This window comes from Carcharodon carcharias, chromosome 36 (assembly GCF_017639515.1).
Source record: "Carcharodon carcharias isolate sCarCar2 chromosome 36, sCarCar2.pri, whole genome shotgun sequence".
In the NCBI taxonomy this organism is placed as follows: domain Eukaryota; kingdom Metazoa; phylum Chordata; class Chondrichthyes; order Lamniformes; family Lamnidae; genus Carcharodon; species Carcharodon carcharias.
Genome location: NC_054502.1, coordinates 7,023,618 through 7,167,416, shown reverse-complemented (window position 1 = coordinate 7,167,416; position 143,799 = coordinate 7,023,618). Strand labels below are relative to the sequence as shown.

At 48.1% G+C, this 143,799-nt stretch overlaps 2 protein-coding genes and 1 non-coding gene across 7 annotated transcripts; 1 reads left to right on the top strand and 2 right to left on the bottom strand.

The window, feature by feature from the left end:
• The first annotated feature begins 52,636 nt into the window (after window positions 1-52,636).
• LOC121272876 (neuronal acetylcholine receptor subunit beta-2-like) lies at window positions 52,637-59,213 on the top strand. Its single transcript, XM_041179712.1, has 5 exons — window positions 52,637-52,792; window positions 53,140-53,184; window positions 54,158-54,267; window positions 55,924-56,908; window positions 59,049-59,213. Exons 1-5 carry the CDS (start codon window positions 52,763-52,765, stop codon window positions 59,211-59,213), a joined length of 1,335 nt encoding a protein of 444 aa, XP_041035646.1. The 5' UTR covers window positions 52,637-52,762.
• A 3,319-nt stretch (window positions 59,214-62,532) lies between these two features.
• On the bottom strand, window positions 62,533-129,170 carry adar (adenosine deaminase RNA specific). Of its 5 annotated transcripts, XM_041179732.1 has the most exons (16): window positions 129,051-129,122; window positions 126,129-126,303; window positions 95,348-96,952; window positions 93,108-93,288; window positions 89,600-89,766; window positions 86,513-86,648; window positions 85,420-85,634; window positions 82,444-82,597; window positions 80,410-80,581; window positions 75,844-75,937; window positions 72,507-72,626; window positions 71,577-71,710; window positions 70,518-70,700; window positions 69,228-69,340; window positions 68,032-68,159; window positions 62,533-66,850 (listed from the first exon to the last, which is right to left on the bottom strand). In XM_041179732.1, exons 3-16 carry the CDS (start codon window positions 96,847-96,849, stop codon window positions 66,610-66,612), a joined length of 3,540 nt encoding a protein of 1,179 aa, XP_041035666.1. In that variant the 5' UTR covers window positions 96,850-96,952; window positions 126,129-126,303; window positions 129,051-129,122; the 3' UTR covers window positions 62,533-66,609. The 5 variants fall into 5 exon arrangements, with proteins under 5 accessions (XP_041035666.1, XP_041035668.1, XP_041035667.1 ...); XM_041179734.1 differs by lacking the exon at window positions 126,129-126,303 and having other exon boundaries at window positions 129,051-129,170; XM_041179733.1 differs by lacking the exons at window positions 126,129-126,303; window positions 129,051-129,122 and adding an exon at window positions 128,393-128,452.
• LOC121272937 lies at window positions 109,731-109,834 on the bottom strand. The gene has a single exon (XR_005941924.1). It is a non-coding gene; the product is annotated as a U6 spliceosomal RNA (small nuclear RNA).
• Window positions 129,171-143,799: the final 14,629 nt, after the last annotated feature.

The window sequence follows — 143,799 nt, the reverse complement described above, 5'->3', positions numbered from 1 at the left end:
GATCCATACCCCAGTGAGAGTCCTTGTGTGTGGGAACCATACCTCATTGAGAGTCAGTGTGAATGGGACCTGTACTCCAGTGAGAGTCAGTGTGTGTGGGAACCGTACCCTAGTGAGAGTCATTGTATGTGGGTTTGTACCCCAGTGAGAGTCAGTGTGTGTGGGACACATTCCCCAGTGAGAGTCAGTGTGTTTGGGAGCTGTACCCCAGTGAGAGTCAGTGTGTGTGGGTCCCGTACCCCAGTGAGAGTCAGTTTGTGTGGGTTTGTACCCCTGTGAGAGTCAGTGTGTGTGTTACCCATACCCCAGTGAGAGTCAGTGTGTGCGGGATCCGTACCCCAGTGAGAGTCAGTGTGTGTGGGACCCATACCCCAGTGAGAGTCAGTGTGAGTGGGTCCCGTTCACCAGTGAGAGTCAGCGTGTGTGATACCCGTACCCCAGTGAGAGTCAGTGTGTGTGGGTTAGTACCCCAGTGAGAATCAGTGTGTGTGGGACCCATTCCCCAGTGAGAGTCAGTGTGTGTGGGACCCGTACCCGAATGAGCGTCAGTGTGTGTTTGACCCGTACCCCAGTGAGAGTCATTGTGTGTGGGAATCGTACCTCAGTGAGAGTCAGTGTGTGTGGGACTCATACCTCAGTGAGAGCCAGTGTGTGTGGGACCTGTGCCCCAGTGAGATTCAGTGTGTGTGGGACCTGTACCCCAGAGAGAGTCAGTGTGTGTTTGTCAGGTACCCCAGTGAGAGTCAGCGTGTGTGGGACCCATATCCCAGTGAGAGTCCTTGTGTGTGGGAACCATACCTGATTGAGAGTCAGTGAGAATGGGACCCGTACCCCAGTGAGAGTCAGCGTGTGTGGGAACCGTACCCTGTGAGAGTCAGTGTGTGTGCGACCCGTACCCCAGTGTGGGGAAGTGTGGGTGGGACCCGTACCCCAGTGAGAGTCAGTGTGTGTGGGACCCGTACCCCAGTGAGAGACAGTGTGTGTGGTTCCCGTACCCCAGTGAGAGTCAGTGTGTGTGGGACCAGTACCCCATTGAGAGTCAGTGTGTGTGGGACCCATTCCCCAGTGAGAGTCAGTGTGTGTGGGACCCGTACCCCAGTGAGAGTCAGTGTGTGTGGGAACCATACCCCAGTGAGAGTTAGAGTGTGTGTGACCCATACCCCAGTGAGAGTCATTGCTTTTGGGACCCGTACCCCAGTGAGGGTCAGTGTGCGTGGGACCTGTTCCCCAGTGAGAGTTAGTGTGTGTGGGTCCCTTTCGCCAGTGAGTCAGTGTGTGTGGGACCTGTACCACAGTGAGAGTCAGTGTGTGTGGGACCCATACCCCAGTGAGATTCTGTGTGTGGGACCCATAACCCTGTGAGAGTCAGTGTGAATGGGACCCGTACCCCGGTTATAGTCAGTGTGTGTGGGACCTGTACCCCAGTGAGAGTCAGTGTGTGTGGGACCTGTACCCCAGTGAGAGTTATTGTGTGTGGGTCCCGTTCGCCAGTGTGTCAGTGTGTGTGGGACCTGTTCCACAGTGAGAGTCAGTGTGTGTGGGACCCATACCCCAGTAAGAGTCAGTGTGTGTGCGACCCGTACCCCAGTGTGGGGAAGTGTGGGTGGGACCCGTACCCCAGTGAGAGTCAATGTGTGTGGGACCCGTACCACAGTGAGAGTCATTGTGTGTGGGACCCATACCCCAGTGAGATTCATTGTGTGTGGGAACCATACCTCATTGAGAGTCAGTGTGAATGGGACCCGTACCCCAGTGAGAGTCAGTGTGTGTGGGACCCGTATCCCAGTGAGAGTCAGTGTGTGTGGTTCCCGTACCCCAGTGAGAGTCAGTGTGTGTGGGACCCATTCCCCAGTGAGAGTCAGTGTGTGTGTGACCCGTACCCCAGTGAGGGTCAGTGTGTGTGGGACCTGTTCCCCAGTGAGAGTTAGTTTGTGTGTGACCCGTACCCCAGTGAGAGTCATTGTGTGTGGGACCCGTACCCCAGTGAGAATCAGTGTATGTGGCACCCGTACCCCAGTGAGAGTCATTGTGTGTGGGACCCATACCCCAGTGAGAGTCATTGTGTTTGGGAACCATACCTCATTGAGAGTCAGTGTGAATGGGACCCGTACCCCAGTGATAGTCAGTGTGTGTGGGAGCCGTGCCCCAGTGAGAGTCAGTGTGTGTGGGACCTGTACCCCAGTGAGAGTCAGTGTGTGTGGTTCCCGTTCACCAGTGAGAGTCAGCGTGTGTGATACCCGCTCCCCAGTGAGAGTCAGTGTGTGTGGGTTTGTACCCCAGTGAGAATCAGTGTGTCTGGGACCCATTCCCCAGTGAGAGTCAGTGTGTGTGGGACCCGTACCCCTGTGAGAGTCATTGTGTTTGGGTGCTGTACCCCAGTAAGAGTCAGTGCGTGTTGGACCCGTACCCCAGTGAGAGTCAGTGCGTTTGGGACCCGTACCACAGTGAGAATCAGTGTGTGTGGGACCCGTACCGCCGTGAGAGTCAGTGCGTGTGTTAACCGTACCCCAGTGAGAGTCATTGTGTCTGGGACCAGTACCCCAGTGTGAGTCAGTGTGTGTGCGACCTGTACCCCAGTAAGAGTCAGTGTGTGTGGGATCCGTACCCCAGTGAGAGTCAGTGTGTGTGCTACCCAAACCCCATTGAGAGTCAGTGTGTGTGGGATTCGTACCCCAGTGAGAGTTCTTGTGTGTGGGTTTGTACACCAGTTTGAGTCAGTGTGTGTGGGACCCGTACCCCAGTGAGAGTCATTGTGTGTACGACCCGTGAGATTTAGTGTGTTTGTGTGACCCGTACGCCAGAGAGAGTCAGTGTGTGTGGGACACGTACCCCAGTGAGAGTCATTGCGTGTGGTAGCTGTACCCCAGTGAGAGTCAGTTTGTGTGGGACCCGTACCCTAGTGAGAGTCAGTGTGTGTGGGATCCGTACCCCAGTGAGAATCAGTGTGTGTGGGACCCGTACCCCCGTGAGAGTCAGTGTGTGTGTTACCCATGCCCCATTGAGAGTCATTGTGTGTGGGACCCGTACCGCAGTGAGAGTCAGTGTGTGTGGGACCCATATACCAGTGAGAGTTAGTGCGTGTGTGACCCATACCCCAGTGAGCGTCAGTGTGTGTGGGACCCGTACCCCAGTGAGAGTCATTGTGTGTGGGACCCGTACCCCAGTGAGAGTTAGTGTGTTTGTGTGACCCGTCCGCCAGTGACAGTCAGTTTGTGTGGGACACGTACCCCAATGAGAGTCAGTGTGTGTGGGAAGCATACACCAGTGAGAGTCAGTGTGTGTGTGTCCTGTACCCCAGTGTGAATCAGTGTGTGTGGGACCCATTCCCCAGTGAGAGTCTGTATGTGTGGGACCCTTACCCCATTGAGAGTCAGTGTGTGTGGGCCCCGTACCCCAGTTGAGAGTCAGTGTGTTTGTGTGACCCGCACGCCAGTGACAGTCAGTGTGTGTGGGTCACGTACCCCAGTGAGAGTCAGTGTGTGTGGGAAGCATACACCAGTGAGAGTCAGTGTGTGTGGGTCCTGTACCCCAGTAAGAATCAGTGTGTGTGGGATCCATTCCCCAGTGAGAGTCAGTATGTGTGGGACCCGTACCCCAGTAAAGGTCAGTGTGTGTGGGACCTGTACCCCAGTGAGAGTTAGTGTGTGTGGTCCCGTTCACCAGTGAGTCAGTGTGTGTGGGACTTGTACCACAGTGAGTGTCAGTGTGTGTGGGACCCATACTCCAGTGAGAGTCATTTCTGTGTCGGAACCATACCTCATTGAGAGTCAGTGTGATTGGGACCCGTACCCCATGGATAGTCAGTGTGTGTGGGACCTGTACCACAGTGAGAGTTAGTGTGAGTGGGTCCCATTCACCAGTGAGAGTCAGCGTGTCTGATACCCGTACCCCAGTTAGAGTCAGTGTGTGTGGGTTTGTACCCCAGTGAGAATCGGTGTGTGTGGGACCCATTCCCCAGTGAGTGTCAGTGTGTGTGGGACCTGTACCCCTGTGAGAGTCATTGTGTTTGGGTGCTGTACCCCAGTGAGAGTCAGTGTGTGTTGGACCCGTACACCAATGAGTGTCAGTGTGTGTGGGACCCGTACCCCAGTGATAATCAGTGAGTGTGGGACCTGTACCCCCGTGATAGTCAGTGTGTGTGTTACCCGTACCCCAGTGAGAGTCATTGTGTGTGGGACCTGTACCCCAGTAAGAGTCAGTGTGTGTGGGATCCGTACCACAGTGAGAGTCAGTGTGTGTGGGACCCATATACCAGTGAGATTTAGTGCGTCTGTGACCCATACCCCAGTCAGCGTCAGTGTGTGTGGGATCCTTACCCCAATGAGAGTCAGTGTGTGTGTGACCCGTACCCCAGTGAGAGTCATTGTGTGTGGGACCCGTACCCCAGTGAGTCAGTGTGTGTGGGACCCGTACCCCAGTGAGAGTCATTGTGTGTGGGACCCGTACCCCAGTGAGAGTTAGTGTGTTTGTGTGACCCGTACGCCAGTGAGAGTCCTTGTGTGTGGAACCCGTACCCCAGTGAGAGTCAGTGTGTGTGGGAGCTGTACCCCAGTGAGAGTCAGTGTGTGTGGGACCCGTACCCCAGTGAGATTCAATGTGTGTGGGACCTGTACCCCAGTGAGAGCCAGTGTTTGTGGTACCCGTACCCCAGTGAGATTCAGTGTGTGTGGGACCCGTACCCTTGTGAGAGTCAGTGTGTGTGGGACCTGTACCCCAGTGAGAGTTAGTGTGTGTGGTCCCGTTCACCAGTGAGTCAGTGTGTGTGGGACTTGTACCACAGTGAGTGTCAGTGTGTGTGGGACCCATACTCCAGTGAGAGTCATTTCTGTGTCGGAACCATACCTCATTGAGAGTCAGTGTGATTGGGACCCGTACCCCATGGATAGTCAGTGTGTGTGGGACCTGTACCACAGTGAGAGTTAGTGTGAGTGGGTCCCATTCACCAGTGAGAGTCAGCGTGTCTGATACCCGTACCCCAGTTAGAGTCAGTGTGTGTGGGTTTGTACCCCAGTGAGAATCGGTGTGTGTGGGACCCATTCCCCAGTGAGTGTCAGTGTGTGTGGGACCTGTACCCCTGTGAGAGTCATTGTGTTTGGGTGCTGTACCCCAGTGAGAGTCAGTGTGTGTTGGACCCGTACACCAATGAGTGTCAGTGTGTGTGGGACCCGTACCCCAGTGATAATCAGTGAGTGTGGGACCTGTACCCCCGTGATAGTCAGTGTGTGTGTTACCCGTACCCCAGTGAGAGTCATTGTGTGTGGGACCCGTACCCCAGTAAGAGTCAGTGTGTGTGGGATCCGTACCACAGTGAGAGTCAGTGTGTGTGGGACCCATATACCAGTGAGATTTAGTGCGTCTGTGACCCATACCCCAGTCAGCGTCAGTGTGTGTGGGATCCTTACCCCAATGAGAGTCAGTGTGTGTGTGACCCGTACCCCAGTGAGAGTCATTGTGTGTGGGACCCGTACCCCAGTGAGTCAGTGTGTGTGGGACCCGTACCCCAGTGAGAGTCATTGTGTGTGGGACCCGTACCCCAGTGAGAGTTAGTGTGTTTGTGTGACCCGTACGCCAGTGAGAGTCCTTGTGTGTGGAACCCGTACCCCAGTGAGAGTCAGTGTGTGTGGGAGCTGTACCCCAGTGAGAGTCAGTGTGTGTGGGACCCGTACTCCAGTGAGATTCAATGTGTGTGGGACCTGTACCCCAGTGAGAGCCAGTGTTTGTGGTACCCGTACCCCAGTGAGATTCAGTGTGTGTGGGACCCGTACCCTTGTGAGAGTCAGTGTGTGTGGGACCCGTACCCCAGTGAGTGTCAGTGTGTGTGGGACCTGTACCGCAGTGAGATTCAGTGTGTGTGCGACTCGTACCTTAGTGAGAGTCAGTGTGAATGGGACACGTACCCCATTGACAGTCAGTGTGTTTGGGACTCATACCTCAGTGAGAGTCACTGTGTGTGGGACCCGTACCCCTGTGAGATTCAGTGTGTGTGGGACCTGTACCCCAGTGAGAGTTAGTGTTTGTGGGTCCCGTTCGCCAGTGATTCAATGTGTGTGGGACCTGTACCACAGTGAGAGTTAGTGTGTGTGGGACCCATACCCCAGTGAGAGTCAGTGTGTGTGGGTTTGTACCCCCGTGAGAGTCAGTGTATGTGTTGCCCATACCCCAGTGGGAGTCATTGTGTGTGGGACCCGTACCTCAGTGAGAGTCAGTGTGTGTGGGATCCGTACCCCAGTGAGAATCAGTGTGTGTGGGACCCATTCCCCAGTGAGAGTTAGTGTGTGTGTGATCCATACCCCATTGAAAGTTAGTGTGTGTGGGATCCGTACCCGAGTGAGAGTCATTGTGTGTGAGACGCGTACTCCAGTGAGAGTTAGTGTGTGTGGGACTCATACCTCAGTGAGAGTCAGTGTGTGTGCGACTCGTACCCCAGTGTGAGTCAGTGTGTGTGGGACCCTTACCCCAGAGAGAGTCAGTGTGTGTGTGTCCCGTACCCCAGAGAGAGTCATTTTGTGTGGGATCCATACCCCAGTGAGAGTCCTTGTGTGTGGGAACCATACCTCATTGAGAGTCAGTGTGAATGGGATCCGTACTCCAGTGAGAGTCAGTGTGTGTGGGAACCGTACCCTAGTGAGAGTCATTGTATGTGGGTTTCTACCCCAGTGAGAGTCAGTGTGTGTGAGACCCGTACCCCAGTGAGAGTCATTGTGTTTGGGAGCTGTACCCCAGTGAGAGTCAGTGTGTGTGGGTCCCGTACCCCAGTGAGAGTCAGTTTGTGTGGGTTTGTACCCCCGTGAGAGTCAGTGTATGTGTTGCCCATACCCCAGTGAGAGTCATTGTGTGCGGGACCCGTACGTCAGTGAGAGTCAGTGTGTGTGGGATCCGTACCCCAGTGAGAGTCAGTGTGTGTGGGACCCATACCCCAGTGAGAGTTAGTGTGTGTGTGACCCATACCCCAGTGAGAGTCTGTGTGTGTGGGACCCGTACCCCAGTGAGAGTCAGTGTGTGTGTGACCCGTACCCCAGTGAGAGACATTGTGTGTGCGAACCTTACCCCAGTGAGAGTCAGTGCGTTTGTGTGTCCCGTACACCAGTGAGAATCAGTGTGTGTGGAAATCATACCCCAGTGAGAGTCAGTATGTGTGGGACCTGTACCCCTTTGAGAATCAGTGTGTGTGGCACCCATTCCCCAGTGAGAGTCAGTAGGTGTGGAGCCCGTACCCCAGTGAGAGTCATTTTGTGTGGGTGCTGTACCCCAGTGACAGTCAGTGTGTCTGGGACCCGTACCCCAGTGAGAGTCAGTGTGTGTGGGAACCATACCCCAGTGAGAGTCAGTGTGTGTGGTTCCAGTACCCCAGTGAGAGTCAGCGTGTGTGGGAACCGTACCCTAGTGAGAGTCATTGTATGTGGGAACCATACCTCAGTGAGAGTCATTGTGTGTGGGATCCATACCCCAGTGAGAGTCAGTGTGTGTGGGACTCATACCTCAGTGAGAGTCAGTGTGTGTGGGACATGTACCCCAGTGAGATTCAGTGTGTGTGGGACCTGTACCCCAGTGAGAGTTAGTGTGTGTGGGTCCCGTTCGCCAGTGATTCAATGTGTGTGGGACCTGTACCACAGTGAGAGTCAGTTTGTGTTTGTCCCTTACCCCAGTGAGAGTCAGTGTGTGTGGGACCCGTACCCTAGTGAAATTCAGTGTGTGTGGGACCTGTACCCCAGTGAGAGTCAGTGTGTGTTTGTCCCGTACCCCAGTGAGAGTCAGCGTGTGTGGGACCCATACTCTAGTGAGAGTCCTTGTATGTGGGAACCATACCTGATTGAGAGTCAGTGAGAATGGGACCCGTACCCCAGAGAGAGTCAGCGTGTGTGGGAACCGTACCCTAGTGAGAGTCATTGTATGTGGGAACCATACCTCAGTGAGAGTCATTGTGTGTGGGATCCATAACCCAGTGAGAGTCAGTGTCTGTGGGACCCGTACCCCAGTGAGAGTCCGTGTGTGTGGGACCCGTACCCCAGTGAGATTCAGTGTGTGTGGGACCTGTACCCCAGTGAGAATCAGTGTGTGTGGAACCCGTACCCTTGTGAGAGTCAATGTGTGTGGGACCCGTACCTCAGTGAGAGTCATTGTGTGTGCCACCCGTACCCCAGTGAGAGTCATTGTGTGTGGGAACCATCCCTCAGTGAGAGTCATTGTGTGTGCAATCCGTACACCAGTGACAGTCATTGTGTGTGGGATCCGTACCCCAGTGAGAGTCATTGTGTGTGAGACGCGTACTCCAGTGAGAGTTAGTGTGTGTGGGACTCATACCTCAGTGAGAGTCACTGTGTGTGGGACCCGTACCCCTATGAGATTCAGTGTGTGTGGGACCTGTACCCCAGTGAGAGTTAGTGTGTGTGCGTCCCGTTCGCCAGTGATTCAATGTATGTGGGACCTGTACCACAGTGAGAGTCAATGTGTGTGGGACCCATACCCCATTGAAAGTTAGTGTGTGTGGGATCCGTACCCCAGTGAGAGTCATTGTGTGTGAGACGCGTACTCCAGTGAGAGTTAGTGTGTGTAGGACTCATACCTCAGTGAGAGTCAGTGTGTGTGCGACTCGTACCCCAGTGTGAGTCAGTGTGTGTGGGACCCTTACCCCAGAGAGAGTCAGTGTGTGTGTGTCCCGTACCCCAGAGAGAGTCATTTTGTGTGGGATCCATACCCCAGTGAGAGTCCTTGTGTGTGGGAACCATACCTCATTGAGAGTCAGTGTGAATGGGACCCGTACTCCAGTGAGAGTCAGTGTGTGTGGGAACCGTACCCTAGTGAGAGTCATTGTATGTGGGTTTCTACCCCAGTGAGAGTCAGTGTGTGTGGGGCACATTCCCCAGTGAGAGTCAGTATGTGTGGGACGCGTACCCCAGTGAGAGTCATTGTGTTTGGGAGCTGTACCCCAGTGAGAGTCAGTGTGTGTGGGTCCCGTACCCCAGTGAGAGTCAGTTTGTGTGGGTTTGTACCCCCGTGAGAGTCAGTGTGTGTGTTACCCATACCCCAGTGAGAGTCAGTGTGTGTGGGATCCGTACCCCAGTGAGAGTCAGTGTGTGTGGGACCCATACCCCAGTGAGAGTCAGTGTGTGTGGGTTTGTACCCCCGTGAGAGTCAGTGTATGTGTTGCCCATACCCCAGTGAGAGTCATTGTGTGCGGGACCCGTACGTCAGTGAGAGTCAGTGTGTGTGGGATCCGTACCCCAGTGAGAGTCAGTGTGTGTGGGACCCATACCCCAGTGAGAGTTAGTGTGTGTGTGACCCATACCCCAGTGAGAGTCTGTGTGTGTGGGACCCGTACCCCAGTGAGAGTCAGTGTGTGTGGGACCCGTACCCCAGTGAGAGTCAGTGTGTGTGGGAACCATACCCCAGTGAGAGTCAGTAGGTGTGGAGCCCGTACCCCAGTGAGAGTCATTTTGTGTGGGTGCTGTACCCCAGTGACAGTCAGTGTGTCTGGGACCCGTACCCCAGTGAGAGTCAGTGTGTGTGGAACCCGTACCCCAGTGAGAGTCAGTGTGTGTGGGACCCGTACCCCAGTGAGAGTCAGTGTGTGTGGGAACCATACCCCAGTGAGAGTCAGTGTGTGTGGTTCCAGTACCCCAGTGAGAGTCAGTGTGTGTGGGAACCGTACCCTAGTGAGAGTCAGTGTGTGTGGTTCCAGTACCCCAGTGAGAGTCAGTGTGTGTGGGAACCGTACCCTAGTGAGAGTCAGTGTGTGTGGGAACCATACCTCAGTGAGAGTCATTGTGTGTGGGATCCGTACCCCAGTGAGAGTCAGTGTCTGTGGGACCCGTACCCCAGTGAGAGTCAGTGTGTGTGGGACCCGTACCGCAGTGAGAATCAGTGTGTGTGGAACCCGTACCCTTGTGAGAGTCAATGTGTGTGGGACCCGTACCTCAGTGAGAGTCATTGTGTGTGCCACCCATTCCCCAGTGAGAGTCAGTAGGTGTGGAGCCCGTACCCCAGTGAGAGTCATTTTGTGTGGGTGCTGTACCCCAGTGAGAGTCAGTGTGTGTGGGTCCAGTACCCCAGTGAGAGTCATTTTTTGTGGGACCCATCCCCAGTGAGAGTCCTTGTGTGTGGGAACCATACCTCATTGAGAGTCAGTGTGAATGGGACCCGTACTCCAGTGAGAGTCAGTGTGTGTGGGAACCGTACCCTAGTGAGAGTCATTGTATGTGGGTTTGTACCCCAGTGAGAGTCAGTGTGTGTGGGGCACATTCCCCAGTGAGAGTCAGTGTGTGTGAGACCCGTACCCCAGTGAGAGTCATTGTGTTTGGGAGCTGTACCCCAGTGAGAGTCAGTGTGTGTGGGTCCCGTACCCCAGTGAGAGTCAGTTTGTGTGGGTTTGTACCCCCGTGAGTCAGTGTGTGTGTTACCCATACCCCAGTGAGAGTCAGTGTGTGTGGGATCCGTACCCCAGTGAGAGTCAGTGTGTGTGGGACCCATACCCCAGTGAGAGTTAGTGTGTGTGGGACCCATACCCCAGTGAGAGTCAGTGTGTGTGGTTTTGTACCCCCGTGAGAGTCAGTGTATGTGTTGCCCATACCCCAGTGAGAGTCATTGTGTGTGGGACCCGTACCTCAGTGAGAGTCAGTGTGTGTGGGATCCGTACCTCAGTGAGAGTCAGTGTGTGTGGGACCCATTCCCCAGTGAAAGTTAGTGTGTGTGTGACCCATACCCCAGTGAGAGTCCGTGTGTGTGGGACCCGTACCCCAGTGAGAGTCAGTGTGTGTGTGACCCGTACCCCAGTGAGAGACATTGTGTTTGGGACGTTTAGCCCAGTGAGAGTTAGTGTGTTTTTGTGACCCATACGCCAGTGAGAGTCAGTGTGGGTGGGACCCGTACCCCAGTGAGAGTCAGTATGTGTGGGTCCTGTACCCCATTGAGAATCAGTGTGTGTGGGACCCATTCCCCAGTGAGAGTCAGCGTGTGTGGGAACCGTACCCCATTGAGAGTCATTGTGTGTGGGTTTGTACCCCAGTGAGAGTCATTGTGTGTGGGACACATTCCCCAGTGAGAGTCAGTGTGTGTGAGACCCTTACCCCAGTGAGAGTCATTGTGTTTGGGAACTGTACCCCAGTGAGAGTCAGTGTGTGTGGGTCCCATACCCCTGTGAGAGTCAGTGTGTGTGGGACCCATACCCCTGTGAGAGTCAGTGTGTGTGGGACCCATACCCCAGTGAGAGTCAGTGTGTGTGGGTTTGTACCCCCGTGAGAGTCAGTGTGTGTGTTACCCGTACCCCAGTGAGAGTCATTGTGTTTGGGAACCGTACCTCAGTGAGAGTCAGTGTGTGTGGGATCCGTACCCCAGTGAGAGTCAGTGTGTGTGGGACCTGTGCCCCAGTGAGAGTCAGTGTGTGTGGAACCCATACCCCAGTGAGAGTTAGTGTGTGTGTGACCCATACCCCAGTGAGAGTCAGTGTGTGTGGGACCCGTACGCCAGTGAGAGTCAGTGTGTGTGGGTCCTGTACCCCAATGAGAATCAGTGTTTGTGGGACCCATTCCCCAGTGAGAGTCAGTACGTGTGGAATCCGTACCCCAGTGAGAGTCATTGTGTGTGGGAGCTGTACCCCAGTGAGAGTCAGTGTGTGTGGGACCCGTACCCCAGTGAGATTCAGTGTGTGTGGGAACCATACCCCAGTCAGAGTCAGTGTGTGTGGGTCCAGTACCCCAGTGAGAATCAGTGTGTGTGGGGCCCATTCCTCAGTGAGAGTCAGTATGTGTGGAACCCGTACCCCAGTGAGAGTCAGTGTGTGTGGGACCCGTACCCCAGTGAGAGTCATTGTGTGTGGGACCCGTACCCTAGTGAGATTTAGTGTGTTTGTGTGACCCGTACCCCAGTGAGAGTCAGTGTGAGTGGGACCCATACCCCAGTTAGAGTCAATATGTGTGGTACCCGTACCCCAGTGAGAGTCATTGTCTGTGGGAGCTGTACCCCAGTGAGAGTCAGTGTGTGTGGGACCCGTACCCCAGTGAGATTCAATGTGTTTGGGACCTGTACCCCAGTGAGATTCAGTGTTTGTGGTACCCGTACCCCAGTGAGATTCAGTGTGTGTGGGACCCGTACCCTTGTGAGAGTCAGTGTGTGTGGGACCCATACCTCAGTGAGAGTCATTGTGTGTTTGACCCGTACCCCAGTGAGAGTCTGTTTGTGTGGGAACCGTACCCGAGTGAGAGTCAGTGTGTGTGGGAACCGTACCCCAGTGAGAGTCAGTGTGTGTGGGAACCATACCCCAGTGAGAGTCAGTGTGTATGGGATCTGTACCCCAGTGAGAGTCAGTGTGTGTGCGACTCATACCTCAGTGAGAGTCAGTGTGTGTGGGACATTTACCCCAGTGAGATTCAGTGTGTGTGGGACCTGTACCCCAGTGAGAGTTAGTGTGTGTGGGTCCCGTTCGCCAGTGATTCAATGTGTGTGGGACCTGTACCACAGTGAGAGTCAGTTTGTGTTTGTCCCGTACCCCAGTGAGAGTCAGTGTGTGTGGGACCCGTACCCTAGTGAAATTCAGTGTGTGTGGGACCTGTACCCCAGTGAGAGTCAGTGTGTGTTTGTCCCGTACCCCAGTGAGAGTCAGCGTGTGTGGGACCCATACCCTAGTGAGAGTCCTTGTGTGTGGGAACCATACCTGATTGAGAGTCAGTGAGAATGGGACCCGTACCCCAGAGAGAGTCAGCGTGTGTGGGAACCGTACCCTAGTGAGAGTCATTGTATGTGGGAACCATACCTCAGTGAGAGTCATTGTGTGTGGGATCCATACCCCAGTGAGAGTCAGTGTCTGTGGGACCCGTACCCCAGTGAGAGTCAGTGTGTGTGGGACCCGTACCCCAGTGAGATTCAGTGTGTGTGGGACCTGTACCCCAGTGAGAATCAGTGTGTGTGGAACCCGTACCCTTGTGAGAGTCAATGTGTGTGGGACCCGTACCTCAGTGAGAGTCATTGTGTGTGGGAACCATCCCTCAGTGAGAGTCATTGTGTGTGCAATCCGTACCCCAGTGACAGTCATTGTGTGTGGGATCCGTACCCCAGTGAGAGTCATTGTGTGTGAGACGCGTCCTCCAGTGAGAGTTAGTGTGTGTGGGACTCATACCTCAGTGAGAGTCACTGTGTGTGGGACCCGTACCCCTATGAGATTCAGTGTGTGTGGGACCTGTACCCCAGTGAGAGTTAGTGTGTGTGCGTCCCGTTCGCCAGTGATTCAATGTATGTGGGACCTGTACCACAGTGAGAGTCAATGTGTGTGGGACCCATACCCCATTGAAAGTTAGTGTGTGTGGGATCCGTACCCCAGTGAGAGTCATTGTGTGTGAGTCCCTTACCCCAGAGAGAGTCAGTGTGTGTGTGTCCCGTACCCCAGTGAGAGTCATTTTGTGTGGGATCCATACCCCAGTGAGAGTCCTTGTGTTTGGGAACCATACCTCATTGAGAGTCAGTGTGAATGGGACCCGTACTCCAGTGAGAGTCAGTGTGTGTGGGAACCGTACCCTAGTGAGAGTCATTGTATGTGGGTTTCTACCCCAGTGAGAGTCAGTGTGTGTGGGGCACATTCCCCAGTGAGAGTCAGTGTGTGTGGGGCACATTCCCCAGTGAGAGTCAGTGTGTGTGAGACCCGTACCCCAGTGAGAGTCATTGTGTTTGGGAGCAGTACCCCAGTGAGAGTCAGTGTGTGTGGGTCCCGTACCCCAGTGAGAGTCAGTTTGTGTGGGTTTGTACCCCCGTGAGAGTCAGTGTGTGTGTTACCCATACCCCAGTGACAGTCAGTGTGTGTGGGATCCGTACCCCAGTTAGAGTCAGTGTGTGTGGGACCCATACCCCAGTGAGAGTTAGTGTGTGTGGGACGCATACCCCAGTGAGAGTCAGTGTGTGTGGGTTTGTACCCCCGTGAGAGTCAGTGTATGTGTTGCCCATACCCCAGTGAGAGTCATTGTGTGCGGGACCCGTACGTCAGTGAGAGTCAGTGTGTGTGGGACCCATACCCCAGTGAGAGTTAGTGTGTGTGTGACCCATACCCCAGTGAGAGTCTGTGTGTGTGGGACCCGTACCCCAGCGAGAGTCAGTATGTGTGGGTTCTGTACCCCTTTGAGAATCAGTGTGTGTGGCACCCATTCTCCAGTGAGAGTCAGTAGGTGTGGAGCCCGTACCCCAGTGAGAGTCATTTTGTGTGGGTGCTGTACCCCAGTGAGTGTCAGTGTGTCTGGGACCCGTACCCCAGTGTGAGTCAGTGTGGGTGGGACCCTTACCCCAGAGAGAGTCAGTTTGTGTGTGTCCCGTACCCCAGTGAGAGTCATTTTGTGTGGGACCCATCCCCAGTGAGAGTCCTTGTGTGTGGGAACCATACCTCATTGAGAGTCAGTGTGAATGGGACCCGTACCCCAGTGAGAGTCAGTGTGTGTGGGAACCATACCCCAGTGAGAGTCAGTGTGTGTGGGTCCAGTACCCCAGTGAGAGTCATTTTGTGTGGGACCCATCCCCAGTGAGAGTCCTTGTGTGTGGGAACCGTACCCCAGTGAGAGTCAGTGAGTGTGGGACCCTTACCCCAGTGAGAGTTAGTGTGTTTGTGTGACCCGTACCCCAGTGAGAGTCAGTGTGTCTGGGACCCGTACCCCAGTGAGAGTCAGTGTGTGTGGGAACCATACCCCAGTGAGAGTCAGTGTGTGTGGGTCCAGTACCCCAGTGAGAGTCAGCGTGTGTGGGAACCGTGCCCTAGTGAGAGTCATTGTATGTGGGAACCATACCTCAGTGAGAGTCATTGTGTGTGGGATCCAATCCCCAGTGAGAGTCAGTGTCTGTGGGACCCGTACCCCAGTGAGAGTCAGTGTGTGTGGGACCCGTACCCCAGTGAGAGTCAGTGTGTGTGGGACCCGTACCGCAGTGAGAATCAGTGTGTGTGGAACCCGTACCCTTGTGAGAGTCAGTGTGTGTGGGACCCATACCTCAGTGAGAGTCATTGTGTGTGCCACCCGTACCCCAGTGAGAGTCATTGTGTGTGGGAACCACACCTCAGTGAGAGTCATTGTGTGTGCAATCCGTACCCCAGTGAGAGTCATTGTGTGTGGGATCCATACCCCAGTGAGAGTCATTGTGTGTGAGAAGCGTACTCCAGTGAGAGTCAGTGTGTGTGGGACTCATACCTCAGTGAGAGTCACTGTGTGTGGGACCCGTACCCCAGTGAGATTCACTGTGTGTGGGACCTGTACCCCAGTGAGAGTTAGTGTGTGTGGGTCCCGTTCGCCAGTGATTCAATGTGTGTGGGACCTGTACCACAGTGAGAGTCAATGTGTGTGGGACCCGTACCCCATTGAAAGTCAGTGTGTGTGGGACCCATAACTCTGTGAGAGTCAGTGTGTGTGCGACCCGTACCCCAGTGCGAGTCAGTGTGGGTGGGACACTTACCCCAGTGAGAGTCAGTGTGTTTGGGTCCAGTACCCCAGTGAGAATCAGTGTGCGTGGGACCCATACCCCAGTGAGAGTCATTGTGTGTGGAACCCGTACCCCAGTGAGAGTCATTGTGTGTGGGACCCGTACCCCAGTGAGAGTCATTGTGTGTGGGACCCGTACCCTAGTGAGATTTAGTGTGTTTGTGTGACCCGTACCCCAGTGAGAGTCAGTGTGAGTGGGACCCATACCCCAGTTAGAGTCAATATGTGTGGTACCCGTACCCCAGTGAGAGTCATTGTCTGTGGGAGCTGTACCCCAGTGAGAGTCAGTGTGTGTGGGACCCGTACCCCAGTGAGATTCAATGTGTTTGGGACCTGTACCCCAGTGAGATTCAGTGTTTGTGGTACCCGTACCCCAGTGAGATTCAGTGTGTGTGGGACCCGTACCCTTGTGAGAGTCAGTGTGTGTGGGACCCATACCTCAGTGAGAGTCATTGTGTGTTTGACCCGTACCCCAGTGAGAGTCTGTTTGTGTGGGAACCGTACCCGAGTGAGAGTCAGTGTGTGTGGGAACCGTACCCCAGTGAGAGTCAGTGTGTGTGGGAACCATACCCCAGTGAGAGTCAGTGTGTGTGGGATCCGTACCCCAGTGAGAGTCAGTGTGTGTGCGACTCATGCCTCAGTGAGAGTCAGTGTGTGTGGGACATTTACCCCAGTGAGATTCAGTGTGTGTGGGACCTGTACCCCAGTGAGAGTTAGTGTGTGTGGGTCCCGTTCGCCAGTGATTCGATGTGTGTGGGACCTGTACCACAGTGAGAGTCAGTTTGTGTTTGTCCCGTACCCCAGTGAGAGTCAGTGTGTGTGGGACCCGTACGCCAGTGAGAGTCAGTGTGTGTGGGTCCTGTACCCCAATGAGAATCAGTGTTTGTGGGACCCATTCCCCAGTGAGAGTCAGTACGTGTGGAATCCGTACCCCAGTGAGAGTCATTGTGTGTGGGAGCTGTACCCCAGTGAGAGTCAGTGTGTGTGGGACCCGTACCCCAGTGAGATTCAGTGTGTGTGGGAAGCATACCCCAGTGAGAGTCAGTGTGTTTGGGTCCAGTACCCCAGTGAGAATCAGTGTGCGTGGGACCCATACCCCAGTGAGAGTCATTGTGTGTGGAACCCGTACCCCAGTGAGAGTCATTGTGTGTGGGACCCGTACCCCAGTGAGAGTCATTGTGTGTGGGACCCGTACCCTAGTGAGATTTAGTGTGTTTGTGTGACCCGTACCCCAGTGAGAGTCAGTGTGAGTGGGACCCATACCCCAGTTAGAGTCAATATGTGTGGTACCCGTACCCCAGTGAGAGTCATTGTCTGTGGGAGCTGTACCCCAGTGAGAGTCAGTGTGTGTGGGACCCGTACCCCAGTGAGATTCAATGTGTTTGGGACCTGTACCCCAGTGAGATTCAGTGTTTGTGGTACCCGTACCCCAGTGAGATTCAGTGTGTGTGGGACCCGTACCCTTGTGAGAGTCAGTGTGTGTGGGACCCATACCTCAGTGAGAGTCATTGTGTGTTTGACCCGTACCCCAGTGAGAGTCTGTTTGTGTGGGAACCGTACCCGAGTGAGAGTCAGTGTGTGTGGGAACCGTACCCCAGTGAGAGTCAGTTTGTGTGGGAACCATACCCCAGTGAGAGTCAGTGTGTATGGGATCCGTACCCCAGTGAGAGTCAGTGTGTGTGCGACTCATACCTCAGTGAGAGTCAGTGTGTGTGGGACATTTACCCCAGTGAGATTCAGTGTGTGTGGGACCTGTACCCCAGTGAGAGTTAGTGTGTGTGGGTCCCGTTCGCCAGTGATTCAATGTGTGTGGGACCTGTACCACAGTGAGAGTCAGTTTGTGTTTGTCCCGTACCCCAGTGAGAGTCAGTGTGTGTGGGACCCGTACCCTAGTGAAATTCAGTGTGTGTGGGACCTGTACCCCAGTGAGAGTCAGTGTGTGTTTGTCCCGTACCCCAGTGAGAGTCAGCGTGTGTGGGACCCATACCCTAGTGAGAGTCCTTGTGTGTGGGAACCATACCTGATTGAGAGTCAGTGAGAATGGGACCCGTACCCCAGAGAGAGTCAGCGTGTGTGGGAACCGTACCCTAGTGAGAGTCATTGTATGTGGGAACCATACCTCAGTGAGAGTCATTGTGTGTGGGATCCATACCCCAGTGAGAGTCAGTGTCTGTGGGACCCGTACCCCAGTGAGAGTCAGTGTGTGTGGGACCCGTACCCCAGTGAGATTCAGTGTGTGTGGGACCTGTACCCCAGTGAGAATCAGTGTGTGTGGAACCCGTACCCTTGTGAGAGTCAATGTGTGTGGGACCCGTACCTCAGTGAGAGTCATTGTGTGTGGGAACCATCCCTCAGTGAGAGTCATTGTGTGTGCAATCCGTACCCCAGTGACAGTCATTGTGTGTGGGATCCGTACCCCAGTGAGAGTCATTGTGTGTGAGACGCGTCCTCCAGTGAGAGTTAGTGTGTGTGGGACTCATACCTCAGTGAGAGTCACTGTGTGTGGGACCCGTACCCCTATGAGATTCAGTGTGTGTGGGACCTGTACCCCAGTGAGAGTTAGTGTGTGTGCGTCCCGTTCGCCAGTGATTCAATGTATGTGGGACCTGTACCACAGTGAGAGTCAATGTGTGTGGGACCCATACCCCATTGAAAGTTAGTGTGTGTGGGATCCATACCCCAGTGAGAGTCATTGTGTGTGAGTCCCTTACCCCAGAGAGAGTCAGTGTGTGTGTGTCCCGTACCCCAGTGAGAGTCATTTTGTGTGGGATCCATACCCCAGTGAGAGTCCTTGTGTTTGGGAACCATACCTCATTGAGAGTCAGTGTGAATGGGACCCGTACTCCAGTGAGAGTCAGTGTGTGTGGGAACCGTACCCTAGTGAGAGTCATTGTATGTGGGTTTCTACCCCAGTGAGAGTCAGTGTGTGTGGGGCACATTCCCCAGTGAGAGTCAGTGTGTGTGGGGCACATTCCCCAGTGAGAGTCAGTGTGTGTGAGACCCGTACCCCAGTGAGAGTCATTGTGTTTGGGAGCAGTACCCCAGTGAGAGTCAGTGTGTGTGGGTCCCGTACCCCAGTGAGAGTCAGTTTGTGTGGGTTTGTACCCCCGTGAGAGTCAGTGTGTGTGTTACCCATACCCCAGTGACAGTCAGTGTGTGTGGGATCCATACCCCAGTTAGAGTCAGTGTGTGTGGGACCCATACCCCAGTGAGAGTTAGTGTGTGTGGGACGCATACCCCAGTGAGAGTCAGTGTGTGTGGGTTTGTACCCCCGTGAGAGTCAGTGTATGTGTTGCCCATACCCCAGTGAGAGTCATTGTGTGCGGGACCCGTACGTCAGTGAGAGTCAGTGTGTGTGGGACCCATACCCCAGTGAGAGTTAGTGTGTGTGTGACCCATACCCCAGTGAGAGTCTGTGTGTGTGGGACCCGTACCCCAGCGAGAGTCAGTATGTGTGGGTTCTGTACCCCTTTGAGAATCAGTGTGTGTGGCACCCATTCCCCAGTGAGAGTCAGTAGGTGTGGAGCCCGTACCCCAGTGAGAGTCATTTTGTGTGGGTGCTGTACCCCAGTGAGTGTCAGTGTGTCTGGGACCCGTACCCCAGTGTGAGTCAGTGTGGGTGGGACCCTTACCCCAGAGAGAGTCAGTTTGTGTGTGTCCCGTACCCCAGTGAGAGTCATTTTGTGTGGGACCCATCCCCAGTGAGAGTCCTTGTGTGTGGGAACCATACCTCATTGAGAGTCAGTGTGAATGGGACCCGTACCCCAGTGAGAGTCAGTGTGTGTGGGAACCATACCCCAGTGAGAGTCAGTGTGTGTGGGTCCAGTACCCCAGTGAGAGTCATTTTGTGTGGGACCCATCCCCAGTGAGAGTCCTTGTGTGTGGGAACCGTACCCCAGTGAGAGTCAGTGAGTGTGGGACCCTTACCCCAGTGAGAGTTAGTGTGTTTGTGTGACCCATACCCCAGTGAGAGTCAGTGTGTCTGGGACCCGTACCCCAGTGAGAGTCAGTGTGTGTGGGAACCATACCCCAGTGAGAGTCAGTGTGTGTGGGTCCAGTACCCCAGTGAGAGTCAGCGTGTGTGGGAACTGTGCCCTAGTGAGAGTCATTGTATGTGGGAACCATACCTCAGTGAGAGTCATTGTGTGTGGGATCCATACCCCAGTGAGAGTCAGTGTCTGTGGGACCCGTACCCCAGTGAGAGTCAGTGTGTGTGGGACCCGTACCCCAGTGAGAGTCAGTGTGTGTGGGACCCGTACCGCAGTGAGAATCAGTGTGTGTGGAACCCGTACCCTTGTGAGAGTCAGTGTGTGTGGGACCCATACCTCAGTGAGAGTCTGTGTGTGTGGGACCCGTACCCCAGCGAGAGTCATTGTGTGTGGGAACCACACCTCAGTGAGAGTCATTGTGTGTGCAATCCGTACCCCAGTGAGAGTCATTGTGTGTGGGATCCATACCCCAGTGAGAGTCATTGTGTGTGAGAAGCGTACTCCAGTGAGAGTCAGTGTGTGTGGGACTCATACCTCAGTGAGAGTCACTGTGTGTGGGACCCGTACCCCAGTGAGATTCACTGTGTGTGGGACCTGTACCCCAGTGAGAGTTAGTGTGTGTGGGTCCCGTTCGCCAGTGATTCAATGTGTGTGGGACCTGTACCACAGTGAGAGTCAATGTGTGTGGGACCCGTACCCCATTGAAAGTCAGTGTGTGTGGGACCCATAACTCTGTGAGAGTCAGTGTGTGTGCGACCCGTACCCCAGTGCGAGTCAGTGTGGGTGGGACACTTACCCCAGTGAGAGTCAGTGTGTTTGGGTCCAGTACCCCAGTGAGAATCAGTGTGCGTGGGACCCATACCCCAGTGAGAGTCATTGTGTGTGGAACCCGTACCCCAGTGAGAGTCATTGTGTGTGGGACCCGTACCCCAGTGAGAGTCATTGTGTGTGGGACCCGTACCCTAGTGAGATTTAGTGTGTTTGTGTGACCCGTACCCCAGTGAGAGTCAGTGTGAGTGGGACCCATACCCCAGTTAGAGTCAATATGTGTGGTACCCGTACCCCAGTGAGAGTCATTGTCTGTGGGAGCTGTACCCCAGTGAGAGTCAGTGTGTGTGGGACCCGTACCCCAGTGAGATTCAATGTGTTTGGGACCTGTACCCCAGTGAGATTCAGTGTTTGTGGTACCCGTACCCCAGTGAGATTCAGTGTGTGTGGGACCCGTACCCTTGTGAGAGTCAGTGTGTGTGGGACCCATACCTCAGTGAGAGTCATTGTGTGTTTGACCCGTACCCCAGTGAGAGTCTGTTTGTGTGGGAACCGTACCCGAGTGAGAGTCAGTGTGTGTGGGAACCGTACCCCAGTGAGAGTCAGTGTGTGTGGGAACCATACCCCAGTGAGAGTCAGTGTGTGTGGGATCCGTACCCCAGTGAGAGTCAGTGTGTGTGCGACTCATGCCTCAGTGAGAGTCAGTGTGTGTGGGACATTTACCCCAGTGAGATTCAGTGTGTGTGGGACCTGTACCCCAGTGAGAGTCAGTGTGTGTGGGACCCGTACCCCAGTGAGAGTCAGTGTGTGTGGGACCTGTACCCCAGTGAGAGTCAGTGTGTGTGGGACCTGTACCCCAGTGAGAGTCAGTGTGTGTGGGACCCGTACCCCAGTGAGATTCAGTGTGTGTGGGACCTGTACCCCAGTGAGAGTCAGTGTTTGTGGTACCCGTACCCCAGTGAGATTCAGTGAGTGTGGGACCCGTACCCTTGTGAGAGTCAGTGTGTGTGGGACCCATACCTCAGTGAGAGTCATTGTGTGTGGGAACCGTACCTCAGTGAGAGTCAGTGTGTGTGGGATCCGTACCCCAGTGAGAGTCAGTGTGTGTGGGACTCATACCTCAGTGAGAGTCAGTGTGTGTGGGACCTGTACCCCAGTGAGATTCAGTGTGTGTGGGACCTGTACCCCAGTGAGAGTTAGTGTGTGTGGGTCCCGTTCGCCAGTGATTCAATGTGTGTGGGACCTGTACCACAGTGAGAGTCAGTGTTTGTGGTACCCGTACCCCAGTGAGATTCAGTGTGTGTGGGACCCGTACCCTTGTGAGAGTCAGTGTGTGTGGGACCCATACCTCAGTGAGAGTCATTGTGTGTGGGAACCGTACCTCAGTGAGAGTCAGTGTGTGTGGGATCCGTACCCCAGTGAGAGTCAGTGTGTGTGGGACTCATGCCTCAGTGAGAGTCAGTGTGTGTGGGACCTGTACCCCAGTGAGATTCAGTGTGTGTGGGACCTGTACCCCAGTGAGAGTCAGTGTGTGTTTGTCCCATACCCCAGTGAGAGTCAGCGTGTGTGGGACCCATACCCCAGTGAGAGTCCTTGTGTGTGGGAACCATACCTGATTGAGAGTCATTGAGAATGGGACCCGTACCCCAGTGAGAGTCAGTGTGTGTGGGAACCGTATCCTAGTGAGAGTCATTGTATGTGGGAACCATACCTCAGTGAGAGTCATTGTGTGTGGGATCCATACCCCAGTGAGAGTCAGTGTCTGTGGGACCCGTACCCCAGTGAGATTCAGTGTGTGTGGGACCCGTACCTCAGTGAGAGTCAGTGTGTGTGGGACCCGTACCCCAGTGAGAATCAGTGTGTGTGGAACCCGTACCCTTGTGCGAGTCAGTGTGTGTGGGACCCGTACCTCAGTGAGAGTCATTGTGTGTGCCACCCGTACCCCAGTGAGAGTCGTTGTGTGTGGGAACCATACCTCAGTGAGAGTCATTGTGTGTGCAATCCGTTCCCCAGTGAGAGTCATTGTGTGTGGGATCCGTACCCCAGTGAGAGTCATTGTGTTTGAGACGCGTACCCCAGTGAGAGTCAGTGTGTGTGGGACTCATACCTCAGTGAGAGTCATTGTGTGTGGGACCCGTACCCCTGTGAGATTCACTGTGTGTGGGACCTGTACCCCAGTGAGAGTTAGTGTGTGTGGGTCCCGTTCGCCAGTGACTCAATGTGTGTGGGACCTGTACCACAGTGAGAGTCAATGTGTGTGGGACCCATACCCCATTGAAAGTCAGTGTGTGTGGTACCCATAACCCTGTGAGAGTCAGTGTGTGTGCGACCCGTACCCCAGTGTGAGTCAGTGTGGGTGGGACCCTTACCCCAGAGAGAGTCAGTGTGTGTGTGTCCCGTACCCCAGTGAGAGTCCTTGTGTGTAGGAACCATACCTCATTGAGAGTCAGTGTGAATAGGACCCGTACTCCAGTGAGAGTCAGTGTGTGTGGGATCCGTACCCTAGTGAGAGTCATTGTATGTGGGTTTGTACCCCAGTGAGAGTCAGTGTGTGTGGGGCACATTCCCCAGTGAGAATCAGTGTGTGTGGGTCCCATACCCCAGTGAGAGTCAGTTTGTGTGAGTTTGTACCCCCGTGAGAGTCCGTGTGTGTGTTACCCATACCCCAGTGAGAGTTAGTGTGTGTGGGACCCATACCCCAGTGAGAGCCAGTGGGTGTGGGTTTGTACCCCCGTGAGAGTCAGTGTATTTGTTGCCCATACCCCAGTGAGAGTCATTGTGTGTGGGACCCGTACCTCAGTGAGAGTCAGTGTGTGTGGGTCCGTACCCCAGTGAGAGTCAGTGTGTGTGGGACCCATACCCCAGTGAGAGTTAGTGTGTGTGTGACCCATACCCCAGTGAGAGTCAGTGTGTGTGGGACCCGTACCCCAGTGAGAGACATTGTGTGTGGGACCCGTACCCCAGTGAGAGTTAGTGTGTTTGTGTGACCCGTACACCAGTGAGAATCAGTGTGTCTGGGACCCGTACCCCAGTGAGAGTCAGTGTGTGTGGGTCCAGTAGCCCAGTGAGAGTCCTTGTGTGTGGGAACCATACCTCAGTGAGAGTCAGTGTGAATGGGACCCGTACTCCAGTGAGAGTCAGTGTGTGTGGGAACCGTACCCTAGTGAGAGTCATTGTATGTGGGTTTGTACCCCAGTGAGAGTCAGTGTGTGTGGGGCACATTCCCCAGTGAGAGTCAGTATGTGTGGGACCCGTGCCCCAGTGAGAGTCAGTGTGTGTGAGACCCGTACCCCAGTGAGAGTCATTGTGTTTGGGAGCTGTAGCCCAGTGAGAGTCAGTGTGTGTGGGTCCCGTACCCCTGTGAGACTCAGTGTGTGTGGGACCCATACCCCAGTGAGAGTCAGTGTGTGTGGGTTCGTACCCCCGTGAGAGTCAGTGTGTGTGTTACCCGTACCCCAGTGAGAGTCAGTGTGTGTGGGATCCATACCCCAGTGAGAGTTAGTGTGTGTGGGACCCATACCCCAGTGAGAGTCAGTGTGTGTGGGTCCAGTACCCCAGTGAGAGTCATTTTGTGTGGGACCCATACCCCAGTGAGAGTCCTTGTGTGTGGGAACCATACCTCATTGAGAGTCAGTGTGAATGGGACCCGTACCCCAGCGAGAGTCAGTGTGTGTGGGAACCGTACTCCTGTGAGAGTCAGTGTGTGGGGGTTTTTACCCCAGTGAGAGTCAGTATGTGTGGGACACATTCCCCAGTGAGAGTCAGTGTGTGTGGGGCACATTCCCCAGTGAGAGTCTTTGTGTGTGAGACCCGTACCCCAGTGAGAGTCATTGTGTTTGGGACCCATACCCCAGTGAGAGTCAGTGTGTGTGGGAACCATACCCCAGTGAGAATCAGTGTGTGTGGGACCCGTACCCCAGTGAGAGTCAGTTTGTGTGGGAACCATACCTCAGTGAGAGTCATTGTGTGTGCAATCTGTTCCCCAGTGAGAGTCATTGTGTGTGGGATCCATACCCCAGTGAGAGTCATTGTGTTTGAGACGCGTACCCCAGTGAGAGTCAGTGTGTGTGGGACTCATACCTCAGTGAGAGTCATTGTGTGTGGGACCCGTACCCCTGTGAGATTCACTGTGTGTGGGACCTGTACCCCAGTGAGAGTTAGTGTGTGTGGGTCCCGTTCGCCAGTGACTCAATGTGTGTGGGACCTGTACCACAGTGAGAGTCAATGTGTGTGGGACCCATACCCCATTGAAAGTCAGTGTGTGTGGTACCCATAACCCTGTGAGAGTCAGTGTGTGTGCGACCCGTACCCCACTGTGAGTCAGTGAGGGTGGGACCCGTACCCCAGAGAGAGTCAGTGTGTGTTTGTCCCGTACCCCAGTGAGAGTCAGTGTGTGTGGGACCCGTACCCCAGTGATAGTTAGTGTGTTACTGTGACCCGTACGCCAGTGAGGTTCAGTGTGTGTGGGACCCGTACCCCAGTGAGAGTCAGTGTGTGTGGGTCCTGTACCCCAATGAGAATCAGTGTGTGTGGGACCCATTCCCCAGTGAGAGTCAGCGTGTATGGGAACCGTACCCCATTGAGAGTCATTGTTTGTGGGTTTGTACCCCAGTGAGAGTCAGTGTGTGTGAGTCCCGTACCCCTGTGAGAGTCAGTGTGTGTGGGACCCATACCCCAGTGAGAGTCAGTGTGTGTGGGTTTGTACCCCCGTGAGAGTCAGTGTGTGTGTTACCCGTACCCCAGTGAGAGTCATTGTGTGTGGGACCCGTACCTCAGTGAGAGTCAGTGTGTGTGGGATCCGTAACCCAGGGAAAGTCAGTGTGTGTGGGACACATACCCCAGTGAGAGTTAGTGTGTGTGTGACCCATACCACAGTGAGAGTCAGTGTGTGTGGGACCCGTACCCCAGTGAGAGTCAGTGTGTGTGGGTCCTTTACCCCAATGATAATCAGTGTGTGTGGGACCCATTCCCCAGTGAGAGTCAGTATGTGTGGAATCCGTACCCCAGTGAGAGTCATTGTGTGTGGGAGCTGTACCCCAGTGAGAGTCAGTGTGTGTGGGATCCGTACCCCAGGGAAAGTCAGTGTGTGTGGGACCCATACCCCAGTGAGAGTTACTTTTAGTGTGACCCGTACGCCAGTGAGGGTCAGTGTGTGTGGGACCCGTACCCCAGTGAGAGTCAGTGTGTGTGGGTCCTGTACCCCAATGAGAATCAGTGTGTGTGGGACCCGTACCCCAGTGAGATTCAGTGTGTGTGGGACCCGTACCCCAGTGAGAGTCAGTGTGTGTGGGACCCGTACCCCAGTGAGAGTCAGTGTGTGTGGGACCCGTACCCCAGTGAGAGTTAGTGTGTTTGTGTGACCCGTACGCCAGTGAGAGTCCTTGTGTGTGGAACCCGTACCCCAGTGAGAGTCAGTGTGTGTCGGTCCTGTACCCCAATGAGAATCAGTGTGTGTGGGACCCATTCCCCAGTTAGAGTCAATATGTGTGGTACCCGTACCCCAGTGAGAGTCATTGTCTGTGGGAGCTGTACCCCAGTGAGAGTCAGTGTGTGTGGGACTCGTACCCCAGTGAGATTCAGTGTGTGTGGGACCTGTACCCCAGTGAGAGTCAGTGTTTGTGGTACCCGTACCCCAGTGAGAGTCAGTGTGTGTGGGACCCATACCTCAGTGAGAGTCATTGTGTGTGGGAACCGTACCTCAGTGAGAGTCATTGTGTGTGGGACCCATACCCCAGTGAGAGTCAGTGTGTGTCGGTCCTGTACCCCAATGAGAATCAGTGTGTGTGGGACCCATTCCCCAGTTAGAGTCAATATGTGTGGTACCCGTACCCCAGTGAGAGTCATTGTCTGTGGGAGCTGTACCCCAGTGAGAGTCAGTGTGTGTGGGACTCGTACCCCAGTGAGATTCAGTGTGTGTGGGACCTGTACCCCAGTGAGAGTCAGTGTTTGTGGTACCCGTACCCCAGTGAGAGTCAGTGTGTGTGGGACCCATACCTCAGTGAGAGTCATTGTGTGTGGGAACCGTACCTCAGTGAGAGTCATTGTGTGTGGGACCCATACCCCAGTGAGATTCAGTGTGTGTGGGACCTGTACCCCAGTGAGAGTTAGTGTGTGTGGGTCCCGTTCGCCAGTGATTCAATGTGTGTGGGACCTGTACCACAGTGAGAGTCAGTGTGTGTGGGACCCGTACCCTAGTGAGATTCAGTGTGTGTGGGACCTGTACCCCAGTGAGAGTCAGTGTGTGTTTGTCCCGTACCCCAGTGAGAGTCAGTGTGTGTGGGACCCATACCCCAGTGAGAGTCCTTGTGTGTGGGAACCATACCTGATTGAGAGTCAGTGAGAATGGGACCCGTACCCCAGTGAGAGTCAGTGTGTGTGGAACCCATACCCCAGTGAGAGTCAGCGTGTGTGGGAACCGTACCCTAGTGAGAGTCATTGTATGTGGGAACCATACCCAGTGAGAGTCAGTGTCTGTGGGACCCGTACCCCAATGAGAGTCAGTGTGTGTGGGACCCGTACCCCAGTGAGAGTCAGTGTGTGTGGGACCCATACCCCAGTGAGAGTCAGTGTGTGTGGGACCCGTACCCCAGTGAGAATCAGTGTGTGTGGAACCCGTACCCTTGTGAGAGTCAGTGTGTGTGGGACCCGTACCTCAGTGAGAGTCATTGTGTGTGCCACCCGTACCCCAGTGAGAGTCATTGTGTGTGGGAACCATACCTCAGTGAGAGTCATTGTGTGTGCAATCCGTACCCCAGTGAGAGTCATTGTGTGTGGGATCCGTACCCCATTGAGAGTCATTGTGTGTGAGACGCGTACCCCAGTGAGAGTCAGTGTGTGTGGGACTCATGCCTCAGTGAGAGTCATTGTGTGTGGGACCCGTACCCCTGTGAGATTCAGTGTGTGTGGGACCTGTACCCCAGTGAGAGTTAGTGTGTGTGGGTCCCGTTCGCCAGTGACTCAATGTGTGTGGGACCTGTACCACAGTGAGAGTCAATGTGTGTGGGACCCATACCCCATTGAAAGTCAGTGTGTGTGCGACCCATAACCCTGTGAGAGTCAGTGTGTGTGCGACCCGTACCCCAGTGTGAGTCAGTGTGGGTGGGACCCTTACCCCAGAGAGAGTCAGTGTGTGTGTGTCCCGTACCCCAGTGAGAGTCATTTTGTGTGGGACCCATACCCCAGTGAGAGTCCTTGTGTGTGGGAACCGTACCCTAGTGAGAGTCATTGTATGTGGGTTTGTACCCCAGTGAGAGTCAGTGTGTGTGGGGCACATTCCCCAGTGAGAGTCAGTGTGTGTGGGTCCCGTACCCCAGTGAGAGTCAGTTTGTGTGAGTTTGTACCCCCGTGAGAGTCAGTGTGTGTGTTACCCATACCCCAGTGAGAGTCAGTGTGTGTGGGATCCGTACCCCAGTGAGAGTCAGTGTGTGTGGGACCCATACCCCAGTGAGAGTTAGTGTGTGTGGGACCCATACCCCAGTGAGAGCCAGTGTGTGTGGGTTTGTACCAACGTGAGAGTCAGTGTATTCGTTGCCCATACCCCAGTGAGAGTCATTGTGTGTGGGACCCGTACCTCAGTGAGAGTCAGTGTGTGTGGGATCCGTACCCCAGTGAGAGTCAGTGTGTGTGGGACCCATACCCCAGTGAGAGTTAGTGTGTGTGTGACCCATACCCCAGTGAGAGTCAGTGTGTGTGTGACCCGTACCCCAGTGAGTGACATTGTGTGTGGGACCCTTACCCCAGTGAGAGTTAGTGTGTTTGTGTGACCCGTACACCAGTGAGAGTCAGTGTGTGTGGGACCCGTACCCCAGTGAGAGTCAGTAGGTGTGGAGCCCGTACCCCAGTGAGAGTCATTTTGTGTGGGTGCTGTACCCCAGTGAGAGTCAGTGTGTGTGGGAACCATACCCCAGTGAGAGTCAGTGTGTGTGGGTCCAGTAGCCCAGTCAGAGTCATTTTGTTTGGGACCCATACCCCAGTGAGAGTCCTTGTGTGTGGGAACCATACCTCAGTGAGAGTCAGTGTGAATGGGACCCGTACTCCAGCGAGAGTCAGTGTGTGTGGGAACCGTACCCTAGTGAGAGTCATTGTATGTGGGTTTGTACCCCAGTGAGAGTCAGTGTGTGTGGGCCACATTCCCCAGTGAGAGTCTTTGTGTGTGAGACCCGTACCCCAGTGAGAGTCAGTCTGTGTGGGAACCGTACCCCAGTGAGAGTCATTGTGTGTGGGAGCTGTACCCCAGTGAGAGTCAGTGTGTGTGGGTCCCGTACCCCTGTGAGACTCAGTGTGTGTGGGACCCATACCCCAGTGAGAGTCAGTCTGTGTGGGTTCGTACCCCCGTGAGAGTCAGTGTGTGTGTTACCCATACCCCACTGAGAGTCAGTGTGTGTGGGATCCGTACCCCAGTGAGAGTCAGTGTGTGTGGGACCCATACCCCAGTGAGAATTAGTGTGTGTGGGACCCATACCCCAGTGAGAGTCATTGTGTGTGGGAACCATACCTCATTGAGAGTCAGTGTGTGTGGGTTTGTACCCCCGTAATCGTCAGTGTGTGTGGGACCCGTACCCCAGTTAGAGTCAGTGTGTGTGTTACCCATAACCCAGTGAGAGTCATTGTGTGTGCGACCCGTACCTCAGTGAGAGTCAGTGTGTGTGGGTATCCGTATCCCAGTGAGAGTCAGTGTGTGTGGGACCCATACCCCAGTAAGAGTTAGTGTGTGTGGGACCCATACCCCAGTGAGAGTCAGTGGGTGTGGGTTTGTACCCCCGTGAGAGTCAGTGTATTTGTTGCCCATACCCCAGTGAGAGTCATTGTGTGTGGGACCCGTACCTCAGTGAGAGTCAGTGTGTGTGGGTCCGTACCCCAGTGAGAGTCAGTGTGTGTGGGACCCATACCCCAGTGAGAGTTAGTGTGTGTGTGACCCATACCCCAGTGAGAGTCAGTGTGTGTGGGACCCGTACCCCAGTGAGAGACATTGTGTGTGGGACCCGTACCCCAGTGAGAGTTAGTGTGTTTGTGTGACCCGTACACCAGTGAGAATCAGTGTGTCTGGGACCCGTACCCCAGTGAGAGTCAGTGTGTGTGGGTCCAGTAGCCCAGTGAGAGTCCTTGTGTGTGGGAACCATACCTCAGTGAGAGTCAGTGTGAATGGGACCCGTACTCCAGTGAGAGTCAGTGTGTGTGGGAACTGTACCCTAGTGAGAGTCATTGTATGTGGGTTTGTACCCCAGTGAGAGTCAGTGTGTGTGGGGCACATTCCCCAGTGAGAGTCAGTATGTGTGGGACCCGTACCCCAGTGAGAGTCATTGTGTTTGGGAGCTGTACCCCAGTGAGAGTCAGTGTGTGTGGGACCCGTACCCCTGTGAGACTCAGTGTGTGTGGGACCCATACCCCAGTGAGAGTCAGTGTGTGTGGGTTCGTACCCCAGTGAGAGTCAGTGTGTGTGTTACCCGTACCCCAGTGAGAGTCAGTGTGTGTGGGATCCATACCCCAGTGAGAGTCAGTGTGTGTGGGTCCAGTACCCCAGTGAGAGTCATTTTGTGTGGGACCCATACCCCAGTGAGAGTCCTTGTGTGTGGGAACCATACCTCATTGAGAGTCAGTGTGAATGGGACCCGTACCCCAGCGAGAGTCAGTGTGTGTGGGAACCGTACTCCTGTGAGAGTCAGTGTGTGGGGGTTTTTACCCCAGTGAGAGTCAGTATGTGTGGGACACATTCCCCAGTGAGAGTCAGTGTGTGTGGGTTTGTACACCAGTGAGAGTCAGTGTGTGTGGGGCACATTCCCCAGTGAGAGTCTTTGTGTGTGAGACCCGTACCACAGTGAGAGTCATTGTGTTTGGGAGCTGTACCCCAGTGAGAGTCAGTGTGTCTGGGACCCGTATCCCAGTGAGAGTCACTGTGTGTGGGACCCATACCCCAGTGAGAGTCAGTGTGTGTGGGAATCGTACCCCAGTGAGAGTCAGTGTATGTCGGACACATAACCCTGTGAGAGTCAGTGTGTGTGCGACCCGTACCCCAGTGTGAGTCAGTGTGGGTGGGACCCGTACCCCATTGAGAGTCAGTGTGTGTGTGTCCCGTACCCCAGTGAGAGTCAGTGTGTGTGGGACCCGTACCCCAGTTAGAGTCAGTGTGTGTGGGACCCATACCCCAGTGAGAGTCATTGTGTGTGGGAACCATACCTCATTGAGAGTCAGTGTGTGTGGGTTTGTACCCCCGTAATCGTCAGTGTGTGTGGGACCCGTACCCCAGTTAGAGTCAGTGTGTGTGTTACCCATAACCCAGTGAGAGTCATTGTGTGTGCGACCCGTACCTCAGTGAGAGTCAGTGTGTGTGGGTATCCGTATCCCAGTGAGAGTCAGTGTGTGTGGGACCCATACCCCAGTAAGAGTTAGTGTGTGTGTGACCCATACCCCAGTGAGAGTCAGTGTGTGTGGGACCCGTACCCCAGTGAGAGTCACTGTGTGTGGGACCCGTACCCCAGTGAGAGTCAGTGTGTGTGGGATCCGTACCCCAGTGAGAGTCAGTGTGTGTGGGAACCGTACCCCAGTGAGAGTTAGTGTGTTTGTGTGACCCGTACGCCAGTGAGAGTCAGTGTGTGTGGAACCCGTACCCCAGTGAGAGTCAGTGTGTGTTGGTCCTGTACCCCAATGAGAATCAGTGTGTTTGGGACCCATTCCCCAGTGAGAGTCATTGTGTGTGGGAGCTGTACCCCAGTGAGAGGCAGTGTGTGTGGGACCCGTACCGCAGTGAGAGTCAGTGAGTGTGGGATCCATGCACCAGTGAGAGTCAGTGTGTGTGGGTCCAGTACCCCAGTGAGAATCAGTGTGTGTGGGAGCTGTATCCCAGTGAGAGTCAGTGTGTGTGGGAGCTGTACCCCAGTGAGATTCAGTGTGTGTGGGATCCGTACCCCAGTGAGAGTCACTGTGTGTGGGACCCGTACCCCAGTGAGAGTCAGTGTGTGTGGGATCCGTACCCCAGTGAGAGTCAGTGTGTGTGGGAACCGTACCCCAGTGAAAGTTAGTGTGTTTGTGTGACCCGTACGCCAGTGAGAGTCAGTGTGTGTGGAACCCGTACCCCAGTGAGAGTCAGTGTGTGTTGGTCCTGTACCCCAATGAGAATCAGTGTGTTTGGGAACCATTCCACAGTGAGAGTCATTGTGTGTGGGAGCTGTACCCCAGTGAGAGGCAGTGTGTGTGGGACCCGTACCGCAGTGAGAATCAGTGTGTGTGGGAGCTGTACCCCAGTGAGAGTCAGTGTGTGTGGGAGCTGTACCCCAGTGAGAGTCAGTGTGTGTGGGACTCGTACCCCAGTGAGATTCAGTGTGTGTGGGATCCGTACCCCAGTGAGAGTCAGTGTGTGTGTGACCCGTACCCCAGTGAGAGTCAGTGTGTGTGGGACCCGTACCCCAGTGAGATTCAGTGTGTGTGGGACCCGTACCCTTGTGAGAGTCAGTGTGTGTGGGACCCGTACCCCAGTGAGAGTCAGTGTGTGTGGGAGCTGTACCCCAGTGAGATTCAGTGTGTGTGGGACCCGTACCCCAGTGAGAATCAGTTTGTGTGGAACCCGTACCCTTGTGCGAGTCAGTGTGTGTGGGACCCGTACCTCAGTGAGAGTCATTGTGTGTGCCACCCGTACCCCAGTGAGAGTCATTGTGTGTGGGAACCATACCTCCAGTGAGAGTCAGTGTGTGTGGGTCCTGTACCCCAATGAGAATCAGTGTGTGTGGGACCCATTCCCCAGTGAGAGTCAGCGTGTGTGGGAACCGTACCCTATTGAGAGTCATTGTTTGTGGGTTTGTACCCCAGTGAGAGTCAGTGTGTGTGGGGCACATTCCCCAGTGAGAGTCTTTGTGTGTGAGACCCGTACCACAGTGAGAGTCATTGTGTTTGGGAGCTGTACCCCAGTGAGAGTCAGTGTGTCTGGGACCCGTATCCCAGTGAGAGTCACTGTGTGTGGGACCCATACCCCAGTGAGAGTCAGTGTGTGTGGGAATCGTACCCCAGTGAGAGTCAGTGTATGTCGGACACATAACCCTGTGAGAGTCAGTGTGTGTGCGACCCGTACCCCAGTGTGAGTCAGTGTGGGTGGGACCCGTACCCCATTGAGAGTCAGTGTGTGTGTGTCCCGTACCCCAGTGAGAGTCAGTGTGTGTGGGACCCGTACCCCAGTTAGAGTCAGTGTGTGTGGGACCCATACCCCAGTGAGAGTCATTGTGTGTGGGAACCATACCTCATTGAGAGTCAGTGTGTGTGGGTTTGTACCCCCGTAATCGTCAGTGTGTGTGGGACCCGTACCCCAGTTAGAGTCAGTGTGTGTGTTACCCATAACCCAGTGAGAGTCATTGTGTGTGCGACCCGTACCTCAGTGAGAGTCAGTGTGTGTGGGTATCCGTATCCCAGTGAGAGTCAGTGTGTGTGGGACCCATACCCCAGTAAGAGTTAGTGTGTGTGTGACCCGTACCCCCGTGAGAGTCAGTGTGTGTGTTACCCGTACCCCAGTGAGATTCATTATGTGTGGGACCCGTACCCCAGTGAGAGTCACTGTGTGTGGGACCCATTCCCCAGTGAGAGTCAGTGTGTGTGGGACCCGTACCCCAGTGAGATTCAGTGTGCGTGCCACCCATTCCCCAGTGAGAGTCAGTGTGTGTGCGTCCTGTACCCCAGTGAGAGTCATTGTGTGTGGGACCCATTCCCCAGTGAGAGTCAGCATGTGTGGAACCCGTACCCCAGTGAGAGTCATTGTGTGTGGGAGCTGTACCCCAGTGAGAGTCAGTGTGTGTGGGACCCGTACCCCAGTGAGAGTCAGTGTGTGTGGGACCCGTACCCCAGTGAGAGTCAGTGTGTGTGGGTCCAGTTCCCCAGTGTGAGTCAGTATGTGTGGGACCTGTACCCCAGTGAGAGTCATTGTGTGTGGGACCCATACCCCAGTGAGAGTCAGTGTGTGTGGGACCCGTACCCCAGTGAGAATCAGTGTGTGTGGGACCCGTATCCTTGTGAGATTCAGTTTGTGTGGGACCCGTACCTCAGTGAGAATCATTGTGTGTGCGACCCATACCCCAGTGAGAGTCATTGTGTGTGGGAACCATACCTCAGTGAGAGTCACTGTGTGTGGGACCTGTACCCCAGTGAGATTCAGTGTGTGTGTGGAACCTGTACCCCTGTGAGAGTTAGTGTGTGTGGGTCCCGTTCGCCAGTTATTCAATGTGTGTGGGACCTGTACCACAGTGAGAGTCAGTGTGTGTGTGACCCATACCCCAGCGAGAGTCATTGTGTGTGGGAACCATACCTCATTTAGAGTCAGTGTGAATGGGACCCGTACGCCAGTGAGAATCAGTGTTTGTGGGACCCATACCCCAGTGAGAGTCAGCGTGTGTGGGAACCGTACCCCAGTGAGAGTCATTGCATGTGGGTTTGTACCCCAGTGAGAGTCAGTATGTGTGGGACACATTCCCCAGTGAGAGTCAGTGTGTGTGGGTCCCGTACCCCTGTGAGAGTCAGTGTGTTGGGACCCATACCCCAGTGAGAGTCAGTGTGTGTGGGTTTGTACCCCAGTGAGAGTCAGTGTGTGTGGGACCCATACCTCAGTGAGAGTCATTGTGTGTGGGACCCGTACCCCAGTGAGAGTCAGTGTGTGTGGGACTCATACCTCAGTGAGAATCACTGTGTGTGGGACCCGTACCCCAGTTAGATTCAGTGTGTGTGGGACCTGAACCCCAGTGAGGGTTAGTGTGTGTGTGTCCCGTTCGCCAGTGAGTCAATGTATGTGGGACCTGTACCACTGAGAGTCAGTGTGTTTGGGATCCATACCCCAGTGAGAGTCAGTGTGTGTGGGACCCATAACCCTGTGAGGGTCAGTACGTGTGGAACCCGTACCCCAGTGAGAGTCATTGTGTGTGGTATCTGTACCCCAGTGAGAGTCAGTGTGTGTGGGACCCGTGCCCCATTGAGAGTCAGTGTGTGTGGGAACCATACCCCAGTGAGAGTCAGTGTGTGTGGTTGCAGTACCCCAGTGAGAATCAGTGTGTGTGGGACCCATTCCCCAGTGTGAGTCAGTATGTGTGGGACCCATACCCCAGTGAGAGTCATTGTGCGTGGGACCCGTACCCCAGTGAGAGTCAGTTTGTGTGGGACCCGTACCCCAGTGAGAATCACTGTGTGTGGGACCCGTACCCTTGTGAGAGTCACTGTTTGTGGGACCGTACCTCAGTGAGAGTCATTGTTTTTGCGACCCGTACCCCAGTGAGAGTCATTGTGTGTGGGAACCATACCTCAGTGAGAGTCACTGTGTGTGGGACCCGTACCCCAGTGAGATTCAGTGTGTGTGTAACCTGTACCCCAGTGAGTGTTAGTGTGTGTGGGTCCCGTTCGCCAGTTATTCAATGTGTGTGGGACCTGTACCCCAGTGAGAGTCAGTGTGTGTGGGACCCATAACCCTGTGAGAGTCAGTGTGTGTGCGACCCGTACCCCAGTGTGAGTCATTGTGGGTGGGACCCGTACCCCAGTGAGAGTCAGTGTGAATGGGACCCGTACCCCAGTGAGAGTCAGTGTGTGTGGGACCCATACCCCAGTGAGAGTCAGCGTGTGTGGGAACCGTACCCCAGTGAGAGTCATTGTATGTGGGTTTGTACCCCAGTGAGAATCAGTGTGTGTGGGACACATTCCCCAGTGAGAGTCAGTGTGTGTGGGACCCGTACGACAGTGAGAGTCATTGTATTTGGGAGCTGTACCCCAGTGAGAGTCATTGTGTTTGGGACCCGTACCCCAGTGAGAGTCAGTGTGTTTGGGACCCGTACCCCAGTGAGAGTCAGTGTGTGTGGGTTTGTACCCCCGTGAGTGTCAGTGTCTGTGTTACCCATACCCCAGTGAGAGTCAGTGTGTGTGGGTTCCGTATCCCAGTGAGAGTCATTGTGTGTGGGACCCGTACCCCAGTGAGAGTCATTGTGTGTGGGATCCGTACCCCAGTGAGAGTCAGTGTGTGTGTGACCCTTACCCCAATGAGAGTTAGTGTGTGTGGGTCCCATACCCCAGTGAGAGTCAGTGTGTGTGGAACCCGTACCCCAGTTAGAGTCAGTGTGTGTGGGACCCATACCCCGGTGAGAGTTAGTGTATGTGGGATCCGTACCCCAGTGATTGTCAGTGTGCGTGGGACCTGTACCCCAGTGAGAGTCAGTGTGTGTGGGATCTGTACCCCTATGAGAGTCAGTGTGTGTCGGATCTGTGCCCCAGTGAGAGTTAGTGTGTGTGGAACCTGTACCCCAGTGAGAGGTAGTCTGTGTGGGACGCTTACCCCAGTGAGAGTCAGTGTGTGTGGGACCTGTACCCCAGTGAGAGTCAGTGTGTGTGGGACCCTTACCCCAGTGAGAGTCAGTGTGTGTGGGACCTGTACCCCACTGAGAGTCAGTGTGCACATAAGCAAGCAAAATTTAAAGAACAGGTGTTGAGCCACCAGCAGATGGCAGCATGCACACAGAGCTTACTGTAGTGAAAGGAGGAGGAAGCTGAAGATGTTATTGGTTGATGGCACATCTCTCACTTCGGCTGAAAGTTTCATGTTTAACGAGTTTGAGTTAGGTCATTAAAAATATTTTTAGCTACAGATTTAGGTGTACTCTCCCAGGACTCTCCCTCTACACTGTCCCCATTAAACAATCCCAGGACAAGGACAGCGCAGGGTTAGGTACAGAGTAAAGCTCTCTCGACACTGTCCTCATCAAACACTCCCAGGACAGGTACAGCACAGAGTTAGATACAGAGTAAATCTCCCTCTACACTGTCCTCATCAAACACTCCCAGGACAGGTACAGCACGGAGTTAGATACAGAGTAAAGCTCCCTCTACACTGTCCCCATCAAACACTCCCAGGACAGGTACAGCACGGGGTTAGATACAGAGTACAGCTCCCTCTACACTGTCCCCATCAAACACTCCCAGGACAGGTACAGCACGGGGTTAGATACAGAGTAAAGCTCCCTCTACACTGTCCCCATCAAACACTCCCAGGACAGGTACAGCACGGGGTTTGATACAAAGTAAAGCTCCCTCTACACTGTCAGTTCATGTCCACTTGAGTGAGCATTGAAGGGTAACAGCAGTATGAGCCTGTATATAGAGTTTGAAAATGTCCTGCAGGCTCTTCTGCAGAAACCTATGTAATTTAATCTGTGGTTGAGCCCATCAGTATTTTAGCAGCGATTTGAAGGAGAGAGTAATTTGAGACCAATTTTTCCAGTGTTTTCCTGACTGTGTCCCATGGTGTCATTATTTTGAAAAGTATTTCTCCTCAGGCATCAGTGCCAAGAGCAGCACTCGTTCTTCATGTAATGTAACCGGGTGGGCTTGCTAACAACATCAGGGGACATTTAAGAGTCACACATACCCCAGACGGGGCAAGAACACCTGGTTTCCCTCCCTAAAGGGCACTTGTGACCGGTTGAGTTTATTTGGAAAATTCAGTCTCGTTCCCTGGCGCTGGTTGATTATTGCCAGGTTTTGTAAGCAAAATGCAAACTCACTAAACAAACTGCGGTGGGATTTGAGCCTGAAAGAGGCAACTAGGGCTGGCTAACAAATGCTGGCGATGCTGAATGTTAAAACAAACATGTCAGTGAGATCAGGGGAAATGAAACAGATTATGAAAAGGTGTCAGCTTTGCCAGTAACTAAGTGGAGATAAGGAAATGCCTATAGTTAATAGAATGGACACAAGGAGTATGAGAAATACTGTTTGTTTACTCAGCTAATATCCACTCAAGCGAGCATTGAAAGGGAACAGCAGTATGAGCCTGTATATAGGTTGAAATCGTCCTGCAGGCTCCTCTGCCGAAATCTATATATAGGGCTGTGCGGTGAAGGACTCTTTCATGCAGGACACAGTGTGTGTGTGTGTGTGTGTGTGTGTCCCCAACAAACCTCTGCACTGCCAACTGATGTCGGTGCTGCACCTCCACGCACTTGGCCATTCAATTGCTGAGCAAGCGGCCAACGTGACGCCTCAGGCTTTACACTGGCCGTGAGGGAATCACTGTAGCCAAGCCCAAATGCACATAGCAAACAGCTGCTTGTGCTTCGGTAGCGCCTGTGATGGTAGTGACTGTCTGAGGAATGTTATCAAGCGAGATTTATCATCGAGCTACCCCAGGAGATATCAGGACAGACAGTCAAAGATGTCGGTTTTAAGGAGCATCTCGAAGCAGGAGATGAAGAGACGGAGGGAGGGGGTGGGGGAGATGGTGGTGTAGCGGTCACGTCCCTGAGCTAGTGACATCCAGCAGTCCAGGCAAATGCGCTGGGGAAATGGGTTCGGATCCCACCACAGCAGCTGGTGGAATTTAAATTCAATTGATGAATCAGGGATTAAAAAAACTAGTCTTGGTAATAATGACCATGAAACCATTGTTAATTATCATGAAAACCCATTAGGTTCACTCACGTCCCTTTAGGGAAGGGTATCAGGCCTATATGTGACTCCAGACCCACAGCAATGTGGTTGACTTTTAAATGCCCTCTGAAATGGGCATTTGGTTGTGTCAAACTGACACAAAGTCTGCAAAAAGGAATGAAACTGGACGGACAACCCGGCGTTGACCTAGGCGCTGGAAATGACAATGGCAAACCCAGCACTGTCGACCCTGCAAAGCCCTCCTTACTAACATCTGGGGGCTTGTGCCAAAATTGGGAGAGCTGTCCCACAGATTAGTCAAGCAACAGCCTGACATAGTCATCCTCACGGATTCATACCTTACAGATAATGTTCCAGACGCCACCATCACCATCCCTGGGTATGTCCTGCCCCACCAGCAGGACAGACCCAGCAGAGGTGGTGACACAGTGGTATACAGTCAGGAGGGAGTTGCCCTGGGAGTTCTGAACATCGACTCGATGACATGAAGTCTCATGGCATCAGGTCAAACATGGGCAAGGAAATCTCCTGCCGATTATCATGTACCACCCTCCCTCAGCTGATGAATCAGTGCTCCTCCATGTTGAACACCACTTGAAAGAAGCACTGAGGGTGCCAAGGGCACAGAATGTACTCTGGGTGGGGGATTTCAATGTCCATCACCAAGAGTGGCTCCGTAGCACCACTACTGACCAAGCTGGCCAAGTCCTAAAGGACATAGCTGTTAGACTGGGTCTGTGGCAAGTGGTGAGGGAACCAACAAAAGGGAAAAACATACTTGACCTCATCCTCACCAATCTGCCTACCGAGGATGCATCTGTCCATGATAGTATTGGTAGGAGTGACCACTGGACAGTTAATGTGGAGAAAAGTCCTGCCTTCACATTGAGGATACCCTCCATCGTGTTGTGTGGCATGACCACCGTGCTAAATGGGATAGATTTCAAACAGATCTAGCAACAGGGTATCCACGAGGCGCTGTGGGCCATCAGCAGCAGCAGAATTGTACTCAACCACAATCTATAACCTCATGGCCCAGCATATCTCCCACTCTACCATTACCATCAAGCCAGGGGATCAACCTTGGTTCAATGAAGAGTGCAGGAGGGCATGCCAGGAGCAGCACCAGGCAGACCTAAAGAAAACGAGGTGTCAATCTGAATAAGCTACAACACAGAATGGCTTGTGTGCCAAAACAGTGAAAGCAGCAAGTGATAGACAGGGCTAAGTGATCTCACAACCAATGGATCAGATCTAAGCTCTGCAGTCCTGCCACATCCAGTCATGAATGGTGATGGATAATTAAACAACTCACTGGAGGAAGAGGCTCCAATAAATATCCCCATCCTCAATGATGGGGAAGCCCAGCACATCAGTGCAAAAGATAAGGCTGAAGTATTTGCAACAATCTTCAGCCAGAAGTGCCGATTCATCTCAGCCTCCTCCTGAGGTCCCCAGCATCACAGATGCCAGTCTTCAGCCAATTCAGTTCATTCCATGTGATACGAAGAAATGGCTGAAGGCACTGACTACAGGCCCTGACAACATTACGGCAATAGTACTGAAGACTTGTGCCCCAGAACTAGCTGCACCCTTGGCTAAACTGTTTCAGTGCAGTTACAGCACTGGCATCTACCCAGCAATGTGGAAAAATGCCCAAGTATATCCTGCAAACAAAAAGCAGGACAAATCCAACCATGCCAATTACTGCTCCATTAGTCTATTCTTTATCATCAGCAAAGTGATGGAAGGGGTCATCAACAGTGCTATCAAGCAGCACTTACTCAGCATTAACCTTTTCACTGATGCTCAGTTTGGGTTCTGCCAGGGTCACTCAGCTCCTGTCCTCACTACAACATTAGTTCAAACATGGACAAAAGAGCTGAACCCCTGAGGTGAGGTGAGAGTAACTGCCCTTGACATCAAGGCTGCATTTGACCGAGTGCAGCATCAAGGAGCCCTAGCAAAACTGGAGTCAATGGGAATCAGGGGAAAACTGTCCACTGGTTGGAGTCATTCCTTTCACAAAGAAAGATGGTTGTGGTTTTTGGAGATCAATCATCTCAGTCCCAGGACATCACTGCAGGATAGTGTCCTCGGCCCAGCCATCTTCAGCTGCTTCATCAATGACTTTCCTTCCATCATAAAGTCAGAAGTGGGGATGTTCGCTGATGTTTGCACAATGTGCAACACCATTCATGACTCCTCAGATACTGAAGCAGTCCATGTCCAAACGCAGCAAGACCTGGACAATATCCAGGCTTGGGCTGACAAGTGGCAAGTAACATTCGCACCACACAAGTGCCAGGCAATGACAATCTCCAACAAGAGAAAACCTAACCATAGCCCCTTGGCAATACCATTGCTGAATTCCCCACTATCAACATCCTGTGGGTTACCATTGACTAGAACTTGAACTGGACCAGCCATATAAATACTATAGCTACAAGAGCAGGTCAGAGGCTGAGAATACTGGGGAGAGTAACTCACCTCCTGACAACCCCCCCCCCCCCCCCCCCCCCCCCCCCCCCCCAAAGCCTGTCTAATATGTACAAGGCACAAGTCAGGAGTGTGATGGAATACTCTCCACTTGCCTGGATGAGTGCAGCTCCAACAACATTCAAGAAGCTTGACACCATCCAGGACAAAGCAGCCCCGCTTGATCGGCACCCCATCCACCACCTTAAACATCCATTGCCTCCAACACCAATGCACAGTAGCAGCAGTGTGTGTACCATCTACAAGATGCACTGCAGCAACTCACCAAGGCTTCTTCAACAGCACCTTCCAAACCTGCGACCACTACCACCTAGAAGGTCAAGGGAAACGGACATATGGAACACCACCAGCTGCAAGTTCCCCTCCAGGCCACTCACCATCCTAACTTGGAAATATATTGGCTGTTCCATCACTGTTGCTGGGTAAAAACCCATCTGGTTCACTAATGTCCTTTAGGAAAAGAAATCTGCTGTCCTTACCCATTCTGGCCTACAGTGGGACTCCAGACCCACAGAAATGTGGTTGACTCTTAAATGCCCCTGAACAAGGGCAATTAGGGATGGGCAATGAATGCTGGTCTCTAGCCAGCGACACCCACCTCCCACGAACGAAAAAAAAACCTACTTATTGAAATAAAAGGTAGTGGAAATCTGGAACTCTCTCCCCAAGAAATAATGTAAGAACAGAGGTCCAAATCTTTTTCTTGTTGGGTCAGGGTGATGGAACCAGGGCAGATCGATCGAGTTAAGAAACGGGATCATCGACGATCAAACGAACTTGTGGAGCAGGCTCACAGGGCTGAATGGCCTCCTTCCCTTCCGAAGGTGATCACCCTGAAACATGAACTGTTTCCCACTGCACAGAGGCTGCCTGACCTGCTGAACGTTTGCTGTCATGTTCTCTTTATTCAGTCCCAATTTCCAGCCTGGACTGATCACTGCTCGTTGGACAGATCTTTATTTTAAAAAAAAAAGAACAAAAAAAAAAACCCCGCACACATCTCGAGGGTACACTTTTTACAGAAAAGGATCCCATCCACACTGCAGCTCGTTATCTTCATCCGCCAGAGTGAATTGATGTTTAAGAAGGGAGGTAGTTGTGTCCAGGACTGGCCCCCAAATGATAGTAATGTAGGTGTGCTTATTTTCCATATCTACTCCCCACCCCCTCACCACACTGTACCTCCACTCCCACCCCCCCACCCCCCCCCCCCCCCCCACCACCACCACCACCACCACTTCTGTAGACCTTCATCAAGCTGCATTGCACTGGTTGGCTGGAACCCAGCGTCTGAGAGGCACATTCAGCACCGAGGACAGCGACAGACCCAGTCAGCGAGATCCAGGACACACACACACACAGCCACACAGACACACAGACAGATAAGCCTTTCCTCCTCCGGCTGCGGCTTCTCTTCCCCTCTCCATCCATGCGGGATCTGGTCCTGGGCCAGCCGTTTCCGACCCGGGTCGGCCCCTTCCCTGACCGGACGGGGCAGGGCTCCGAGGGGATGTGCTACCGTACAGCTCGCTGGGCAGAAATGGTTTTCCTGACGTGCGCCTGGTTCCTGGCTGGTCTGGCAGGTGAGTCTCTGCAAACCATCATTTTCGGGGCATCTCTTCAATATCCCCCACCCACCACCCCCACCAAGCCGCTCACCTCAGCATTTTGCTCCTTGGTGCGTCGGAACTGATGCGGAAAGGAAAGGAGAATATTTGTGCATGAAAGGGAAATGGTTTCCAAAGCAGAACAGCTGGGCTGCTGGACATACTCGGCAGGTGAGGGAGGCGGACACAGGGGATGTCAGCACAAGTTCAGGGAGAGTCAAGTGGATTCAAAGGCAGACGGGCCCTCGGTATAACTTAACCGAGAAACTGACCCTCCGACTGTGCGGCGCTCACTCAAGGTTGACTCTCCAACAGTGGGGCTCTCCCTCAGTGCGGCCATCCCTCAGCACTGAGCCTCCGACAGTGCGGCACTCCCTCAGTACTGACCCTCTGACAGTGCAGCACTCCCTCAGTACAGACCCTCTGACAGTGTAGTACTCCCTCAGTACTGACCCTCTGACAGTGCAGCACTCACTCAGTACTGACCCTGAATCAGTGCGGGCTCCCTCAGTACTGACCCTCTGACAGTGCGGCGCTCCCTCAGTACTGACCCTGAATCAGTGCGAGCTCCCTCAGTACTGACCCTCCGACAGTGCGATGCTCCCTCAGTACTAACCCTCCTACAGTGTGGTGCTCCCTCACATTGAACCTCCGACAATGCGGCACTGCATCAGTACTGACCCTGTGACAGTGCGGTGCTCCTCAGAACTGATCCTCTGACAGTCCGGCACTGCCTCAGTACTGACCCTCCTACAGTGCGGTGCTCCCTCAGTACTAACCCTCCTACAGTGCGGTGCTCCATCACATTGACCCTCCGACAGTGTGGCACTGCATCAGTACTGACCCTCCATCAGTGCGGCACTCCCTCAGTACTGACCCTCTGACAGTCGGGCACTGCCTCAGTACTGATCCTCTGTCAGTGCAGCTCTCTCTCGCTTCTGACCCTTCGACAGTGCAGCACCCCCTCAGTATTGACTCTTGGATAGTGCAGCAGTCCCTCAGTACTGACCCTCTGACAGTGCAGCAGTCCCTCAGTACTGACCCTCTGACAGTGCATCGCTCCCTCAGTACTGATCCTTTGACGGTATGGCGGTCCCTCAGTACTGACCCTTTGACAGTGCAGCGCTCCCTCAGTACTGACCCTCCAGCTGTGGGGCACTCCCTCAGAACTGCCCCTATGACAGTGCAGTGCTCCCTTAGAACTGACCCTCTGACAGTCCAGCACTGCCTCAGTACTGAACATCTGACAGCGCGGCAGTCCCTCAGTACTGAGACTCCGACAGTGCGGCACTCCCTCAGTAGCGATTCTTTTGACAGTGCAGCCCTCCCTCAGCACTGACCGTCCGACAGTGCTGTGCTCCCTTAGCATTGACTCTTGGTCAGTGCAGCACTCCCTCAGTACTGACCCTTCGACATTACAGCACTCTCTCACTACTGAACCTCCGACAGTGCGGCACTCAGTACTGAATCTCTTGACAGTGCAGTGGTCCGTCAGAAGTGACCCTCTGCCCATGTGGTGCTCCCTCAGCACTGACCCTCCGACAGTGCAGCACTCCCTCAGCACTGACCCTCCAACAGTGCAGCACTCGCTCAGTACTGACCCGCCCACAGTGCAGCACTGCCTCAGCACTGACCCTCTGACTGTGCAGCACTCCCTCAACACTGACCATCCGACAGTGCAGCAGTCCCTCAGCACTGACCCTCCGACAGTGCGGCACTCCCTCAGTACTGCTCCTTTGTCAGTGCAGCTCTCCCTCGGTACTGACCCTTCGACAGTGTAGCAACCCCTCAGTATTGATTCTTGGATAGTGCAGCAGTCCCTCAGTACTGACCCTTTGACAGTGCGTCGCACCCTCAGTACTGATCCTTTGACGATATGGCGGTCCCTCAGTACTGACCCTCCGACAGTGCGGCGCTCCCTCAGTACTAACCCTCCGACAGTGCGGCGCTCCCTCAGTACTGACCCTTTGACAGTGCAGCGCTCCCTCAGTACTGACCCTCCAACTGTGGGGCACCCCCTCAGTACTGACCCTATGACAGTGCAGCCCACCCTCAGCACTGACCATCCAACAATGTGGTGCTCCCTCATTATTGACTCTTGGACAGTGCAGCACTCCCTCAGTACTGATCCTCTGACAGTGCAGCACTCCCTAAGTACTGACCCTCTGACAGTGCGGTGCTCCCTCAGTACTGATCCTTTGACAGTGCAGCACTCCCTCAGAACTGACCCTCTGACAGTGCAGCACTCCCTAAGTACTGACCCTCCGACAGTGCGGCAGTCCCTCATTACTGACCCTCCGACAGTGCAGCACTCCCTCAGAACTGACTCTCTGACAGTCCGGCACCGCCTCAGTACTGAACATCTGACAACGCGGCGGTCCCTCAGTAGTGATTCTCCTGACAACGCAGCCCTCCCTCAGCACTGACCGTCCAACAATGCGGTGCTCCCTCTGTATCGACTCTAGGACAGTGCAGAACTCCCTCAGTACAGATCCTCTGACAGTGCAGCACTCCCTCAGTACTGATCCTCTGACAGTGCGGCGCTCCCTCAGTACTGACCCTCCGACAGAGCGGCACTCCCTCAGTACTGATCCTCTGACAGTGCAGCACTCCCTCAGTACTGACCCTCCGATAGTGCAGCGCTCCATCAGTACTGACCCTCTGACAGTGCGGCACTCCCTCAGTAATGACCCTCCGACAGTGCGGCACTTCCTCAGTACTGCTCCTCTGTCAGTGCAGCTCTCCCTCGGTACTGACCCTTCGACAGTGTAGCACCCCCTCAGTATTGACTCTTGGATAGTGCAGCAGTCCCTCAGTACTGACCCTCTGACAGTGCGTCGCACCCTCAGTACTAATCCTTTGACGGTATGGCGGTCCCTCAGTACTGACCCTATGACAGTGCAGCCCACCCTCAGCACTGACCATCCAACAATGTGGTGCTCCCTCATTATTGACTCTTGGACAGTGCAGCACTCCCTCAGTACTGATCCTCTGACCGTGCAGCACTCCCTAAGTACTGACCCTCTGACAGTGCAGCCCTCCCTCAGTACTGACCCTCCGACAGTGCGGCACTCCCTCAGTACTGACCATCTGACAGTGCAGCGCTCCCTCAGCACTGACCCTCCGACAGTGCAGCCCTCCCTCAGTACTGACCCTCCGACAGTGCAGCCCTCCCTCAGTACTGACCCTCTGACAGTGCAGCACTCCCTCAGTACTGACCCCTCCGACAGTGCAGCCCTCCCTCAGTACTGACCCTCCGACAGTGCAGCCCTCCCTCAGTACTGACCCTTTGACAGTGTGGCATTCCCGCAGTACTGACTCTCCGACAGTGTAGCGGTCCCTCAGTACTGACCCTCTGACAGTGCGGCGCTCCCTCAGAAATGACCCTCTGACAGTCCAGCACTGCCTCAGTACTGAACATCTGACAGTGCGGCGCTCCCTCAGTACTGACCCTTTGACAGTGCAGCACTCCCTCAGAACTGACCCTCTGACAGTGCAGCATTCCCTCAGTACTGCTCCTCTGTCAGTGCAGCTCTCCCTCGGTACTGACCCTCCGACAGTGCGGCGCTCCCTCAGTACTGACCCTCCGATAGAGCGGCACTCCCTCAGTACTGACCCTCTGACAGTGCAGCACTCCCTCAGTACTGACCCTCTGACAGTGCGGTGCTCCCTCAGTACTGACCCTCCGACAGAGCGGCACTCCCTCAGTACTGATCCTCTGACAGTGCAGCACTCCCTCAGTACTGACCATCTGACAGTGCGTTGCACCCTCAGTACTGATCCTTTGACGGTATGGCGGTCCCTCAGTACTGTCCCTTTGACAGTGCAGCGCTCCCTCAGTACTGACCCTCCAACTGTGGGGCACCCCCTCAGTACTGACCCTATGACAGTGCAGTGCTCCCTCAGAACTGACCCTCTGACAGTCTGGCACTGCCTCAGTACTGAACATCTGACAGCGCGGCAGTCCCTCAGTACTGAGACTCCGACAGTGTGGCACTCCCTCAGTACTGACCCTCTGATTGTGCGGTGCTCCCTCAGTATTGACTCTTGGACAGTGCAGTACTCCCTCAGTACTGCTGCTTTGACAGTGCAGCACTCCCTCAGTACTGATCCTCTGACAGTATGGCAGTCCCTCAGTACTGACCCTCTCACGGTGCAGCACTCTCTCAGTACTGACCCTCCGACAGTGCGGCGATCCCTCAGTACTGACCCTCCGACTGTGTGGCACTTGCTCAGTACTGACCCTCTGACAGTGCAGCATTCCCTCAGTACTGACCTTCCGACAGTGCGGCACTCCCTCAGTAGTGATTCTCTTGACAGTGCAGCCCACTCTCAGCACTCACCCTGACAGTGCGGTGCTCCCTCAGTATTGATTCTTGGACAGACAGTACTCCTTCAGTACTGCTCCTCTGACAGTGCAGTGCTCCCTCAGAACTGACCCTCTGACAGTGCGGCGGTCCCTCAGTACTGAACAACTGACAGTGCGGCACTCCCTCAGAACTGAGACTCCAACAGTGCAGCACTCCCTCAGTACTGATCCTCTGACAGTGCAGCACTCCCTCAGTACTGATCCTCTGACAGTGTGGCGCTACATCAGTATTGACCCTCCGACAGTGCAGCGCTCCCTCAGCACTGACCCTCCGACAGTGCGGCACTCCCTCATTACTGACCCTCCGACAGTGCGGCACTCCCTCAGCACTGACCCTCTGACAGTGCAGCACTCCCACAGTACTGACCCTCCGACAGTGCGGCACTCCCTCAGCACTGACCCTGCGACAGTGCGGTGCTCCCTCAGCATTGACTCTTGGACAATGCAGCACTCCCTCAGTACTGACCCTTCGACATTACAGCACTCTCTCACTACTGAACCTCCGACAGTGCAGCACTCAGTACTGAATCTCTTGACAGTGCAGTGGTCCGTCAGAAGTGACCCTCTGCCCATGTGGTGCTCCCTCAGCACTGACCCTCCGACAGTGCAGCACTCCCTCAGCACTGACCCTCCAACAGTGCAGCACTCCCTCAGCACTGACCCTCCAACAGTGCAGCACTCCCTCAGCACTGACCCTCCAACAATGGAGCACTCTCTCAGCACTGACCCTCCAACAGTGCAGCACTCCCTCAGTACTGACCCTCCCACAGTGCAGCACTCGCTCAGTGCTGAGACTCTGACAGTGCGGCGCTCCCTCAGTACTGACCCTCTGACAGTGCAGCATTCCCTCAGTACTGACCCTCCGACAGTGCGGCGCTCCCTCAGAACTGACCCTCTTATAGTCCGGCACTGCCTCAGTACTGAACATCTGACAGTGCGGCACTCCCTCAGTATCAACCCTCTGACAGTGTGGCGCTCCTGCAGTACTGACCCTCTGATTGTGCGGCACTCACTCAGTACTGACCCATGACAGTGCGGCGCTCCCTCAGTACTTACCCACCAATAGTGCAGCACTCCCTCAGTACTGACCCTGCGACTGTGCAGCAATCCCTCAGTACTGAGACTCTGACAGTGCAGCATTCCCTCAGTACTGACCCTCTGACAGTCCGGCACTGCCTCAGTACTGACCCTCTGACAGTGCAGTGGTCCCTCAGTACTGAGACTCTGACAGTGCAGCACTCCCTCAGTACAGACCCTCTGACAGTGCGGCACTCCCTCAATACTGACCCTCTGACAGTGCATACTCCCTCAGTATTGACTCTTGGACAGTGCAGCACACCCTAATAACTTACCCTCTTATGGTGCAACACTCCTCAGAACTGACCCTCCAACAGTGCGCTCTGCCCCTCAGTTCTGACCCTCCGACTGTGCAGCACCCCTCAGTACTGACCTTCTAACAGTGCAGCACTCCCTCAGTACTGACCCTCTGACAGTGCAGCACTCCCTCAGTACTGACCCTCTGACAGTGCAGCACTCCCTCAGTACTGACCTTCTGACAGTGCAGCACTCCCTCAGTACTGACCCTCAAACAGTGCGGTGCTCCCTCAGTATGGACCCTCTGACAGTGTTCTTCTCCCTCAGTATTGACTCTTGGGCAGCGGAGCACTCCCTCAGTACTGACCCTCTGACAGTGCAGCACTCCCTCAGTACTGGCCCTCTGACAGTGCAGCACTCGCTCAGTACTGGCCCTCTGACAGTGGGGCACTCCCTTCAGTAGTGACCCTCTGACCGTGCAGCGCTCCCTCAGTACTGACCCTCTGACAGTGCAGCACTCCCTCAGTACTGACCCTCTGACAGTGCAGCATTCCCTCAGTACTGACCCTCTGACAGTCCGGCACTGCCTCAGTACTGACCCTCCGACAGTACGGCACTCCCTCAGTAGTGATTCTCTTGACAGTGCAGCCCACCCTCAGCACTGACCATCCAACAATGTGGTGCTCCCTCATTATTGACTCTTGGACAGTGCGGCACTTCCTCAGAAATGACCCTCTGACAGTCCAGCACTGCCTCAGTACTGAACATCTGACAGCACAGCGGTCCCTCAGTACTGACCCTCCGACAGTGCAGCGCTCCCTCAGTACTGACCCTTTGACAGTGCGGCGCTCACTCAGTACTGACCCACCGACAGTGCAGCGCTCCCTCAGTACTGACCCTCTGACAGTGCAGCATTCCCTCAGTACTGACCCTCTGACAGTGCGGCGCTCCCTCAGAAATGACCCTCTGACAGTCCGGCACTGCCTCAGTACTGACCCTCCGACAGTACGGCACTCCCTCAGTAGTGATTCTCTTGACAGTGCAGCCCACCCTCAGCACTGACCATCCAACAATGTGGTGCTCCCTCATTATTGACTCTTGGACAGTGCGGCACTCCCTCAGTACTGATCCTCTGACAGTGCAGCACTCCCTAAGTACTGACCCTCTGACAGTGCGGTGGTCCCTCAGTACTGAGACTCCAACAGTGCAGCACTCCCTCAGTACTGATCCTCTGACAGTGCGGCGCTCCATCAGTACTGATCCTCCGACAGTGCGGCGCTCCATCAGTATTGAACTCCGACAGTGCGGCGCTCCATCAGTACTGACCCTCCGACAGTGCGGCACTCCCTCATTACTGACACTCCGACAGTGCAGCACTCCCTCAGTACTGACCCTGTGACAGTGCTGCACTCCCTCAGTACTGACCCTCCGACAGTGCAGCACTCCCTCAGTACTGACCCTCCGACAGTGCAGCACTCCCTCAGCACTGACCCTCTGACAGTGCAGCGCTCCCTCAGCACTGACCTTCCGACAGTGCGGCGCTCCCTCAGCACTGACCCTCCGACAGTGCGGCACTCCCTCAGTGCAGCACTTGTCACGTCTGCCTCAATTGTTTATGGAGTGGGATTTGAACCCACGACATTTTGGCTCAGTGGTGAGAGTGTAACCCACTGAGCACTGGGCCCAGCAATGGTCAAGGATGTTGCTTGCAGAGCCAGTGTCTCAGTTTCAGAAATGCAACATCCAATGGAGACTCACCCTCCAACTAAGTAAAAATCACATTGGCTCCAAAGCTGAGCGTGTGAGAGGATAGATGATGGATGTGGACGGACTCAGCTATCCAGAGTTCCTGCTTTACCAGGAAGATGATGGGGTCTTTTTAACTCTTTGAGGTGATGTGGCTGTCACGGGCAAGGCCCACATTTGTCACCCACCACTAATTGCCCCCTTGAACTGAGTGGCCTTGCTCGGCCAATTCAGGGGGGCAGTTAAGAGTCAACCACATGGCTGTGGGTCTGGAGTCACATGTAGGCCAGACCGGGTAAGGACAGCAGATTTCTCTCCCTAAAAGATATTAGTGAACCAGATGGGTTTTTATGACAATTGAGGATAGTTGCCACAGTCAACATTACTGAGACCCGCTTTCAATTCCTGATTTATCAATTGAATTTAAATTCCACCAGCTGCTATGGCAGAATTTGAACCCATGTCCCCACCTGGGTGGGGCCTCTGGATTACGAACACAGAGACATTACCACTACACCACCATTGTCCTTTATAGCAATGATGCCCTACATGGACAAATAGTCTTGGTTCCGACGTATGGAAAGGGCAGGTGGGTGAGATGTCAGTGGGCAGTCAGTGAAACTGAGCTCCAGCTGGAGTTGGGAGAGGTGAGGGAAGGGGTGGAATTAGGAGGACAAATTGCTTAAGCTTAATATTTCCACTTGTTTAAGATTTCCTGTATTCTGTTGGAAAGCGTCCCATAGTGATATCTCAGTGAGAAGTCAGAGAAGATGTTCAGACATGCAAATGTACGAATGTAGGCCATTCAGCCCCTTGAGCCCACTCTTCCAATTGACAAGGTCATGGCTGACTTCACTGTGGCCTCGACTCTACTTTCCTGCCTACATCCATAACCCCTGAGACCCTTGTTAATCAAAAGTCTGTTTAACTCAGCCTTGAAAATATTCAACGACTCAGCCTTTACCGTTCTCTGGGGAAGAGAATTCCACAGACTCACGACCCTCTAAGAGGAAATAAATTCTCCGCATCTCCCAGTTAAATGGGAGGCCCTTTATTTTTAAACTGCACCCCCTAGTTCGAGTCTCTCCATGAGGGGGAACATCCTTTCAGCAGCTACCCTGTCAAGTCCCCTCAAGATCTTTTACATTCTAATAAGATTAACTTTTACTCTTCTAAACTCAAATGGATACAGGCTCAGCCTCTCCAGCCGTTCCTCACCCCTTCATCTTAGGAATCAGTAGAGTGAACCTTTTCTGATCTGCTTCAAAAGCAACTATATCCTTTCTTAAGTAAGGAGGCCAAAACTATACACACCATCTTGCTCTGCTGTTCTGCAGAAGGTAGCAGAATGGAAATTTTACAACTTGTCTTGTACTGTTAACATGGTAAAACATCCCCCAAGATACTTCACAGGAGCATACAATCAGACACAAATTTGACATTGAGCCATTTAAGGAGATATTAAGGCAGGTGATCAAAGACTTGGTCTTTGGGGGAGATGGAGGCGTAGTGCTTTTGTCATTAGACTGGTAACCCAGGGTAATGATTTGGGGACCTGGGTTCAAATCCCACCATGGCAGATGATAAAATTTGAATCCAATAAAATCTGGAATTAAACATCTAATGATGACCATGAAATGATTGTTGTAAAAACTCATCTGTTTCACTAATGCCCTTTAGGGAAGGAAATCTGCCATTTTTACCCAGCCTGGCCTACACGTGACTCCAGACCCACAGCAATGTGGTTGACTCTTTTAACTGCCCCCTGAACAAGGGCAATTAGGGATGGGCAATAAATGCTGGCCTAGGCAGCGACGCCCATATACCATGAATGAACAAAGACTTGCCCAAAGAGGTAAGTTTTAAGGAGCCTCTTAAAGGAATGGAGAGGAAAGGTTTGGGGGTAGAATTCCAGAGCTTAGGACCCCCGGGCAGATAATGACACGGAATGGTGGAAACAGTTAGTGCCCCAACAGGTGGTGGTAAGCTGAGTTGGTGCCCATACCCCTCGTCAAATTGCAGCACATGCCCCTCGAAAGAAGGAGAACAGACTGTAGTTATACTGCTACCACAGCGTCCACAGTTAAACTGCAGCTCGCCAATTGCTGTTGTCTCAGCAAGGAAAGCTTGTCCTTTTCTACAGGGCAAGATCCCAAACTTGCGTTGCTCGAGGGAGGGCTGTCAACCGGGACCACTTCCCCCTTCCCCACTCGTCAACCGTGGGGGTGAAGGGTGACTGGCTCTCTTGTTCCAAAGGAGCAAAGCATATCCAAGGGTCAAAACCAACTGGGGACTCAGAATTGAACTGGATGATAAAAAGAGGCCTCTGTCCTTGGAGTGGGGATGGTGGGTGGAGTGGGTAAGCCAGGCAACTCACTCCTGGTTGTTGGGCAAAAACCCTTCTGCTGGAAAGTGAGAGCTCGGCATGATTCCTCTGCAGTCCTTCACTTGCTGAGTTTATACATAAACGAGCACCAGGATATTTTCCTATTCTTTCATGAGATGTGGGCTTGGTGGGCTAGGCCAGCGTTTTTCCCCATCCCCAATTGCCCCCTTGAGAAGGGGTTGGGTGAGCTGCCTTCTTGAGCCGCTGCGGTCCCTGTGGTGTAGGTAGACCCACCGTGCTGTTAGGGAGGGAGTTCCAGGATTTTGACCCCGCGACAGCGAAGGAACAGCCGATATGTTTCCAAGTCAGAAGGTCCCAAAGGTTCACAAGGAAGAGAGTCGCTTCCAACCATCCCAAAGGCTGCAGAAAGTTTGTTGTGTGCAAACTAACAGATCTCCATGGAAACAGGACCCAGTGAGGCAGAGTGATTTTCCACTTTTCATTCTAAGCAAATGTCTCATCTCACTCTCCAGTGAGGTGATTAATGGTGACTGATTCAACAAGATGTGACAGAATGTACTGGGCACAGATCCAGCAACAGAGCAATTAATGAGCACAGTCCCAGACTGTGACACCAGTTACTGATTGTTACTGGGCTGACAGGCAGATTGACCCCTCCTCATAGATAGAGTTGGTCCACTGGTTGTAGTGTGATTGGCTAGACTTGGATAAGCACACCAGCATCAGTGAGTTCCATAGTACATCCAGGAGTGTTACACCCAATAATACACCTGTACCCCAGTGAGAGTCAGCACCTTCAGGAGAGGAGGGGGACCTGTACCCCAGTGAGAGTCAGCACCTTCAGGAGAGGAGGGGACCTGTACCCCAGTGAGAGTCAGCACCTTCAGGAAAGGAGGGGAACCTGTACCCCAGTGAGAGTCAGCACCTTCAGGAGAGGAGGGGGACCTGTACCCCAGTGAGAGTCAACACCTTCAGGAGAGGAGGGGGACCTGTACCCCAGTGAGAGTCAGCACCTTCAGGAGAGGAGAGGGACCCTGTACCCCAGTGAGAGTCAGCACCTTCAGGGGAGGAAGGGGACCTGTACCCCAGTGAGAGTCAGCACCTTCAGGAGAGGAAGGGAAGGAAACACCAGAAAGGATTTTTTTTCTAAAAGAAAATTACAACTTCTTTCTGTTTCAGGGAGCCTGTCAATCTCCACAGAGGAAAGGCTGGTGATTCACCTCCTTAACCCAGCGCATTACAACAAGCTAATCCGTCCAGCGACTAACAGCTCACAACTGGTGTCAGTACAACTGATGGTCTCTCTGGCACAGCTTATCAGTGTGGTGAGTGCACACAGCAAAATGGGGTTGGGAGGGAGATGCAAGAGAGAGATAGAGACATAGACACACACACACACACACACAAGGACAAAGAAAGAGAGAGAGAGACAGTGGAAAGCACAGGGTTTGGTTTGTTACCTCCTCCAATTCCAGAGCTATCTCCACACCTGATGCATGAGGAATAGTTGGTGAGTCTATCTCGACAGTGCAACAGGTCTTTGGTAGAATCAGACTCACGTTCTCAATGGCTCTTAAGGATGAATGAACACAACAGATCCCAGCACCAAACTAAACATCTGACAAAATCATGTTTATTGTCAGTCAATGATCGTTGGCTTCTTGTGTTTCAGCATGAAAGGGAACAGATAATGACCACCAACGTCTGGCTCACACAGGTCAGTGATAACGTGTCCTTCTTTATAGGGAGCTTTACTCTGTATCTAACCCCGTGCTGTACCTGTCCTGGGAGTGTTTGATGGGGACAGTGTAGAGGAAGCTTTACTCTGTATCTAACCCCGTGCTGTACCTGTCCTGGGAGTGTTTGATGGGGCAGTGTAGAGGGAGCTTTACTCTGTATCTAACCCCGTGTTGTACCTGTCCTGGGAGTGTTTGATGGGGACGGTGTAGAGGGAGCTTTACTCTGTATCTAACCCCGTGCTGTACCTGTCCTGGGAGTGTTTGATGGGGACAGTGTAGAGGGAGATTTACTCTGTATCTAACCCCATGCTGTACCTGTCCTGGGAGTGTTTGATGGGGACAGTGTAGAGGGAGATTTACTCTGTATCTAACCCCATGCTGTACCTGTCCTGGGAGTGTTTGATGGGGACAGTGTAGAGGGAGATTTACTCTGTATCTAACCCCGTGCTGTACCTGTCCTGGGAGTGTTTGATGGGGACAGTGTAGAGGGAGATTTACTCTGTATCTAACTCCGTGCTGTACCTGTCCTGGGAGTGTTTGATGGGGACAGTGTAGAGGGAGCTTTACTCTGTATCTAGCCCTGTGCTGTACCTGCCCTGGGAGTGTTTGATGAGGACAGTGTAGAGGGAGATTTACTCTGTATCTAACCCCGTGCTGTACCTGCCCTGGGAGTGTTTGATGGGGACAGTGTAGAGGGAGATTTACTCTGTATCTAACCCTGTGCTGTACCTGTCCTGGGAGTGTTTGATGGGGACAGGGTAGAGGGAGATTTACTCAGTATCTAACCCCGTGCTGGGAGTGTTTGATGCTGATCTATTCCATTTGTCAGCACAATCTTTCCTTATATTGATGTGGACAAAACTGACAGCTGCAGGAGCTCGCACAGACAACCCTGTCCCTATAGCATCGCCCTTGGCCTAAAGCCTGACCTGTTGGTTTTCTTTCTGCCAGGAATGGAAGGATTATCGACTGACCTGGAATCCAGCAGACTATGAGGGGATTGTAAAGGTGCGGCTTCCATCCACTCACATCTGGCTCCCGGACGTGGTCCTTTACAATAAGTAGGTGACAACCTGTTTCTTCAAGTCAGTGAGGTCCGAAACATCCTTTTGGGAGGCCCTGTACTCCATGACTAGGGGCAGAAACAATACAACTTTATTGGGGGAAAAGGTCAAATTGTGAATCAAGAGATGAATCTTCTCCACTCCCTTTTTCCCCCTTCCCACAGAAACTTGTTGAGTTTCCATGGGCACTGCCCACTTTTAATAGATGAACTGTGATGGTGTGGGGGTGGGGGGATGTTGGTGGTGGAGAGCCCTCACTCATGGCCTTCATCTGTCACCTGCTGGTACAGGAGTCACTGGATGGGTGATCAGGAGAGGGGGGAGGGGAGCAACGTGACAGTGACCCCCCCTCCCAGGATATTGCCTAACTCCAAAGTGGCTAATGCAGCACAGACCAGGATTGGGGTTGGAGGGTGGGGGGCTGTGCTGGGTGTAGCAATGGTCACGGAGTGCTTCCTCCTGTCTGTGATGTTGGTTACACCCTGGATTAACAGTTTCAGCCTGGCAGTGACAGGACAGCAATGGCCTCAGAGCAGTGGACAGTTGCATTTTATACCATTGAAGTGAAGGGAATCCACGAGCGGGCATCTGAGCCCATTTCAAATCGATGAACCCTTCGTCAAGTAGGAACTTGGCACTAGTAATCTAAATCGGACCCTGGGGGCCATTACAGGTTGAAACCTGGACTGGATGCACGGGAAGTGGAACCCGAGAGGTCCCGGAGAAGGTTGAGGGCCGAATTTTATCTTTCTGACGGTTCTGCAGGAGCAGGAGAACCTGATTAAAGATAACCTAGGCTGGCTGAACCTCCACCCTCGTGCCGCTGTGCCCCCAGTAAACCTGCCTTGCTGGCAGCCTACGCTGTCCCATTTCAAGGGTTTGACCTTGGCACCTTGCATTCGCCTGCTGGAATTTAAACAAGGCTTCTTCTTCGCTGAAGTTCAACCCCAATGTGCCCTGAGGATTATACAGTTATTCTCACCTCTGTTGGGTTCCGGGTTGGTCCAAGGCTTGGCACTAGTCTGGTTTAAGCGGCCCTTGCCAGTCTCCCAGGGGTTGATGGTGGGAAAAGACAGCAGCGTTAGCTCAGCACTTACCCCTCTCGATGTTCTCCTGCAGGCAGTGGTATCTGATGCCATCAGCCCCCATTGATGTGGACACTGTGCTCTAGTCCAGCAGTGCATGGCTTAGTGAGTAGCAGCTTCTCGCCCCCTGAGCCAGGATTTCATGGGTTTGAGTCCCGCTCCAGAGTCTTAAACGCATAATCCAGGCCGGCATTCCTGCTGCCAGTACTGAGGAAGCACCAAACCGTTGGAGGTGCCATCTATCGGATGAGGCATTAAAACTGAGGCCCTCTCAGGTTGGGGGCAAACAATCCCTTCCAACTACTGGAATTGGAGAAGGGGAGCTTCTCTCCAGTGTCCTTGGGACCAATGTTTATCCCCGAACCAACATCGCTAAAAATCAGGTCATTGCTGTTTGTGGGATCTTGCTGTGCAGAATTTTGCTGCAAGCGTTTCCTGTTACAAAACTTCAAAAAGAGTAAGTCCCATTGGCTGTGGAGTGCTTTGGGATGTCCGGAGGTCATGAAAGGTGCTGTCTAAACGCAAGTCATTGCTTCGCTTGATGGTGTTGCTTTTTGTTCCCTTGCAGCGCCGATGGCACATACGAGGTGTCCTTCTACTCCAACGCGGTGGTCTCACACGACGGCAGCATCTTCTGGCTGCCCCCTGCCATCTACAAGAGTGCCTGCAAGATCGAGGTCAAACACTTCCCCTTCGACCAGCAGAACTGCACCCTCAAGTTCCGCTCCTGGACATACGACCGCACGGAGATCGACCTGGTGCTGCGCTCGGATGTGGCCAGCTTGGACGACTTCACGCCGAGTGGCGAGTGGGACATTGTGGCGCTGCCAGGGCGGCGCAACGAGAACCCCGACGACCACACCTACGTGGACATCACGTACGACTTCATCATCCGGAGGAAGCCGCTCTTCTACACCATCAACCTCATCATCCCCTGCATGCTCATCACCTCCTTGGCCATCCTGGTCTTCTACCTGCCTTCGGACTGTGGTGAGAAGATGACCCTCTGCATCTCCGTGCTGCTGGCTCTCACCGTCTTCCTCCTCCTCATCTCCAAGATCGTGCCCCCCACCTCGCTGGATGTGCCACTGATGGGCAAGTACTTAATGTTCACCATGGTCTTGGTCACCTTCTCCATTGTGACCAGCGTGTGCGTGCTCAACGTGCACCACCGCTCACCAACCACCCACACCATGCCCCTCTGGGTCAGGCTGGTATTCCTGGACAAGCTGCCTGCCATCCTTTTCATGAAGCAGCCCAGGAACAACTGCGCCAAGCAGAGGCTGCGGCAGAGGAGCAGAATGGCAGCACACGGAGGAGGAAGGTGGCTTGCGCCCAGGATCAGCGCCGAGCCCTGCGCCTGCCTCGTCAACCAGGCCTCCGCACGCGGGTACGGGGCGCGGCTCATGGAGCTGCCGGTGGGTGCCAATGGGGTGCGAGACCACGGGAAGAGGTCGTCACGCGAACAATTCTACAGCCACAGGATTGAAGATACGATGGATGGAGTGGAGTTCATTGCTGATCACATGCAAAGCGAGGATGATGATCAGAGCGTGAGTGTGTTGTCCGATTTACAGAACAAAACTGGGGATCCAGAGTGTTTAGGCCGCGACTCCTTAAAAACTCTGGCCTCTTGCGCATCCCCCACACCCTTCACCCAACCTCTGCTGGTCAAGTCTTCTCACCACCTGGGGCCTAAATTCTAGGGATTCCTCTTTAAGCTTCTCATTAAACATAGTTGGCCATTCAACCCATTGTGTCTGTGCTGGCTCCCTGAAAGCGCGATCCAACTCGACCCACTCTTAGACCTTACACTGTATCCACCTCTCTCTCCTTAGAGTTGTTCATTAAAACCTATCTCTTTGACCAAGCTTTCAGTCACCTAAGCTAATATCTCCTTGAGCTCAGTGGCAATTTCTGTCAGATGACACTCATATCAAGTGCCTTGGGTGTTTTCCTGGGGACAGTCCTACATAAATGCAAGTTGCTGTTGTAAGCAACTCATCCGTGTCCCAAGCTCGATCTGCTGTGTACAGCTATCCAAGTTCAGTAGAGGAACTATATTCCACATCAGTGCTCCTGGGCTTGGGGAGTGGGGTGCGGATCATGGGTAAGGGGGGGGCGGTGGGGGAGAGAAGGAGGAAATCATCCAAGGTTCCTGCCAGAAGGTGCTGGGTGAGGATAGGACCAGGTTTGGATTGAAAGCCCTCCATTGCTACAGAGGCTGTTGAAAATCACGACTGATTCAAATGGATGGGCATTTGGTTGTTACTGGAACTCGGGGGGGCAGTACCCCATTCCACGGCTCTCCTGCTCCCCCTCTCTGCCCCAGCAAGACCCACTGCGCTTCAGAGGGGAAAGTGGGGCCAACAGCACAAAGGAAATAATCCTTTTGATGGATTATTTCAGTTCAGCCGATTGGGGACCACCGGGGGACATGGGTTTAAACTGTGTAAGAGTGGGAATAGACCAGATGTCAGGTGATTTAATCATTTCCCAGAGAGTAGCGAGTCACTGGAATAGAATGCCAGCATTGGGTGCTGACTCTCTGCTCACTTTCAAGAAGGAGCCAGACCAGTCCCTAACTGGAGCAGCGATCGCATCATATAGGTCAGAGTTTTTATAGATTACATTCTGTTTGTGTGATTTTCTGGACTGGTTTCCTTCATCCTTCCTTCTTGGCCCTGGGTTCTTTTAACCTCTGCCAGAAGGTTTCATGGTTCAGGGAAGGGCTGGGGAAGGGACAGTGTCTGATCAGTTGTGTGAGTAGGGCAGATTGACAAGCCAGCTGGTCTTTCAGTATCTAACTTGCAGATATTTGTATAATTCAAGAGAACGGCCAAGGCGCAGAAGGAAGGAAGCCTGAAGAAAGGAGGATGAAGGAAATCCCTCTTGTAAATTTCAAAAGCCAGCAGGTTGTCGAAAGGAGTAAAAAAGTGAAGCGAGCAGTGTAAAGGGCCTGGGAAAGAACGGGTGAGGACAGGGAGACCAGGCGATGAAACATGGATTAGGAACTGCCAGTGAAAGTCAAGTGATCTCCAGAGTTCTTCAAGAGAATAGTGGAGGTTATTGATAGGGGGATTACTGCGGATGCTGTATATATGGGCAAAGGGTGCTACATAGGGAGGCTTGCTGGCACCTTTAAAGCACACAGGGTATTAAAGGGAGTGTGGTGGCATGGATGGGAAGCAAAGGTCAGAAGGCAAAGGCCGAATTGATGGAGGCTTATATTTTAGTTGTAGCACATTTAAGCCTCTCTCTTGAGCAGGTAGCACTCTCGCCCGAGTCAGAAGATCCTGGGTTCAAGCCGCACTGCAGAGCACAAAATCTAGGCTGATGATGCCAGTGTAGTACTGAGGGAGTGCTGCACTGCTGGAGATGTTCACTTGGACAAGACATTAAACCTGACCTCACAGGCGGGCATGAACTGGCCCAGGGGGCACTGTTTCAGAGAGCAAGGGAGTTTCTCCCCAGTCAATATTTATCCCTCCACCAGTATCAACAAAAGCAGATTGTGTCGTCACAGCTATTATCGCATTACAGTTTGTGGGATCTTTCTCTGTGCAAATTGGCAGCTGCCTTTCCTACAATAGCACACAGCCAGTACATCTCAATGGCAGGAAAGCACTCTGGGATGGCCTGAGGTGGTTATAGGTGCTGTACAAATAATGCGAAGTTCTTCTGTTTTTCCAGGTGATTGAGGATTGGAAATACGTTGCTATGGTGATTGACCGCCTCTTCCTGTGGATTTTCGTGGTGGTGTGTGTGTTTGGGACCACTGGGATGTTTCTCCAGCCGCTCTTCCAGAACCTCAAGTTCAAGAAATTAATCCCATTCGTCGGTCCGGAAGAGGAATAGAAGTAGGAGGCTCGAGGTCTCATTCTCTGCTCATCTCACTCCCCTATTGTACAAGAAATTTTGTATCAAAGCTCTTGCTCTTATCCACTCCCAAGCACCACTCAATGGGACTACCAAACAGAGCCAGAGTCCAGGATTTCATCCCTGCTCTGTTACTACAAGCTGATTTTAGCCATGGAGGTGACTAGGGTCTCAGTGACTGAGTTGCAGGAGGGAAAGGACAAGGAGAGAGAAGTCGGGGGTGGGTGGAATATCAACCTTGATACTGAGCACCATCTTAAAGTGTGCGCATCAGGATGGACTGGGGTGCCACCCAAGTAGAATAGCTGCCAATATTGGCCTCAGTTGAAAAATGGACGAGTGAGGGAGGTGGGAGAGGGCAGTTGGCATCGAGCACCCGTAGGCAAAAGAGACAGCATTGTCAGGTAAGGAAGATGAGGGGATGGTGGGGGAAAATCTTAACATTACACTGGCTTTTCAAAAGGTGAATTTAGTGAAGCTTTCCATCCCAAGGTCTCAGCTTCCCACCAACAGCAGAGCTCACTCAGGTAGGCCACATCTGTTGGGAATGGGAAAATCACACACTGGCTCAGTAAGGAGGAAGGGGCCCAGCAACATTACTTTATGCTTTATCCTGTATCTAACCCGTGCCATACCCGGCCTGGGAGAGTTTGATGCAACATTGTCGGAAAGTTCTGTGAAGTATCTAACCATCTCTCAGTTTATCGGCCCCTGTAACGTCCAGTCCCACTGCCAATCAAGTATGTGTGCAGCTCGTTTTAGGACATGTTAAACCGACTCAGCCTCAATGCTTTTGTCGAGGCTTCCATATTCCACTGCAGCGTGTGCTGGGGATGGGGGTGAAAACCTCCTCTTGCTTGGGCTGGTGATTTTTCAGCCTTAGTTCCTCAATTTGTTCCTGTAGATTCAACACTTTTTAAAAAAAAAAAATATTTTCTGTTCCTTCAGTCTTTCACCCATTGAAAATAAGTCCTTCAATGTTCATGGAAAAACTCGATGAGGCCATTCAGCTCTGAACCTTCCGCCACCCAAATCTGACTGTGGCCAAGCTGTACCTCAACTCCATTTACCCTGCCCTCCTTTACTCTATATGCCTCAATATTCTACCCGACATAAATCGGGTGTGCGTGTGTGTGTGTGGGTGGGTGGGTGGGGTGAGTGCTCCAGATTTTCACCACCCTTTATATCTAAAAGTGTTTTGTGCTTTCACTCCTGAAGGACTTAAATGCACAGCCTTAAAAGCGAAGCTGATGCCACTTCCCCATAAACACGTTTAGTCTAGAGAATGAAGCACCCTCCCCACAGCCTGAAATAATTCAACACGACAGCTTCCCCCTCTGCCCTAGTTGATAGAGGTTACTGGAGAGCGGCCACCAATGCCAGTGACTGCACCACACGCCGTGCAAGATCCCTCACCCAACGAAGACACCATTAGTTCGGCACAAAGCACAGTCGCCCACCACGGACCCAGTTTACCTCCACTCTCTGTGCCTGGGATCAACCCAAAATCTTTGAGCTGCTTAATGGAAGGGTTCAAAGATCACATGTAGGGCCAGGGCGGAGGGGCTGGGAAAAAAAAAAATGGACGGGCTGTCTGCCGGGAGTCATATTTTAACCGGAGGGGGCGGGCCCAGATTGCGTATAGCATTGATTCACTGGTGTTCAATTGTGTTTCTGTGTCAAATAAAATAAGTGTTTTTGTAAAACGTAATAGGAATGAGGTTTAAACTTCTTTCTCCTAAGCTACAGATTTTCTCCATCACAGTCTGGTTTCTGGGCACAGTGGATTTATACAAGAGGCCACTTCAAAACGAAAGGTTGTGATAAATCTACAAATTACCAGGGAAAGTTTGGTGGGTGAGTGCGTCCCTCCTCAGTGTGCTACCGAGCAGGGAAGTCCGAGGTTACACCGTGCTCCGTGCTGGAGTGAGGGCTGATCTAAGTCAGGGGCTGGGCCAGGCAACAAGGTTCACACCTCAGTGCCCAGGAATCGAGAAGGATGAGAGGGAAAATGCAGATTCTGTTCTTCACCCTCCCAGCCGAATCCACTGACGAACACTACCCTTCACCAATCCACCCCAAAATGACTGCAGGTGTCTGACAGGAGTCTGGCTTTTGCAAGCATTGTGTTGCCTCCCACAATCAAATATCCTTTCACTGCTCAGACTCTCAAAGAATTGGAGTACTTTAGTTTGGGCCTGGGGTGGGGGGGCAGTGGCTGCAGAAAGAGTTTATATCAACACCTGCTCACAGTTACGTTCATATTGCAGCTAACTGCAATCATGGTCAGAGATTAAGACTTACCCATACAACCCTGATATTTTAGGAGATGGGAGGGGCAAATTCGTTCCACCTTCTAGAAATTTTTCAGCCTGTTCTGATCTTACCTGGGACAGCAGAGCTCTCGGTGCCTCTTGGCCCAAGCCAATGACGGCTTTGAGAAATGCTTGCGGCCACCACGAGAGGGCAGGTGAGGCGCAGCTGGGATCCTTTTGATGTCAAACACTGCAAACCCTCAGACTCTTGTGTTCATTTGGGCCAGGTAATGCAGGATGATCTATACTTAAAGAACTACAAAACAGGAGGGAAACAACCTGCCCTCAGAGTGTTTGACGGGGACAGTGTAGAGGGAGCTTTACTCTATCTAACCCCGTGCTGTACCTGTCCTGGGAGTGTTTGATGGGGACAGTGTAGAGGGAGCTTTACTCTGTATCTAACCCCGTGCTGTACCTGTCCTGGGAGTGTTTGATGGGGACAGTGTAGAGGGAGCTTTACTCTGTATCTAACCCCGTGCTGTACCTGTCCTGGGAGTGTTTGATGGGGACAGTGTAGAGGGAGCTTTACTCTGTATCTAACCCCGTGCTGTACCTGTCCTGGGAGTGTTTGATGGGGACAGTGTAGAGGGAGCTTTACTCTGTATCTAACCCATGCTGAATGTGAACGCTGGGTGCCAGTAACTGAGACAGTTGTATTCTCCAGCACAGGTGCCTCACTCCATGATGAGTGCACAAAATCCAAGTGAATAATGTTGGTTTAAGGAACATAAAGTGGAGCAAAACATCAGAAGCCAATTTGAAAGGGTATATCACAACTCTCTGAACTCTATATAGGACTCCTGACAAGAGGAACAGTAAATCTAGAGACTCCTGTCCTGTATGAGCAAATACATCCACCCCCCCAGGTCCACAGTTTGAGATGTCCACAGCACGATACTACCGCAGACAAAGGCTTCCCTGCTACATGCCAACAACCCGCTCCTGTCTCAAGGTACAAAATAAAAATTCCTACACCAATTCTCTTAAAAGATGAACATCCAATTTATTCTAGAGGATTTAATGGATGAAAACAAGACACTTGCTAGCTGTTACAAAAAACAAAATCCTGTAAAAACGGAGCATATACACACGCACACAGAGAAGTAACACATTCCCTCACCCTCCCAGCCCCAATAAAACTCCCAAAGCATACTAACAAGCGTTGGGAACAAGCTGATCGACATGCAGTGCACTGCCATTAAAAACAATTCCAGGCCTCTTTCACACAAACAGCCTCCCAGTATTAGGTGCCCTCACTACTCAAAGGGAGGATTAAGAAAAGCTGATTAAAAAGATCCCCAAGATTGAAAGTGACAGCTTCTTCCTTCTCCCTTCCCATGAATACTGGAGGTCAGAAAGAAACTACAGTGCCTGTGGCACAGCCTCGCGCTGTCCAGTAAGGTTTCCTCTTGTACGCGGGAACCCCAAGTGGAACAGGCAAGATGCTGGTTTATCGTAATACCCCAATCATTGCGTTTGCAGAAAAAGCAAACTGACAAACATGATCCAAAATGGCTCATGCAGAGGTTCAGTAGCATGTGTGCTGGGGAGACAGGAAGAGCAAAGAGTAATTCTTTCTGAACTTGTTTTTGTCCTGTGTTGCATATCCCTCTCTACTGTACACAATATGTTTTAATTCAAGACTGACCGACATTTGAACCATCAACAATTGCAAACTGGATGGGAAGTGGGACTGAATCAGTCCATGGTAAACATGTAAACCATTTTTTTCTGTGGAATGGAAAGGCGCTCCTCATGCCTGGAGCTCCCCAGCAAAAGTAGATTACCATTTCCATCACCGTCAGGGAGGGCTGTGTGGAGCAAGGTCCAACTAACCCACCAAGAAAAAGACAGATTAAAAAGAGAGAGGTGCTGAAAGCTGAGGTAACCAATGTGCAGCTGCGTGTGCTCACCCTCGGGTAGCTTGGGATTGAGGGACAGGCATGTTGCCTGTGCGCACACTCCTACTGAACACCGCTGCCCCCCACCCCCACTCCCAAAACCAACTTCCCTTGAAACAGGCTGTCAGGCAGAGTCAGAGACCACTGAGGAGTGACTGGCCTCCACAGCCATTGCTCAGCACAGTTTCCCCAGAATTTGCAGCTCCAAGTGAAAGTATTCACCAATTCCATTCCCTCCTCGGGCCCCCTGCTGCACATCCACATTTCCAATGATCCAGGATGGAATGTGGCTGCAGTAACACTGTGCAAGGCTTGGCAGGTGGCAAGGGAGGTAACACAGGATGTTAAACCCAGCTTGTGGCTTTTGCTCATTTTAGAATCAGTTGATCATTACTCACTCAACACAAGCCTGAGTGACACCTCTGCCTTGCAGAGGAAAGAATGGTCAGCGCACACTGCACCTGGAGTCAGACAGAGAATCAATGGGTGGGGACTAAACGGGAAAAATAAACAGCAATTTACTTTGATTGCAGTAAAGGTAGAAGTGTTAGATTTTTAAACCGGGTTCTTTTGCTGTCTGATATCTCCAAACCCTTCACCCATACAATGGTGGGGGTTGGGGTCGTCTGTTTAAGACCAACTGCAAACCTGGATTGCAATAACAAAAAAAAACACACACCTGGAGCATGAGAGCTTCAATCCTGCTTCTGTCCGCAGAACATTTAATGGGAACTAAAATCAGATATAATGCAGGCGGACTTTCCAAAACTGCAATACATCAGAAAGTGATTAAACTTTTATTTAAAAAAAATACACTGGCAAGTTTTTTTCACAATTGCTAAGAGAAAGTACGATGCTCATTAAACATTCGCTCACCATTGCAAGTAATGGTGCAAGACCCTGACTGCTACCCCCTTCTCAAACAAGTAAAAACTTACATAGTGGTGAGGATGAGTGGTAGGGACATACTTGACTGTGTGAACCATACAGGCAATAGCGTGAACCATACAGGCAATAGCACCCATCTGTAGTGGCTGAAAACACAGCCAGAAACCCTTCGACAAACTCAGTCTTCGTCTATAGCCAATAATTAGTTCAGTCAGTACCACAAACTGATTCCTTTGCTGCTAGCTACATCGAAAGACTTGCACCCACCAGTGCTACACCCGTGTTACACAGCAACAGACCTGTTCCACCAGAACTGTACCCCAGTGTTACACAGGGACAGACCTGTTCCCACCAGTACTGTACCCCAGTGTTATACAGTGACAGACCTGTTCCCACCAGTACTGTGTCCCAGTGTTCTACAGCTCAACAATTTAACTGCAAGTGCTGATTTTCAGCATTCTGTGCTGGACTCAAGGCTGGTCCACAGAGGTGAAGGAGCACAAGATGGTTCTACTTCATTCCATGGACTCAATTTCTCTAACCACTCTATGCCAACATTCTTCATGGAGAACAGCAGGCATCCAGGCTCTGTAACTGCAAACTCTCACAACATCAGGTGCCCAAAGCTTCTGATGGGAGGCAGGTAGCTGCAGGAGATAAAACGGCCTCGAATCAGGCCAATATCTTGGCACAAACCCTGGGGCTCAGCAGCAGGCACCTCACCCCAAGGGGACAGGTCAGAGGCACTCTTATTAACCAACCCCCCAGTTGCATTGTATGAAGAGGGTGAAAACAGTTTGTAAAAGCAGCAGGGAGACAGCCAAGTTCAGCCTGTGTGATGATGCCCTGTCATAGGCATCACGCAGTGTTCATGGAGGGATGGAAATGCGCAGGTCTGTCTGTGAAGGTGCAAGACAGGTTTAACGCTGCGAGCGCAAGCTCTGAGCAGCTTTTAATACTTTGGAGTTTTGCTTCAAAGTTGCACACAGTTGTTGGTCAGTCTTTGAACGAACAAAAGATAAACATGCAACACTAACAGAACTGCAGTGATTTCACTTGGACACATGTATGTAAGGGAGGCGCTTTGGACCCACCTAGCTCATCACTCTATACAACACTGCACCCCCCTTACTCCTACACCTGATGGAAGTCACGCAGCAATCCCATGCCAAGATATCAAACATTGTCAGTGTCTGCAACTACCTCGGAGGTCAACTTACGAGATGCTATCTTCCAACAAAGCAGCAACAAATAATTTGGCTTCTGATCATGTTCCTATTCTGTTGATAGTCCCTCCCCATCTCCCCCAAAAATCTCTACCCTCTCCTGGAGATGGTGGACCAACTTACAAGGGTGCAGCATTTCAAGGGTACAGCTTCCATTACTCTAACATTGTTCTAACAGGTGCTCTTCATCCTCATGTTCGACTCTCAAACAGGGAGAACAACAGGTGATAGAAACATAGCTGGGAAGTAAAGGGAAGGAGAGCGAGCGCCTCAGATGTGGAACTATAACTCGGGTAAAACCATGTGGTCTACTGACCTCATATGGATTGCTCTCCGAAACAGGCAGAGAGGGAGAGAGAGAGAGAGAGGGGAGCAAAGTTTTTTTTGAGCATAACTTATAAATTTAAATTTTCGCAAAGTTGTCTCTGCAGAAATTTCAATTAAAGTATAACATTCAAAAACTTTGCTCCTCAATTCATTCCATCACCTGACTGCAAGCAAATGTAACCAGTGTCCTGAAGCTACTAAGCAGACAAGCGGGGACTCTGGCAGCAGTGGGGGGGGGGAGAAATGAGAATGGAGAAGGCAGTGAGTTCTAAGCATGACTGCTGCTGGATGTCTATCACCCATATGCGCCCTTGCTTTCTCTTTCCTCATCCCCGTCCTTTTCAGAGTCACGTAGTTGATCCAATAACAATCCAGGACAAGAATTATTAGTGTCGCACTGTGTCTGGGTACCCCACTCCGAGCACTTCCTTCCCAAGAGGGACACGCAGCACCTGATCTTGTGGAAGTATCTGTGTGAAAGAGGTCACCCTCCATCCCCAATCCCTACGATTCTTAGCTTAAGTGACTCTCCTTTTAAAATCAGGCCTACATCATTATTTTTTAAACTACATTCGATTATAAACATTTGACAGATTTATAAAGGAATGTTGGGAATTGTGTGGTAACTTTTTTTTTAAAAAAAAGTTTTCTGCATTTTTTTTTTAAATTCTCTACAACCTCTGTACAGAATTGTTCCCCCTTTCACCCTTCCCGTCCCCTACACTTCGCTGTTCATGAAACTCTTCTCCTCCAGAGGCTTCTGGATCCAGTTGCCATAGTTCATCTGCTCCAAGGCTTTGAAGAACAGGGTCCGGGCGTTCTGGAAATCTGCGGCAGCTGCCTTGGCGTCAGAGTAGGAGGCCATCGCCAGCAGGTCTTGACGATTGGTCTTCGTGCACAGCCGCCGGAAAAGATTGTAAAGGTTGATTTTGGAGACTCGCGAGACGTCAAGCTGAGGCCTAGGGGGTCGGGGAGAAAAGCAGAAGCAAAATTAACCGGCTCCAATTTCTGGCAGGTTTTCTGTGAAGATATGGTGCCCTGACTCTAGCGGACCTCCACTGGCAGATTGAGCTTTGACTCGGTCAGTTTTGGCCATCGCTTGGTGGGTCAGTACTCATTTGCCTTCGAGTCGGAAGTTGGGGGATTTGAGGACCACTCCAGGGACTTTGAGCACATAGTCCAGGCTGACACTCCCAGTGCCAACACCAAGAGCGCCGCACTGTCGGGAGGGTCAGTGCTGAGGGAGCGCCGCACTGTCAGAGGGTCAGTACTGAGGGAGCGCCGCACTGTCGGGAGGGTCAGCGCTGAGGGAGCGCCGCACTGTCAGAGTGTCAGTACTGAGGGAGCGCCACACTGTCGGAGGGTCAGTACTGAGGGAGCGCCACACTGTCGGGAGGGTCAGCACTGAGGGAGCGCCGCACTGTCGGGAGGGTCAGTGCTGAGGGAGCGCCGCACTGTCGGAGGGTCAGCGCTGAGGGAGCGCCGCACTGTCGGGAGGGTCAGTGCTGAGGGAGCGCCGCACTCTCGGAGGGTCAGTGCTGAGGGAGTGCTGCACTGTCGGGAGGGTCAGTACTGAGGGAGAACCGCACTGTCGGGAGGGTCAGTACTGAGGGTTGGAGCGGACAGATCAGTGCACTGTGGGAGGTGCCATCTTTCAGAGGAGATGTTAAAACGTGGTCACTGTCTGCCCCCTCAGATGGGCGCAAAAGATCCCATGGCCATGACTTTGAAGAAGAGCAGGAGAACTCTCCCTGGTGTCCTGGGCCCAAGATTTATTCCTTAACCAACATCACCGAAGCAGGTTTTGTTGCAGCAAGTAATGCACAAATTGATTGCATGCATTTCCTACATTACAACAGCGACTGTAGGTCGAAAGTATTTCATTGGCTGCAAAGTGCTTGGGGACGTCCTCAGGAGCATGTAAGCGCTGTGTGAAATGTCTTTCTTTCTGTGTTTCATTGCTACCCTTTTTGCGATCTTGGTATCTTGCACTTTGGACGCTGGCCTAGGTTTTGCTGTGAAGGGAGGTCCCAATTCCAGTCTGAGCTGGGATTCATGCCAGTGGCAGGCGGAACTGATTCCATTCAGTAACATTACATCGCTCAATGCCTAAACAGGCAGAGTGATTTGCTTTTCTTACCCATCCACTTTCCCTTTGGTTCCGTCCAGAATTTCTACCTCCGTTCCATCTGCCAAGGACCAGTTTACGCTCGACTCCTTTGTTTTCCCAGTTTGCCGTGTTGAGTCATAGACGCTAACCCTGCCGATCTGCAATCAGAAATCAATTGCAATTCTTTACTTGTGGGTGGCTGGGGGTGGTGGTGGTGGTGGGGGGGAAGAAGGAGGCAGAGAGAGGGCAAGGGTGAGGATGAGTGTGTGGTGGGGGCGGGGAGAGAGAGAGAGAGAGAGAGGGAGAGGGGGAAAGAATGCCACAGAGTAAGCAACATAGCACAAACCACTGACACAAAACAACATATCGCAACACAATCCCATTTTCCCTGCAATGCTCAGGATTTTCCCTTCTCTGAGCATTTACAGACGGAGTGTCCAAGCTTTATAACCCCTGGGTCACAAGTATACGCTCAGGAATGCATGTCATGTTTCCATTCATGTCTGTCCACCTCCAACTGCTTGTTCTAATTGTTCTCTTCTTCATTAGCTTTCCACAATAGGGCTCTACTTCCCCTTCACTGTTCACCACTTAACCCTCTACACTTAGAGTGGAGCCCAAAACAGGACTGGGTCCCTCCTCTGTGGGGCAAGGCTGCTAATTCTTCCAGCTGGTTGTCAGATGTTGGAATACTTTAATTCGTCAGTAAGTTGCTGGTTTAGTTGCTTCCGAGCCCATATTGTTTTCCATTCTTCAAACGGATGCAAGCTCCTTTAGGTGGCAATGCTGAAGGTTGGGAGGCCTCAACAAGTTTGTTGCCATCTTGAACAGAATGTCTTGGAGGAAGAGCACCAGAGATTAACATGCTGATAGGTAGAATGAGATGGAGCAGGGTGGGAGAAGGCATGTGTGGAGCACGGACCAGCTAGGTTGAATGGGCTGATTCTGCATGTTCTACCATTTAGGATACACCCACAAAGGTTGAGTGCAGGCATTGCTGGGCCTCCTGGAGACTTCGGTATATGCAGGGACACTTGGCACATGGGAAACGTCACACACCATCCTGACTTGGGCATACACTGGCCTTTCCTTTATCGTCGCTGGGTCATCAGATCAGTTGAATGGTCTCACTGTGTTTCTATGCTCTTACACCCGGCCCACCCGGGATGAATGATGGTTGTCACCCTGTATCGGAAGGAGCAGGTTCAAATTCTTGATGTTCTTACCTGTGGGTGATTCAATGTGTAAGGGTAAGGCAGGCCTGATTGAAACTCTTCACCATCCCTGGACATGCGACAGCATGCTGCACGGGCCAGGTGACCGTGGCTGTAAAGGTAACCTGCAAGTCGAAGGAAGAAGCGGGTTTATTCTGAGCAGCGTTGCAAAACGGAGAGAAAACCCCAGGGCAATAATCATCACAAACTCCCCGGGCAGGGTGGGGTGGGGCGGGGCGGGGTGGTGCGGGGAACAACCTGTGGGAACACAGAACGCTTTTAGATAGAAAGTAGCAGAACCAGAGACCATTCCTTCTCTTCAGGTAGTGCCCCCCTTTCCAAAACCATGGTCATCATCTGCTTCCTCAAAAAAAAAACCCAACCTTCAATCCAAATCTCCTGGCGAACTACCATACCATTTCCAACCACCATTTCTTATTAAAGCCTCCCAAATCCACGGCCCTCTTTCTCCACGGCTCCGTTTGAATCTCTTCAATCCAATGTCAGCCCATCACGGTGCTGACTGTCGCTGTGGCCTCTCTGCCAGGTCAGCTGTGGTTCAACGGGCACCGACCTCACCACCCGAGTCAGAGAGGATGTGGGTTCAAATCCCACTCCAGAAACCTGAGCAAAAAAAAAAAAAGGCCGACACTCCAGTGCAGCAGGAGTGCCGCACTGTCGGAGATGCCACCACTCAGATGTTAATCCGAGATCCTGTCTTCCCTCTCATTGGATGTAAAAGATCCCATGACACTATTTTGATGAAGAGCAAGGGAGTTAACCCGGTGTCCTGGCCAATATTTATCCCTCAATCAACATTGCAAAAAAAGATGATCTGGTCGTTATCACATCAGTGCGTGGGAGCTGGCTGTGTACAAATTGGCTGTCATGTTTCCTCAATGACAACAGTGACAGACAAGTACTTCATTGGCTCATTGGGACATGCTGAGTCACGAAACGAGCTATAGAAGTGCAAATATTTATTTTCTCTACAGTCTTTGATATGGTCGACAACACTTTCCTCCCGCCACCTTGGTGGAACTGCCCTCCTTTTACCTACACAGTACACAGAATATCTCGTCATGGCTTCTCGTCCTACACCATTTTAATTTCTATGCCGTGTTTATCTACGTAAACAGTGAATACACTTGAAAAGTAATTAATTAGATGTTGCCGATATGGGGTACCTCAAGTCTTCCTGTTCACACGGCACAAGCCAATTCCTTGCCTACCTGATCCTAATTCCCATGATCTAATTTCATACCTTGCAGAATGAGGCTAACAATCCAACTGGAAGCTTACCCAAGGTAACGGAGCTTAGATAGACAGGGTGGATGAAGTGGGAGAGCAGAGCCCCCTGAAGGCCCAGCACATTCCAGCGCAGAATCTTGTCACTACAGGACATGGTGCGGAGTCGCTCCCCATGCTGAATCCCATCCCATGTTGGGACAATGTCACTCGACTCCACTGGGATGGTACCTTCACCTGCAGACCAGGCAAACAGTGAGTCGTTAAATGCCCAAATGACTTAGTCAGCAGGGCTCAATCTGCTGCACACAGTACTACATTCCGACATTACAACAATGACTACACCATAATTGGCTATAAAGTGGTTTTGATAAATGCAAGGCTTTCTTTCTATTGGAGGAACCACTATTCTTAGCATGATGTGAATGTAGAAGGTGGCTCTCTGATTTAAAGGACACGTCTTGAGATTTTCGCTTCACTTTAAGGCATAAACAGCATTAAACTCAAAGCAAGTGCTGGTGTTTTGCTGGAGTTACAACTGTCAGTTGATTGAAGTTTGTGCAGACAACTATCTGTAACCAGAGCTCAGCTTGAGTAAACTTGCTGCTCAGACATTGAGAGATGTCACTGCTATGGAAACTGAATGTATCACATTTTTGGTACCCAGTGTTAGCAACAAATACATTAGTGTCACTGCAGCATGGGTTAGATAGGCTAGTTCAATACTGTCCCCATCAAACACTCCCAGGACAGGTACAGCACGGGGCTAGATACAGAGTAAAGCTCCCTCTACACTGTTCCCATCAAACACTCTCAGGACAGGTACAGCACACAGGGTTAGATACAGAGTAAAACTCCCTTTACTCCAACAAGCTGCTCCATTGTGATCTTTCAATTCCTGCAGCACACATCCTCCCAGAATAGAGAAGAATGTTTTATCTTCATGTTTGGTCTGGGTCAGAGGTCAGGTTCTAGAGTTTAATGCAGTCCTTGTACCCAACTGAATGCCACAAGCGCTTACAGGTACAGTATTAAATTGTTTTGGCTCGACTGCGTTCAGTCACCTCTTACAAGAATTTGCAGCATGCGTTTTCACTCTCTTTGCAGACTCACCGTTTTCCACCTTGGTGCGCAGCTTGCCCTGTTTCATGTTCTCAAACAGTGGGTGGTGTGAATCGTCTCCTTCTTTGGTGGGGGGTTCGCTGCATGACTTATCAAACAGGGCTCCATCACCACAGGGGGCAGTACTGGAAAAGGCACAGCAAAAAAATAGGTGTAGAGTGAGGGGAGGCATGTCTCATAGGACTCCAGACATTTGTTGCCTATGAATAAAATCTCCGAATAAAACCCACAGCATCTACTATGAAATTAAAATCTGTTGCAGTATTGCTTCACTGTCATCAGGTGTGGTCCTATCTTCAAAATTAGATTGCTGCTCTATAGCTCGATCATCCTTTGGACAATAAACGTCTGCTTGGTTTCCCTTCTTGCTGTCACCTTTTGTTAGCCATGACTCAGTGTGTAGCACTGTCACTCTCTTCCCCGCTCTGCGTCAGAGGCTGTGGGTTCAAGCCCCACGCCAGAGACTTGAGCACATAATCCAAGTCAATTCTTGCAGTGCAATACAGAGGCAGTGCTGCACTGTAGAAAGTGTCATCTTCTGGATAACAAATTAAACCGAAGTCCATGCTCTCAGCTGGATATAAAAGATCCCGTGGCATTATTGGAAGAGATTGTGGAGCTCCCCCCAGAGTCCTTGCACCAATATTTATCCCTCAACCAACACTACTGAAACAGACAGCCTGGTCCTTATCACACTGATGTTTACAGGACCTTCCTGTGCGTAAATAGGCTGCCATGTTTGCTACATTACAAGTGTATCTGCACTTCAGTGGGAGTAAAGAACTTTGGGACATCCTCAAATCTGTCTTTCTCACTTTAACCTGAAGCCTCTACATAAGCACAGACCACAGTGAACTGTCATGGACGACCATCCACATAGTAGAATGCAATGGGGAAGGTGGGTGGGATGTTTGAACTAACCTGATGTAGAGGTGAAACGTTATTCCTGGTTTAATCTGTAACCTGTTGTCCTGAGCTGGAATAAAAAGGCTGTCATCTGGAGATGCGGGGTCATACTTCAACAACTCACTGTACAGGAATCTGCGGAGGAAGCAGCAGTCTGATTAAAAGGTATGAACTCCTAAAATACTAAAACACTTTCAAGGCACAACAGATTCCCCAATTGTAACCTTAGCTGGACTGTTCTCTTCACAGACGCTGCTGGATTTGTTGTATATTTCTGTTTTCATTTCTGTACTGAAGAATTTTCCTCTCTCCCCTCCTGCCCATATCTGTATTAATATGTTAAAAATCTTATCTCTATACCTACTACCTATAAGCTTTTTTCTCAATAGGTCTTAACTCCTGAGATAAGCGTATCCCTCTGTGGTGTCACACACTACAATGCTGCCACTATCTGGAGGAGAGAGTTGTCTAACACAGCACTAGAACAATGTTATCCAGCAGCAAGGAAGCAAGAGCAGGCAGCCCTGGCTAGACAGGGAGAAACAATGCAGACACACACACTCACCTGTCAAAGCACAGAGAGCATGGCAATATCTATTGGGGACCTTGGGGACTGTCTACAGACCGGACCCACAGGAGCTCGTCAATGGGTGCAGGGTTGGGGAAGTCCCAGGAGTGTGTCAATATTGACAGAGAGGGGAAAACATCATCACAAGTCGACACATGCTTCCTGGGTAGGAGTTGGAGTCTAAGATGCTGAAAGCAAGGCTGCACATCATAGGTGCAGGATTGGTAGAAGAATAATGCACCAAGGAAGGAGAGAGCAGTAAGTGAAAGAAAACATTAAGTTGGATGTTTGTTCCTGTACAGGCTGCACCTTTCACAAGGGATTAAACAAAAAAAACCTGAAGCAGCTGTTAAGATTATAGGTCGGCTCATCTTCATTAAAGGTTTTATTTTGTTGCATTTGTTTCTTTAATTAATTTTGTACACCAGTGGCGTACAACCTGTCTCTGCTACAGTCCACCTTATTAAATCCAGCTATTGAACGGACCCTATAAAGCTGTCAGAAGTAGCCCATTGTGATGCTGCTCCTATCCATGATGCAGAAGTAGTTTGTTAATGTAGAACCATCTGTTCCAGAGAGATGCTTTCCTGCTCCCTCACACCCACCACCAACCCCCCCACTCCAAAATGCAAAAATAACCTGTAAACATTGGTTTAAGTTTCTGAATTCGATTCAGTTATGGGGCCACTGCACACAGTTACATGAGGAGAAAGCCTGCACTTTGATTGTTCGTGAAGGAGAGTCAAGGTTAACTGTGCCACAAATGGATTTAGCACCGCAGGATCCTGTTGGGAATATTAAAAATAAGGATCTGCAGGGATTTGGACAGCACAGTCACTGCTGAGACGAGGCTAACTTTAATTACAGACCATGGAGGGGAATGAGAAGGAAGGAAAGGAAATTACTCTCAGTCCTCAGCCAGCTTAATGCAACATTGCTGACAGACGGCGCACATTTCGTGAAGGCACCTAGGATCCAGTCATTCAGCAACGAATCTCTTAATCTAAGTCCTGCGTATTTTGCTGAATTTGTCACATTTTCCAGCAACCTCCTAAACCCAAGAGCTCTACCACATCTACAAGGACAAGGGCAGCAGGTGGCATCACCTCCCAAGTCAGGCAGTATCCCAACCTGGAAATGTTTTGGTCATTCCTTCATCATCGCCGAAACAAAATCCTGGACCTGCCCTAACAGTAGCTTCACCACATTGGCTTCAGCGGTTCAAGGCGGCGGCTCACCATCACCAGAAGGCAATTAGAGATTGGGTAATAAGAGCTAGCCCTGCCAGCGGAGCCTAAATCCCTAGAGTGGATTAAAAATAAATACATGGTGCTCCTCAGCCCCTTTGATCTTCCTTTCATCCTCTGATCAGGGTGGGAGAATTACAGTTCCAATTTCGTCAGATACCGGCCTAACAATGGGAAATTCACCGCCACAATCGCACAACGATTTCAGGTGACAGCATCCCACCCAGAGCTCCAAAGGCCGGCCTCCTCTCCCACACTCTCTCTCTTCTAATGTTATTCGGTCATGCGGTGCGGGCACCGCTGGCGAGGTCAGCATTTGTTGCCCAACCCTGCCTGCCCTTGAACTGAGTGGCCTTGCTCGGCCAATTCAGGGGGTTGGTCAAGAGTCAACCACATAGCTGTGGTCTGGAGTCACATGAAGGTCAGCCTGGGTAAGGATGGCATATTTCCTTCCCTGAAGGACATTAGTCAACCAGATGAGGCTTAACAATAAGTGATGACAGCTTCATAGTCACCATGGTTTCACGGTTAGAGAACAGCTTTGGATTCCAGATTAAATTCCAAAACACTGTCGCTTACTCTCAATCAGTTTTTCCAAGGACCTCAGTAATGTGGGCCTGCTTCTCTCCTTCAGTCTACTCTTAAAGCTATAAATTCATAAGGCTAACCCTGGTGTCACCTCATCATACGTAGCAACACACACACACACACACACACACACACAAGAATTAGGAGCAGGAGTAGGCCATTCTGGCCCCTAAAGCCCGATGAAGCAATTGATAAGATCATGGCTTATCTAATTGTGGCCTCAACTCTACTTTCTTGTCTCCCCCCAGAACCCTCGACTTCCTTGTTGATCAATAATCTGTCTCGTTCCTAATCACTAGTCCTTAATTCATTTCACCTTCTCTCTTCCTCTTGGTCTCAGTGCTTCCTTGGGCTTCAGCCCTCTAAATCAACAATCCTTAGTCCAATGAGGAAGCTGAAGGAACAAAGGAGGGAAGCAAGTGCTTACTGGGATGAGGTAAACATAACCTTTGTAAGCACAACATAATAATTCCTGCATTTGTGTTGTTACGGGGAGCTCTGGGTTAGGTTGCTGGTGGGGTGACCACAAGACGCAGCACTGTGTGTTCCATACAAACTGTGTGGCATTCCTCTCCCACGGTGTCAGTTCTAACTGGGGTATGATCCCACAGGTGTTGGCCTTTTTAACGACTAACAAAGCTGGCCTACTTCAATGTGTAAGCTGAGACAATGTAATGTCAAGTGACTCACTAAGAGATCCCTTGCCCATCCAGCCTCTCCCACACAACTGTGGTACCCTGCGCATCACAATTATATACATTCGCCACCCCACATGAACATTAGTATTCCTTCCCTTGTCAGGGCATTAGTGGCTCCCCGATTAATCTAGCACAGACCAGGAATCAAAATTGGGATCTTCCTCGTTTGTGTAGTACAGTATCACAACAAGAAGCGCATTAGCCCACATTAAACCTCTTGGTCCTTCTCCCTTCCCCCGGAAAGGCTTTACCTTATGAAGCACCTCCGTGAAATGATTTCAGCATGACAGTCATTAACCGTTTCCCCTTTAAGACTCAGCTCTTCTCCCTTAACACATCGGTTACCTGTAAGGAAGCAAGGGAGAGTGCATCAGGATTGTTTTAGTGAGCCCCAACATTTCCAATTGTGAAACCCGACATTCTGACAGGTCCCAGGATTGCCCACAACACTGTCAACTGAACTCTGAAACGTATAAATGCATCACTCATCATCTCCTCTCATCCTGGGGTCACACTGCAGCAGCACCAGCTGTGACCATGTTAACTAGCCACAATGCTACTGAATGTCAAGAACACAGCCCCCACTCTCTTGGATACAGGGAAACAGTGAAACAGTGCTGGGATAGATTTACATGCACGTTCCCATGTCTCACTCAAGCACCATCATTCACAACTCAACAGATTATTGAACCAGGCAACTGTATCATAGCCAAGCCTGATGCCGCCACTCAAACACAGGCATTTTCCAGCAGGGGTCACTGGACAGTGAGCAGGAGCAGGAACTCTGGCTAATTTCCCGTCTCTCTCTAACCCAAGGGTCACCGGACAGAGATCAGTGGCAGGAGCCCTGGCTGATTTCCCCCTCTCTCTAACCCAGGGGCCACTGGACAGTAACCAGGAGCAGGAACTTGTCTTTTTTTTTCCCCTTTGTTTCTCATTCAAAATCACACAGTGCAGCTGAACTGCACCCAAAACGTTTGCTTGGCTGGGAACAGTTAACTCAGTACAAACTGGGGTTGTGATCTTGGCCGCCTCATAATCAAGCATGCCCAATTTTTCACCAGTTGTTTAGATTGATGGAGGACCCCTTCCTCTACCCAACTGGAAGTGCTGTTTCACAGTCTATTTATATAACCTAAAAACTGAAGACTAATCAAAGCGAGCTGGGCTTGGTAAATCTCCTCGGAGACTGCACCGCAAATCAAAGTGTAGTTCAGAGAAAGATTACAGCAAATAAGAGCTCAAATTAAAAGCCTCAAGGAATGGCCTTGTTTTCTGGCGATTTGCAATTCAATAAATCCTTATTTCTCAGGCACAGATGGTGATCTACTACTGAGCAGCTCTGCACGTGTCTGCTGAATGCACTGTCCCAGCTGACACTGTTAGAGCTTAAGATTGAGAAACAGTTACAAAAATCCATTTTACATTAAAGAATTATTTACATTCCACAGATTACAGAAATGACCTGTCGCTTAAAAAGAGACCCAAAATTTAAAAACTGAGTGTCTCTGTACAAGAGGCACTTTTGAAGGACTGGCTGGTATTTACATTTGGATTCACTTTATCACTCTAGAGAATCAGAAGCACTGTTTTGCTAACAAGGCTCCTTTTACATCACATTGATTCTAAAACACTGATTTTTCTTCCTTCCTTCCCATACAAGTTAAGGCTGTAAGACATCAGCATGGGAGATTAAGAGTTATAGAGGTGGTGATGCAATCGCCTTCTGGATAAGTTTAAAAGCAACATTGTACTGTATTAGGGCACCGGTTGGAGGGGAGAGGGGATGGTGGGTGAGGAGAAAACAAAGGAGGGAACAATCTGGAGAGCTGAACTCACCAATCTACGATATGTGTATCTTCAGCAACAGAATACCCATATGCAAGCTTGGGTGTATGCCAAGAGTACCACTGCAACATTTAACAAGGAATACGACCTCAAGTATTTTTGATTAGTTATGGTAGCTCCAATGTTTTAATCCCAATTTCCCACCCCTTCTTTGCAACCTTTAATCCTCCTGAGGAAGGGGAGACAAACTGAGCAACATATTCCACACAGAGGGTCTAAATGTGGTAACCTTTCAGAAATCTGCAACTAGCCACAAATTCAAACCTTACTATTGATGTTTGGGAGACACTGGTCAGCAGGTACCCAGATGCGTCTTCCAAATGCAAATACAGTCTCAAGGCAAAAGAACAATCAAGCAAAGCAGCATTGTTACTACACCAAGGCACCAGGTAAAATGCAACTAATGATGCATCCACTCAAAAAAAAACTTACTAATTCATTGTAACTTCAATTTATTTCCTAGTAGGCATGGACCTCTTATATACAGCCTGTGGGAATGCTGCTGGAAGGCACTTTTCTGCACTTACCACCGTCAGAGTGTGTGGTGAGGGATATGCAAAAATGCCACTTGTTACCAAGGATGCTCACTTCTGAGGTGGAAACAGGGATATGACCGGGTAGAGGGAGCTTTATTCTGTACCTAACCCCCGTGCTTTACCTTATCCTGGGAGTGTTTGATGAGGACAGTGTAGAGGGAGCTTTACTCTGTACCTAACCCCCGTGCATTACCTTACCCTGGGAGTGTTTGATGACGACAGTGTAGAGGGAATTTTACTCTGCATCCAACACATGCTATACCTGCCCCAGGAGTGCTGCATGCTGATGTGCAGCACCAACATGCCGTGCTTTCCTGTGCAGTTGATCAGCAATTGAAGGCGAAAAAAACTGGTGGGTTTGGAAGGGGCCAAGAAATGTGAATCTTACTTTCTCTCAGACTTTCATTTCAGCTTTCCAATGTTCCTGCTTTTGTTTCTTTTAGAAGAACAGAAAAGCTAAACTCCCAACAAGTTGCTGAGTTGCCAGCTGCCTCTACAATTTTCTCTACAGAAGCATCTGAAACAGGCAAACGTCAAAGGCATATACAAATACTGCACCAACCTCTAGGGTTCTCATTTATCAAACCCTGTAGGCCAGAAGCCTCCCAAACTGAAGCTGAAATGCTTCCAGGTCTCTGTATTTGAAATCACAATTCCCTGAAGAATTGCATTAAGATGCAGTGAATGCACAGAACAAACTAAACTATAAGCAAGCTACAAAAGTCAATAGCACAGAAGGTAGCCATTCAGCCCATCATGCCTGTGCTGGGTCTCTCTAGGCAATCTGAAACAGATCCTCACTGCTCTGTCTCCTCATAGCCTTGTTTCTTCCTCTTCAAATATGTATCCAATTTTCATTTGTCACAGCAGTCAAAATGGGAATAGTTTTCGGAGTAGACTGTTGGACGTGGATTGGCCTGAGGCCTCCTCAGTGAGATGGAAGCTCTTATTGAAAAGATTTTTTCTTTCGGCTTTGTATTTATGGAGCATCAACCTGGGAAAAATCTCAAGGAAGAGCTGCGCAATTGTATTAACAGAGTTAACACAGTGTGTCAGAGATATATGCTCTTCACTTGTTAAAAGATGCAATGGACTTTGCCTCAACTATTCTCTATGGCAAAGCATTCTATGCTCCAAGAGCCTTCTGTACTAAGAAACCTTTACACACCCTTCCCTCATCTTCAGTGACAATTTTAGATTACTCACACCTTGTCACTGATCCTACATCAGAGGGAATGGTTTCGTCCATCTTATTCTATAAAAACACTTCATATTTTTAAAAAGTTCAATTAAATCTAGTTTTCACCTGCTCTGCTTCAGAAGAATAATCCGAGTATCTCAAGTTTCTTCATAGAGCTATAATTTCCCATCTCTGGCATCACCCTGATTAATCCAGACTGCACACTTTAATAACCATTTCTCTGATGTGGAGTCCAAAAATTAGGTCTAGCCATTGTTTTGTAGAAATTTACCATCATATTTCTTTGCTCTTGTCAAATGTTGTCCTTTATAAAAGGGAGACATCTCAAAAGGGGTAGTCATATTTTTCACCCCCTTGTGTGACTTGGTGCCACATCAGGCAGTGCAGTGAGGTGGTACATTTTGGTGGGAAGAATAGGGAGGTCACTTATTACTTGGAAGATGCATGTCCAGGTGGGGTAGAGGAAGAAAGAGATCGCGCAGCACAAATACATCAATCACTAAAAGTCGTGCCACAGGTTAGCAAGGCCATAAAAAAAAAAAGCAAAGTGTTAGGTCTTATTTCAAAAGGGATAGAATCGATTGAACCTTGGTTAGACCAAATTTAAACTACTGCACGTAGTTCTGTTTGCCATATTATAAACAGGATATAGAGGCACTGGAGTGGGCGCAGAGAAGATTTACAATGATGATATCAGAGATGTGTGGGTATACACATCAGGAAAGGGTTGACAGGCTGGGTCTTTTCTCTCTTGAAGAAAAAAGGCTGAGGGGTGACCCAATAGAGGTCTTTAAAATTTTAAAAGATTTTGATAAGAGTGGATACAAAGAAAATGTTTCCTCTTGTGGGAAAGAACATAGTTAGAGGCCATCAATAGAAGATACCAAGAAATCTAATAGGGAATTCAGAAGAAATTTCATTATCTGAAGAGTGGTGGAAATGTGCAACTCGCTTCCTTAGGGAGTGGGTGAAGCAAATAGTATAGGTACATTTAAGGGGAAACTAGACTAGCATATGAGGGAGAAGGGAATAGGTAGTTACTAGGGTAGATTTCATTGCGGAAAGATGGGTGGAGGCTCATGTGGAACATAAACACTGTCATGGACTGGTTGGGTCGAATGGTCTGTTTCTGTGCCCTAACCTGTGTAATTAAGTCACATGTGGGGGAACTCCAAAAGATAAACCCCGATTATTTGCACAGCTCTGCCCACTCCCATCCCATGAATGTGTACCTGTGCCCAGGCTGACTGTGGTTCCCAGGTCCTCATCCCCTTTCTTCATGATGATGGCTGCCAGGATCTTTCGGCCCAGCAGGCTGTGCTGGATACGTGCTGTCAAACTGTTGAAGCACTGATGGCTGAGCATGGCAATCTGATCATGCATCGTACCCCCGGACACAGGCAGCTGCAAAAACAGGAGAGAGAGAATTACTCATGTAAGGGGTAGTGGGGGACTGCTGAGGCTAAGTACACTCTGCATACAGCAAATGCTTTACAGGTGATTTAACCTGCAGTTATATTATCAGCAAACATTGTTCTTGCTCACTGTACTGAAATGTAGTATGGTTTCCACTGACATAGCCCATCGTCTCCACAAGGTGCTTTTGGTTGCTGTGGCAGCAAAGGAAAACAACGCTTTGCCAAACAACATACTCAGCAGCCAAATGTCATTTGCCACGTTACGAGGTTTGAAACCTCCCATCCAGTTTTCTCCCTCCTCAGCTGAGAGTAGTAACTCAGGCCAGGGAACAGCTTTTTATTTACAGTTTGCTCTTGAAATGTGGGCATCTCTGGTAAGGCTGCCATTTACTGCCCACCCCTGGTTGACCTTGAGATAGTGGCAGTGAGCCATTGTCTTGGAACAGCTGCAACCCATGGTGAAGGTACTCCCACACTGATGTCAGTCAGGGATTTTGACCCAATGGCATTAAAGGAATAGATGATATATGTCCAAGTCAGAATGATGTGTGGCTTTGGAGGGGAGCCTGGGGATGGTGGTGTCCCATGCATCTGATGCTCTTGTCCGTCGAGTTAGTGGTGGCTGTTGTGGGCTTGGGAGTGTTATGACCACGAAAGGAGGAGTGCAGTTTATCTAGCCCCACTGCTCCACAGGTCGCACCATTAAGTTTAAAAGTTTGATTCACTCACCAAAATGGCCAATCATTTACCTTTCCTACTGTACCCAGAATAAAATGGGCTTTAAGGAGGCTCTTTCAATAAACAATAAACTTATTAGTTTATTATACAACCAGTCTTGTCGAATAAAAAGGCAAAGCTCATTAAGATACAGTATGGAATATGAAAGTATACCTATTACTCTTTCGGGATACCCTAAATCTCACTCATACACACACACCAAAATGAATAATAAAATAAAATTAGAGGAATTCTGCCAAAGGTTAAAAGTCAATGGTTCCAAGGCAAAGGAAAGATGATGGGGTCTCTTGAAATGGCGTCCGGGTTATACAATTGGTCTTTCAATGCGGAACTGAAATAATCGATGACTCTTGCACTGCTTTTCAGGCGGACTTGAGGAACACCTGCAGGTACTCAATTCCAGCACTTATAGCAACTCAGAAGCAGTTCATATTCACTTTGTCTTTGGACTGCAAAAAGGCTGAAGTCTTCCTTCATAAGCAGTTGGTCCTCCTTCTTCTCATAGCGAAACCTAAACTAACTTTTAAACACAGTTCCAGGCATGCTTTTTATTTCAGAGCCACAAACAGAGTCATGTGAGCCCTTTTGGACATAGTACACCACAGTCAAGAGGTTTCCACTTTCTTTACAACCGCTTGGTTAACTTTTCTTGTAAATGGATGTCTCTTCCAAGAAAAGCAATCATAGTTCTTGCATTAACCCTTTAAGGAACTGTCTTTTAAAACGCAAATTCTTCCAGAATGCTCTTAGTCCTTGAAGACGAACCATTTTCTGTGATTAAAAAGTGTTCATCACAGGAGGTACACAGAGATTGTCCATTCTCAACTTCATCCAAGTGTTTTGTTCATCAGGTGTGAGGCTTCAGTGAGCACTGTGGGGCACCTGACAGCAGTATGTAATCCCACTCTCAGGCCAAGTTCTCTCTCACACACACCACTCGCGACATACAAACACAGACACACTACAACAAGTGTTTACTGAATCTGATTAGGAGTGGGAACACTGTCTGAGTTTCTCTGTCTCTGGTTCAGAGGTTAAAAATATTGAATCCCCAGCTGCTGCCATTTATGAGACATTGCACAACACGCTATGCTTTTTTGAAGCACCCACCTCTGAGGGAAACTCTCCAGTCCGTGCTGCCTTCTCGCCCTCACCAATAAGGACACGGAGAGCGGCATCTGCTGCCTCCTGCTTCGCCTGCTTCTTGCTGCTTGAACTCACCGGAGGGAACCATCGGCCTCCAACCTTCGCCTGGTAGGTAAACCTGTGGCATGGTGAGACACACAAAAATGTCAATCTTTCTTAGGTTACTGTAAAGCGTTCGGAGAGTAACATCAAATGGTGGTATACAATACGACCCACTTCTCACCTACTAACCTTGTGTTTAAGCATCATCCCACAGGCACATGGTGCCAACTGGTAACCCAAAGTAACCGTCCTTGCAGGAGGTTAACAGGCTTATCAACTGCAGGTGGCAGTTACAAATCCAGTCAAGAACTGAGAGGCTATAACTTTCAGGGAAGAGTAAACAGGCTGGGGTTCTTTTCTTTAGAAAGATGGAGGCTGGGGATTGACTTGATAGAATATGAAAGGTTCAATCGATGTATAGAGGTGTTTGCACATACAAGTGACACCAGAACTAGGGGCCATAAATATAAGATAGTCACTAATAAATCCAATATAGAAATCAGGAAAAACTTCTTTACCCAGAGAGTGGTGAGAATATGAAACTCACTCCCACTGGGGCTGGTTGGGATGAATAGTACATATGTATTTAGGGATAGTGTCACGACTCACTGGGAATAATGTGCTGTAATATCCAGCTCCACTGTTCCCCGAGCTGTGACAAATGTGAACAGTTTGACCAACCACCAGATTGCCAATTCTACCTAACTGTTTAATTTAGGTTAACAGAATATAAGCACCAGGTTTGCAAACTTAATAAGTCTATTGAACAGACTGTTGTTAACCACTGGCAAAAGGAAGAAATATGAGCTGCTGACTTCTAAACTTTTACTCTGCCCCCTTCTTAAATCCACACACACATATATACAGATTAAGGGTGGGATAAATCGGTTCAATAGCACCAATCCAGATGGGTTGATTTTGATCAGTGTCCTCCAAATTCCTTCAGTTCTTTGTTGATGACGCGAAGTGGTCTTCCAGCACTTTCAGTATTTAAAAACAAAAAAACTGCGGATGCTGGAAATCCAAAACAAAAACAAAAACAGAATTACCTGGAAAAACTCAGCAGGTCTGGCAGCATCTGCGGAGAAGAAAAGAGTTGATGTTTCGAGTCCTTATGACCCTTCGACAGAACTGTCGAAGGGTCATGAGGACTCGAAACGTCAACTCTTTTCTTCTCCGCCGATGCTGCCAGACCTGCTGAGTTTTTCCACTTTCAGTATTTAGTTCACTGGTTGAGCACTTGCCTTTCAATGTCGCTAACAGTGATTTTCCCCTTTTCCTCTTGACAAGGGTTTTCAGAGAGAGCAGGTTATAGAGATAGAAAGAGAAAAAGCCAGCTAGCTATTATAGTGGAACTAATGGAATCTTCCACACACAGGAGAAAGAGGTTTTTGGTCTTGTTCCTTTCAGGCTAGGAGCTATTCTACTGCACTGCCCCAACACAAAAACCTGGTCACCTGGTTAGGAGCCAATTAAAACCTTGTTGCCAGGCAGCCTTGGTCCAGGACTCCTTTCCGGCACCATCCCGTCTTTCATGGCACACACTGATCCAGGACTGCAACATTGTATATATTTCTCATCCTGTTTCAGTGGACATGTCTTTCAAACTGCAGCCATTGTAATTTTAATCCACATTCCAACAGAAAATAAAACAAATATATGTTCTTTACAACAGTCCAACAGAAATAAAAAGATATGCTCCTTACAATAGCAACATAAATAAATGAGAGGGAAAGAAATAGAAGGTTATGTCAATAGGGTGATAGACTGGAGGTAGCTGCAGAAATTGCAAACACTTTTTATTCCCCCCTCAAAAGCTAAAACTTTCATACAGGGGGTTGCTAAGATCTGGAACTTGCTACTTGAAAGGGTGGTGGAATTAGATTGGTTATGGGATATAAAACTAGGGTGTGGGACTCAAATGGATGTTCTTCTGAGAGCCAGCACAGGTCCAGAGAGCTCTATGCCATTCTCCTGTGATTCAAGGCTCTGCGATTCTAACTGATGAAAACTCAAGGCTGTGCGGTAAAAAGAGAAACACACCTCAGTTGAACAGTGGGTTTAAACAGCAAACGATCAGATTTCTTTCCCCTACACTTCAGGGTTAGTCTCTGTGCCGTAGTGTTGATACGTTCACGTAAATAGTACCAAAACTAGCTCCAGTTCCCAGTCACGCCAGGAGGTGCATGATGTCAAGCGAACAGTTTGATCATGAGGCTCATTAAGCATAAGCACACTACTGGGATAGCAAGCTCCTACACTTCAGCATTGTGCGATGCTCTTAATTTATCACCTCAAATTGTTCCCCTCACAAGTAAGCAGACCTGTTAGTATTTCACCTCAGGTGTTGTACAACTCAAAAAGCTCTCTCTGGGCACAACCAATTTTGGAAGGACAGAATCTATAATTGCTTAGGATGGTTTTTTTTAAACCAGTTTATAAATGCAGAAATTTCACAGGCTCACAATCGCTTCAGTGATACCTCAGTGGAAAGCTAACAGGTGCAGGAATAGAAGCAGTGCTGAGATTTACTAGAATGCTACCAGGGATGATAAGACTCCAGTTATTGTGGAGAGACTAGAGAAGCTGGGCTTGTTCTCCTTAAAGCTGAGAAAGTTAAGGGGAAATTTAATCGGTGTGTTTAAATCATGACTTTAGATAAAGCAGACAGGGGGAAACTGTTTCCACTGGTAGGCAGGTCAGTAACCAGAGGGCACAGATTTCAGGTAATTGGCAAAACATGCGGTGGGGAGGGAATGAGGAGTTTTTTTTTTAAATGCAGCAAGCTATGATGATGTTGGTGTCCGAGTTGCCTGAAAGGGTGGTGGAAACAAGATTCGATAGGATCTTTCAAATGTGAATTGGATAAATACTTGAAAAAGGAGAGAAAACACTAACCTGGGATCATGGGGCGGTCCCGACTGGTCTATCATCTTGAGCTCTGCTGCAAATCCCTTCGAGCGTGCGTATTCCAGGAGGCCTCCGATGGGGTTCTTGTTCAGGTAGGCGATGAGCTCTCCCAAGCCAGCTGCCTGGGCAGCTTCCAAATCCATCGTTGACAGGGATGGAATGGAGGTTTGAGCAACAGAATTTTCCATGTTGGTGTCCGAGGGCTGGCAGAGAAAAAAAAAATTTAGTTAATAATAAGACTGATTGGAAAAGTACAAAGGGGTTGAGGGCAGGGGTCTGAAAGATAAACAAAAATATGGGACAACATTTCTGATGGCACGTGTCTTGTGAATTGCACTAAGATGGATTTTAGCTGTGTTTTTCTCTTCAAACAAGGAAGATGGGATCTTGAAAATGCAACTGAGTGGATTGGTGGGACCTCAGTTTAACTGGAGTATCAGGCTGGATTATGCCTGGAGTGCAACCCAAAAACGCAACCTTGCTGAGAGGCAGAAGTGCTACGGTCTCAGCCAAGCTGACACACTTGTGGTTGCATAACACACAGAAGAAAGTGTTCCTGCCCAAGTACAGGGCTCAGTGGAAGAACGGGTCCACAGGTTGCCCGTCTCTCCAACAAAGGATTAGTGCAGAGTGCCAATGTGAGGGACTCTCATTGGTACAACATGAAAGTGGCAAAGTAACCATGTTGGGGAGGGGAGCGTGGGGAAGAGGAACTGCAGAAAACAGTGTGAAGATTATTGAATTAAGCTGAATATATACAGTAAGCTCGCACCAGGAAGGAGAACATTGCTTTCCAGCAGAAACCCTTCAGCAGGTCCAATGAAAGCACTGCACCCGAATTAGCAGACTGTTTGAAAATTGTTGTTGATGTTGTTGACAGCTTAGTACTGCACCACCCTTGTAAAATGCTAGGGTGGCGGGGGAAAATGGAATATCTGGAACAAATACAGCCACTGGGTGATTTTACACTTGTCAGTTCTGTACACAACATCCTCCTCACAAGTCCCTCTGCTCTGCGACCCCACCATAACTGTTGGGCTTAGAACAATCAATACTGCCTCCACGTGGGTCCACAGCTTACCTTGGAAGAAAAGGGGGGAGAATTTCCCAGGAGAATGACGACAGCTTCCTGTGCCGCCAACATCTTGGCCAGCTTCTTGCTGTTTGCTGTGGCAGTTGGGAAGGTCTCGTTCCCTAGTTTAACCATGATGGTAAACCTACAGAGAAGGATTTCAAAAACATCAAACCACAAAATGCAGGTATAAAGCAGAGCATGTAAAGACTGGCCACAGAATTCAGCAAAACAGGACATACCGGAAATATGTGGCTTATTTTTAAATATATCACAATACACACCAAGGCATCTTTATTCCAAGGGGACCCAAATGTTCCGCCCTGGTTTAGTATAAGAAATTAACTCTCCTTGGAGGTTACAAGCTATGATTCAGCCCTGCAAAATTTTACATCTTGTCACAACTAATCATTTCTGTGTCAGGATATATGTTTATAGGTGTTTGTTAATGGGTATGTGATTAGCAACTGATGTGACGTGCATACAAATTAGAGCAGGAGTTGGCCACTTAACCCCTCGAGCCTGCTCTGCCATTCAATAAGATCATGGCTGATCTGATTTTAACCTTAACTCCACATTCCCACCTACCCCGATAACCTTTCTACCCCCTTGCTTATCAAGAATTTATCTAGCTCTGCTTTAAAAAATATTCAAAGGGTCTGCTCCCACCACCTTTTGAGGAAGAGAGTAGGAGAGTTCCAAAGACTCAACCCTCAAGAGAAAAAAAATCTCACCATCTAAAAATAAAGGGTTGTCCATTTAAAACAATGACCCCTAGTTCTAGCTTCTCCCACGAAGGGAAACCTCTTTCCTACATCCACCGTCAAGACCCTTCAGGGTCTTAAATGTTTCAATCAAGTCACCTCTTACTCTTCTAAACTCAAGCAGATACAAGCTTAGCCTGTCCAACCTTTCCTCATAAAAACAACCCTCCCATTCCAGGTATCAATCTAGAAAACTTTCTCGGAACTACTTCCAATGCATTTACATCCTTCCTTAAATAAGGAGACCAATACTGTACGCAGTACTCCAGATGTGGTCTCACCAATGCCCTGTATAACTGAAGCACAATTAACATCATGTCAATCATCAATCATCTGCAGTAAACTCAAAGTTGCCTCTTACTATATGAGTTAGAACGCTCGGAGCTCAAGTCCCACTCTGGAGACTTGAACATAAATCTAGGCTGACACTCCTGGTTGCAGTACCATGGGAGTGCTGCACTGTTAGAGATGCTGTCTTTTGAGTGAGACTTTAAACTAAGGCCCTGTCTGCTCAAGGAGGTAAAATATGCCATGTCCACTGTTTCAAAGAAGAGCAGGGGAGTTCCAAGCCAAAATTTATCCCAAAATTATCATTAAACATCAGCAGATCTAATCATTATCATTTTATAGTTTTTGGGAACTTCTTGTGTGTAAATTGGCTGCCATGTTTCCTATGTTACAATGGCTACACTTCAAAATGACTTCATTGGCTGTAAGCAACTTTGGAATGTTGACGCTATGAAAGGTGCTGTAGAAATCTAGGTATTTCACAAATACAAGAAGCTTTCTTGCTTCAGTAATTTTTAGTTCACGTGTGGCCAGAAGCACTGACCTCTACAAGGAAGTGACTTGTAGACTGTAAGAAGCCATCTCATTTTAGCAGCTTACCTAAAAGGAGCTGAGAGAACAGCAGACCCCAGGTATAATAACTATAATCATTATAGCTTGTGTCTGCTATAAATTGTTCCTTATGCTTTCTAGTGTCTGCTTATAACAACTTGTCTCAAGGTAGATAAACCTACTCGAGTTTTACCTAGCACCAAAAAGAACTAGTGTCGCGAGAGAGAGAGAGAGAGAGAGAGAGAGAGAGAGAGAGAGAGGCTGGCTGCTGGGCTGGGCCAGGCCAGGCAGGGATGGAGACACACACTGCTGGGCCGGAAGAGACTGGATGCGATGGTGCAGCAGGTGGGGAATTGGGGGTGTGTGGTGAGGATGAAGAGGCTCGCTGCCCGCGAGCGCAGAGGGGAGAGAGAGCGTGCGAGCGCGCGGGGGGGGGGGGGGGGGGAAAGAGCGTGCATGGGAGAGGGAAAGGCTGAGTGAGTATAGGAAGTTATATGTGTTTGGCTCAAACTCAGTCTCAAGATTCCCGCTTACCCTCACCCCCACACACAATCACAACCACTCACTCTATGGGTGAGAGCAAGGGAATAAGCCAAGTGAGCCAGACAAACAGACTCTGTCTCTCTCACGCTCTAATGGTGATCTTTACTAATTACACTTTTTTAATTATCAATTTATTGCTTTGATATTGCTTTATTTTTGCTCAGCAAGTTGTTTCTTTTCTTCGTACCTCAACCTGTGCCATTCCTTCTTTCTGAAATTTGCTCATTGGCCTTCTGAGTGAGAAACAAATAGAAATGTTGCCCTCCAAGTGAAAAGGTTGGACAAGCCTGGTATAAGGGGAGTTTTACTCTGTATTTACCCCTGTTCTCTACCTGGCCTCAGTGCTAATTGGGGCAGCTTGGCATTTTGTTGATTCGTTCACAGGGCATGGGCTACGCTGTGGGTGAGGTCAACATTTATTGCCAATCCATAAAGCCCTTGAGAAGGTGGTGGTGGGCTACCTTCTTGAATGCAACTTAGCTACTGGCTAAGTCATCACTGATGGCAGTTCAGATCCAATCACATTACTGAGAGTCTAGAGTCACACACATGCCAAACCAGGAAAGGATGGTAGATTTTCATCCCTAAAGACATCAGTGAACTAGTTGGATTTTTACAATTTCCGGTATTTCATAGTTACCATTCCTGACACAGGTATTTAATCCAGATTTTAAACGAATTAATTTAATTTAAATTCCCGGCTGCTGTGGTGGAGTTTGAACTCATGAATCTTGGTCTTTAGTCCAAATCCCTGTATCACTCTCGTCCAATAACATAACTACACTTTGCTACCATACACCTTGATAAGCTACAGTCTGAAATGGAAAAGGTTCCATTTTCCAGCACTTAAATCCCTCAAAAATTGATGAGCGGAATATTTTCTTAAAATTATATATTTTTAAAAAATATCTTTTCTGCATTCAGAGCTTGTGTGTGTGAATCCACATACCTAGGGTCATGGGGAGGACCACTCTGTGACACGAGTTGGAATTCACAGGCATTGCCTGACTTCTGCGCATATTCCATTAACATGCAGACTGGGTTTTTTCCTGCAGGCAGCATGGGTTGAGACACAGTACATGGTTCAGTCTTCACTTCGCTTGGAAGAGGTGCACACTGGGTAGGGAAAAAGACAACATCTTATACATGTCGGAGAAACAGTCACCGCACAATAATATGTTACGTAGAACATAAGGCACAGTAACAGTCCATTTGATCTGTGCCAGTCTTTCTGCTCCGCACAAGCCTCCTCCTACCCCACTTCATCTCACCCTGTCAGCCTACCCTTCTCTGGAAAATCTCAACATCCCCATTAACCCAGATAATTTTTCAGAAAGATATGTAAATTCCTTTCAGGTAGAGCTACAGCAGAAAGGCTTGGAGAGCAGCTTCCCTCTGTCCTCAGTAGAGTTGGTGCCTGTGCACTGACTGCTTGGTAGTGGAAAGTTTATTGACGGGTGATTCAAAAATAGCACAAATCTTCATCAATGAGGCAAAAGGCAAATCAGTAATAAATTGCCAGATTATTATCCCTAAGGAAGGGTGATGAAGCAGTCTGCATGTCCCATACCATCCTCACACAACCCAGGAGAGTACCAGCAAGCCCTGTATAATGCAAGCTACGCAACAGAAACTTGGGGGTGGCTTGTCTGTCCGAGTGGGCCACTCCTGCCCATGAGGAATGTTTAAAATTATGCAGGGATGGGACAGGGTAGGTACAAAAACAACTTGCACTGATGCGATGCCCAAGGTCTATTTACTATTGAGAAGCATAGATTTATAGGTGAGATCTATAAAACAATGAAAAGACTGGATAACGTCCCTATTGATGGATTACTCCAGTTTAACAGATTCGCAAGGGCCAGGGACATGGGTTTAAACTGTAAGAGTAGGAATAGGCAGATGTCAGGTGATCTTTCATTTTCCACAGAGTAGTGAGTCTCTGGATTACACTGCTGGCTGATGCGGCGGGTGCTGACTCTCTGTTCACCTTCAAGAGGGAGTTGGACTGGTTTCTGACAGGAGCAAGAGATCATATCGCATAGGCAAATGTCTTCATAGATAACACTTGGCCCATGTGGTCTCCTGGACCAGTTTCCATTGTCTGAGGGGGTTGGCAAGGAGTCAGAGTACAATTTCCTTTTATTGGTCTTGTTTTTTTCTCCCTCTCCCAGGTGATTACATGTAGGTGTGAGGAGAGAGTGGCACAAAAGAAGTTTTAGCCAGTGTTAGCCCAGCCATCATGATGTGGGCCAGGATTGATGGGCCAGCTGGTCGTTTCCTGCCCATCAATTTCATAAGTGTTCAAAAGCAAATGATAATTTTGTATTATGTAGAATAAGAACACATGACTGAAAGATTCTTTACCCTGGGGCACTGTTTTGAGGTGTCACAGGACCACTTGTACTGGATTTAAAAACAGTAACACTGCAAATCAGTCAAAGGCAGGGATTACCGGTAAAACCACCCTCAGGGAACCATAGAACCATTGAAAAGTTATGGCGCAGAAAGAGGCCATTCAGCCCATCATGTACGTGCCGGCCAGAAAAAGATTAAAAAAAAAACTAGCTGCTCATTTTAATCCCACTTTCCAGCACCTGGTCTGTAGCCTCACAGGTTCAGATGCAGATCCAAGTGCCTTTTAAACGAGTTGAACGTTTCAGCCTCAACCATCGACTTAGGCTGTGAATTCCAGACGCCCACCACACTCTAGGTGAAAAAGTTTTTCTCCATGTCCCCTCTAATCCTTCTACCAATCACCTTAAATCTTTGCCCTTGGTAATTGACCCCTCAGCTTGGGGAAACAAGTATTTACTGTCTACCCTATTTAGACCCCTCAATTTTGTACACCTCAATTAGGTCACCCCTCAGCCTCTCCTCTGTTCTAAGGAAAACAACCATAGCCTATCCAATTTTTCCCCATAGCTGCAATTTTCAAGCCCTGACAGCATTCTCGTAAATCTCCTCTGTACTCTTTCTAGAGCAATTATGTCCTTCCAGTAATGTGGTGCCCAGAACTGTACACAAAATTCCAGATGTGGCCTAACCAGCATTTTACATAGTTCCAGCATTACATCCCTGCTGTTGTATTCAATACCTCATCCAATAAAGGAAAGCATTCCATATGCTTTCTTTACCACCTTATCCGCCTGTCCTGCAGGGACCTGTGGACATGCACTTCAAAGTCTCTCACTTCCTCAACCCCCTCTTAGTAGCCTCCTGGTTATTGAGCATTTCCTGGCTTTGTTTGCCCTCCCCAAATGCATTACCTCACGCTTTTCCAGATTGAATTCCATTTACCACTTTTCTGCCCACTCAACCAAACCATTTATATCATTGTGGAGACAGCAGCTAACCTCTTCACTATCAACTACACGGCCAATTTTTGTGTCATCTGCAAATTTCCTAATGATACCTCCCATATTCATGACAAATCATTAATATATACAATAAACAGCAAGGGCCCCCAACGCTGAGTCCTCTGGAACACGACTGGAAACCGTTTTCCATTCACAAAAACATCTATCGACCATTACCCTGTTTCCTGTCGCTGAGCCAATTTTTGGATCCAATTTGCCACCTTTCCCTATATCTTACGGGATCTCATATTTCTGACCGGTCTGCCATGTAGGACCTTGTCAAACGCCTTACTAAAATCCATGCAGACAACATCCACTGCACAACCCTCATCAATCCTCCGCATTACTTCCTCAAAAAATTCTATTAAGTTAGTAAGACACAATCTTCCCCTAACAAAACCATGTTGACTGTCCCTGATCAACCCGTGCCTTTCTAAGTGAAAACTTATCTTGTCTCTCAGAATTGATTCCAATAATGCGCCCATCACTGAAGTCAGACTGACCGGTCTATACTTATCTGGCCTATCCCTCGCACCCTTTTTAAATAATGTACAATATTTACAGACTTCCAATCCTCTGGTATCTCACCTGTACAGGCTGGGATACAATCTATCCGGTCCTAATGACTTATCCACCTTCAATGATGTCAGTCGCTCCAGTACTTCCTCTCTCACTATGCTTATTGTATCTAATGTTTCACACTCCTCCTCATTAACTAGAATGTCTGCATCATCCCTCTCCTTAGTGAAGACGGAGACAAAGTACTCATTGAGAACCCTGCCCACATCTTCAGCATCAATGCACAAGTTACCATATACATCACTGATAGGCCCTACCCTGTCTTTAGTTATTCTCTGGCTCTTAATATACTGGTAAAACATTTTTGGGTTTTCTTTGATTTTACCTTCCAATACTTTTTCATATCGTCTTGGAGGAGAATGGTTGAAATGGGCTAAATTAAACACAAACATTTCCCTACTGGTTCCTGGAGACTAAAACGCAGCAACATCATCAGGAGTTTCTGTCAAAACTTTTCCGAAGCCAGTGATGGGACACAGCAAGGGTGAGGCCTGCACTGAGTTCATACATTATACCAACCTCCATTGTAACCGGAGGCTCAGGATGGGGCGAGGAAGGAGGAATCTCGACGTCTTCGCCCAGAATCTCCTTCAGCAGCACCTTCAGAGCGTTGGTTGCTGCATCCTTCTTGGCCGTTTTCTTGCTGTTAGCTTCGGCCGGAGGGAATTTCCTGCCGCCTATAGCGGCCTGCATCCTGAACCTTTTGTCACAAGGGAAAGAGATGGTCAGTGAAAGGAAGAAAGAAAACTTGTTTTTATACAGTGCTTTTCACAACTTCAAGGCATCCCAAAAAGCCCTGCAGCCAATTAAGTACTTTTGAAGTGTCCTTGCTCTCTCAACGCAATACGAGATGCATCGGGCAGTCTCACGGATGTCCACTCAACAGTTTTCTAAGAGAACTGGCACTCTGTCAGACTGCTGGAGGGTGCACTATATTGCAATTGGTATCAGATGCAGAGACAAAAGCCCTTGGCCAATGAAATGCTGCATTATTCACCATTTTAGGGAAATTCCAACAAACTGCACTTTCTCAGGGCTGTTTTTAGAAGTACGGGGACAGAAAGCGGCTGATTTACTGAATTGTTTTTTGTTCTGTGATCTGATGCCTTGATTTGACTGAATCCCGGTTCTGAACCTGGATTCATGAACCTTGACCCACAGAAGGTCTCAGGCAAGTGAGTCAAAGCCATCAAGCGACCTGGGATCTCGCTGGCTCTGATCTGCCCAAGATCCCAACCTGTTCAAACTGAACATCACTCAGATTTCTGAAGACGACCTACCAACGGCTAAACCCCAAGTGCACTTTGAGGTCTATATTTTTGCTGCGACTCCTGGATGGTGGACATTGGGTGGGGAGGGGAAGGGGGGGGGGAACATGAGGGGTGGACAAGACAACTGCCCAGGCAATTCCTATGCTGAGTGGTTTTGAAACATCGGCCTGAAATTTACAAGGGAGTTGCATCAGACAAGTTTCTCAGAGGCTGATTCAGACCTGCACCAGGAGCAAAAAGCACTCAGTAACAAAAGGTTCCCATTCCAAAAAAAAAGGGTCAATGCTTCCCTACTGCTTCAGTGCAGCATCCAATATGATGCTGAGCCACCCAGATTAGGTAATTCCCCAAACTTGTCTACAGCTCCTCTGAGAGCCAAGAACAAGATGGCTATTCGATATATAAAACCGACGTGGATACATGTGCTGCTCCCCTCCCAAAGCAAAGCCCAGATTAAACACAAGGACGTCTTTAGACATGGAGAAAGTCTCTTTCTAGGGACTGAGAACGACCACCCTACCGGTGACAATTCCATTTTCAACGCTGCACTTTGTAGCCCCAAGAAAAGTTGAACATTTAAAAATTGGGATTGATATTTTTGTTGTGTGAGGGCATTAAGGGTTACAGAAAGTGGGTAGATGGAGTTGAAATGCTGATCAGCCATGATCTAACTGAATGGCAAAACAGGCTCAAGGGGCTGAATGGCCTCATGTTCCAACACTCACTATACCTAAGTAACTGTTTCTCTACATTGCTCAATATTAAGTGCCAGTAGGCTATTTTTATCAGAGGTGGGGATTGGGAGGCAACTCTCATCTAGATTACCAGCAGGGTTCTAGCTAACGCTTCATTAATGAAAAGGTGGCTGATATCTTATTGGAAGTCACCTCTGGATCTAAGCCTCTCACCAAGTGCAATTCACCCTTTTCCTGGTGACCCCTGCTAACCTTGACCATACATTGGAAGGACAGATATTGGAAGGGCAAACATGGAAGGTGAAAATCTAAGTATTTGGTACTTATGGCATATATGGCGTAATGGGACCGTGACAAAGGGCGAAAGCAGAGAAACACCCTGCACCAGCCATCCACTACAGCTGTCAAGCTACCTAGACGGTTTGGATCTCTTCACCTCTGGGATCGTGCAAAAGCAGCTGAGAGAGTGGGATAGCAGCACACCCCCTTCCTCCACTACAATCAAATTTCTTAGCAGAGGTTTAGCTATAAAATGTGACCTTATCAGAGGCAAGATCAGTCAAGTGTGAACTTGTGATGGGAAATGCGTGCACACGTACCAAGAGAATCACTCAGCAGCTTGTCGTCCTACTTTAACCTGGGACATCTGGGCCCTGCTTGCTGCCTCAACAGTGATCAGCGCCAGTACAGGCAAGGAATTCCTCTGCACATATGGTTCAGCTAACTCAGGCAAGAAAGACACATCAGTAACCGAGTCAGCACGCCAGGCGTGTAAAAAAGAGAGTTCTCTTACCGAGGGTCGTGGGATGGCCCTGTCTGGGCGAGGAGAATGAATTCACATTGCAATGCCGAGCCCTGTGAATATTCCATGAGGCCGCTGACTGGGTTCTTCGTTAAGCAGGCACGAAGCCGGTCTGTCGGTGAAAGTGCCGGGTGTTGATCAGAACCCGGCTTGCCGGCTAACACGCCCTGTGGCAAACCAACTGTCTCCCCAGCCTCGCTCACACGATTAATGATGTTCAGGTCATCAGGGATATCATCAGATGCCCACTGGCCATTTCCTGTGGTGCTGTCGTAGTAGTTTGCTTCAGCATGATTGGCTCTATTGCTCTCCCCCTTAACATCAAGTAGCAATAGAGCAGAAGTGGACAGGGGCTGCAAATCATTTGTTTCCCCTTGAAGGGCAACTGCCTGGCCATTTCCAATGCTCCCCTCTTCCCTGACTGTGATCCCTTCAACGCCTTCTTGAGAAACATCACTTTCACCTGGAACTGCCATTGCCTCCACAGTTCCAATTCTGGGCTCACCCAATTCATGTGCCTTCCTCTTTCTCAGTAGCACTTCCTTCTTTCGGTCTGAAAGGGTCCAAATAGGTGGAAACGCGGATTCTTTGTAGAGATCACCTTGATTTTCAAATAAGTGAAGGGTGGGGTTGATTTGCCGGGCTGACTTCAGCCCAATATTTTTGGCAATCTCAAGAGCAGTGGCCTTCTCCTTCTCCAAAAGGAAGGAAAAGATTTTGCTTTTTTGGCTTTCACCATCTCCAACGTTGGATTGGTCGGCCATGCTACCTTCAGAGCTGTCTTCGTCTTCGGACTCCTGCTCCTCTACCTTGGATGGGAGAGGTAAAGCTGTGCCCTCAGGCGATGATCGTTGGCTTTCAGGGTTTGCAACTTCCTCTCTTGCTTTGGTTTGGTCTGCAAGGCGCCACAGGGGAGGTGAAGTGCCTTCCTTTCTCACCCGGTTTTCTTCCAGCAGACCATATAACGTGTGGTTGACTATTTTTTTCTCAACACAGAGCTGCTTGGCTATTTTACGCGCCGGTAGCCTTTCCCCTGGTCTAAGCTTTCCCAAAATGGACACAATTTCCTGTCGATGGTTTTCACCTAGTGAGATATTCTGAAAGTTTGAGAACAGCTGATCTAACTCCTTGTTAACCTTGGGGTTCTTGTTCCCTTTCTGGGCAGGGGTAGCCGGGGGTCGGGGAGATCTAACTGGCTGCTGGCAGAAGTTGCTATACCAGTTCTTGGCCACTGGACAGAAATCTCGTTGCCTCTGCTGGTACGATGCCTGGTTCCTATTTAGCGGCTGAAGCACAAAGGCAGGTGCCCGAGCGGTCTGCCCGGTGAGAAACCGGATCTGCTGGCTTCGAAAATGATCAGCTCCCGTTCCTTGATTGAAGGGATTCAAAGCCGGATAAGTGTAGCTATACTGATCGTGGGGCTGGTAATACTGAAGATGACTTTTTCCTTTCCCTCTACGTGCTCTTTTATCACCGCCACCACCTCTGCTCATAGCTCTTTAATAAGAGCAGTGGGGTTTGCCTTTGTCAACACACAAAAGGGAATGCAGATGGAACCAGAATCTTGGTTCAATTGATCGAATCACTTGAATACACCTTAAAAAAAAAGAAAATCAATATTATGGACACAGAATAGATTTACAGCATAAAATAAGCTAGGGTTCCCTGTCCTGAAGGCCACCCAGTGACTCTTGCTGGAAAATGAGCGTGAGGGCTTTGGAGTGATGACAGGATGGGTTATGATACCTGTCAACATTCACGAGCTGGGCTAGTCAGGCAGAACAGCCATTTGGGCTAAGTACAAGTACAATCACACATTTTTGCAGCGAGAGGGTGTGTCTATGTTTTGTGCTGCATCCATCCATAGCTCTCAATGCAATTCAGGCCCAGGGTGCTACTGAACCCCAGGGCTTGTTGTCTTAATTTGGCAGTATCAGCAGTACTGGACTTAGCCATTCACAGCACATTGTACAAATATTCCATGAGGGGAATAAACAACTGGTTGGACCAGGTAGCTTACTTTCTATATAATTCTATGTATGAAATTGCCAGTGAAAACTGCTAGTATTTTTTTTAGTATGCTCACAACCATATTACGCACACACAATTTTACAGCCATTCTGCCCAAGAGGCCTATGCTAAGGGTTTACATTCCACATCAATCTCCTCCTGCATCTCACTCCATCAACATATCCTCCTATTACTTTCGCCCCCGTGCAGGTATTCAGGTTCTCCCGAAGTGCATCTGTGCTGAGCCATCAACCAATCAACATGGTAGTGAGCATTACATTCTAAGCACTGTTAGGGAAGAAGCAGGAAAAGGAGAGTAACTTAGGGCTGGGAGATTGTGGAGAATAAAGATTCCTGCAAGTTGTCTGCTGAACAATTATATTTTAATTAAGAAAATGTATTGAAACCTACTGCTTCAATTACTGATCTCCATATCCCTCCAGAGAACAAAACAATTAAAATTCTAGAAACTGCACTATGGAAAGCAATGAAGACAACACAATCTTGACACTGCCAAGATCCACATTCCTTCAGGTCAGGTAATCTGGAAGTGGTGAGGGGGTAAGAAATGGGGTCAAGTTTCAGCTGGACAAGAACATGCACCTCAGTTCTATCACATCACAAACACTGATTCTGATGGAATCGGACTTGGCTTACAGAAATCAAGGGGAGACTGCAAGGCATTAAGAACTTGGAAAGGAAACTTATTCTGTAATTAAATTTTATTTTTAAATACAAAAATAATTTTGTTAACTCCTCTCCAATATTCCCTGGGTCAAACCAGCCACTCCACAGGCTGTTTGTTATTCCATCACACATTTAAAAGAAAAATTCATCCATAGGATGCAAGCAAAGGCACGTCCAGCATTTACTGCCCATCATTAATTGCCCTTGAAAAGTGGTGGTGAATGGCTTGCTCAGCCTTTTCAGAGGGCAGTTAAGAATCACTCACATTGCTGTGGATCTGGATCCACGCTGAACCTACTTGTATATTGCTGCAATGTCATACTGATGCCATCTGTGTGAGCCTCGTACAGTCAGCTAGCACAGTCACTGGACACTACCTGGAGGGGGAGGGGGTGGTTGGGAGGAAAAGCGATGTGGTGAGGTGAGGCCAAAGCTGAGGGCTTTACATATAAGACAGTCACTAATAGATCCAATAAGGAATTCAGAAGAAATTCCTTTCCCCAGAGAGTGGGGAGAATTTTAAAAATTCATTTACAGGGGGTCGCTGCCTAGGCCAGCATTTATTGCCCATCCCTAATGTGAAATTCACAGCTGAGGTAACAGTAGAGATGTATTTAAGAGGAAGCACGTGAGGGAGAAAGGAATAGAAAGATGTACAGATTGAATGAGATAAAATGGGGTGGAAGCAGGCTCTTGTGGAGTATTAACACCAGCATAGATCAGTTGGGCCAAATAGTCTGTTGCATTGTATATTTTATGCAATCCTCTAAGGCCAACAGACAGAAGACCTGGTAAAAAATAGACCTTCCAGCTTCCTGTTTACTTTACTATCACTGGCTGCGCAAAGACTGCATGCCAAGAGCCAACACCAACACAACGGTATAAAAACAGCTTGTGTAACTCTTTCGAGTACAAACACGTTTCCATCTGTTCCTATTCAGATGAAGTTACATTGTTTAATAGTTTGCCATTGTGAGATTTGAACTCTTGATCTTGGGGTTGCAAGCCCAGTACCATATCCACTTGTGTATTGGTACCAACAACACACACCAGTGAGCAAGCGCAGATAATTAGATCATCAGATATTTAGTAAAACAAAGCTGGGATAAACTGCTCCGCAGAAGGGAACCAGCTGAATGAAATGCTTAGAATTAATTTTAAGTCACAGCACAAATGAACAAGCTTCACCATAAATTACCTGTGGTTAAACACACTCCTGGAACAGCACCACCTTTACGCAGAGGGGGAAGCCCTGACAGGGTATGTAGTTTGGAGCAGCAGTTTCAGCCTCGAGTCTCCCTGTCACGGCGTTGCTGGAAGTGAACTGGCTTGAAGCTTCCTAGTCAATGAAAGTCAGATGAATCGCTATCTGAAACTTTGGGGCACGTGTGAATTGGCTTTGGGAGTCTAAAATTTAGCCAATTGTTTTGGCACAAGACACCAAGATTTCAAACTAACTTGATCCCTAGGAAAGGGCATTCACTTCTGGAATCCCACAGTTCACTCTACATAAAAACAAGTCACATACAGGCAGATCTCTTATTGAGTTACTTATCTTTATATTGATCAGTCACAAAGACTAAATAGCACAGTTTTAGCCACAAGAATCCTACTTGATTTCAAGCAGAGTTAGCTGCATATACTGCCTTCAACAGTCCCTTCAACAAGGCCCCAGTTTCAGTTTTGATTCCGCTCCGCACTGTCTGGTAATGGGGAGTGACTTGCCCATCCCTAAACCAAGGGGAGTTTTACAGGGCCTGATCATACACTGGTTATGTGATTTAAGAGGCTCCACCTCTCCTGCTGGCAAAACCACTAAATAGGGAACAGTGACAAGTTTCACTTTCGTTTCGTCAAAAAAAAACTACCGCTCTGCAACATTAGTAGTTTTAGAAGTTGGTCGCTTCCACGCAACTTGCAACATCTATCTTACGCCCGTCCCTGGGGTGGGAGTGAAGTGTAATGGTGGCTGCTCAAAATGTTCTGGGTTTCCTTGAAAACACCCAGGTACAGAATTGTCTTCTCTCTCTCCAAACTTGACAGAACAGTTTTAGCGGCAGTATACCACAGCTAGAGACCTATCGCTGGCAGTGGACGGAAATCCGACTCCCGGTGTGCAATGCACATGCAAGCTTTTTCCGATCGGCCGCACTGTTCTGAGATCAGGATAAAAGGTTCTGCAAATTGTCGCCAAGTTAGAGCCACTGGATCCATTGAAGCAACTTGGCTAGCATTGCCTCTCCGCACAGTATAGCAAAGCGCTAGAGACTAGCAATCAATGCCAAACCTTAAAGGGCAATGAGCTACATTGATCGCTCCTACGGAACAGGATTGAAAAAAAATCTGGAGACGTAAAGGCACCGAGCAACACCTTAAAACACAATGGCTCCCAGGTTCCCAATATTCCCATTGACAACGGTTCAACGGCCGTAAAACGTTTTGGAACTTACCGAAGTCGTGAATGGCACTGTATGGAAATCAACATCCTGGGGGCTACCATGGGCCAAAAATGGAACTGGTCTAGACATATAAATACTGTGGCTACAAGAGCAGGTCAGAGGCTAGGGATCCTGTGGTGAATAACTCACCTCCTGACTCCCCAAAGCCTGTTCACCATGTACAAGCCACAGGGCTTGGCCTAAATAGCCAAGTGGTTATGGTACTGGGTTTGTAACCCCAAGATCAAGAATTCAAATCTCACAATGGCAAAACTATGAAACAATGTACAAGGCACAAGTCAGGAATGTGATGGAATACTCCCCACTTGCCTGGAGGAGTGCAGCTCCCACAACACTCAAGAAGCTCAACACCATCCAGGACAAAGCAGCCCGCTTGATTGGCATCACATCCACTCCTTCCACCACGCAGCAGTGTATATCATCTACAAGATGCACTGCAGGAATTCACCAAGGCTCCTTAGACAGCACCTTCCAAACCCATCACCACTACCACCTAGAAGGAGAAGGGCAAAGACAGATGGGAATATCACCACTTAGAAGCCTAGAAGTTTCCCTCCAAGCCACTCACCATCCTGACTTGGAAATATATCACCGTTCTTTCACTGTTGCTGGGTCAAAGTCCTGGAACTCCCTTCCTAACAGCATGGTGGGTGTACCTACACCACAGGGACTGCAGCGGTTCAAGAAGGAAGCTCACCACCACCTTCACAAGGGCAATTAGGGATGGGCAATAAATGCTGGCCCAGCCAGCGAAGCACACATCCCGTGAATGCACAAAGAAATGCACGTCTTGCCTTCTGTACAGTGTCCAATGACAATATACTGTGTTCCTCTGGGGAGGGAGAGTGCAGTTCACATTATAGACAAAGAGAAACTCTACCAGTGAGCATCCCAGCAGCTTGGTTTGGAGGCACAAAAAGGTGACAAGTCTTTGTGTCAAGCTGCTGAATTGACCAACACAAAAATGGACAACAGTTCTTATTTTCTGTGGGTTATTTCAACATTTTATGGAAAATAAGACAATCAAATCTAAGCACAAAGATTTGGGGCAACTCTTGCACAAAGATTTGTTAACCTTTGCTACCAAAGCAAGTTAATTGGAACTTTTCTTTTGAAGAACAACTGGATTACAGGTTTCTTTTGTGGAGGATGCAGTATTGCAGAGACGTTCTAGACTCCATTAAGTAGAGCTGGATGAGACATGTGCTGGGAAAGGCACGAAAAAGTGGAACATTGAACAAAAGTGCACAGAGGTTGACAAGTTCAGATTTTGGATAAATTCAGTAATGGATTCAGAATTATTTTAAAACACTCCAATTTAAGGAGAAGCTCGGTAAGTACATGGAGGAGAAAAGAATAGAAGGATATGTTCATTTGATGATGAAATAAATGATATAAAGGAGACAGGTGTGGAGCATAAGCCAGCACAGGCCAAGTACCTGTGTTGCAAGCTCTATGTTTTAGGGAGGAAAGTGTTGGAAACTGACAAAGAAGCCGTGTTATAGGACATGTTGATTTTTCTCCAAGATGGGAATAGTCCTGGGCATCCAGAAAAGGTTGCCTCAATAACTAGTTAGTGGTGGAGGCCCCTTGGCACTCCCCGTTTGGGCTTAAAAGCTCCACCTTTAAATATTTATGGATAACAACAAACACAAAAATTAAATCTAGAAACTGGAGGCTGGATACTATACATTAACAACATTGGTCATCAACTACAGGTTAAATTTCAGTGATTTTTATATGCATAGTGATCGAATATACGATAAGTGGACAGGCAAGTGTGGACAGGTAGACTCTAATCTTATGGGCCAAACTCAGATCAACTGCAGGGTTCCCTTATCCTCCACATTTTGTGGTGTTACAGCCAGTATGATGGGTGTGTGATACTTGCACAATGTCCACTTGAGCTTGAAAAATACTCAGCAGTACAATTAGACTTGAGGCTTCTAAACAAGAGTGGTCGGTGCTTGGCGAGTATGATTTGTGTTCTATAATAGGGTGAATAAGTGTGGTGGTTACAGGTCTGTCACTGGTGGCATGAAAGCAATTTGACAGGATGAATTAAGAGCATCAACTTTGTTCTGCTGTGTTTTGCTATAGTAGTAACATTACTCTGAACAAAGCTAGCCAAGGTAGCATGGATGGGGTACAATGCAGGTTTTAAATCCACAGGTTTGTACCTCGCACATGCATGAGGTGCCGAGTAGGAAGAAGCAGCCTATCCACTCTCTTGGCTGAGGAATTGTGTGTGGCTTGGGGACATCTGTGAAATGACCTACTTGTCTTCCCACAAGGAAACCACTACTGTTACCACCTGTGTTCAGTGCACTGGCACCAATACCCACTCAGCCAGGGACAGTGGGATAGATATATATGTTCATCATTTTCTCAAATGATTTTGCATATTAAATTGTAAGTTAAAGCTTCGCTGAAAATTATCAGCAATGAGCACTGCTGCTACGCACCCAAAGGGGCCACCTTTGGCATGCAGGTTAAGTCATATAAAGATATTCCCCCCACTCCCTAACTCGGAGCAATGCAATGTGCCTTCAACACTGACATCAGCCAACTCAGCAGAAATTAGAGAATCAAATTTAAAACTGTGCTGCTGTGTAGGACACAGTGGCCTTGGGGCATGGAACAAAGAGAGAGAGAATAAAAATCAATGATTCTACATCAAACCCTACATGTGAGCAGTGCTTTTACAATAAAGCAACACGATTGAAATTTTTCTATGTAAATCTCATTGTCAAATGAAAGACACCTGAAGTCAATCTGAAATATTGCTGTAAAGAGAGGCATGTTGCCGAAACTTTTTGTCTTTTACTCATCAGGACATCAGAATGCCAAATTTCAACAATCACAACCATTTACACTACAGGAGAAAAAAGGAGCTGATTGGTTGGCAAGTTGACCCTGCTTTCTCCATTGTAACACCTCAGCTAATCAATGTGGCCATGGACAATGAGTCCCTGTTTGCTAGAAGTGACATACACTCATATGTAGGGACCCCCGTTCTCTGCAAACAAAAGGAATATGTTCAAGCCTTGTGTCTTTTCAAACTACCCAGGAGCTTGGGGAGCCCAAAGTTCCCCATTACTTTCTCCATGACAACGTCTTGTCCAATCAAAGAGATCTTGCCAACCAATCAGTTCATTTTTCTCCTGTAGTATAAATTGCAGTGATCATTTGAAATTTGACATTGTTGCATTTGTCCTGATGAGTGCAAGACAAAAAGCTTCAGCAACATGCCTCTTTTCAGCAATATTCAAGTTCCATTCTGCCAAGCAACTGTTTGAAGTCAATCTGTTGAAAGTTACACCAGGTCTCTGTTTTAGAATTCAGAAAAAAACCTCTGAAAAATAGTTTAGTCTGGTTCCCGATAGAAAAGAGGTTTCCTTAGTTCAGCATTTTTATTTTGCAGTTTCAATTTCCATCTTCCAGGGCTGAGCTATATTAAGATCCTGGATTTTCCCTCTACATACAGTCCTTCTTAAACCAAGGCAGAGCAAACAAACCAACTCAATACCCTGCAAATATATGCACACCCTGCTAAACGTATCACTCACTCAAACAAGTGTCTTTACACTTGACTGAGAATATAATCAAAATAAAAGCCCTGCTGCACATAAATGGTTCCTTTTCCAAGCAACTGTTGGTGTGTGAAAGATGATTGAGATGCGATGAAGTAACAGCCGGTGCGACTGAGCAATGAGCACAAGTTGCGGGCCATTTTCCATTTGGATTCAGAAGATACTTTTAATCATCCTTGTTTCCTAAATTAAAACGCCACATAACTTCTCAAACTTACTGCAGTTTACATGTGCAAAACATGTGGCTGTTTAGTTTAGAACCCATTAAGCCATTTCACGTTTCATTTTCACTCTTTGCCAGACCACACTGATGTACCAACTCACTGGAACAAAGAACACAAGCAAGGGCCTGTTGCCAACAAGATCCCCTGCATTCTTCCCCAAGCCTCCCAGAGGGTACAACCCTATCCAATTACTATCACCCACCCAAGACTGCCAACACAATTGCTCTCCTGAGAACATCGTGGCTTGCCAAGGAATGACCCTGATCAATATTATCGCCTCATTCCCAGGGCGAAGAACTGTATCAGGATCCTAAGTGTAGGCACCTCCAAGTACCAATCAACTTACAAAGCAGTGTGCACTTGAAAGTACGGTGACCAAGTTCAATATGCAAGTTCAAGTACAGCTCAGTAATATAGTTATTTTAAAAAACTGTTACCGAAGAGATTAGAACCTCAGAGTCATAGAGGTCTACAGCACAGAAAAAGGTCCTTTGGCCCATTGAGTCCGCGCCAGTCAAACAAGTACCTAAATATTCTAATCCCATTTTCCAGCACTAGGCCCATAGCCTTGTATGCCATGGCATCGCAAGTGCACATCCAAATACTTTTTATGAGGGTTTCTGCCTCTACCACCCTTTCAGGCAGAGAGTTCAAGATTCCCATCGCCCTCTGGGTAAAAAAATTCTTCCTCACATTCCCTCTAAACCTCTTAACCCTTACTTTAAATCTATGCCCCCTGGTTATTGATTCCTCCACCAAGGGGAAAAGTTCCTTCCTGTCTACCCTATCTATGCCCCTCAATTTTATACACCCCAATCATGTCCCTCTCTCAATCTCCTCTGCTCCAGGGAAAATAACCCCAGTCCATCCAATCTCTCCTCATCACAAACTCTCCAGCCCAGGCAACATCCTGGTAAATCTCCTCTGCACTCTCTCTCTAGTGCAATCACATCCTTCCTATAATGTGGATTCCAGAACTGCATGCAATATTCTAGCTGTGGCCTAACCAGTGTTTTATACAGTTCCAGCATAACCTCCCTGCTCTAATACTCTATGCCTCGGCTAATAATGGCAAGTATCTCATATGCCTTCTAAACCACCTTATCTACCTGTCCTGCTACCTTAAGGGACCGGTGGACATGCATACCAAGGTCCCTCTGATCCTTGGTACTTCCCAGGGTCCTACCATTCATCATGTATTCCCGTGCCTTGTTTGTCCTGCCCCAGTGCATCACCTCACACTTATCCGGATTAAATTCCATTTGCCTCAAATCAGCCCACCTATATCCTCTCGTAATCTAAGGCTATCCTCCTCACTATTTACCACCCCACCAATTTTCGTGTCATCCGTGAACTCACTGATCAACCTTCCTACATTCAAGTCTAAATCATTTATATATACCACAAACAGCAAGGGACCCAACACCGATCCCTGTGGAACCCCACTGGACACAGGCATCCAATCACAAAAAACAGCCCTCGACCATCACCCTCTGCTTCCTGTCACTCAGCCAATCCTGGATCCAGTTTGCCAAATTGCCTTGGATCCCATGAGCTCTTACCTTCGTTATCAGTCTCCCATGTGGGACCTTATCAAAAGCCTTGCTGAAGTCCAAGTAGACTACGTCAAATGCATTGCCCTCATCTACACACCTGGTCACCTCTTCGAAAAATTCAATCAAATTGGTCAGACATGACCTCCCTTTAACAAAACCATGCTGACTGTCCTTGATTAATCCCTGCCTCTCCAAGTGTAGATTAATTCTGTCCCTCAGAGTTGCTTCCAATAGTTTCCCCACCACTGAGGTTAGGCTGACTGGCCTGTAGTTCCCTGGTATCCCTTCCTCCCTTCTTGAATAATGGTACCACATTGGCTGTCCTCCAGTCCTCTGGCACCTCTTCTGTGGCCAGAGAGGTATTGAAAATTATTGCCAGCGCCCCTGCTATCTCCTCCCTTGCTTCACTCAACAGCCTGGGATACATTTCATACAGGTCTGGAGATTTATCTACTTTTAAGCCTGCCAGACCACTTAGAACCTCCTCCCTTTCTATGCTAATTTCTTTAATTATATCACATAACTTCATCTCTTATGCACAAGATGCTGAACGCATGGATTGGGGTTTAAAAGATAGGTGTTCCAGGATCAATTAACTTGTGAACAGGAATTGCTTCTACATCTGTTAAGAGCAGGATGTCACAGGTTTGAGGAACCCCACAACAACCAGACTAAGAACCGAGCTTGAAGGACCAAATAGGGCTTTATTTCTCAGACTGTGTGTTAACTACACCCCAGTTATCAATTTTTCTACATAATGATCACCACATCACAACAGTTGCTGTTGAAACACCCGGTGCTTTTTACAATGTTTCAAGAAGCTTTGCAGCTGCAAGCGTTTCAATTTTGTCTTTAAAAAAAAAACTCTCCAATACACACTCCAGCCTTTAACCAGAATGGAAGCAGTTTCTTGGTGAAAACTTTACCAGCAAAATATCTTTAAACCATTAAGTCAAAGAACTGTTGTGTATTTTCAGCAGCGGTCTCTTCAACTTTTCCAACATGTTTAGCTGTGCAGCTCAAAAACAACAGAGCAAAGTTGTCACTCCTGGAGTGGATTTCAAACAAGAATGCTCAGAGATGATAAAAGGACTCCAGACAGAAAGCAAACTTAAAAGGGAGAGTAGGGGGTGAAACTGCATCAGTATGGAATTAGGTTTATTTTGTTGAGGCACACACAAAGGAATGTAAGTAATTTAGAAAACCAGAGAACAGTTCCAGTTTTTCAACCCTTTCAGTGATGTTTCCAGACTAAATTAAGTCTTGACCACTTAGCTGGTGAAGGAAACATGTGTCTGAGTCCGAGCAACCATGAGGGCCAGGCTGGCTTTCTGAGTCAGTGTTGAATTTGCTAATTTCTGCAAAGGCTGCAATGGGGATACTTTGATTATCCTGAGCATTGCCGACTAGAGAGAAGGAGAAAAATCACAAAAGAAAAAAAGACCATGTTATAACTGTTGATCGCTATCTTGTGACCCTGATGTATACACACAAACAAGCCCTCAACCCACTGGTAGAGAGCACAGCCATGCTCCCCTCCCAAGGGTGGCATGCCAAAGCTTATTCTCCAAGCTCACACAAAATGATGTGGAGCCACTCCCCATCACAAGTCGAGGGTCATGGGGAGGAAATTGTACAAATAAAATGCTGCCACAGTTAGAGGAAGAGGAGTGGAGGAAGCTCCAGTGGAATATAAACTCTAGCATGGACTACATGGGCCACATGGCTTGTGTTATAGTCTCAATGCAGTTATCTCAACTGATACAGAAAGTCCTGGACCAGATCAAGGGTTGGGCTGTTAAGTGGCAGATAACATTCATGCCACACAAGTGCTGGGCAATGACCACATCCAAAAAGACAGAATCTAACCATCTCCCTTTGACATTCAATGGGATTACCATCACTGAATACCCCACTATCAACATGCTGGGAGTTACCATTGACCAGAAACTGAACTGGACTAGCCATATAAATACTGTGGTTACAAGAGCAAGTCAGAGGCTAGGAATTCTGCAAATAACTCACCTCCTGTCTCCCCAAAGCCTGTCCATCATTCACAAGGCACAAGTCAGGAGAGTGATGGAATACTCACCACCTGCATGGATGAGTGCAGCTCCAACAACACTCAAGAAGCTGGACACCATCCAGGACAAAGCAGCCTGCTTGATTTGCACCCCATCCACCACCTTAAACATTCACTCCCTCCACCACTAACACACAGTGGCAGCAGAGTACACCATCTACAAGATGCACTACAGCAATTCACCAAGGCTCCTTAGACAGTACCTTCCAAACCTGCACGCTCTACCACCTTGAAAGGACAAGGACACCAGATGAACGAGAACACCACTACCTGCAAGTTCCCTTCCAAGTCACACACCATCCTCACTTGGAAATATATCGCCATTCCTTCACTGTCACTGAATCAAAATCCTGGAACTCCCTTCCTAATGGCACTGTGGTTGTAACTACACCACATGGATGCAGCAGTTCAAGGCAGTGGCTCACCATCACCTTCTCAAGGGGAATTAGGGATGAGGAATAAATGTTGGCCTAGCCTGTGAATGCCCACATCCTGTGAAATAAATAAAAAAATAAACCTGCCATGTTTGGCCTTGGAGGTAGCAAGCCACTTACAAAGAGAGTTTTGTGAAGTTATGCGTGTAATTCTGCCAATTATGTTAAATACCAAACAGCTAAAAGTGTGAACGATGATTGTATGGGTGGTCTATTCAAATGTCTCAACTAAAGGAAGGGTTTGGTGATTGGAATTTTAACACCCTGCCTCATAGCTAAGAAAGCAGCTTCCATTTCACTAATAAAAAATAAAAGCAGAAAGTGCTGGAAATACTCAGCAGGTAAAGCAGCATTTGTGGAGAGAGAAACAGGTTTTAACGTTTCAGGTCTGTGACCCTTCAGTTCACTGTTGCTTTGGTCACTGGAATAGATATTACTGAGAGATCATGTGCCTATCAGTAACCTGCAACATTTGCACAGCTTCAACCATCAAGTGTCCTGCTCTTCCAAAACCTGAAATCCTAGAGGATGCTATCTTCTAGGAAAAATGTTTCAAGCACACTCTTTAGTATTTCACAGCAGGTGATTTATATCACCCATCTTATTCCCTTACAGACCTTTGAAAAATACCCTGCAAGCGTTGGAAAACTGAATCAAGCAGTGTTTTAAACAGGTACCTGTCTCTCATTTCCAGATTTTTGAGAGTATTTTTTTTTTGCCAGCAGTATTTCTGTTTCTGGGTATTATTTATAAAATATATACTTTCTGCAATGAGTGTTATTTTTCTTTGTATTTCTTAACATGGTCTTTTGGAAGTTAGAACTGGAATTCCTCACATAGCAAAGTTAAATAACCACAACTAAAAAACAGGAATAGAGGACATCACTAACACAACTCCACATATAGGATGCCTGATTTACTGGATTATCTCTACCAGTAACAAGTTCCCAGATGGCTGTTATAATTTGTGTTCGCAGATACCATCATTCCATGTATTAATGAAGGTCACTGTTCATTTACTGCCAAAGAACTTATCCAATTATCTAAGGTCAGAAATTCAAATCAAACTGACTCGCTGAACCAGAGTACTGCTGGATAATATCAAACTATAAGTTCATTATGGGTGCTGTGTAGATAGATTCAATATCACCCCCGACCAATTCAGCAGACTGATTTGGAAATGCGTCACATCCTCATCAAGTTCTCGTGGTCAGAGCAGGGTCACTTGCCCCTTAAACCCAGCCACCCGATAATGCAAAAACCAGCTCAAAGCGCAGACCAGATTCTGCAACTCAGGTTGGGACAAGGACAGATTTTAAAAAAATTTTTTTTATATGGAACGCTTCACGAATTTGCGTGTCATCCTTGCGCAGGGGCCATGCTAATCTTCTCTGTATTGTTCCAATTTTTTAGTATAACGTACAAGCTCAATTATAGTAATAATAACTGAGACAAAGTAGTTTCATCTGGATTCAATCAACTGCAGACCTGGGGACCAAGAAGATAGCAAAACACAATGAAGACACTTTGACGGCAACCGAATCAACTGTTGACAGTCTGTGCCCAAAGAGTAAGGAGGGTCAATGGCAATATTAGGTCAACTTCCCCAAGTACATATAAGCAACACTCACTAATAACAGTCCATCACACTATATTTCCTACCCATCATACTTCAACCTCAGATGTTGATTGGTTCGTGGTCAAATTAAGTTTTTTGCATTTAATTGGCCTTAGCTTCTGACTTTCAAATGCAAGAAATAGATCAACAGTACTATCTAAAACAGGCACAATTTCAAACCAAGGTACAGGGCACCGTGATCAATCACCCACTGAATAATTTAATCTTGACCTAGCTGGGTTCCATCCTCTCTGTCAATGAATCTAATCGGACCTTGCTCCTGACACCCAACCTTCATGATCGTCCAACCTTTCACTCAATTTCAATGCTTCTGCACCTCATCACAATTGATTCCAGTCATCCACAGGACAACCCTCTCCATAACCTCCCACCCAAATCCATTCTCAACAAAACTAACCAATCTCCTGCACCATTCCAAATGCTGTTTCACCAAGACCTGGCCTGATTGTCCCTGTGCTAGGCAGTGGGGAACAAAGACTGCTCACACCCCAACCCACCCCTGTGAGCACACAAGCGACACTGAATTTTGAAAAAATACAATACACAAACAAAATCAAGAAACAAGTGAAAATTCCCCTGCTCTTCTTCAAAATAGTAGCCGTGGGATTATTTTTACATTGACCCGAGAGAACAGAAAGCCTTGGTTTCACATCTCATCCAAAAGATGGCAGCTCCAGTAGTGGAGTACTCCCTCAATACTGCACTGGAGTGTCAGTCTAAATTATTGTGTTCAGGTCCTGGAGTGGGATTTGAGCCCACAACTTTCTGAATAAGAGGGGACAGAGGGTCCCACTGCGCCATCACTAACACATAGGCAAGGTATTTCAGAACTCTCAGTATTGGTAGCTGAAGACACAACCGCCAAAGGCTAGGCAAAGTCTATCATGTATGTGCAAGATGCCAGAACTGGATGAGCACAGAGATCCTAGAGAATGAAAATCAGAATGAAGAGCTACACAAACCAAAAAAACAAAACCCACAAACGCTTGAAATCTGAATGGAAGAGAAAATATAGGAAATACAAAGCATGTCCGCCAGCATCTGCGAAGACAAAAGAGATGTTAGTGTTGTGGAGATGGATAACCCTTCCATTAAAAAATACAGCTGGCTGGATGAAACTAAAATAAGTGGATGAAAGTTATGGAGAATACTGATAAATGGTTAAAAATAGAAAAGGGCAAGAAGCAATATCATTGAAATAATTAAGGAGGTACATTAAATGGAACAATCAAAATACAGTGGATGAAATTCTGAAAAGGGTGCAGGAACAGAGGTCTGGAGGTGTCCCCCACTGTGCACAAATTATCGAAAGTAGCAGAGCAAATTGAGAAAGTTGGATGAAAGGCAGAGGGTATCCCAGGCTCAAAAGATAGCGGCATAGAGCACACACAAGCCTTTATGGAACACTGGTTCAGCCTCAACTGGAGTATTGTGTCCAAAGCTGAGCACAGCATTTTAGGAAGAATGTGTAGGCTCTGGAAAGGATTTAGCGAAGATTCACAAGAATGGTTCCAGGGATGACGGATTGAATAAGCCACGGTTGCACTCCTTGGAGAAGGTTGAGAGGAAAGTTGACAGGCATGGTCAAAGTTATGAGGGGTCTAGACAGTTGCGAGCGAGCGCGATCGAGAGAGAAACTGTTCCCGTTGGCATGAGTATGGAGAACCAGAGGACACTGGCATAAGGTGAATGGCAAGAGAACCAATGACGACATGAGGAAAAAAACTTTTATTATACTGCAAGTGGTTAGGACCTGGAATGCATTAAGAGTGTAGGGGAAGCAGATTCACTTGTGGTTTTCAAAGGGAAATTGAAGCAACACCCGAAGAGAAAAAATTTCAGGACTATAAAGAAAAAGTGGGACTAGCTGAATTGCTGCTGCAGAGAGCCAGAATAGAGAAGACAGGCTGAATGGTCTTATATTGTGCTGTAACAATTCCAGGATTCTATACGTGCATAAGTAGGGGGTGGTTACCTCAGGTGGCTAGAGTGTGATGCAGAATAACATCAACAATGCAGGTTCAATCCCCATGCCAGCTGTGGTAGTCCTTGGAGGCCTGCCTCCTCACCTTGCCCCACAAGCTATATATAACCAATTGTCTCTCTCCAAAGGATATAGATGCCCATGGCCCTTTGTGGATTATGGTTAATTAATGAAGTTACAAAAGTGCACCACACAAGATATAAAATTGAATACAAACTAAAAATAATGAGAGGTATAGTAATCTGATGTGTAATATACCTTTAAGACAAGTATTAATGTAAGGTCACATGATCTTAACATCCAATAGCAGAGTAGCATGGGCTACCTCTATGTGAGAGAGTCTTGAGTTTGTCACTGATGAGCGAAGACAGAGTTTTATGTTGTGAGCACACATTAGTTTGTAAATAAACATGTGTTTATTCTAACAATGATTTCCTGATGTTCTCTGTACCAACTCGGCCACGCCAAATTAAATGCGCAACCCGGATCCTTCAGCCCCAGCAGACCAAGGGCACTGGATCCAACAAACTGGCGACAAGAGTAAAGGCATGAAAAAGCACTGAAAAAAACCGAAATCGGGCCATACCAGGCACTGTAGTTGTAAGCAAAAAAAATTTCCTTCTGAGTATTGAAGTGGTCCCGTCAGAGCATGCTGCAATTTGGAAGAATGGAGCCATTCGATCCAACCTCGGACGACTAGTCTCACTATGTTGAACGCCTTGCGTTCTTCTTCCAGGCGAACGACACAGCAGGGCAGAAGAGGCGCGCGCTCCTTCCGTCCATGTGTGAGAGTAAGACATACGGACTAATTCGGAATCTGTTGGTGCCCAATGCCCCAGACTCCAAACGTTTTGAAGGCTTCGTGGACCGCGCAAAGAATCATTATCAGCCTAAGCCGTCAGTGACGATGCATCGGTTTAAATTTGACTCAAGAATTAGAGCTGCGGGGGACAACAGTTGCTTGTTATGTGGCAAGTTTGAAGCAATTAACTTAATATTGCGAGTTTGGTACATCTATTAATGATACGCTTAGAGATCAGTTGGTGTGCAGTACAGATGAAAATGCGATTTTTAGCTGAAACTAATCTAGATTTTCAGAATGCGTTGGAAATCGCTCTTGCAATGGAAGGTGCAGTGCGAGACTCAGGAGCCATTAGAGGAACGCAAAACACCATCCTCCATGTTGAGTGGGGAGCCTCAACCAACAAGAGCGCAACAGTGCAGAGCTTTGTTCTGAAGCGGGAAGCAGCCACTGCTAGCAAATTAAAAAGGAAAACTTACCAGCAAAAGCATGGCATAATAGTTACAGAGATGGAAGTAGGCAGCCCTGTAATGAAACAATTTAAAAAGATTGAATGCTTGTTGTTCCATCGATATGGACACCTCATAAGACATTGTAAAGACAGAATCAGGCAGACTGTCAGGCAAAGGCAAAAACCCAATGAGATAAACCGCGTTGAAAAGCCTCAAGTAATAGATGCTAATATCTATTCACTATATAATTTAAAGGTAGGAAGAATGGAGCCTATGTTACCATGAGAGTGAAAGAGAAGCCAATCAGATTGGAGGCGGATACTGGTGCAGCCACTACAGTAATTGGTGAGCATACTTTTAAATAACTAGATCATGGAGAACATAAGCTGAATTTAGAAGAAACTGACGAAAAATTAAAGAGTTACACCGAGAAGACATACAAGTCAAGGGCTTATGTAAAGTCACAGTAAACTATGAAGGTCAAACAGTGAGATTACCCTTGATGGTAGTAGCAGGCGAAGGATCTAGTCTCCTCAGACAAAACTGACGGAAAGAAATTAAATTAGAACGGAATGAAATCTTCCAACTAAAAGCTAATGGGCTTTCACAGCTACTACAAAAATACGCCTCTGTTTTTAACTTGGAAAAATTGAAGGGCAAGCAAAGATTCATGTAGATCCAGAGGCAATAACAAGATTCATTAAGGCAAGAATAGTACCTTAGGCAATGTAGGATAAGGTAGATGCTGAACTGGACACATTAGAAAAGCTGGGAGTGATACAACCAGTACAATTTTCAGCTCCAATTCCACCTGTCCTCAAACCTGACTGAAGCATTAGAATATGTGGGGACTGTAAATTAACAGTTAATAAAGTGGCAAAATTGGATAGACACCCCATACCTAAAATTGAAGATTTATATACTAAACTGGCAGGTGGAAAGGCTTACACAAAGTTAGATTTGAGTCATGCCTACCAACAATTAGAGAAGGCATCCGGAAGTTTGTCACCACAAATACACGAGGGATTGTATCAATACACCCATTTACCATTTGGCGTGTCTTCTGCTTGCGCCATATTCCAAAGAACCATGGAAAGTTTACAACAGGGATTGCCCCAAATTGTAGTCTATTTGGATGACGTTGTCATGACTGACTCACTGAAAGAAACATTTGATGAACTTGGAAGATGTTTTGAATCATTTCCCACAGGTTGGAATGAGATTGAGAAAAGTGCACAATTCAGGCACGAGGTAACTTACCTAGGTCACAAGGTAGATTCACAAGGCCTGCATCCAATTTAAGAAAAAGTGGAAAGCTATTAAAGAAGTCCCAGAACCAAAGAATACATCCGAACTGAAATCATTCTTGGGGATGATCAGTTACTATGGACGCTTCTTGCCTAATTTAATCGACAGAATTGGCACCATTGTATTACTTGCTCAACAAAAACCAGAGATGGTCATGGCAAACACCACAACAAGCTTTCACAAAAGTGTAAAAGTTGTTACAGTTATCTACACTTCTAGTACATTTTGATCCAAAGAAAGTTGATATTAATGTGTGATGCATCAATTTATGGAGTGAGAGCAGTGCTTTCCCAACGAATGGATGATGGATCAGAACGACCTATAGGTTGTGTGTCGTGAACACTTAGTACTGCAGAGAAAAAGTACTCACAAATTGAAAAATAAGGCCTGGCGATCATTGATGAAACTTTTTAACACTGCAAGTATGTGCAGGGTTGTCATTTTATTACCATAATGGACCACGAGCCATTATTAGGACTATTCGGTGAAGACAAGGTTATACCCACTGTAGCCTCAGCAAGAGTTCAAAGATGGGCGTTGATCTTGGCAGCGTGAGTATACTTTTATTCATAGATCTGGAAGTCAAATTGCAAACGCACTCATTCATTTACCCTTGCAAGTAAAAGATGAGGATGTTCCAATTCCTCAGAAATATGTCTTGTTATTGAACTGCCTGGACTCATCACTGATATGTGCTGCACCGAGATCCAGTCTTATCCAAAGTGAGAAATCAAGCTCTTTATGGTTGGTCACAAACACAAGAATCTGATGAAATGAAATCATATTTCCAGTGAAGATATGAAATAACCAGCCAAGAAGGTATTTTATTGTGGGGAGCTCGTATGATTGTTCCTCTAAGAGGACGAAAGCCATTGTTACCTGCACCTAGTGTACATCCCAGAATTTCCAAAATGAAGGCCATAGCACGTAGGCTGGGAATGGATGGAGAAATAGAAAACCTAGCAAGAAGTTGTATGCAGTGTCAACAAGTACAAAAATTACCTGCAACAGCCTGTTACACCTCTAGGAATGGTCAGGAATACCATAGGTATGAGTATACATTGACTGCGTGGGACTTATCGTGGGAACAATGTTTCTCCTTTTCACAAACTCTCATTCAAAATAGATGGATATAGACGAAGTAAGGTCGCCCACATCCTCAGCGACAATAGACAAGCTACAACAAAGCTTTGCTATAACTGGATCACCTGAAGTGCTACTATCAGACGATGGGACAGTATTCACAAGTGCTGAATTTAACCGATTTACAAGCCTCAAAGGTATTATTCAAATTAAAACATCGCCATACCACCCTTCTTCAAATAGACTCGCCAAGAGAACAGTTCAGATGTTCAAACCTGTATAAAGGAATTGTCTAGAGATTTGTTAGCGACTAAATTAGCACGATTTCTCTTCCATTATCGAACACCGCCACTCACTTGACAACAGGTGTCACACCTGAATTGCTGATGAAGCGCCATCTCCGATCGAGACTGAGCCTAATTATGCCAAACTTGGGTTGGGGGGGGGGGGGGGGGGGGGGGGTGCGCACGGAGGTAGAAAGAAGGCAGAATATTTAGAAAAGGGGTCATGATTGTCACAGTCGGGACAGAACATTTAATGTAGGAGAGAAGGTTTTGTGAAAAATTTTAGAGAAGGACCAGCATGGGGCTGTTCAGTGAAATAAGTGCTGTAATGGGACCTCTTTCTTACCATGGGAAAATCAAAGATTGAATAGTAAAGAGACGTGTGGATTACATACAAAGTGGAAAATCCAAATATCCAGAAGTGATTCCACCAGTATTTGAAACTGAGTCAACATTTCCTGTTGAAAGAACTCAACCAAGTACAAATGTATTTGAAGGGCTGACTGTACCTGAAAGAGTCAAAGAAAATACCTGAATATAGAGTATCCAGTGGCAGTACTGCATCTCAGGGTCTGGTTCCACTGCATAAGGGCAGTTTTCAGTTCCAGTCCATATTGCAATTAATGAGCCTCCTACGCTGTGTTGTAGAAGTGAAACTGGAATTGACTTGCAGTGGGTCGGTAATGCAACTGGTCTAGCGCATTTCAGATAGAAGGCATGTCTGCACTCGGAGGCACCCAGTGATATTTGTCTCATGTGTATCACAGAGCTTCTCCCTGTCCAAAGATCTGGCAAGTTTCCAATCAGGTAGATTTGACATTTGAAAAAAGCCCACAAAGGATTGTTAACTTTTTGATCAGAGGCGGTGGACTGAAATGGATAAAATTTACAACACCTACACTTTCCTTTGTCAATCAATCTTCAACAGCTCCTCTTCTTTCAGTAACACTACAGGAAATCCACACCAGATAATCCATCCCTTAAGCATGATGCTGCTGGACAGCAACCTCAACAGCCTCTGCCATTCGGAACAGCAATCACTTAACAAAAAAAACTTTGAGCAAACATTACTGTAGCAGATCAACTTAACCCACAACAACTCTACTTGATGCTTAGCCTTTCTAGATCACCTGGATAATTTGTTGCTCACAAGAGGCACACAACCAGTGAGTGGAGACTGCGGCCTGAGTGAGACAGAGGCCGAGTGAGTATAGTTAGGAATTTGGTTCAAAGTGAGAATTCAACTGGTTGATCTTTTTTCAAGTTCAACTTTAAGAGTCAGATTCTGACCTAGAAATAACAACCTAGAACTAACAGCCTTTAAGCAAGTTAAATAGCCTAGTTAAACAGTCAGCTGCCTTAGTGGCAGTCAACTGTCAATCATCTGAAAGCCCTTGCCTGAATAGGTGCACATCTTTTAAAGCACACAGTTGGTAAGGGGAGACTTCGACCTAAGTGAGACAAGAGACCGAGCAAGTATATTGGGAATTCGGTGCATTGGCGGGGGTTGAGGGGGGGGGGAGGTTTGGGTGTGTGTGTGTGTGTGTGTGCAGAAAAGAGATGCTTTAGGTAAGGTTCATTGCAGGAAGTAAAGTGTGCTGAATGGGGGTGTTCAATGAAGGAAGGGGACAAGATGCTTTTTTCTTCTACTCCCCCCCACAAGCCTCCAGTATTTGATTTCCACTTTGGTGCAGCGGAAAGAACAGGTAAACCAACAACTGGTATCATTAGTTTTATCAGTATTGTAACTACTGTATTGTTTTATCAGTAAAGTTTACTCATAGTGCTGAAACCTATTGGGAGGTGTAGGCTTTATTGATTATAATTAACTAGCACATATTGGAGATGGCAGGGCAGGTGATGTGCTGCGATTGCAGGATATGAGAGCTTCTGGATACCAGTGCAATCCAGGACAAACACGTCTGAAGTAAGTGTTTGTGGCTGCAAGAACTTCGGCTGAGAGGCAGAACTGTAGACACTGCAGCACATCAGGAAAGGGGAAAGTTACATGGACACTTTATTCCAGGATGTGGTCACACCCCATAGGATTTGGTCAGGGTCCAGGGACACGAGGATGTGATTACAAATGAGGCAGGTAAAGGGACCCAGAGGGCAGGAGTGCAGGAGACTGCAAACTTACAATTAGTCAACAGGTTTGTTTCTTTCAGCTTGTTTGGATGAGAGTGGGGACTGCAGGGTGGATGAGCTGACTAGCCATGGCACCACAATACAGGAAACCATTCAAGTGGGAGGAGTTACAAGGAATGTAGTGGTAGTAGGGGACAGTATAGCCAGAGGGATTGACACCATTCTCTGCAGCAAAGAGCGCAAGTCAAGGCAGCTGTGTTGCCTGCCTGTTGCCAGGGTTCGGGACATCTGCTCGGGGCTGGAGAGAAACTTGCGCTGGGAGGGGGAGGTCCCAGTTGTTGTGGTCTAACTTGGGTACAACGGCATTGACAGGACAAAGAAGGAGATTCTGCTTAGTCGGTATGAGGACCCTGGCACCAAATTAAGCAGAACCTCAAAAGGTCATAATTGCTGCATTAGTACCTGAGCCACATGCAAATTGGCATAGGACAAATCAGATTAGGGAGGTGAATCCGTGGTTCAAAGACTGGTGTGGGAGAAGTGGGTTCTGGCGCGTGGGTCACTGGCACCAGTACTTGAAGAAGTGGGATCTGTACCATTGGGTCTGCACTCAAAGAGTGCTGGGACCGGTGTTTTTGTGAGCTGTATAACCAGGGAAATGGAGAGGGTTTTAAACTAAGTGTTGGGGGCAAGGGATCAAATTTGGTAAGATGTGGTAAATCAAAGAATAGAGACAAGGCAAAGAGAAAGGTATTATTACAGGAAATGAAAAGCAGACTGTGACAGGAAGGGATAGAGTACACAAATCTAACAGTAAATCAACAGATAAGACTAGAGGTTATAAAACGAATAAAAGGATAAAACTAAAAGCTCTGTATCTGAATGCTCAAAACATTTGAAACAAAACAGATGAACTGAGAGTACGCATAGAAATAAATAATTACGATTTGACAGCCATTACGGAGACATGGCTGCAGGACATAGATTGGGACCTGAATGTTAAAGGATACAGGGTATTTAGGAAGGGGAGGAAAAAGTAGAGGGAAGGCTCTGTTAGTTAATGACGGTATGAGCACAATAGAGAGGGATGGCTGAAGTTCAGGAAACCAGGATGTGGAAACGGTTTGGGTAGAGATGAGAAATGGTAAAGGCAAGAAGTCACTTGTGTGAGTTGTGTACAGGCCCCTTAACAGTAAACGCATGGTAGGATGGAGCATAAAAGAAGAAATAATGGGAGCTTGTCAGAAAGGCGCAGCAATAATCATGGGAGATTTTAATCTACATATGGACTGGCAGTCAGATGGGCAAAGGCAGCCTGGAAGAGATGTTCATAGAATGTTTCCAGGATAGTTTCTTAGAACATCACGTTCTGGAACCAACCAGAGAGCAAGTTAAACTAGACCTGATATTATGCAATGAGGTGGGATTAATGAATGATCTCATAGTGAAGGCACCCCTAGGTAGCAGTGCCCATAATATGATAGAGTTTTACATCTAGTTTGAGGAAGAGAGGATTGGGTCTGTGACTATGTTTTTAAGCTTAAATAAGGGCAATTAGGAAGGCATGAAAGCAGAACTGGCTGAAATGAATTGGCAAATTAGATTAAGGGATAGGTCAATAGAGATGCAGTAGCAAACATTTAAGGGGATATGTCAGAATACATAATAGATACTTTCCAACAAGTAAGAAAAAATCCAAGGGACAGACACACCATCCGTGGTTAACTATAAAGGTTAAAGATAGTATCAAACTTAAAGAAAAAGCATATAATTGTGAAAAGATAGGTGGAAGGACAGAATATAAGGAACAGCAAAGGATGACTAAAAGATTAATAAGGATGGAAAAATTAGAGTAGGAGAGAAAGCTGGCCAGAAATATAAAAATAGATGGTAAGAGTTTCTATAAACATTTTAAAAAGAAACAAGTTAACAAAATGAGTTTTGGGCCTATAGAAAGTGACTCTGGAGAATTGATAAAGGAAAACAAGGAAATGGCAGATGAATTGAACAGATATTTTACATCAGTCTTCAGTATAGAGGATACAAATAACATCCCAGAAGCATCTGTAAATCAGGAAATGGAAGGGAGGAACTCAGGAAAATTACAATCACCAGGGAAGTGGTACTGAGTAAATTGTTGCAGCTGCGGGCTGACAAGTTCCTGGGTCCTGATGGACTTCATCCTAGGGTCTTAAAAAAAGTGGCTGTTTTAATTTTTTGAAACTCCCTAGATGCGGGGAAGGTCCCATTAGATTGGAAGATAGCAAATGTAACTCCATCATTCAGAAATGGAGGGAGACAGAAAGCAGGAAACTACAGGCCACTTAGCTTAACATCTGTCATAGGAAAAATGTTAGGAGCTATTATTAAAGAAGGTATAGCAGGGCATTTGGATAAGTTCAAGGTAATTAGGCAGAGTCAATATGGCTTTGTGAAAGGGAAATCATGTTTAATCAACTTATTGGAGCTCTTTGAGGAAGTAACATGTGCTGTGGAAAAAGGGGCACTGGAGGATGTAATGCGCTTTGATTTCCAGAAGCCACTTGATAAAATGCCACAACAAAGGTCATTGCATAAAAGGTCATGGTATAGGCAGTAATATACTGGCATGAATAAAAGATTGACAGAAAGCAGAGAGTAGGCATAAATGGGTCTTTTTCAGGTTGGCAAGATGTAAGGAGTTCACCAAGGCTCCTTAGAAGCACCTTCCAAATCAATGACCACTACCATCTATAAAAGGACAAGGGGCAGCAGATGGGAACACAACCACTTGGCAGTTCCCCTCCAAGTCACTCATCATCCTGACTTGGAAATATATCGCCATTCCTTCACTGTCACTGGGTCAAAATCCTGGAACTCCCTTCCTATCAGCACTGTGGGTGTATCTACACCACGTGGACTGCAGCGATTCAAGAAGACGGCTCACCGCCACCTTCTCAAGGGCAACTTGGGATGAGCAATAACACTGGCCTAGCCAGCAAAGCCCATATCCCGTGAATGAATAAAAATAAAACGAGTGGTGTGCCACAGGGATCGGTGCTGGGGCCTCAACTATTTACAATTTATATAAATGACTTGGTCGAAGGGATGGATGGGATGGTTGCCAAATTTGCTGATGACACAAAGATAGGTAGGAAAGTAAGTTGTGAAGAGGACATAAGGAAGCTACAAAAAGATATAGATAGGTTAAATGAAAGGGCATAGATGTGGCAAAGAGAGTATAACGTGGGAAATTGTGAAATTGCCCATTTTGGCAGGAAGAATAAAAGAGAAGCATATTATCTAAATGGTGAGAGATTGCAGAACTCTGAAATGCAGAGGGATCTGGGTATCTTAGTGCATGAATCGCAAAAGGCTAGTATGCAGGTACAGCAGGTAATTAGGAAAGCTAATAGCATGTGATCATTTATTGCGAGGGGAATTGAATACAAAAGTATGGAGGTTATACTTCAGTTATACAGAGCACCAGTGAGACCACATTTGGAGAACTGTGTACGGTATTGGTCACCTTATTTAAGGAGGGATGTAAATGTGTTGTAAGCAGTTCAGAGAATGTTCACCAGGCTAATACCTGAAATGGGCATGTTGCCATATGAAGAAAGGTTGGACAGGCTAACTTTGTATCTGCTGGAGTTTAGAAGAGTAAGAGGTAACAAGATTGAAACATACAAGATCTTGAGGGGTCTTGACAGGGTGGATGTGGAGAGGATGTTTCCTCTTGTGGGAGAATCTGGAACTAGGGGTCACTGTTTAAAAATAAGGGGTTGTCCATTTAAAACAGAGTTGAGGCAAAATTTTTTCTCTGAGGGTTGTGAGTCTTTGGAACTCTTTTCCTGAAAAGGCGGTAGAAACAGAATCTTTGAATATTTTTAAGGCAGAGGTGGGTAAGTTCTTGGTAAGCAAGGGGGTGGTGGGGGGGGGATAGTTTGTCAGGGATAGGCAGGATGCAGATTTGAGGTTCCTATCAGATCAGCCATATTCTTATTGAATGGGGGAGCAGGCTCGAGGGGCCGAATGGCCTACTCCTACTCCTTGTTCATATATTGTTTGGGGCCCTCAGTTAAAGCTTTGTAACAGAAAGGTCCCTTGTGAGCCCCACTTAAATTATTAAATGATAAGATGTCAGGCTGCGAAAACTACATGTATGTGTGCTAGTTCACATCAACCTACAGATAGCCTCTGGGTATCATGTGGACAGGAGCAAGCAAATCAGGTACCTGACCCAATACTGGGAATGGTACCCAAATGCATTAAAGGCACTTTAAAATCTCATGGCATCATTAGAATGAGGCATAAAGGGTATCACAGAATGTAAGGAATTGAACTCTCCCCAAAATGACAAGACTGGATGCAGCAAACAACAAGCACCACCATCCTACTGGCATTCCAATCACCCCCAAAGTCGCAGGTCCCCACACTGAGCACTACTCTCTCAGCTGCCCAAGAAGACTAAAGTTTTTATAGTTACAGAAAAACAAACTCCTCAGGGAGAAGTGACAAGCATCTCCGCACGCTTGCTTTAAATGGAAGCAGGGCAGCAACCAGTCTGACTCCCCAATATAACAGGTTTTACTGTATCCAAATTATACTTTTATGTGTCAGTATTTGTGTATCACTAGCACTCTTGCTGGTTTACTGATATTGCTTCATGGCAAATAAGTCTGTTTCATTAGAGGACATCATAAAATCAATGCACTGAAATTGCAGTTTGCAAAGTCAATCAATCCTATCCGTTACCTCTATTTATTTTGTATTAAGACAATGTCAGACGTATTCCAACAGCACACAGTTTTCCTGTTAGCTTTTTCTAAAATAAAATGGCAATGGGATAACTTTGTGTGTTGAGTTGTGAAGAACTTCATAAACGTGTAAGTGAACCAGCAGAAATTAAGAAAAGCAAATTCTTTTGCTCAACTGCCATTTTTGAATATACTTGGGAAGGGGTCTGTGCTGTCCGCGCACAGCCAGACTGCCCAATAAAGTGACTGAGGCCGAACTGTTGTTCTGACTACCATCTATTCATATTGACCAATTGCACCTGGTGGGCACGAGGAAGGTTTAACCCAACATTTGTGAAACCCATGAACAATTAATTTGCTCTCTCCTTCATCACCTGTCTAATTCTCATTCCTCCTTTTCTTAAAAATACATAACAATAGTGTACAGATTTAGTCATCATCACCCCTCTAATTCCCCACATCATGTAGGAATCTAGACAGCGAATGTCAGACTACTTGACTGTGGAGCATGACAGCTGAGCCCAACCTGGCCCTCACCAGTTATCTGCACACATGTACTTTTCCAGGAGGTCCACCTGGGGAGGAGTGTGGCTGAGAGGAGAGAGAAAATCATGGACAACACAAATCCTGTTCATCATAAATCCAGACAGATGTACTTTACCAAGTGGGGCACTAAATTGGGAGCAGGAACTTGCATTACAAATTACCCTTTCTAGGTCTTAACACTAATTGTAAGGTCCCAGCTGCCCTCTGTTGAGATTACATAACTCAGTGATGATGATGTAACTTGGGGCACTTGTGTCTGTACAGTTCAGTTCTAGATTAGAGGATGTTTTAAACTCTTGAGCATTCAGGAGGACCTCCTAGAGACTTCAATGCTTGCTGGTAATTATTAAAATATTCTTCTACAATTATAGGTATCTTTCTCCTTGGCCCTCCTCCCATTGCCACCATGAAGCATGGAGCAAGCAATCTTCTCAGGTCTTTGCCAATGCCGGGATGGTTGGTTTGTGGGGGGGGGCTTTCTGTGTATGAGACTGACACTCTCTCTGAGAAAACTCATGCTCCTGAAAGAATTACATTTATACAACATTAATGCAGAAGGTTCTGACTACATCAAACATTCAACAAACTGTTTTTGAAACAGTGATTTATGTACATACACCTTATAGCCATTTTACACATGAAACTGAGTGTATCAGTTTCTTGGCGGTGTTGCTTGAAAGAGGAACGTTAAGGACAGCGAGAAACCTTCTGTCTTTTGACAAGTACAAGATAGTCAATGCCTACCTTGGATCCCGTATGAATACCGTAAATTGGAAAGCATGCCCCACCATTCTGCAGCAAGTCCTAGCTAAACTCACTGCACTGCCTGAACAGTAATAGACAGGCACCTCAGGCAATTCTGACGCTTGATGTCAATAGATAGCAAGGTCAAAGACTGCAGTGTCTACTCACTGTACATTCAAACCATACATTTCAGTCTGAGCTAAAACTGCAGCTTTTCCAGTCAGGTAGTCAATGCTAACATTAGGTACTCCCAGGCAGGCACTGCATGGATTAGATACAGAGTAAAGTTCCCTCTAAACGGTTAGATACAGAGTAAAGTTCCCACTAAACGGACTGTTTCACTGAGGCATTGCAAATGGAACTGAACACCGTGCAATCAGCAGCAAACATTCCCACTTCTGACCTTATGATGAAAGGAAGGTCATTGACAAAACAATTGAAGACGTTTGGGTCTAGGACACTACCCTAAGGAACTCCTGCAGTGATGTCCTGGGACTGCGATGATTGGCCTTCAACAACCACAACCATCTTCCTGTGTGTTAAGTATGACACTAATTAGTGGACAGATTCCCCTCCTCCCAATTGATTCCCATTGACTGCAGTTTTGTTAGGTCTTCTTGCTCAGTCAAAAGCTCCCCTGACGTCAAGATTAATCACTCCCTGCTCACCTCGAGTTCAGCTCTTTTGTCCATAATGGATCAAGGTTGTAATGAGATCAGGAGCTGAATGGCCCTGGCAGATCCCAAACTGAGCGTCAGTGAGGAGGTTATTGCTACAATAGTGCAGATTGATAGCACTGTCGACAACACCTTCCTTCACTTTGCTGACGATCAATAGTAGACTTATGGTAAGTTGGCCAGGTTAAATGTGTCTTTTTTTATATAGACAGGACATACCTTGGCTGTACTAGAACAGCTTGGCTAGGGGCACGGCTAGTTCTAGAGCACCCATCTTCAGTACGACTGCTGGAATGTTGTCAGGGTTATTCAGTGCATACAGCTGTTTCTTGATATCACATGGAGTGAATCCAGTTGGCTGTCGTACTCTGGTGGATGCCGAGATGGCATTTCTGGCTGAAGATGATTGCAAATGCCTTTTACACTGATGTGCTGGGTTCCCCCACCATTAAGGATGGGATATTAGCGGAGCCACCTCCTCTGGTTAGTTGTTTAATCATCCATGACAATGTGGCAAGACTGCAGAACTTTGATCTGATCTGTTAGTTGTGTGATCACTTAACTACGTCTATTTGTCTATAATGTGGTGTAATGCTCTCTTTACACTGCACTGTCCCAAACACTCCCAGGGCAGGTACAGCATGGGGTTAGATACAGAGTAAAGCTCCCTCTACACCGTCCCCATCAAACACTCCCAGGACAGGTACAGCACGGGGTTAGATACAGAGTAAAGCGCCCTCTACACTGTCCCCATCAAACACTCCCAGGACAGGTACAGCACAGGGTTAGATACAGAGAAAAGCGCCCTCTACACTGTCCCCATCAAACACTCCCAGGACAGGTACAGCATGGGGTTACATACAGAGTCAAAAAGGTCCTTGACCTAAATCATTAATGCGGTTTCTCTCTCCACAGATACTGCCAGACTTGTTGAGTATTTCCAACATGTGCAGTATTTTGCTTGTTACATCATCCAAGTTTAGGTTAGTTATGGAAAACAGATAAAAGAAAGAATTTCCCAAACAATAGCTTTCTCTCACTTGTTTCTGGGACCTTGCTGTCCTACAAATGGCTGCGTTTTGTCAATAAAACAGAAATTACACATTTAAATTCATAGTACTTAAAGTGCTTTGGGAGGGCGGGGTAAAGACGATGAGGAACTAGAGAATTGCAAACTTTTATGTGTAACTTTACAGCTTTTTACATTCCTCCTTTTTGTCTCGTGATGTTGCCTAGGTCAAATTCTACAGACACAGGGCATACTTTAGTAACAAAGCCAAGTAATCACATTAGCGTTGATGGTGTGGAGAATGTTGGGCGCATTGTCACACTGGACCCAAACCCTTCCTGTATTCAACGTCTCTGCACACGTGCACTTACCAGCTCATCACTAGATAGTGACCAGGAACAGGAGTCCTGGATAATTCTCCTTCCCTAGGAATGCAGAGGAGAGAGGTCACCGATAGCCACTCTGGCTGTTGCTCCAGCTCAGTCCCCTTCATGCAGATATCACATGTCCTTGAATCATTCTCAAAGGTACCAGTCAGCAAGTATTCTGTACAGTAACAACATGAACAGCTATCCTGCACCACAGATTTCTAGCCAATTATATAACAGCCAGCCACTACATTAAAATACAGAACTAAGCTAACCACTGGGTCATCAAAACCCAATCCAGTAATGTCATTCAGGTAAGGGATTCTGCCATGTCCGCTTGGGCCGGCCCATAATGTGACTTTTAAATGCACTCAGAAAATATGGATGGACAATTAATACGCTTTGCCAGTGTCACCCATAGTCCAAAAATACAATAATAATCAAAATAAAAACCCACCACAAACTATTTTGAATCCAAAATAGTAAGCCTCTAAAATAAATGAACAATTTAACACTTATTTATTAAATAGTAGTGCACAAGATTTCTGACCAGGACTACAAATATTAATGCATGTGGGTTATAAAACCTGCAAAGACAAAATACACACAGGTGAAGTACTGCAATGCCTGTGATCCATAAATGAAAACATTCAAAATTTTAAATATATAAAAACAATTTGCTGCTGGTGATGTGTGACATCCAGAACTGCAAACAGTCACAAATAGCTACGCAAATATGATGAAAATTAATTAAGCCAAGCAACTATACACAAGCTTAAGGTTTGGAGGTACAGATTTTAAATTTGAATTTTACACTATTAGAATATATTCACAGCACAAGTATGCACCTGCAGTTGCATATATTAACATTAATTTTAAAATCAAATAAAAGGTACGAGGGAACAGTCTGCAATTTCTTAGGTAAAAGAATTTAATAAATTCAAAATAACGAAGAATTTCACACTGTTTAGTAAAACTAACAGCATACTTTCTGCAAGATCCAGAATTACAAACTATGTTCTCTTTGGGCAGAAGTCTAGTAAACACTGTGTACATGTCACACTTCAACATAACCAAAGTATCAGGGGAGCCAGAAAGCCAAGCAGTTAATATGGTTCCACGCAACAAAGGAATTAACAAGCAGTCACCCATCTGCAAAACTTTCATACAATGCAAATTATGCTCTGAAATTAGATGTTGAAGCTTTAAAAGGACACCTGAACATCTCCTGCTTCACAAGAGAATACCGTGCTACAACAGCAGCAGAATAATAGTGCAACAGCAGTTCCACCGTATTAGCAGCAGAATAATACATAGGCTGCAACAGCTCCACTTTTGTAGTACAAGAACACCCTGTGCCACATCACTGCTCCACCTAACAGCTCCACGTGCAGCAGAGTATGTCACAGCATAATACAGCTTCACCCTAGCAGCAGAATAATACCACCCCAAGAAAACTCCATCCTAGCAGCAGAATACCACCACCCCACGACAGCTCCACCCTAGCAGAATAATACCGTCCCAGGACTACTCCAGCTTGGCAGCAGAATAATACCGTCCCAAGATGGCTCCAGCTTGGCAGCAGAATAATACCGTCCCAAGACGGCTCCAGCTTGGCAGCAGAATAATACCGTCCCAAGACGGCTCCAGCTTGGCAGCAGAATAATACCGTCCCAAGACGGCTCCAGCTTGGCAGCAGAATAATACCGTCCCAAGATGGCTCCAGCTTGGCAGCAGAATACCATCCCAGGACTGCTCCACCTTGGCAGCAGATTAATACTGTCCCGGGACGGCTCCACCTTGGCAGCAGAATATCTCTCCAAAACACCTTGAGTTTAGCAGCAGAATAATGCACAGGGCTCCAACCTGCTACCAAACTACACCATTGCTGTTTGATTTGCTACCAACAACTCCAGAGTGGGGGAGGGGAGGGGAGGGGGGGGGGGGGGGGTGGTTGAGGGTTGGTGGTGTGGGGGAACATCCTGCAAATAAAGATGGTTAAACGCCAGCCTGCTGCAATCCTGCTTGCAAAAAAAAAAAAGCAAAATAAAAACAGAAGCACTGCGAAAAAAAAATCCGCTAAAAGTTTTGCCCCGTTCCCTCCCCTGAAAGGACATTTTTTCAAAAAAAACGAATGCAATACCGTAAATGCAGCAAAAGGTGCAGAAATAAACTGCTAAGGTCACACTCCTGCGACACTTTCACACACATGCACATTATTAGGATCTTAAAGGCATTAAAAGTGGTGCTTTGAACACGCGGCCTACCCTGTGGCGCTCGAGCGAGCCAGCCGGCCGGCCGGTCCAGGGATGGGGCCGACGGCGCGTGCGCGCCAGGTGCTGTCCCGCCCCTCCTCCCTACTCCTCACCCCACAGGGCGCCCAATGTTCTCACCAGCACCACCAATATCATCACCGCCTCCCCCTCCCCCCACCCCACCCCACCCCCCACCCCACCTGACCATCCATTACCCCGACCCCCCCCCCCCCCCTCCTCCTCCTCTGGCCATCCATTGTCGTCGTCCCCCCCACCCCTACTCCTCCTCCCTCTCTCTCTCCCTCCCCGCCCCCTCTCTCTCTCTCCCCGCGTGCTCGCCGACGCCGCGTTCCAATGACGGTTGGTCCGCGCGCCGGCCCTCGCGGGCAGCGGCTCGAGCCTCTCCTCAGGTAAGGCGATGATTTTAAACCTTTATCCTATTTATATAAAAAAAAAACCCCAAAAATTCTTTCTTACTCTCGCCTCCTCGACCGGGCCGGGGGGGGGGTGGTGGGGGGGGGTGGGGAAAGGAGGAGGAGGAGGAGGAGGAGGAGGAAGGGGGTGGGGTTTAACATTTACATCCAAGCGGGAGGGTGACTTCTTCCGATATTTACCGGGCTAGGCCCGAGCGCCGGTGTTTTCTCCTCCCCTCTCCTCCTTAGGTTCTTACCTACGCTCCGCATCGCCGGGTGTGTGGGGAGGGTCCCTTTTTGCTGCTCCCGCGCTCTGATTCGCTCCCGCTTCTTTTTTTATATATAATAAATACACACACCTCACAACCCCCCCCCACCCCCCCCCCCCCCCACAAAAAAAAAAACCCCCCCCCCCCCCCCCCCCCCCCCCCCAAAAAAAATAAAAACACACACCCGATCCTATTGTATTCCGGCTTCAAATGACAACAACCCCTCCCCCACCCCCCCCTCCCTCCCTCCCCTCCCGCCCACCCCCAACTCGCTCCTCCCCTCCTCCTCCTCTCTCTCTCTCTCTCTCTCTCTCTTCCTGGCGGAGGCGTAGCCGGAACTTGCGTCTCTTCGCAGGAGGCGGGGGAAAAAAAAAAGAACGGGGCACTCGCGCCTGCGCACACCCGCCCTGAAGCTTTTTTGGGGTGGGCGGGGGGGGGGGGCAATGAGATCGGCCATCTTTGTTCAAGGCGAGACGGAAATCAGGAACTCCCAAAAGCACGGCTGTGCCTCATGCTTGGAGGTTTGAAACTTAAAAGTTTCAAGACGGTCGGGTTTGGTCATGCAATCAAAACAAAATGTTTGGGGGTGGGGGCGGGGGCTGTAATCATAATGAAAAGACAGGCTTGCATTCTGATGGCGTCTTATGAAGTGACTGAGAAACCCCTCACCTGGACTGACGTGGGGTTTTGCACGATTGCATCAATAGATTCTTCAGGCCCTGTTAGATGTAAAGGCCTGAGCAAAAAGAGGAGGAGGGGGAAAAGAGAAAGGTGGTGGTGCGGTGTGCTGCACTGCACAGCCTCAAGGCCAGCTCTCACCTGCTCCAAACTGATGACTTGGTCCTGCCACTGATTTGGGATCTTGCTGTACGCAAATTGGGTCCTGGTTTTCTTCCATTAAGAGTGAGTAGTTCATATTATAAAAGTAAAATATTACAGATGCTGGAAATCTGGAACAAAAACAGAAAATGCTGGATAAACTCAGCAGGTGTAAACAGCATCTGTGGAGAGAAGAAAAAATGTTTACATTTCAAATCCACATTACTTCAGCTTTGAAGCAGAGTTATATAGACTTGAAACGCTAACTTTTTACTCCACCCAGATGCCATTAAATCTGTTAATGTTTCAGGTCCATATGACTCTTCTTCAGAGTTGAAGAGCCATATGGACTTGAAACATAAACATTTTTTTCTCTCTCCACAGATGCTGTTAGACCTGCTGAGTTTTTCCAGCATTTTCTATTTTTGTTTGAGTTCATATTATTGGCTGCATCAGAGTGGTGAAAGGTATTGCGTGGATATGCATCTTATGAAGGAGGTCGATAGGCTAACTTTACTGCTAACTGGTTTATTACAGTAGGTGGGTTACTGAGTAGGCACATCACTCCTGAGTACTACCTGGCTGCTGTACAGGCACATGACCATTGACGATAGGTGCATCAATGCTAATAACCAATGTAGACTGTTCTTTTAACCTATTACACTACACCTCCCAAGTCTATTTTAATATTTAATAAACTTTTACAAAAAATACTATGTCTAAGCTATTTCCATCACATCAGCTCTGCTGCCACCACCTCCTCCTCCTCCTCTTTCTTATTTCTCTCTCACTCTCCCCCCCCCCCCCCCAAGTTAGAGGCCAAACCTGCCCACAGTTGTCACTGCCACACAGTGCCAGTAGTCTGGAATGGGTCCTGGTGTAGATTAGCATCTTACAAGCTGCTCAAAATATTCTTGGGGGGTCTTCATCCCACATCATGTGGTAATTGAAGACCTGAAGTCTCATGGGTACCAGTGAAATCAGATCTCTTGTGCTGGAAAGTGCTAGATAGTAAAACAGGTATGATCATGGGTGCTCCGTTCTGATAAGGAGCACATTCTACCATCTGCAATCAGGGATCCAAACTCTGGCTCAGAGTTAAAGGCGGTAGAGTCTTGGCCATATGGCTGGAATTTCCCAAGAGGTTCATATCCCTTTTTCTCACCCTTATGTGGTCAGTAAGAGTAATATTAGGTTGGATATTCCTTGGCTTTAAAGGAATGAGCATCTTTAGACAATTAGCCCATGAGCAGTTTAGCTGGGGAGAATTCATTGGGTGCACCTTGATAAAGCAACAAGCCTGAATGCTGGTCAGGATTCTTGGACATCAGGGTCTTGCTGGTCCTGATTGCTCACTCAGACAAGTGACTTTTCTGGGGTGGTCATTGGAAAATTGGGGACTGATCTGAAATGATTTCATCAGGGAAGCCATGGGTATGGAAGATGCAGTACTGTGATCACCAACTGATCTTAGTGACATGGAGTCTGACTACTAGATGGCTGGAAGTAATCTACAGCAAGAGGTATGTTTTGCCTTGATGATCAACGAGACTAAACCTAAGTTCTGCCAAGGACCGTATGGGAAAACTGAATGACACCTGGAGTTCAGTGGGTGCCTGGCTGTTAATTCAGTAGGTGTGACAGGATAGGACAATCTTGGACAGCCTGTATGATGCCTGGCAGTGCATCTGCTCTGCACTTTGTAATGCCTAGGTGACTCCATGGAGGCTGTAGAGGATCTCTGCTTGCATGAACTTAAAAGGTTATCCATTCTGGTTAGTGTCTGCATCACTCATGGTATTCAGAGGAGCTGGTCTGCAGGACTAGATTAGACCAATCTTGCAGAAAAATTCTGTACTTCAGCACATGCCACATTGCGCTGACAACTTGGGGAGTTTCATGGTCAAGATGAAGAGAATGCTTCCACTTCTGAGAAGAGTGTGAAATCCAAGGCAATACTGTGTAGCTCTGGAGAGCACAGCTGTGGATTGATACTTTCCTAGTATGTAGACAGCCATGGATTGATAATACTTATGAATTAAGAGTGGGCCATTTGGCCCCTTGAGCCTGCTTTGCCCAAGCAAAGGCAAAACTGTTGAATGCATAGGGGCACTTTAACAATCTGTGGAATTCATTAGGGTAATGAGGGGTTTGTGGTGTCGCTATGTGGAGGGGCAAGTCTATCAGGTTCAGAGAACAGTCCAGGCTTCCTTCTCAATAGAGAAACAACATTATTCTGTCAACCATCTTGATGCAAAGTATACTGGCTTCCTGTCACCATTCTTCTGACATTGTATAAGAATGCCAAGGCCAGTGGGGATAGTCAGCAGCCACTATGGTGGGCAATGTTGGATCTTAGACTAGCATGTCTTTAATACATTGGAAGGTATTGCTGGCCTCTGTAGGAGATCCCATAGATTCTGTGATGATGGCAATGGTTTGGGGTAAACTTGCCTACCTGGTTTACCATCCCTAGGAATTGCTGGACAGCTGTGATCACTTTGTTGGTGTGGGGGGTGGGGGTGGCGGTGTGGGGAGGAAGAGTTGGTAATGGCTTTTTTGTTTTGAGGTTCCATCGTGGTCCCATCTTTGGATGACATGGCCTAAATGTTCAATGTAAGACCTGCTTCCTGGAGGGCCTCAAACTTCTTGAACCCTGTGGTTATGCTGCTATTTTGTGAAGCCACAATAAGGACATCATCCATGTAGCAGATACTCTTCATTTGCCTTCTAAGATTGTGGACATGGTGCACTGGAATATCTTTGGGGCTGAGATGTCAAAAGGAAAGCAGTTTAAACAAAGCATGATAAAAGATTGTCAGCAGCCTGGAATCCTGGTTGAGGTATTTGCCACCACTATTAGTATCAAGTTTGGTGAAGAGGAGGCCACTGTGCACAAACACTATTGTGTGGACTTCCTCTGGATTGCTTTGTTTAATTGTGCAAGGGCCACACAGCCAGAGTTGAATGTTTGGTCACTAGCCCAGAATACCTGGCTGGTTCTGTGACCAGTGAAATGACACCTCTGCAGCATGTGGTCAAGATCCTCTGACCTTCAGTAATCAAGCATGTGGTACTCTCCTGGGTAGGAGGGGACAAACCCAGATATGGCTGAGAGCAGCAAAATGCAATTTGTTTTTTTTTTCTTTTAAAGCTTACCTAGCCCCATGAAGAGTTGTGGGAATTCCTGGCAAAATTCAGTCCAGTTGTCTGGAAGGACTGCATCCAACAAAAAGTAGAGGAGAAGTTGTATACACATTCCTGCTGAGTAAATAGCTAAAGAATATAGAGGGGCTGTTGATCTGTCCCCCATGTGGCATAGAGGGGCTGTGGTGTCTTTTAACCAGTAAAAAAAGTTCCCTTGGGAGTTAAATATTTGATAGCTAGACAGGAATAGTGTTGAGCTATACTAAATGATCAGCCATTATGGTACCCCAGTTCCCAGAGCTTAAAGTGAGCTTTAAACCAGACTTTTGAAGTGACAGACCAGAAGCGTTGGCGATGGTCTTTACTTGTCCTGGGAAGTCTGAGGGTATTTGTTTGTGGTCTATATTCTAGGTGACCTGAGCTGCAGTTATTCTGTTTGCTTTGCTTAGAGGTTTTAAATGAATCGAACCTCAGGCAGTGCCCTGTCATAGAAACTTAGACTAGAAGCAGGAGTAGGTCATTCAGCCCTTTAAGCCTGCTAGGCCATTCAATATCACAGCTGATTCTCTCAGTACCATACTCCCATGCTCTTGCCATTCCCCTCAGCACCTTGAGCCTAAAAATCTTTTTTAATATATTAATTCAGTGACTTGGCCTCCACAGCCCTGTGGTAGAGAATGCCACAGGTTCACCATCCTCCAAGTAATGAAGCTACACCTCATCTCAGTCCAAGATAGCCTATCCTGTATCCTGAGACTGTGACCCCAAACATCATCCCTGCATCCAGTCTCTCCAGCTCTGGCAGAATTTTATACATTTCAATGAGATCCCCTCATCCTTCTAAACTCCAGTGAATACAGGTCTCATTGGCCAAACCTCTCCACATACAACAATCCCACCATCCCAGGAATCAGTCTGGTGAGCCTTCACTGCACTCCCTCTAGGGCAAGTATATTGTTTCTTAGCAAGAAGACCAAAACTACACACAATACTCCAGGTGTAGGCTCACCTGCCCTCCCACATCAGAAACACTGCTCCCTACTGCATAGTCTTGCCATCTGTTGTCTTTGTACCACAACAAATACTTCAAGATAACAGCAGCATGATTTCCCACCTTTGGGGCCAGTTTGGCAGTTTGTGGGTGGGGCTACCATGTTTGGTCTTAAATATAGTGAGTGGACGTCACCCTGTATCACAGGGCAATAGGGTGAATTGGTGGAGTTGAGCCAGCCTGACTAGTGCCATGAAATGGTCAAACAAGAACATGAGCATCAGTCAGAAACCTGTTCATGAAAACTAGCTACCGTGCACCAAGTGGTAAAAAGCAATTCAATCAAGTCCCTTGGTTTGTGGGACCTGTAGTTAAAGCATGCCCATCCAGCAGCAATATCTTGAGTTGGAAGTTAAAATAAACACAATAAAGGCTTTTAAAACAGCAAAGTCTGCAGAGGTCTTGTCAATGCCCTGACTGTGAAGGATATGGTCAACAACAGACCCTACAGAGTAAAGGGAATGAACTGGCCGGAAGTTGCTGCTCCTTGGTAAGCAGACCAGAGGCTGCTTGGTACCTCAAAGTTATCACGCCACATCTTTGAACATCAGCCTCTGCGCAGGCCCTCAAGACATTCAGGGTAGGGGTAGTGACTGCTTGTCAAGTGCTGCCATTGCCTGTTTATGGACACTTGTGGATTGTCAGTCCAGCCATAGTTCATTCCTGTTGTGGGCATTATGTCAATGGCACCAACTCTTGCCAAGATTGGTGTCACAAACACTGCTACTATGTTTTGTGGATGTGAAAAATGCATCTTAAGAAGGGCTGTAGCCTGACTCAGGTAGTGTAAATAAACCAGTTTGCAGTAACAATGTACAATATATACCAGGTGGGTTACAAGTAGGCACATCTCCCAAGTCCTGCCTGTCTGCTGTATTCACACATGACTGAAGTCACAGATGCATCATAGCCTACATCATGCGTTAGAATTTCTATTGTATTAACCCATTTGCACTCCTAAAGATGCTATATTAATGCACATCTCTTGGAGAACAGAATCCTAACAGTCTTGTCACCTTTGACCCTTGAAGGCACTCAGAAGGTTCCAGTTACAGCTGCCCTCTCCTGCATCACAAGCATTCAGCCCGACCAGCTGAGTCTAAATCTCATCAACCACTGATGTCTCAGTCCAGCAGGGATCTTCGACACAAAGCAGGAACAGGAAGCTTGGCTGATTTTCCCTACACCCTAACCCACAAGCCTGGAGACCAGCCCCCTTCTTGGTCTGTCACCTACAGAACACAACCACACAAATACACTGCCTTTGAAGCACTTTGGGATAGCCCAAGGATATATTGAAGCTATAGGAATTGCATTTCAGGATATGTGCATTTCTAGTACCTTTCATGACCTCAGGAAATCCCAAAGCAAATATTTAAAAATTAATTGGTTAAGTGTTTTAATATGGGAAACAGCAGCCAGTTTGCACACAGCAAGATCCCACAGCAAGCAATGTGATAACAACCAGTAATCTGTTTAGCAATGTTAATTGAGGGATAAATATTGGCCCAGGAGAACTTCCCCGATAATCTTCAAAATAGTGCAGCGGGATCTTTTATAGCCATTAGAGGACTTCTGCTAAAAACTTCACCCAAAAGACAGTGCATCACTAAATTGTCAGCCTAAGTTAGCACTTAAATCTCTGGGGGTGAAGACTTGAAACCATAACCTTTTCACTCAAGAGGTGTGAGTGCTATTATTGAGCCACAGGTGACATTATGGGATATTTTTGAAACAGCTCAGCATATACTCAAACCTCAATTGACCTAATGCTGAAATTCAAACTAGTTTTTTTTCATCAAGTCAAAAACTTGCATTTACAGAGTTTAAAAATCATTCTAAGTACTGCATAAGAGCACACAAAAGCTGACATCAAGCTACAAAAACATAACAGTAACCAACAACTCAGTCAAGGTATCTTTTAGAAGGAGCACCTTGAGGGAGGCTCGAGAATTTAGGGCCTACAGAACTGAAAGCATAACCACCAATGGTGGATCAATATTAAATTTAATTCCTTAATGCAAATGTTATTAATATTACTTTAATTTAAATGTGATAGAATGCCACATGTCTAAATTTGTTTGTGACAAAGATAGGCAGCATTGTAAAGTGTAAATGGAAGCATAAAATTAATAGGCCAAGTCATTGAAATTCATTTACCTAGTTCTGCCCAGTGTAGGCAAATTAGACCAAATAAAAATCAAATCAAATACTCTAAACAGAGAGAAGTTAGAAACAGGGAAAAGTTAGAAATGGAAAAGTTAGGAACAAAGTCTAAAGAGATTTGGGAATCTATGTACACAAATTAAAAATTTCGTGAATGGGTCCAGAAAATTAAAAAGCTGGCTTTTTAACCTAGTGGACTAGAGAATGTAAGAGTAGATATCATGCTTCATTTATACAAAGCCCTGTGGTTAGGGCACACCTAGAGCAGTTCTGGGCACTACACTTTATAAAGAATACTTGGCAGGAGTGCAGTGTACATTTACTAGAATGATATCTGTATTCCAAGTACTAATTTACAAGGAGGGATGACAAACTGGGGTTGTATTCCCTGGAATTTAGATGGGCAGCGGGCAATTAGATCAAAGTTTAAGATATTAACAGGAACAAAGAAATGATCTTTCCTACATCCACTGATTGTGAAGTCTAAGACTAGGGGAATAGTCTGAAAATGAGAGCCAGACCTTTCAGAAATGAAGTTAAGAAACACTTTTGCACACAAGGGTAGGCAAAGTTTGGGACTCTCTTCCACAAACAGTTGATGCTCAAGTGTTAATTTTAAATCTGAAATCCATATCCCTTAATACCTCTTTGGTTAAGGAATCTAAGTGGCAAAGGCAGGCATATGCAGATCCAAGGGGATAAATAGCCTCTAGTTCTCACTAGGAAAAAAAGTCAGGTCATTTGGCAACATCTATGGAGACACTTTTTCCAGCATTTCATATCTCCAGCATCCACAGTATTTTGCTTTTATCATTAACTTGCTCTTATAGTCAAAATTGAAAGAACAAGAATCTTAGATTTGAAGGGCTGGAGTACTTAAGAGAGATAAGACCTTACCCTATGCTAAACACAGTTGAGAATGTTAAAATTGAGGTATTGTCAGGCTAGAAGACAGTATAGGTCAGAAACAACAAGATTGATGGGAAAATAGGATATCCTAACTCCCTTCAAATCTTAAGAAATGTTTGAGAAATTCAAGTTTACATAGGAAGGATGAAAAAAATGGAAGATTGGCTAGGAGAGCATTAGAATAGTTAAGTCTAGTGGTAATAAGGGCCTAGTTATTTCCAGCTCCACTTTACTTCATCACTAAAGCCTCCATCACCAACAATCTACATTTCTACTGCACCAGTTACATAGAGGGACCTTACAGGACAACAAATAGAAACAGCCTCCCAGCAAATGAAAAGCACAAATCTTCACTATCAACCAATTTATCACTTCCAGAACCCACTCCCCAAATCTTCAGCAGTCCAAAACAAATACAAATTTTGACGAACCAACTATAGTAAACAGCCAGTTAAAATTGAGGTAATGTCTAGACTACCTTTCACCTCTGAAGAAGCAAACTTTCTACTACATGGTCTATTTACATTCTATATTTAAATAACAAGTTTAGACATTTTTAGACCAGATTAAAACTCAAAAGGCCAAACAGCTGCCTGACATTGAGTAATTGTTTAAAAGCTTCCCAAACGAAGTTCTCAGGTCATTATTACACTGCAATTTAACACTTTGTCTATTGCAATCAGCCAATAGAATGGTATTGAGATATACCCCCAATGCCACAAAGACAAGAAACACTGGCAGCAAAAATCATAGAATGATCCAGCACTGAAGGAGGCCATTTGGCCCATTGTTTATGTGCTTGAGTAATCCAATTAATCCCACTCCTCAGGTTTTTTCCCTTCTTCTCCTGTTCTTTGCCTCAGGATATCCCAAAGCAGATAATCAAGTACTCTTGAAATGTAGTCAGTGCTGTGATGTACGAAATTAGTCACCTTCGCCCTCTCCTTAAACTGATATTTCAACCTTTTTAAAATGGTGGCTCACGTCCAATTATATACTTGGTGCAAGCTCCCTGTTGACATCTATTTAGATAGACAATGAGGATGATGCCAGTTTATACCAGATAGGATTGGTTTGAGAACATTCTGCTTACGGGAGAATGCCACTAACAAATCTCTCTATACTAAAAAGAGACCCAGCATCATTCTGGAATTATCTATCAATCTGTAAATCCCTGCACTACCCACCACTGCTGGGAAGCAATCCAACAGTGCCACATACCCATTCCCAATAAGCACATGAGCATTCGCCAGGTTCTAAACCTAGGCAAACGCATTTTCCATCCTGTGTGTGTCAATTTGTTCGCAGGTATTGGGCAAGGTCGCATTTACTGCCCATCCCTAGTTGTCCATGGAGAAGGTGGTGGAGGGCTTCCTCTTCAAGCTACTGCAGGTGATGCCTCTCCTACAATGCAGTTAGGAAGGGTGTTCCAGGATTGCTAATGAAGCAATGACCAATGTACATCTGAATCACGATGGTGTGTGATTTGGAGGTGATGGTGTTCCCACAACATTTCTGTTTGTGTAGTCTAAGTAAGCTTAGTTATTGCTGAATTGCATCCTTTAGATATTACACATGGCAACCACAGTGCACTGGTGTTGGAGAAGGATATTAAGTCTCGTGGCAAGGTGGCAATCAATTAAACTGTCCGAATCTGCACGATGAAGCTATTCCAGAGGCCACCACCCCTTTTATTTTAATTGATTGAACAGGATGTGGCTTGCTTGGCCACACCAGAGGGCAGTTAGATAGGGTGAGATGAAGTAAAGTGGGAGAAGGCTTGGGTAGAGCATAAACACCGGCAAAGACCACTTGGGCCGAATGGTTTGTTTCTGTGTAGAACATCCTTTTTACCTCGATGTGATGGTCAACCATGTTGGTGCTGACACTGGAGTCACATATGGACCCAGACCTGGTAAGGACGACAGGTTTCCATTCCTAGGAGACATTTGTCAACCAATTTGGTTGTTCGTGATAATCCGACAGTTTCATGACCACTCTTATTGATCCGGGGTTTTTGTTACCCAAGTTTAAAACAAAGTTGAATTCAAAGTCTCAAGCTGCCATGGTGGAATTTAAACTCACATTCACTGTGTTAAATTTTGTTAGCTAAGGGCATCAAGGGATATAAGACAAAGGTGGGTAAATGAAGTTTAAAAACAGCTTTTTTTGGGTGTTGGGGGGCAGAGGTCCAGATTTCCACCACTACCCTTATATGAAAAAGCAGTTCCTGATTTCACTGCTGGACAGCTTAGCTCTAATTTTAATAGTCTATCTCCTTGTTATTGATTTTCATACCCAAGGAAACAGTTTCCCCATATTTACATGGCCAAATCATTTTAACTTTTTAAATACCAGGCTAACAGAAGGTGACCTGGGAAAGGAAATATTACAGAGACATGATGGGGTCAAAGACCTAGCGATCACAGTTCTGTACACATGAACATCGCCATCAAGCCAATGACCAAACAATAAACAGGGATCAAGAGACCAGACCTGAATGCTCAAGCCAAAACCTTGGATCGTAATCAGGATAATTATTGCCAAGTAATGGCCTTCACATCATGACCTCATTTTCTTAGAATCCTCAAGAAGGATTTATTGGCCTCGGAGAGAATGCGACATAGATACATCAGTGCTTAAAGGGTTCAATTATGAGGAGAGGTTCCAGAAACTATTCCCTTGAGTTTAGAAGTTAGAAAGAAGGATGTTTAAGATGATCCTGGGCCTGCTTTCATTTTGCCCTACTGCTTCCAGCCACTAGAGGACCATCACGAAGCAAACTGTGATTCTCTGATGAGTAAAGGGTGCCCTTACAAATGACAATTTGGGCCCTCTGCCTCCCCCTGCTGTACAGTCAGTGTCTATTCATCAGACTCTGCAAGTGAACTAACAACAGCTTGCATTTATATAGCACCTTTACATAGTAAAGGCCCTTCACAGGAGTCAAACAAAATTTGACTCTGAGCCTCAAAAGAAGATTTTAGGACAAAAGCAAAAAACTGCAGATGCTGGAAATCCAAAACAAAAACAAAAATTCCTGGAAAAACTCAGCAGGTCTGGCAGCATCTGCGGAAAGGAACAAGATTTTAGGATAGGTTGGTTATATGGAGCGACTTAAAGGTGGAAAGAGGGCTACAGCCAAGGCAGCTGAAGACAAGGCCACCAATGGTGGAACAACAAAAATCAGGGATGCTCAAGAGACCACAACTGGAGGAGCATGGAGATCCCATTGGTGTTTTGTGGGTATCACTAATTGTCCTTGAACTGAGTAGCTTGTTAACCCATTTCAGAGGGCAGTTAAGAGTGAACCACATTGCTGTGGATCTTGAGTCACATTGTAAGCTAGACCAGTTAAGGACAGTAGATTCTCCTTCTGATCAGTGATGATTTCATTATTACTGAGACTAGCTTTACACTCCAGATTTAATTGAATTTAAATTACACCATCTGCTAGGATAGGATTTGAACCCACATCCCCAGAACATTAGCCTGGGCCTTTGAATCACTAGGTCCAGGACAATACCACTACACCACTGTCTTCCTATCGTAGAACTCAAGGAAGGTTTAGAGATAGGGATGGGTGTGACCGTAGAGGCATTTGAAAACAAGGGTGAGGATCTTAAAATTGAGCTGTTGCCAAACAGGGAGCAAATGCCAGCAAGCAGATGAGTGATGGGTGATCAGGACCTGATGCGAATTAGGATGCAGGCAGCAGGGTTTTGGACTAGTTTAAGTTTATGGAGGGTGGAATATGAAAGGCTAGCCACAGTCAACCTGACAGTGATGGATCAACTTTTATTGTGCACCCACAAAGATTGAAATAAAAGTGTCCAGATTTCAGACTTCACAATCCACCCAGGTTCAAACTCACTTCTAGCTAGCTGATCCAAGCTGGGTTCTCCAGCTGACTCGGTATTCCTGGGCTGGTGAGCCTGGGCTCTAGTGAATCCTGCTAGAAAGCTCCTACGTGACAGCGGAGTCAGGCTTGAATGTCCTGGCTCCAAAACTGACTATCTGAGGAACCTACCTGCAGGCAAGGTGCAGGTAGAGCAAATGTTGTGAGGAGAGATTCCAGAAACTGGGACTCTTTCCATTAGAAAGTTAAGAGGAAGCCTGCTAGAGCCATTCAAATTCTGAAGGATTTGTTTTCACTGCTGAATGGCCTAGCACTAATTTTTAAGATTATGCCGCACCCCCCCCCCCCCCAAACGCCCCTGTTCTGGATTCCCCCAGCAGAAGATTTTTTTTAAATTCTAACCCATCAAATCCTTTTGTCACTTTAAACATCTCATGTTCTGTACTCTAGGAAATAAAAGGCAACCACATGTGACCTGGCTTTATGATTTAACCCTTCATGCTCGAGTTTCATTCAGCTTCCTTTCCCAAGTTAACATATCTATTCCTGAGTTGCAATGTGTAAAATTGAACACAATATTCCAGATGGCACCTGACCGATGTTCTGTACGACCGAAGCTCAACTTGCTCCTCCCTATATTCCAGTCCCCCTGAGTTCTAACAGCTTAAAGTTTGAGGAGAGAATAAACAGCCAGAGACTCAGTTGGTTAGGTTCTAAAGCCTTTAATGAATATCCTTCGATATGATGACCCCTTAGCTTGAAGTCCAAGGCACTTTGTACAGTGAACAGGTTTAAACCATTGGTTAGACCGTGTCTGATTTTGGCTACAATCACACTGCACAGATGACCAAAACAAAGCCAGGAACCAGATGGGGATGGAGAGTGGGTGACCAAGCAACATATTAGATGTTTGCAATCATTGTCGACAGGTCTCACCTTGTGCCCGTGCGCTCACTGCTGGTTTGGTGGTGGGACTAAAAGGCCAAGAGATTGGAGGAACTGTGGAATAAAATATTTCCAGCCCAGCAACATCTCTGCATCCACCTTCCAGCCCATTTGTGTGACCTATTGTTGCAGACTGATAGCCATTTTTAGTGTACAACACTTGGGCGCTGTTACCCCAAACTGGTAGCCATTTGTAGTGTACATGAATTGATCTCCATTTTCCCAGATTGGTAGCCATTTGTAGTGTACATCCTTTGATTCCATTGACCCTAATTTACAGCCCAATGTGCTACTGAAAGATCTAGAGCAGGAAGGATCCAATTTCAATTCTTAATCCATAATGAGTTAGTTGACCTGAGCCAGGTGCGGCAATAGGGCTCAACCTTGGTATCTCCGGCAGAAGAGATAAAGAAAAGCAGGGTTCCCACTACTGAGCACTATCCAGTGACCACCACCCCCCTCACTTTGGGAAAGCATACACTTTGGATGAAGACTCATCATGGACTCAGCCACAATGTTCCCCATGGTTAGGCCGGAATCCATGAAATGATTCTAGAGCAAGAATTAGCATCTTCAGGGGAAAATATCAGTGGGAAAATGTCCATCTCCATGATGCAAACAAAGTATTTTGAAGAATTTACCATGGATACTAAAAGAGCATGCCCTTTAGGATGATGAACCTTAAGATAAAAACCTAATCCATTTATATAAGGGAACACATCCACTCCCAGGCACTTAGGAGTAACTAGATTATAAATCAGGAGTGCACTGATCACACACAAGGTCAATGAAACTGAGAGTCTATTTAAGGCAGGCTAATGTGGGTGCTTTGTGGGATTAAGCAATCAGCCGACTAGGCAGGATTTGGAAAGGTTCAGTAAATAATGGGGGCTCTGACTTTTATTATCCCAAATTGTAATCCAGTCATTGGATTCTGGAATATTAGCTCTGATTTTCTTCCACTTTCTTCCCATTTTGCTGACACTCCCGGGAGTACATTGCTTTGGATTGGTGCCCAACCCCTGCTCCCTCACTCAAGTAGCCGTTCTGCACACATGAGCCGAGGCAGTGAATGGAGACAGGGTGTTCAACCATGAGGGTCTCACCAACTGAACCCAGTCACTTGGTGTCCACAAATATCCACTTGCCTCTGTCACTGGGTAGTGATCTAAGGCAGGTGGAGTGGGCGGGGGGAGGTGGGAGTGGAAACCTGGTTGTTTAAGCCCCTCCTCAGCCTAGGGGTCTTGAGGACAATTATAACACTTTTGCCAGTGCTTCACCTAAAGTAAGCTAACTCATAACAGACAGGGATGGAATCTGGGATCTGCTCTGTTTGGCTCAGTATTGCACTGGGGTGTTTGCGTTCAGGTATCAGGACAGCTCTGTACCTTGGTTTTCTCCTAATATAAATGAGTGACATATATATAATATATATCGTTGCCAGTCAGAATACCAGGAAGAAACTTATACAGACACACTTTATAATCTGCAGGAAGTAATTCAAATTAAATCATCTCCAGATAATAGAAGAATTTTTTTTTATATATGTATAAAAGCAAAATACTGCAGATGCTGGAAATATGAAATAAAAACAGAAAGTGCTGGAAAAATTCAGCAGGTCTGGCAGTATCTGTGGAGAGAGAAACAGTTAACGTTTCAAGTCGAAGATGACTCTTCTTCAGAATGGTATTTTTATTCCGTTTTTAAATCAATCTTACTTAGAAGGGATGATTTCGAACTTTGGCTGAACCACTTTTTAAAATACTTTTAAATTTGCCGTACAATAAAAAAATAAAAAAAAATCTCTAAGAGTCTGACCAAGGTTAGGGTATTTGGATATT

Bases quoted from the DNA above. Each gene is read 5' to 3' on its own strand.
- adar (XM_041179734.1), bottom strand. From the start codon at position 96,849: ATGAGCAGAGGTGGTGGCGGTGATAAAAGAGCACGTAGAGGGAAAGGA. The intron at 93,289-95,347 runs GTAAGAGAACTC...TTGTGACAAAAG, and splicing joins GGGCCATCCCACGACCCTCG to GTTCAGGATGCAGGCCGCTA. The intron at 75,938-80,409 runs GTACACATTCAT...GCTTCCTTACAG, and splicing joins CACAGTCAGCCTGGGCACAG to GTAACCGATGTGTTAAGGGA.
- LOC121272876 (XM_041179712.1), top strand. From the start codon at position 52,763: ATGGTCTCTCTGGCACAGCTTATCAGTGTG. The intron at 52,793-53,139 runs GTGAGTGCACAC...CTTGTGTTTCAG, and splicing joins TGGCACAGCTTATCAGTGTG to CATGAAAGGGAACAGATAAT. The intron at 56,909-59,048 runs GTGAGTGTGTTG...CTGTTTTTCCAG, and splicing joins GCGAGGATGATGATCAGAGC to GTGATTGAGGATTGGAAATA.